At 40.9% G+C, this 125521-nt stretch overlaps 2 protein-coding genes across 2 annotated transcripts; one reads left to right on the plus strand and one right to left on the minus strand.

The window, feature by feature from the left end:
* Positions 1-1391: 1391 nt before the first annotated feature.
* RNF150 (ring finger protein 150) lies at positions 1392-97595 on the minus strand. The gene is made up of 7 exons (XM_033061195.1): positions 97119-97595; positions 38337-38587; positions 32365-32436; positions 31865-31947; positions 26709-26805; positions 21089-21299; positions 1392-2274 (listed from the first exon to the last, which is right to left on the minus strand). Exons 1-7 carry the CDS (start codon positions 97582-97584, stop codon positions 2156-2158), a joined length of 1299 nt encoding a protein of 432 aa, XP_032917086.1. The 5' UTR covers positions 97585-97595; the 3' UTR covers positions 1392-2155.
* Positions 97596-120052: 22457 nt separating this feature from the next.
* On the plus strand, positions 120053-125021 carry LOC116996746 (zinc finger protein 330-like). The gene is made up of 5 exons (XM_033060700.1): positions 120053-120100; positions 122712-122841; positions 123088-123107; positions 123216-123286; positions 124765-125021. Exons 2-5 carry the CDS (start codon positions 122722-122724, stop codon positions 125004-125006), a joined length of 453 nt encoding a protein of 150 aa, XP_032916591.1. The 5' UTR covers positions 120053-120100; positions 122712-122721; the 3' UTR covers positions 125007-125021.
* The last annotated feature ends 500 nt before the right edge of the window (positions 125022-125521 follow it).

A 125521-nucleotide genomic window follows, 5' to 3' on the forward strand; every position in this document is an offset into this window, starting at 1 on the left:
CTACCTCTATCTCTTAAATTGAAAAAACATTTTCATTCCAATGGCTTCTGAAGATTTAGAACATTTATGGTTCATTTTCACAGAATCACAGAATGGCTTGGGTTGGAGAGACCTTAAAGATCATCTAGTTCCAAACCCTCTGCCATGGCCAGGAACATCTCTCCCTAGAGCAGGTTGCTCAATCCAACCTGGCCTTGAACACTTTCAGGGATGGGGCATCCACAGCTTCTCTGGGCAACCTCTTCCAGTGCCTCACCACAGTAATAATTTATTTCTAACACCTAATATTTCTAATAACTGCCCTCTTTCAGTTAAAAACCTTTACCTCAGAATTACCTCACAATTTAGGGACTAAGAACATAAAACAAAACTAAATGTTTACTTAGTTCTAAATGGACAAAAGAGCATGGTGAATATTTTTTCCTTCTTTCTGTACTAAAGAAGCAAGTCAGCCAAAATTTTAGGGATAATTCTAAACACATTTGCTCCTGAATAAAATCTGACAAATACAAATTTTGGCTGGAAGCTGGTTTTCACATTTAACAAGTAAATCCACAAGGAGATTAAATGCAGTGAGCCCCAACAGTTGCATTTTGAGATGCTGCCATGACACTACCAAGTCAAAATATTTGACCTCTGCATGAAATTTCAGTGTAAGATGAATTGTTGATTCTGTGGACTGACTCAGGAGGCAGTAATGTGATTGAAATCATCTGACTCTCAGCAGAAACTATGTACTCTTGTGTAACACTAAGCTTCTTCACAGCTGAGTATTTTGACTGAAAAACCAAATCATACACTGAACAATTAACAATAAACTCTTACCTGGAATGAAATAAATTATTATGTCAGGTCATTATTATTTAAGTGTTTTTGATTTATGTTAGTTCTTTTACTTTCAAATTCCCTCCCCAGATTCCCTTCCCAATATATTTTGGTGTATGTATCTGTATACAAATAGCAAATATTCTGTTATGCTTCTGACAACATTGACAGGGACTCTGGAGGGCAACAAACCACCCGAACTCTTGTTAGACAACAAGCAGACAAAAACTGCTGTCAAAATGTAAGAAATGAAACACACTTAGGTAAAAGACCCAAAGCAAACCGGGAATTAAACATTTCAAATGACTGCCTCTTGCTCCTTTAGCAATTTCTGACACTGATAGCAGCATCCCCAGGCCCTTTGTAAGAATATAGTCACCCACTTAATGCAGAACTGTTAATAAGCAGCCCCTGGAAACCTCTCACATGCTCCTCTAGCCCACTGATCTGGTTTTGGGCTGTAAAATGAAGAAATGATGTTATGCTAGTTCTTTCTTTCCAGCTACTGAATTGTCACTTGCAGGAAGAACACCTGTGAACAGCATAAAATACAGGACAGGACTACATGGGTGGAGTGATGCTTTAAGCTTTTCTTTCTCTCCTTCACACTGTACAATTCTTGTCTAGAACAGAACTCTAAGAAGACAAACTAGTGCCAAATTTCTGCTAATTCAGGGCTCTCTTACAAATAAAAGCCTGCAGAATATGCCATTTCCAAGCCTTCCACTTAATGAAAGCAGGTGTTACATTAATGCAGGGTGCTGGTGCATCATCCTCCTGAAGCCAGCCACACGTAATTCATGCAGAAACAACAAGGCAATAATAACTGCTGGCCAGACCATGAAGTGACCAGTGAAAGGGAATTCAGATTTCTGGATTGAACTCTTGAAAAAGCTGGGGTCAGTCAATAAAAACAGAGTGTCCATCCACAAACTATAAACCAACACACAAATAAAAATAAACATACGCCTTTTCAAAAAAAAAAAAAAAAAAAACCCAACAAGAATTTGATTGAACAAGCGTAGAAAACACTCAAGCTGTCATTTCAGTTGCATGTTTATGAGCCCCTGGAGAGTTCCACGACTGCTCTTGAGCACAGGGGTGAACTGGAAGTGTCCATCTCCCATGTGAACCAAAGGAAGGCGTGTAGATGATGAAACCACATCCAGGCAGACACAAGCTGCTATTGCTTCTCATGACCATCTCAGTATGGAGTGTGCAGGAGTGACAGTGCTCTGGAGGCATGTGCATGACTGGTCCAAGTCCTAGAAAGCTGGCTCTGTCCCTACCTGTGACCCTGCCCTGCAGTTTAGTGCTGGAGCTCTGCTTTTCAAGATTTCACCTCTTCGCAGTCTTGATCAGTGGAGAGCTCCACATCAGACAGTCCAACCTCCATGGCCATAATCAATGAAATATCTGAATCACTGCTGACTGCTGGCTCCTGTTCATCTGTGAGGGCAGAAAAGACAGGGAAAGGTCATATCTTTCTGTTAATGTATTACTGATTTTTAGTTCTGCAGGTGGAACCCAGAGGTCTTTCCACCTCTGAGATTGCGATCAGATTACAAACTTTGCTCTTATTCAATATCTGAAAGATTCCAAAAATATCCCAAAATTCAAGTCATTCACAGTGAAAAAAATAATGAAAAGGATAGGTAACATTTTCTTCTTTTAATCCTCCCAGGGCTTTTCATTCAGTTCCATCATGAACTTCCTCCCCCCACCTGAGAATTTCCCTCCCTGTCCCCTTCCACTTCCTCAACCTGGCATCATCCTACTCTCCTCTCAAAGACAGCAGGTTAATGACAAAGCCACAGGCACCTCAGTCATCAGCAAAACATTCCTAACAGGAAAAAATCTGCCCAAACCCTCATAAAGTGACAGAATCTCAGAGGACATTTTTAAGAGGACACATCTAATGTAGGAACATGGGCACTGGACAAGGACAAAACAAATCCAGGACTTTGGGCCAGGCTACCTGGTCTCAAGTGGCTTTTCTCATCCTTTCCCAGTCTCTTTAAATTCACAGTTTCCTCTGATTTGAAGATACTTTGCAGGTTCTTGATCCAGGCCAAAGGGATCTACCTTAATGCACCATGACCCCAAATACACCAAGGGTTGTGCTGCTGACTTCTGCCAAACTGCAAATCACATCATAGCAAGAGCAACTTGTTTTCGTTTTTGATCCCACAGCACTTACCATGTGTGTAGTTAGCAGCAAATAAACTTAGCAGCCAACAGATTTTAAAGGACTAAAAGCTAATTTTCTTCCAAGAACAATCAGGGAGATTTTCAAAGGCACAAAACCCTCTTAGGTGGCTGAGTCCCTGAGAGAAAAATTCGATGGTTCATATTTTCAAGTGGTTTAATTACAAAGATGGTATTTATATTGTAACAATGCAATGCATTTAAATCTGTGGCAGTTTTCCTTTACATATTTTATTTTTCAGACAATAGAAGCAGAACCTGATTGATGCTAAAAAGTCTAGAAGTTGAATAACTAAGAATGAATAAGTAAGAAACATGACAGAGGAGCCAGGAAAATAATAACTGCTCACAGTTTAATTATTCACTTGAAGCTAAGTGAGCACAATTAGTCACCTCTCAAGAGCAGCATGCTTTTTAAATCTTTTATAGGAAAAACCCCCACATGTGTTTACTTGTGCTTGGGATTAGACGTCATGTTCTGCAGAGAAGGCTTGAATGGGATCTGCATTATTCAAACTGAAAGAGTCAATGTTTTCCTTCACAATTCTTCCCAGTTTTCACCCTGGATTATTTTTATACCTTTTTGATTGCAAGATAAATAATTAATGCACACAACATCTTTACATTGCTATTTTTTTTTTGCCTTTTCAATATGACATTAGTAAACATTCCAAGGCATTGCTTCTGACTATAAATGTTTCCACCAGAGGTGGAGGAAGTTTTTACAAGCTGAATGATGCATCCTGCAGACTTCAGTGTTCATCAATGACACTGAACCTTCAGGTGAGCTGCTAGATCCTAGAGTACATCAGAGCACCTCCAACACCTAGAGCATCATCTTTAGTGGCAACAGCTCCCTGAGTCAGAACAATGTGGTTTCAGACCACTGGATTATTTATCATTCCTCTATAATTAACAGGATTCTTAAAAAAAAAAAATGAAAACTGTGCTTAAGAGCAAGTTTATATTTGCAAGACAGAGTTCCTGAGGCTTGGCCAAGTTGAACAGCCACTTGGAGCACTCCTGAGAGCCAAGGTGTTTTCCATCTGAACTGTGCAGAAGAAAAGGACTGGCTGAATAGTGACAGCCAGAGACATGCTGAAGAGGCAGGCAGAGCTGCCAACACCAAATGTCAGAGCATCCAACAAGCAGTGTTTAATAGTGCTGAAATGTTATTTCAAGAATTGTTGTTTCTTCCAGGGTTGCACAGCAGAACAAAATCTCAGCAGGAGAACAGGACCAACTTTACAGCTCACTTACCTAGTATCTGATGGAAGTACAGCAGCACACTCCCCAAACCAGCAGACTCAAGTTTTACCTTACCAATCCTATACAATTATTCAAATTCTTGGATCTTAACCTTTGCAATGTGTGGGTTTTGTAGTTTGTTTTCTTTGGAACTGAAGGGCAGGTTGGCAGGAACAATGAATGATCCTGGCACTGCTTTTCCAGCACTGTGACAGTGCCTAGAAACAGAAGCACTCCACCTTCCTTTCTTGCTACCAGCTCAAAATCCTGGAGCTACAGCTTCAGCAGAGTGGGGAGAACAGCTTGGACATCGCCACTCTTACATTTTCCCTTTCCAGGGAAGGATTGACATTTCTCTGGAAGCTGCAGACAACACAAGGAAATGAATGCATGCCTCAGCATTACCTGCTGGCTCCTGTGAACAGCAGTGCTGCTACTGACCCCAGCACACACAGGGTGAGACTGGGAGGCTGCAGAGGGAACACCACACACAGGACAGCTGTAGGTAACTCTGGCTGCAAGGTCACAGCCTGCCTCACCGTGGCTCCCCCACACAGCACACACTGGGCTGGTTTGTTTGGTTGATTTTTTTTGGCTGGCTGCTCAAGAACACAAGCCAGCACAGTTACTGCTGTTTGTTAAAGGTAAGCAAACCTCAACTACACTGCAAGTGCCAGGAGCTCAGCCTGCGTTCTGCATCCCTGCCTTTCAGATCCTATTTACAATGACAAAGCTTCTACAGAGGATGCCAGACTCACTGTTAACAACCTTTATGACCCTTCTGCAAGCTTTTTGTAATTTGCTGTTTTTCTTAAAGTCCTGAACTCAGATGAGGACCTCAACTTTCAGTGAAGATCTCAGCTTTCACTTAAAAATAAATGAAGCTTAAGAGGCAAGAAGGAAGCAAAGTGTTTTAAAAATTCAATCTCTATTTTCCAGACAGATTTTATGTTGGAATATGTTGCTGTGATTTTAGATACTTGAAACTGGCAACCCTGTCTAACCACACACACTATAATGCTTCCACTGTGTTTCACAGCACTTCTTGCCACGGGCAGAAAGCTTTTGCTTAATGAAGCAAAAGGCACATCCCAAGCTGCTTTCCAGCCAGTGTTAGTGCCTACAGCAGGGAACTGTAGACCTCCCTGCCACATTCCTCTCATGTCAGTGAAACTTAATACACCACAGCATGCTGCCTGTCCAGACACACTTTTTCCACTCACTTGTATTTCCTGACACACATTCGTTTGAGAGGTAAAATGAACCAAATTCCTTCTCTAGCCAATATTATTTAAAATCAGCTACACTAGCATGGGGAGAATATCACCATGTAGATTTGGAAATGGCCTACACAGAGGTGGTACAGCCCTTGCTCATAGAAAAGTGCATCAAGGGATGCTTAATTTGAATATTACTGCAATCACACAAGGATGAAAAAAGATGATTATTCTGGTGCTTTGAAACAGTAAGATTGCACACTAGTAATAGTTATCTGCAGCTGCTGCTATTTGCAACCATTGGTGTAAGTCTGTAGCTGCTGTACACTAATAAATATTCCAAAAGAAAAGAGGTCAGACTATGGGTTTCTAAGAATTTGATACTCCTTGCAAGAGGCCTGGGAGGGAGCTAAACACTGAACAGTGAGCGAAAATTGCATTTCCAAACCCATTCCTCTGCCAAGCACGCAGGCATGGGCACCAGCTGAGACACACTTGGAATGACCCTCTCAGGGATGAGAAATAAGCTGATGGAACTCTGGTGGACTCTGGCATCACCACTGTGCTCCTCCTGAAGAGGGCACATCCCATAATGACCTCTGATGTCCCTAGGACATGACAGTGCCATGGGGCTCCCCCAAAATTGCTCTGGCTTGTCTCAGAGGCTGAGATTTCCCCCAAGCTCACCAAGCTGTAAAAGGCCATAACTGGGCTCAAATGTCAATAAGCAATTTGCACCCAGGAAATCAGCAGAAAAATGAGACCACACTGAAATGTTGACAACAAAAGCTTCTTGGCATTAAATATATATCAGGTTTGTCTAAGATGGCACTTTTTACCTTCTCCAGACCTTTGGGTAGCTGTCTGCTATTACACCCATTTGAGAATAAACAGAGAAGTACTGCCACACCTTTCACATTCTGACTGAGGACAAATATATCTTGATTCAGAACTCTTCAGTTTGAAGATAGATTTAAACAAAAACATGAAATCCCTGGTGTTAGTTATGCTCCCAGATCTAGACAAGTATCTAAAATGCATGCATTACCATGAACCTTATTCCAGTCTAGGGCTCACTTCTAAGAAAACATTCTGATGTGTCTAGAAGGATTTTGCTTCACAAGAAACCAGAAATGTGACCATGTCCTAGAGCTCTGAGGACCTGATCAGAAAATATATCCAGAGTCACTAGAGGCATTGATATGGGATATTTATCAAAACACATGCTGCTCAGCTTGAAGCCACAGCAGAATGCCAATGCAAGCAGTGCTATTCAGATTTTGTTTCCAGTGTAAGAACAACCAGGACACAATTCATGACACTTGATTTATGAGAGAGACATATCCAGAGTCCTCTGCTTTTCTTTGTCTGCCTAAAAATGCACTTTACCACTACAGAGTTTATTGTTACCTCCTACTGTGGCCTTGCCATTGCATCACTTTGCTGTTTATAGTCTAAGAGGAAGAACATCTTATGAATTTATTACCTCATATGCCAGCTCATTTCACAACAATACCAATTAAATTTATTACTTAGACCCCTTCTTTCAAAAATACTACTGATTGGTAAAATTATTCTCAAGTTCATATTCTCATACTTCTCCTTGGATCACTTTGCAAATCTCGAATTCCTTCCATATCATCTTGAGAATTTTAACACTTTAGAACGGGCCATAACTGCACTAACAGAACATAAAATAAAATACATGTAAAAAAAGGCCTATAAAATCTCTAATGCAAAAGAAACAGTGGGGTTATGTTTGAGGAGAAAGGGCTGTAAAACCCTTGTTATTAATGCAGTCCTTCTGTACACAGAGGCTAATAAAACGGATGAAGAAGTTTGGCTGGCTACAATTGAGAGCAGAGCACAGGGGAAATATTTTATTGCTGTTCCCTAGAATCAGAGAGAGATTTATCTGAGCAGCAAGGGGAACAAGTACTTGAGTGTGGTAACTGCTTTTGGAAGGAAAGGTTAGAGTCTGCTCTGTAAATAACAAGCCAGAGCTCTGTGAATGTACTAAACAGAGCTTCTTCCAGGAGGTAAAGCAGATGATGTCTGAAACATTTTGCAAAGAATACCCAGACACCAGCACACAGGGAAAGAACCACATGCCATGATCTGCCAACATTAATTCAAGAGGATACTTCAAAAATATATTTACCTGCACCAAACCCCTAAGTGGTTGAGAGATGTGATAGATGGGTCTGGATATGACATAAAACACTGGAGGCTCTCCCAAAGTAAACTTGGGTTTTTTTTTTCCTTACTTCTGAATAAAAGGGCAACAAAATTTCTTCTCTTACTCTTTTTCTAGGATACGTGGTTTGGGAGAATATACTGCATCTCTTAATGAAAAACAGCCAAACACATGGTTCCTTGTCTTTAAACATCCAGCAGTATGAAGGGTTAACATCATCATCATCTGGGAAACACACCCCCAGTATCTCAAGCCAAGCATAAAAATGGAGAAATTATTATTAATATGACTAATTTTCTGAAGCCTAAATTTAGAGCATGATGTAATTAAGCAATAAACTTTACCACCAGTTACCTGAGAAGACATTTTGTGCTTTGGCAAGACCAATGAACTAATTTTCAGAGAGAGTGCAGAAACTATCAGCATCCAAAAAGAAAGAAAAAAAAATCTGTCCAAATAAGGATGTAAAACACAGGGAGCAGACAGCAAACACATCTGCAGAAAGCTGAGCAAAAAAAGGGCAGAACACAATACCAGATGTTATTGTATGGAAGCAGTTGGGTCTAAATGGTTGGAAAAGTAAAACTTTTTCCCATTGTATATATATTATATCTGTATATATTTTATATATTATACTAAATCCTTGGGATTTTACCCAGAAATCAGAACAATCAGCCATTGAAATTCACAGTACATATTAACATTATTTTAGTAGTCAACATTTTGGAGATCAGTCTCCTCTCTGTGAGAGACTGCTTGATATTTTGGAACTTTTGATCAGCTTAGTGGGGAGCTGCCAACAGTCTCTGTGATACAGCAAACATGCCTCTGCCAGGTATGACACAAGACAATCTAATATTTTTGCTTTTAGTTTAATTTCCTCTTTGTTCTTACTCTTATGGGTCGTGGTCATCATGTTCCTGTCCCAGGACCAGCAGGGAAACTCCTTCTGTGGCCTAGATATTGCAACATCATTTCCTTTTTACATGACTAGTCTTTCCTCTTTCCCACTGGAAACTCAAAATTTGGTCACAAAGATTACCAGGACAGTCAATGGAGTCTCTTGCACTTTATGCTCTTGGGTCATCCCCACATTCAAGGTCCTTCACAGTTTATCTGCATTTATCACATTTGGTCTTCACAGAATCATGGAGAGGCTTGGGTTGGAAGGAATATCAAAGATCATCTATTTCCAGCCCCATGCCATAGGCAAGGATGCCACCTATTAGATTTTATTCTCTCCAAAGTGTTTTATTCCATCTTTGGCCCCATACAGACCAACAGACAAGAATCACTCTACTTTCTTATTATTTAGAACATGCAAAATTATTCATGTCCTTGATTGAAAATCAAAAAATGGCATCTCCCATGAGAAGGGAAAAGGACAAAAAACCACTGAAGCACAGGGCTGCAAGTACATGACAGTTTTGATTTTCAAGTACCTTGGCTGTCCTTGGAAGTATATTACTGCATTCAACACCTGCAAGCTGTCCCTGCAGTAACCATGCTGTTATACATCTAAAACAACAGGTGTGGTATGGGGACTGTTTACTTGGTTTTCTCAGCAGCTGCTGAATGACCAGCTCCTTGGTGTTACTGCAAAACAACAGGCATGAAGGGATAAAGTGACAGGAAAAAATAGAATTTGTCATGTCTGTGGTGTGTAAGGGATGTTGCAAGGATTATCCCACTAGCCAAGGTGAAATGTGGAGGGACAAACACCCTTTGAGCAGTGAGCAAACACCTTTACTCACATTGCCAGCCATTCAAAACAGTGCACACCTCATTTTAGTGCCCCCTGTTCACAGCCACTGTTGGTGGGTGCTTGTACCTGATCCTCCCTCACACACACACAGAAAGGACAGCTCTGACCTTTACTGACAACACTTAAGATGAGTTCCTACCGACTCCTGGAGCTTTCAGAAATGTCTCATTTAAAGTAATAAACCTCAAATACTTCACTACTCCCAGATTTTTCTTCTCTGGAGCCTTCTGTGATGATGCTTTAATACAACAGCAGGAAAAAGGGGCAGACAAGAGTAGAAACCAGGCTGCAGAACAGCTTCAGTGTGACAGTACCTTTAACACAGGGATTATTACTCTGTGCTTAGAGTGGAAGCTGTGACAGACCTGCTCTGGAAGGGATGTCCCGGGCAGCTGAGCCCACTCTCCACAATGGTACTGGCTGCAGGACACAGTCCCTTTCAGATTTGCTAGCAATTAGCATCATTCACTGCACCAGCTCCCCAGCTACTTCATTCATCTCTGTGCCAGTGCAGAGCTGCAGATGGGTGGCAGCTCAAAGCCATAATACCCACTTTTCAAAAGAGCCCCTCAGGCAACACCAAACCACAGAGATTTAATATTTTCCCAACATCCTACAGTGACAGATGAGTTCAGCTGCTAACTCTCCCTTCTCTCAAACATCACAAGCCCATCAAGCCTTGCAGCCCATTTCACATTCCCATGTAATTATGCAGCTTTTGAACAGCTTTATCCCAGATCTGATCCTCCCTGCAGCCTACTCAATAGTGTCACTCAGTGATGCATCTACAGCTGTGGCCTGCTCTCTGACTCAGAAGCAAATCTGATCAGCAAAATGTGAGTGTCTACACCTAAAAGTTCACAACTTCTCACTATTTGGATAGTCTGTGTGCTGGGAAGGTCTTTGTGTGCCACCAGGTCTGTGGGTCAGCCTTTTGCACATCACTCAGACTGCTTCTGGCATTTATGGATTGGCAGGTAGGATCCATAAACCTCATGTAACAGAGGACAGAGTACTAGCAGGAAAAGTAAAGTAGATTTCTGCTGTCTGAAACAGCTCATAGTTCCCATCAGGAACATCTCTACAAGGACTTCCTGAAAACTTAAGCAAAACCACCTGATTTAATGGGTCCATGTATAGTTGTTTTTATGAGAAACTTGTCTCTGTTCATTAGCTTAGAAATAATAAAAAAACCAAACTCAGAGGATATAGCAAAACCTTTCCTTTTGGAAAAGTAAACCTTTTTAGGTTTACTCTTAGATGTCCTTTGCATCTTCTTTAGGTTGCATTCACAGTTTACTTGAGGATTAAGCAATATTTTTTACCTAACCAAAAGCACTCCACAAGAAAGAAAAATGAGCACATTTAAACCCCATCACTAGCACATGAAATCAGGGTTAAAATAAGACTATGAGGTGTACAAAATAAGACTATGAGGTGTACAGAACCATGGTTAGAAACAGAGATGTCCAAAATGTTACTTGTGTCTTGTGGTAGGGCTAGTGCCCTAGTGCCCAGATAAAATTCTAACAAACTTGCTGGAGTACATTAATGCATTTAATGCACTCACAGAGAACTCATGAGTACAGAACAACAATCAAGAAAGGCTCTCATAAAGGAAGAGGTCAGCTGTTTATCTTGTATGTTCATTCTGGAAAATTGAAATAATTTGATTGATGCCAATCTCCCTTTAACTGGAACATTCCTTTGACAATCCTGCCATAGTTCAACTTTTTTTTCCCATTAAAAATAAATCTGATGTGCCAGGCCTGGCCTGCTACACTCAAATATTGTCTGAAATTTTTTTATGAAAATACCTTTATGTAAAGAAGAAAAAAAAATAAAATTAGTCTTTACAACTGAAACCAAATAGACAATTTTGATTTAAAGGGTCCAAATTATTTTAATGTGAATTTCCTCCTGCCTGCCTCCCTTTCTGACCAAAATGAATTTGTATTAAAAAGAACAGAGCTCACTTTTTCTTGACCTGAGGTCTGAAAGAGAGTTTTGTCTCTCCAGCCTAAAGCAAGAGTGCACACACGTTCCCTCCTCATTTACCAACCTCCTTTTGCTTCCTTGCTCACGGTTCACACAAGTAACATGGAAAAAATTGAGTTCCATTTACCAGACTGCAAAATGCTGAGTGTGACAAAACCCAGAGAGGGGCAACCAGGACAATAAGGAGCAAAACTAACACTGAAGAGAGAACTCAGTCTCACCCAGAGGCCACTAAAGCTAAAGGGCAGCTGAGCAGAATTTCTCACTTGCAAAGTGCCCTTGGAGCCTTGGGTCTGGCTGGTAGGAAATGCTGCAGGGACATCAACAGAAAAAACTGGTTTTAGGTTCTATAAATCTAAGGCCATTCAGCATTTCCTTTCAAATGAGCCTCCAGTCACAACTGAACAACTTCTGGCATCAGAAAATCCCCTCCAAAGCCCAGCTTTTATCAGGGATGCTTGCTGAAATGCTCATGGGAACATGAGAAAGGCCAAGCCCAAGACATCCATTTTCCAAGTTTCTTCTTAGAGCAGTGGATGGGAAAGGTCAATTTAAGTTTCAACAAATTACAGCTGGGATTTTACCAGAAAAATATGTTCATTAGGTCACTTGGCCACCACCACCAGCATCAAGTCCTCCCTAATGCTCTACATGTGAAACTCAGATTGAAACAGAATAATTTAAAACCACTTTTTCCCTGCATGAAAAAACATCTAAATTCAAAATTGAAAAAAATTCAATTTTTAAAGTTAATATATAGTCCTGTTCCTCCTTGTGTGTTCTGAGCATTCATACTCATTGGAGAGGCAGAAGAAAGAGTTTGTACCCTGTATAACAATACTTCCCCAGGAAAATACAAGTAAAAAAAAATCACTCTAACACCTAGAAACCAACCATGTAACTCCAAAAAATGCAAATGCCTTAGCACTGTTCATTATTATTCCCCTTGGGTGCACTAATGTAAAATTAGAGTCAAAACTCTGTGACATTAAGTTCGCTTTTAACCCCTTTTGCCATTCCTTTTTCATAAAAATGTCTTCATTTTCCATCCTCTCATTGAAAAGTGGTCATGTCCAGGAGGTTCCCAGGCAGTTCCAGAACAAGTTAGACCCCAGGAGCCTTCAGAAAACAAAAAATTTAAATATTGGTGTCTTTTGTGTCTAATCTGGAAAAAAGGGCTTTCAGAAGCTGAGTACCACTTTACAGTAAATTTTAAATTTTTACTGTAGGGAAAGGGAAGTGGTCTTGCATTTTTCAGTCACAATCAAGCAAAAACTGAAGGATTCATTTAGGGGAAAAAACAGACAGAAGGAATTAATTACTGTAAACACATGTAATTGTTTATGCCATGTGGAATATGAATATTATAAGTATTACAGTACTTTAACAACTCATTTTTGAGGGTGAGCATCTAAAACCACAACCTTTTCTACCAAAGCTTTCCTCCAAAACTCTTTCCTGGGAAGTGCACTCTTAGGCAGCAGGTTTCTCCACAGCTGAAGCACATTCCATCTCCCAGAGCAGCTTGGCAAAGGGTCATTTTTCTAAAATTCCCTTCTTTAAGACTATTTTGGTCTTAGAGACTGACAGCTATTCATGCACAGAAAGACAATTTGCTGGTGCCACTACCTTTTCAAAATGCAATTACAGGGAAGTAATGAAGTTTTAGCTGAATTCAATATCCTGTGCACTCAGGGGCAAAACCCGAAGTCAGGTTTCTCCAGCCTACGTGACACACCACATTTGGTGGCTGTCTCCCACAGAAACCTTAGCAGCTGAAAACTCTGTGTTATTTAATTACCTGTGCAAAGCACTGGCAGATTTTTAACCCCCTTTGTGTGATTTTCTGCCCCCACTGAGATGCTACAATAAATTTAATGAAGTTATTTCAGCTAAGTGCTTTTCATACTCTGACTTTGCCAGTGGCACCCTTATTCTATACATTTTCTGTGCACTTTTCCTGTAGGAGTATTTTTTTTTCATTGTCTTATATGCTACCCAGAGAGCAGAAATTCACAGAGATCTCCAGGTAAGCTGTTTTAAACACTGTGTATATTAATACATGGCTTAATTATTGCCACCCAACAGAGCCTATGTTCTTGCCTCCTCCCTGAGTGCCTCAGATATGTTAACATGAGTTGCAATGAAAAGAACAGTCAAATGCTTTGGCACTTGCAAAAGACAGCCACAATAAAAGGCCCATTTGGGCAGATATTCATTAAAGCCACTCTGATGCAAGTGTGCAGCTGGGGTACAATCCCCAGGATATCAGCCTTGCCACTGGAGTGGCAAAGATGGAATCTAGCTGGGCTAGGATATATCCACTTGGGTCCTATCCTGCTTATGCACCCCTCCCATTCCCAGGCTCAGAGACAGGAGAAAATCCTCTAACATGCATGCCAGAAGTTGGGTATTTCCTCTTGGATATTGGGCTTGACCTGTTACCTCCTTCTCTTCCAATAATTCCCATTTTCTATAAACACTCATGAGCCAGTTTTTCCACCCGGCCTCTCAGTCTCAAAACATCAGTTTTTTCAGGCACTATCTTCACATAAAACTGCCCACATCCAGAAGAAATGAAGGTCCAGGTAATAAGAATTTAGTGAGAACTCTCACTTCTGTGTGAAGTGGTCTGGAGGATCCCTAATTTCTGCAGGGGGTGGAGGAAAGTGATGAAAAAATGAGTAGGACTTCACTATTATTTGATGAGCAAACACCATTGATTTTTTTTTTTTGGAGGATGAAATCACAGAGTGTTAGAGACAGTATGTGAAAGTTTGAGCTGTTGCCCCTAGAGGAATCTGGAGAAAATTTAGAGGAGAGTTCTGGATGCTTCTTGCAGGCCAAACATCTCCCACAAGACTGTTTTTCTACCATACAATAAACCATCCCATAGTTAAATGCACAGTCCCCCCTCCCTCTCACTTGATCTCTTCTAAATACAACTCTGTGATGTTTTTTGAGAAATCAGAATTGCTGGTTACAACATAAGAGCTACAGGTGTAAGCATGCACATGATCCTTTAAATTCTTGTGAGAAACCAGTCTGCCTCCTCGTGCAAATGATTATTTTGCACATTTACAGGGTCACAGCCTGGATGAATAAAGAGAAAAACATTATGTACCAATGACTGGAAACATTTTATCAGCAGAGCTCCTGCCTGGCTTGTTTAATTTGAGTTACCTTCACCAGGGAGCACTAAGGCAAAGGCACACTCAGGAAGCAATGCAACCAGAACAAAATGCATCCAAGCAGAATCAACAGTGACTGCTGCAGAAATGCCACCACTTTCTGAGTGCCTCTTGTACCCCAAGTTTTTACTCTCCAAGAGGCACAGCTGCCTTTCCCTTGTCCTTCTTTTCCCACTGCATTTATGAGAGCTGTTTGCCTGCTGTGATCTGCTCCTAGCTGTGAGGTTTCTGAAGTGGGTCCATATCTGTGTGTGCACTGATTCAGCAGAGCCTGACCCTGGTGAGCTCTACTTTTACCTTGCCTATCTGAAATGACAGCAGCAACAGAGGCACTGACCCTGGAATCCTCCCACAGAACCACTGCTCTGCCATTCTTCCTGTTTTCAGGTGCTGATCCAAGCTGGATCCTTGTGTCTCCCATTTGGTTTTGTTTCTGAATCGATAAGAAAATGATTTAGAATCAGAGTAGCACATTGTGTCTTAAACAGCACTTCCTGATGATTTCAGTGGAGGATTTTGCATAAAAACTGATGAGAATAAAAACTCCACAGACAATACAAATGTGAACATGAGTCCTAAATAATCAAGTCAATTGTATGCAAGCTACTGAACATCTCTTGCAAGGCAAGGCTTTTCTTGTCAAGTATAAATCAAAGAGATTAGCTGGTATGAAGTCATCTGGTCTCTCTGCAGTTCAGATTTGTATTTTACTCTACATTGTCAATTTTGCTGTAAAAGCTTTCCTGATCAGTGTTTTACCCAGATATCTGCTAAAGACAGTGGAATATAGAGAAAGCCACAAGCTGTGTTATCAGTGGTGCCAGTCCTCAGGTCCCATTTTTCTTTTTTCCCTGCACACATGCAATGCACATTCAGAGCAATTGGGAATGACACATCTAAGGACACATTTCTGCACCAACAGGGTGGTGCCTGGAGCCTGACTGCTCACCAGGAGCCCACCCAAGTCACTCTCTCCTCTTCAGAGGAAATACAACAAAAGGTAGCTGGGCTGAGCTAAGGACAGGGAGAGATCACTCACCAATTACCATCAGGCACAAAAGGGACTTGACTTGGGGGGAAAAATAATTAATTTCATTGATTACCATTCAAATCAGAGTAGGGTAAGGAGAAAGCAATCTTAAAAACACGTTCCCTCAACCCCTCCCTTCTTTCTGGCTTAACTTCACTCCCAAATTCTCTCCCTTTTTTCCCCCCAGCAGCATAGGGGAGTGGGGGTTGTGGCCAGTTCATCACATTTCCTCTGCCACTCGTTCCTTGTCAAGGGGAGGACTCCTCAAACTCTTCCCCTGCTCTAACATGGGGTCACTCCCATAGGAGACAGGCCTCCAGACTTCTCTGATGTGAGTCCTTTCCCCAGTTCTTCACTAACTGATCCAGCATGAGTCCCAAGGAGGAGCAGTTTTATAACAGAAAAACTTCCCTGTCCATTCAGAGTCTGGCAGGAGTCTTGTAGGTGTATGCAGTAATCCAGAGCACATTTTTAGTGCCAGCCACCTTTCACTTGGTGACTCTTTCAAACCACCAGTGCTATGCTGGCATCAGTGCTGGTCCCAAAACAATCTAGGAACTCAGCTCACTGAAAGATTTGGTCTGTGACAATCATTTACTGCAACATCCACACAAGATTTTAGTAGAGCTTATGTCACATGCCAGGCACATGGGACCAATCTGCTCAGTCTTTAACTAGGTCCCATCAGTATTCTCTCTCTGGGACAGCATTAGGACTTGCTAATCCAAGTGTTAATAACTTGCTGTATTAACTAGTATCCAGGGAGTTTTTCCACCTTTTCCTCCCCCTTTACATTCTGCCTATAAAACCTCACTATTAATAGCAAGGAGGAACAGCCAAGTGGTTACAAGACAACAGTGGATCAGATTCTTATCATGCACTTTCATCCACTCCCAAAGGATGACTATTCTTCATAAAGACATTTTAGACATACACAGATCAAAATAATTACCTGAAAAGTTATATTAATAGATTTAATGAAGAGCTATCAGAGAGATCTGAAAGGGTCCTAACAGTCATGATGAGCTGTAGGTTGGCAGGGTTTTATGGAAAGAACAAAATGAGAGGCAGAAAAAGAACTGCTGATATTGTCTAGACTGCCCACACTGCTGTACAGTGTGCCAAACTCTCTGGACTTTGCAGGTGATATGACACCTTGGGGGAAAGTTTGTGGTTTTTCACACTAAAAGTCCTGCTCATGTGTGCAGTGGAATTATTTATGGCTCTTCCTCCAACTACAGAGATAGTACTAGTGGGATTTCTGAGGCCCTATGTGGTGGGATGAGACATCCCACTGAATGGGATATAAAAGCTCGTTTAAATTGCAAAACTGGAAATATTTATGAAGAGAGGGCAAAGACAGTGCACATTATTTACTGCAGAAATTAGTAAGTGCTTGATGGAGATAAATGACCATGGATGCTATAAAAGAATAAAAAATTAGTAACTACTTTTCACCTGCCAGTGGCACCATACCTAGATGCTACTTTCCCAGAAAACAACCTTTTTTAACCATATCATTCAATCCCAGCTGAGCCTGACCCAAAGAATATTGCAGTGGTCTCCTAAAATCTGAAATCCACCTTCTGAAGCTGGTGTAGCTCTGAGCTCCTTCAAGTTCACATCTTAGCCAAGTCCAGCTCACACTCACATCATAGAGCAGGAAATTCCACCTGTACTGAGATTTCCAAAAATGTTACCATTTTGCATAACTCACTACTAAAAATCAGGCACCACACATTGCTATGATGCATTATTGTGGAGAAAGATCTTTGGGTTTTCTACTTTTATATACTCTGGAGAGCTGAAAAAATCAGAGCAATAAACTCTTAAGTATTCCACTCTCCCCCCTCCCTGTTTTTTTTTTTTTTTTTTTAATTAAATTCCATTTTTTCACTTTTTTCATCAATACCTTTTCAGCAACCTATTACAGAAATACATTACAACATGCTATTCCAGGATACCACACAATATCCCCCCACAGAGAGCAATCACTAAAGACCAAATACTGAACAGACTTTGGGCTGTGGATGTGCCCAAGTCACTGGATGAAGGCTTGGATCTTGCTAAAAGGCAGCTGAGAGAAACTGCTGGTGCATTTTTAAGTGCTCAGTGCTGCTAAACAGGAGATTCTTGGTTTTTGAAGGAATCCTAGGGCTTAGTCCCATCCAGATGTTCACAGTACACTGCATTTCTGAGGGTCCCACAGATATCAGGAGCATGGGGAGCAGAAGGGAAGGAGAGGAGGCGAGATGTCTGCTGAGCATGCACACAGAAATAAGGAGAAAGCACTGGCTGAGTTCCAGCAATTAAAATCTGGCCCCACCGAAGCAGGCAGGAACTTTGCCACCATGGAGACAGAATTTTACCCAATGTGAACAGTACTCTGGGAATACCCTCCCTCCAGACACGCTGTGGGAGGTCTTGTGGCTCTGAATGGAAACACGAAAAGGGAAATTAAACCCAAACCAAGACAACAATACCAGGACGATTAATCAACAGACAAAAAAAAAGAATACAACAACAAAGAAATGAAAAGCTTTGCAGAAGTGGGTGGAAAGAAGGTGGCCAAGTCCTTCACCTCCTGTACCACTGAAGTTTGTGAGGAACAAGGGAGGATGGAAGGATTTGTGGTGCTGGGTGCAGCAAGTCAAGGCTGCACTGGAGCCCTGGAGTCTGCACAGATTCAATAATAACGGGGGTAAACACTTGTAGTGCAGATTCAGCCTTGCAGGAGGCTCCCATCAGTAATTCTATATAGAGGCCAGAACCCAGCAACTTCAGCAAAGATTCCTAGGAGCAATCAGCGTCATCACTTACAAATTCCCAGGCAGGCTAGTTCACAGAAAGGGCAGGCTCAGCAAGCTCTGCAGTTGTGCAACTGAGCATTCTGGATATGAGAAATACAATAAACAGACACAATGCCTATAAAGCCCCATCTGCCCTGACAGCTATGACCCAGTTATTTAGCCTACAGTTGCCCTCTGATTTAGTTAGCATTTGGATTCATACCACAGCTATATATAAGGTCCTGCATGTTCCCCTTTCATTGCCTCAAGAGTTCAGGTTGCCTACAATGCCAAGTTTTAACTTTCAGACTGCCTGAACCCTCCAAATTCACATGAGGCAGCTGGAGAGTCAAATTCCCATGACTGCTGGAACTCAGCCCCTAACTCTGCACCAAGGACCTCTTCTTTGCTGCAGCTCTGCTGCAAAAAGGGCCTAAGTGGTTTTTCTGGGAACCACTGCAAAATGCACCATGCTGGATGTGGTGATGACAGCAGGGAAACTTGCACATCCATCAGTGACAAATATTCAAGTATTGCATTGCTCTTTGGGTGAGAAATCCAGATGAAGATTCATGTCTACCCATCAATGATGGATGAATGACAGCAGCTAACTAAGCTTTAAACCAGATTTCCCTGAGTGACTGTGCAGACCACAGCACAGGCAGGCATAAATCTCCTTTTGGAATGTCCCAAGGTGCTCTGAGCTTTCCTCAGGGAGTTTTTCCATCCTCTCAAAACAACTGGAAAGGCCTGCTTCCCCACCCACACCTCTGCCAGTGTGAGTTCACAACCTTCACAGAGCTTGGGCCATCTGCCAGTTTTCTCTCCCTGCTCTCTCTCATATAACCAGGGAAAAAAATCTTTTCCACAGTCCTTCCCTGGGCATCATTCTTCAGGTGATGAGGATCTCCTGATGCTCTGTGCTTTGCTGACTGTGTGCCTGGTCTTGGGGCAAGTTCCTCATCCATGGGCTCTGCTGTCAGTCCTCAGAATTGTCCAGTGTTCAGGTCTGTTGTCCAGTATTATTAAAGGTAAGGGGAAAAACGGAGGGTAAGGTGGAAAACAAAAGGGCACCAAGGCAAAATAAAGCATCTTTGGAGGCCTTGCAGTATTCTGCTGTCTCTGAGCAAGCTTTTCACCCAGTTACTCAACTCAGCTGGCAACTTGGAAAATGAATAAAAAATGCGTTTGTTCCTCCTGCAAACTCTTGAAACAAATCTGGAGGGAAGAGAGTGCCTGGAGAGTTACTGAGCTCTTGTGCTCCCTGGCAGCCTCCACACCATTGTTACTCCTGGTGAGAAAGCAGAAGAGCTGCTTCTCAGCCTGACAAGATGCTGGGATGAAAAGCAGAGCCTGTCCCTCGTGCAGGGCTCTGGACCAGGCTGCTGGCTTTTCCCAGCATGTGTCATGCTGCTGTGTGTGGATCCTGCAGACAGCAAGGAGCATTATCTGGGACAGGATCTACTTGCCTCTGGAGTGCTAAAGGCACAGCAGAGACCAACATTTAGCCCAGTCTTCATTACACTGTGGTGCCATCTTCCCTTTGTTTTTTAAATCAGCCTTCAATGAATTTAAAAACAATTACTGGAAGGAACAAAATGTTGTTCTGAACAGCTCTTGCCAGCATTCATGGACACTTCAGAAAACAGAATACCCCTGGCTGGCCATGGAAGATGGTTGGGATTACAGCCTTGCTGCTCACTCCTTCCTGGATCCAGAACTTAGACCATAAAAGGACCAAGCCTGAAACCTGAAATCCACAGAACAGAATGTAAAAATCTGTTTCTGGGTCACCTCTATCTCAGTCACAAGTCCAGTGTTTCTAGAAATTACTTTCACTTCCATGACACTGGCATGACAACATGAGAGAAAATGAGATCATCAATTCTCTCCACAGAGTAAGAAGAGTAATGTAAAATCATTTCAGCCTAGTGCCATCATGTCTCTCCAACCTTTTACACACAATATTATTACTTGTCTTCTTTTTCATGCCCAGGCCCACAGCAGTACCTAGAAATCACTGAAAACATGTATTTTCTCCAGAACCTACACAAACTATACACAAAACTGCATTTTATCACATTCTTCTACCTCCCTTCAAGTATATCTGATGATTTTCTACAATAGTCTTGTCAATGCACCAACTGGTATCAGATAGGTGTTTTCTACTGATCTGCTATTTTACCCAAAAATGAGAATTTTAGACTAGCACAGTCCTCACTCAAAACAGCTGACAACATTCCTTTCAAACTGCCAGAAGCAGATTTTCAACAGAGAACATAATTTTTAAGAACAGAGAAACATTTTGAGAATTACTTGCTCAAAAGGCACCGCTTACACACCTTACACAAGCGAAAACTAAAACCGAAAACACATCAAATTCTCCTTTTGATCATCAGTGTTGTTTAACTGCACTCAAGCACAGGAACTCTGACCATCAGTGCAGTACAGCAGAACATGTGATAATTAAATTTACTCACCCTGTAGATTCCTGCTGGGCTGAAAATAACTCCATTGCTCCAGCGAAAAGCCCTCAAAGGCTGCTCACTAGAGATGGGTTTGTGCTTGCGGCTTCTAGACATTTATTTCAGCGCAAACCCTGCCAGAAATGGGAACTTACTGCTTGTTGTGAAGTTGCCCTCTCCAGCCTGGGGAAAGGAGTCTACATCCTGGATGACCTGCAGCACTCCCACGGCGCGGGCTGGGGGGTCCAGGGCCACCGAGCTCTCGTTCACGGTTATGTCACTGGCCCCCGTGATCTGGTTGGTGGGTGGGCCTCCTATGGATGCTTCCAGGTCTGGAGGTATGTCATCCATGCAGTCTGCATTTGGCTAATGGGAAGGAAAAGGAGAAAATCGAGCTCCTACCTGATAAAGAGATGCAGTTTGCTTCTTACCTCTTCTTCAGATTTTTTTTTTTCTTTATTTCGGTATTGAAAATGACAGCGTACAATGAATAAACACACAGTTGGAATTCATGGAGTTAAAACTCTATACAATCTGTTGGAAGAGAGACCCAAAGTATGCCATGGAAATACTGAGTATTAAACTGTGTCACCTACAATTGCTAAATATTCTTATTCATACTTTTAAAAGGGTTTGAGAATATGCACGTTAAAATAGTAACTCACTTATTGGTATGATCTGCTCAACAGAGGCAGATTGCTGAATCAGATCATAAATGTAAACAGAGACATGAGCTGAAGTGGAACTATTATCTTCCTGAAATATACATTCTACAGAGCCAGTATCTGAGCTTACAGGAATAAGAATTCAGTAAGAACTGCCTGTGGGTGCCTCTATGTGTGTGCTGCAAGACTGGAAGCTAAAGCTGTTTATGAGACAAGTTTCTAAACATCAGAAGATCATTTCCTTTGCTAATACTATATTTTCTACAAAATATAGTTATGGGAAAAGAAACAAACAGACAATAATGGGAAACTGAAGAGCATTATTCAATTCACAGCCTTTCTTGTTATGTGAAGCAAGACCAGTGACAGAGAGAGCAAGGCTGAGCTGCAATTTGCAGATGCCTTGTTAAGTTAGGAAATGTTAATGTAAGTGGTTCCCATTTATCTTTACTCTCCAGGAACCAGACAGCTAGTCTGGATCAGTCACTTAGGTTTCCTCTAACTTCAGGGGTTTGAGACATTTTTGCTGTGTGATCCATCCCCTAGCCCTAGGTGTGAATTGCTCCCTCTGCCTTCCCTCTGCTCAGCACTAAGCACAGACAGGGCCAGTGTCAGAGGAGGTGTACTCTGGTGGATCTGATTTTTTCCTATGCTTAGCTGTCTCACATGCCAAGGCACTTTGGAGAATCTCACTACCTGCCAGCAGGCACCAAGAGAATAAACAAAATATGATACAGCAGAGGCTTAAAGAGAGATTTAACTTTAAGCACAAGAGAAACCCCCTTGAATTCAAGCACAGAAGGTTACCATATGTTTATTTTTTTTCTCCCACCAGAATCAGGAACTTAGCATGTTTTCTCTTTTTCCCCACATTCCCTGTCTGATTGTTGTCAGCTCTCAAGCATTTTTTTTCACAAGTGTTCCTAATGAAAGAGATAGGGAATTTAAGTAGTCTTGTATCCACAAACTGAAGTTTGGAATGAAAACTAAAGTTGTTGTTGTCTGGCTCCAGTCTAATCCACAAGCAGCAATAATGCCTCAGATTTGGGAACAAAAAGGCACATTCAACTATACCAGGTGTTAATGAAACTCATTGAATTTGTACTTTTCCAAGTGAAGTACCAATCACTTATCTGTAGGACAGGGATCCAAAACAATCCCTTACATCTATCACTCTTTCCCTCTCTCTTAACAATTATAAAACAATGTTTTCTTAAGCTCATTTTAATTTACCTTTGATGGTAGTGTATATTAAAAATAAAAGGCCTATTTTTCCTTTCACCTATGGGAAAAATTATTTCAATTTTTCAGGGGATCAGCTTCAGAGGATCAGTTGTCTGTCTTTGCTCTTATTTCAGTTCTTCCTAAAATGGGGTTTTATCACAAACTTTTAAACCTTTTAAAGAGGGGGATTATAATTGAAAGTCAAATGAAACATTACAGATGCAAAAATAATATTGCTTGATATAATGAATCCCTTTACTCCTGAATCATTTTAATTGAAAAAAAAAAGCCCAAAACTAAGCAGCATGTTATAAAACTAATTATAAGAAATACTGATCAGAAAAAAAACCCAAACCATTACGGCTTTGGCTGCCAGAGTGACCCAGATACAGTTGCTAAGTTTAATTATATTGGTTTCACTCGTGCCCTGCATGTAAGTGCTTTGAGAGCACAATTCTACTAAAGTCAAGGGAAAGCTTTGTATTGACTTCTGAGGGCTTGGCAAGGCTCTAAGTGAATAGCTTCAAGTCTACAATCTGCTGCCAAAAATGCAGCTGGCTGCAGATCCAGCAGATGTGTGCAGGGAAGGGAGAGAAGCAGAGGGAAATAATATTTTACATGATATGACTGTCCCAATAGCAATGGAGCTCTTTGAAAGACACTTTCACAGGTAATCCATTTCAAATATTGCAGGTGTAGTCTGAGCTGGATTTGCCAGCAAGAGTGGAAAAGGTCAGGCCAACCATTTGCTGGCAGATAGTTAATAATCCTCTGGAGCTGCAGAGTGCTCCAGAGAAAAGTGGAGGTGTTGGGGTGCTCAGTGACTGTGAAAATGAGTGCAGGAGTTTTGGTGCTTCCCAACTGTCTGGGGAATCTGAGCTCAGGGAAGACAATATTTAAAGTCTCTATCACAAATTCAAAGCAGAGTTTAGCTGTGAATTGAATGGAAACAGTTAGGTATTTGGGGTCTGACCAACCCTTTCCTGGAAAATCCAAACCCTTCCTGCTAAATGAAGCACAATATATCCACAGACATGCATGCCAGGTCTTTAATAACAACCACAGGACAAGCATGCAGCTGACAGGAACAAAACCCCACAGCCTGTCTATGGTAAGATTTCCTCATTCCCCCCATTGTAAAAACTGCAAAAGGGCTTTGGCAAATTTGTGCCCAAGCCTCCCATCAGAGGCTGATGCCTGCCTAAGGCTTTTTTTCTTCTTTTGTGTGTGGAAATTTCAGCTAAGAAGGCCCAGCAAGACTAAAGAATGTGGTTAGGGAATGACATTTTGCTTTAGCCACTCTACAGAAATGTTTGCCACTTCTCACCGAGAAGCCCTACAACTTTACAGGCTCTTTGAGGGCAACATTTTCCCCCACAGCAATGGACACGTGGCTAAGTGATGAGTCTCTAAAAACACCAGCTCATGTGGGCTGGTGGCTTTTTTGGCTCATGGGAGCACCAGAAAACACACCTCAGGAATGATGTCCACCAGGCTGCCCTCAGCTGGTGCTGGGAAGTGATAAGGGTGAGGACAAGGTGATTTCTGTGCAGGTGGAGAACAGGTCCTGTGAGCTGAGCAGGAGCTCAAAGAGATACAGGACAGGCAGGAGGGGTTATGCAGAGGAGAAGCAGGAGAGAGCATAAGGTAGGGAAGGAATAAAGAGCAGTTGAGGTGTATTTTAGAAAGAGAAGGCAGAAAAAAGAGAAGAAGAAGAGCAACTGATAGCAGTATAGGAATTTTTAACCCTCAAGCTACCAGATGCTCTTACACCTCCACTTTTTTTGCTGTGAGCCAGAGTAAACCTGACACAAAGGCCACTATCTACTCCAATTTCCCATGGACAGCAGCTCCTACTGAGGGATAAGGCTCTCCCTTCATGAACATATCCAATGATCCATGTCTGCCAACATGCTTCCTCCAAGAGATGGGCTGTTTTCAGCTTATTGTCTTAGAGCAACCTACAGGAATTTTAACAGAAATTCTTACAATAAAATCCCATAACAAACTTTGCTAGCGGAACATTAACATCCAAGTGCTTTATTTTTAGTGTTAAGACAGACCAACACTAAAGCTGATTTGGAAATCTTAATTTGAACCAGTTGCACATGTAGGTTACAGCAGCATTTTTAATTTCATGCCCAGTAGAATTATTTCCACAGAAGCTCCATGCAGAAAGCTCTCAGTGGGGACAGCAGGATGGATCCCTGTTCTGCTGAGCTGTACAGAGAGGAAAGGGAGCTGTGGGAAGGGAAACAGGGGTTGAGGAGATGGAATGGTGCTCCAATTATTCCTGGCAACCAGGTGCTTCTACACCTGCCCCTACAGAGCTGTTCAGACTAAAATCCAGCCATGTAAACCAAAACTTCTACACATGGCCTCAGGGCTTCTTTTTTTGTTCCACTAGCTATGCCCAGCCTCAAACAGCCTGTGGACATGCTTAGCCTTCAGCAGCAGCCAGTGAGAGCTGTGCTCTGGCTGTAAATTCTAACAGCACTAAACTTTGTGGGAAGCCTTTAACATCTCCCTGCAGGCCTCCAGAAAGCATTGGCCTGGTTTGCCTATAGCCCCTGATTATGAAGCTGGACAAAGAGCACATTAATGGACAAAAATGTGAATGTGAGAGCAGAAATGGTGTGGTGCTGTCAGACGCACAGGGAAGTCATGCAACAATACACGGGGTGGGGAGGAGTCAGAACCCTGTGTAACTGCTCCTGGCAGGCCTGTGAGCTGGGATGGAACCTGGGGAAATATTTCTGTATTTAAGCCTAGGTGCAGAGATGCTGAATGGCAGAGCTAGCCTTCATCCTGGCTTTTCATCTCAAGCACTGATTTTACAATTGCATCAAGACAATACACATGTTTAACAAAAAAAGCTGCCAAAGTGTTTTGATGCATTACCCTAGCTAAAATGCTCTGCTGCTTTTCCCCCCTTTGCATGTTTTTAGTGTGGATTATATTAGGTTTATTAACATATCTGCCTACACCCTGCTTCCTAGTCTGCCTGAAACTGAGTTCTCTGAGAATGGCTATACCATTTTACTTTGTACAGCTCTCTCAAATGTGAACTGGTGCATCACTGACTGAAACTCAGGGGGTTATTTACAGCACCTGTTAATGCATCACCTGGAGGTGGTTCAGTATTGAACTTCACAAGCCTTGCTCAGTGGGGGAGAGTGACTCACTCCCTCCTGGTGAAGCCCCTGAGCTCCATGATAGCTGCAGCTGGGAAACTGTATGACATCCACTATCTGAATGCAAACATGCAACTAGAAAGATCAATTACTTTGGCAATTTCTAACCACATTTGATGTTCCAAATAACAAAGAGCTTAACAATTTCTGGTATGTCATGTGCTCCACCACATGCTTAGTAACTGGGAGAAATGGCCCTTAGCTGGATTTAGGAGTACAGATCTTGCTTCAGATAGACTTTAAGAGAAATCTGACAAAAAAAGGACTTGCTTCCCCAGAATGAGCAATTAGTTGTCCTTGCTGGGTATAGAAGAGAAAATTTTATTTGCAGACCTGCTGCTTTCAGATTTGAACCGAGAGCATGATTAAAACAATAAATCCAGTCCTGAAAGCTATGTGAGAGAGTCTATAAATCCAGCAGAACACCAGTGAAGAACCTTCTGCTCCACCCAGCAGGCAGCCACAGACACACAAATCCCAACTCCCAACCAACCCCCACGGACACACTCTTCCTTGGGGTGCAGGACACAGGTAGAGTCAGACATTTCCAGTTTGACTTCCCTTAACAAATCAATTAATTATTCAGTAATATAGCAAAAAGAGAAAGGTGGGAACAGACAGGCAACAGGGGACATGTTCAGGTGGCTGGTGTTTGTCTTCTGCCCTGCTGGGCTGCTCTGCAAAGTGCTTACCGGAATCCCTAGAGCTTTTAGAATATTCATTTTACACATCGGGCAGGTGCGATGGTCTAGCAGCCAGGGGTCTACACAGGACTTGTGGAAAAGATGCCTGCAATGAAAACCAGGATATCTTAATTCAAATGCACCACAGCACCACTTACCACTTAGTACCAGATGATTCTGAATTCCTTTAAGTGAGGGTATTTGAACTGGAGCAGTTTGTGATCTCGGCAAGGACTGCAGAACCAGCTCCTGTGCACACAAGGCTAAAATGATTCCTGCAGCAACTCAAGCACGTGTGCACATTTCAATGTGCTTGGAATGGAAGACATATACATTTAGAGACTGAGGGAAAATATACAAAATGCATCAGCAAACCCCATATTCTTTAAATTTTGAAGTCTGCCAGTAAACAAAAGCTGGTTGCTGGTAAAAGCAAAAATCATGTTAGTTTTCCTTGATAGTTCTACAAATAAACCTGATTACATATAATTTAAATGTGAAGCCATTGAGGGTCTAGTATTTTTCAAGATAGAGGCATAAAGAAATAAATTGAATTAGAAAAAAAAATACTTTTCATTTAAACAGAAAAAAACAGTATAATACTTTAAAAAATATTATCTCTGAGGCAAGTGTAATTTTACATTTAAAAGTCTAACCATCAGATTTTCTTGAGTTTTTTAATTCACAGAGGCTACTGAAATCTGTCTTGCCTTTCAGTACATGAAGTAATGATGAAATTCTTATTAGTGATTGGTTTTCTTTAATGATATAATCAAATTCATAAATATGCTTATTGGCAAACATCTGAAGTATGTTTGTGCCAAAATAATCAGTCCATCGACAAGACCTGAGATATTTATTAATCTCTCAGAAAACAAAACTGATTTCCAAAATCTGTTTTGAATAAAAGTATGTAGTTTCCACCAAGACATTTTACCACAGACCAAAAAATCCCCTTTAGCTTTCAATTTCCAGTTTTGAAAGCCTCAGTCAATCTGAGGTTCATATTAGAGAATTTTGTGATGTTTGTTCATCATCAAAAGCTTGAACACTTTCATGCCTTAAAGAATTTCAAATCTGAAGTTCAGTGTTCCTGAAGTTGGCTTCAAAAACAATATTCTAAAATAAGTCCTAACAATGCCAAGTAATTGAAATACATGACAGATCTTGTCACTTTGCACTTCTCAATACTAATTTAGCACAGTGTATTACGACTCCATTAATTTCACATTTAATATGTACTACAGAAGGAACTTGATTATTTGACAGAAATCCAAAGAATAATGGAATGCTACTGAAAATCAGGTAAAGATTTGCCTTTTAAAATTTTTGTGCAGCATGATACAATTAGAGCTATTATAGTACCTGTTTTGAACACATAAACATTTGTGCAGAAAAGCAAGGTGGCAGGCTTTGCAGATTTGGATTTGAAAGTTTGTTAGGTATACAGCTATGTACATGTTTATGGCATTCAACAGATTGTCAACTGTTTTATGTTCCAAATTCAAGCAAAAGAAGGGTCAGCGTAAAGGAAGACAAGAGCAACTGCAATATTTCACTGTCAAAAACCCCTCCCTTTGCAGTTGTGACTGATGGAAGTTTTAAAGGGAAGGAGGGGATAGAGCCATCATGGATGATTTCAGAAGTAATGACCCATACAGGGAGACAGTAGAAGTTTCAAGCTCAGCCTCAGGACATGGCTTTGACAGTCAAAGTTGAAGCTAGAAAAAAAAATACAGGTTTTTTTCCCTGTTGTGTGCAACCACATTCATTGCAAAGAGTTGTTGATTTGGATGGGTTGAAAAGTTTCTCAAAAGAACTGCAAGTGATTAGTTGACAGAGAGAAAGGTAAGATGTTGTATCAACCTCATACAAAAAGGTTTTCATAAGGGAAAGGAAACAATTCCTTTCCACCTCTCCCAGGGATAAGAAGCACAATGATGTTGTTTAAACTGCAGCAAGTGAGATCCAGGTTGCACAATTAGAAAGGCTTTGCCACAGCCAAGGTAACGAAGCACTGCAATGAATTATCAGGGGAATTTGCAATCTTCATCCTGGGAGAGGGCAGAGTGTTTGGAAAAAGCTGCCAAGAACAACACGTGTGTGCCAGTGCCCCTGTGCTGCTCCAGAGGTGCTGCCTCCTGGGACCCCTCCTGCACTCTCCTGGGCTGTGCAGAGCTCACAGAGCACAAAGCAAAAGATCCTCCAACTCCCAGAGTATTCCATTTAATATTATCTAAATAGCACTTCACATTTTTTAACTAGCTTTTGGTTGGAATGTATTTATGTTTTCTTTAAAGATGAGATTTTAATCATACAAGAGAAAAAAATCATGTTGCACTAAGCTAATAATAATGATAATAATAATAATATGACAACTATAGTAAAGGGTTCAGCTTGCCAGCAATTTTGAGAACTTTTCTCCTCCCACCTTTCACTCCTAGTCTCACCTATGCACAAAGAGAGGTACATCCCTGATAACCCTAAGTAAGGGCATCAGCTGCCTGGATTAGACATAGGGCTGAAGTAAAGGATTTAGAATTTTTGTGAGAATGAGTAGCACTGTAGTATGCAACAAGGTTTGAGATTTTGGGGGGGTGCCTGTACAGTATTATTTACTCCTGAGGAGGACAAAATAAGATGATGATGAGGGTGAGAGGAAGAATCAAAGGGAAGAATGTGATGAAGTAATTTTCACAGGAAGCTAACAAAAAGAGAAAGCAGGAGTGAAAACTCTCTGAAATCACAGCTGTTCATGGAGTGAAGGTTCAGGGGAAAAGAACAAGATGGAGCAAGGTCAGAGAATGTGTTTATTGGTGAAGGAAATGAAACAGCAAAAAAAAAAGAACCTATGAAGTAATCAGCAGAGATAAGGTTGAAAGAAAAATCTTGCTTCTTTATAGAAGTTTGGTTAAGTTAGCAAAAGTTCAGTAAAAGGCACACTGGGAGCAGCAGGATCAGTACCTTCTCCAAAGCTAGAGCAGAAAAGACAAAGGTGTTTGGAATCTGGAGATGGAAGACAAGCAGAATGAAGCAGGGCTGTGACAAGAGATGTCACTCTGGGAACAATGAACTTGGTTTAATTTCATCTTGTGTCAGTGCCCTTAGAGACAACTTCAGAGATGTTTGCTACCATTAGACACAAAACCAGCTGCAAGTCAATGCTTTTTACTGGTACCAAATGTCATTCCTTACTTATTTAATACAGTGAAGTTTAATAGAGTGAAGTTTATGACTGTGTCAGTTGTGGGAGCTGCCTGTTGAAGACAGAGAGGAAGAAGCACAAGTTGACCTGGAATTCTCCTCCAAACTTTCCAGAGTGGGGTACATAGAAACAGCTATCCCAGTGCCAGCAGAAAAGAGAGGACATTTGGGAAAACAGCCCAGCTCCTAGTAAACATTATGTATTTGACTTCAGAGCTCATCTGTGCTATACTGGAGGTTTAAAGAGGTTCCCAGTTACAAACTGCACATGGCTTAACTGAGGGTGTGGGAGCAGGAAAACTACAGAGTCTGTAGGTCTTCATCAAGATATAACACAGTCCTACTCCCTTCACAGAAAGGGAAATAAATCCACTTTCCTTTGTTTTGGATGAGGAGACAAGATTGAAAACAGCAGAAAGAATCATGAGTACTATTCAATGTTTCAGAAGTTCAAACCCATCCAAGTGTGTAAAACATTGCCCTTGCAATTTGTGCAGCAGCAAAGCCAGGGCTGGTGAAACAGCTGCTTGAGAAAGATCTTTGAGTTTTTAAAATTCCAGACTGCTAAGGCTCAAACTGTGGCTATTTTACAAGACAGTTCTGCTACTGCTACCCTTTTAGCATGAGTCATTTTCTGGGCGACCTTTTATGTCAGCCAAGAGCTTAACACCACCTGTTAACTCTGTGTTTCCTACTCACTCTGCTTGATGCAATGCTGTGGATGACAAAGGCTCATTGAATTATGAGGTGGGACACAAGAAATGTATTTAAGCTGTTGCAGATCTACCTCCAAACACTGCCTGTCCCTATCATGCAAAATTTCCAAGATTTATTCTGCTTCCGTGCAAACATTTGATGTCAAATCAAGGTTCACATTTTCTGGTAATTTCTCTTTTTTTCTGTATTTCTGCTTCATGAAGTCATGTGTTTGTGTCTGCTTGTAGAAAAAAAAAAAGAGAGTTCACATGCAATTTGTCATTGTGGGGGATTTACAGTAGGTCAAATTTATGATTAATCTGTTGCTTTGTGTTAGCCATTTAGTGATGGCAGTAAACAGATTTAATGAATCACATGAACTAACAGAAATGGACAGCTTGTAACATTCAAATATCTACTAGGGTACAACACAGCAGGAAAATAAACAAGTATTTTGGTTTCTCAAGCCAGTGAACATGACTCAGGGGAAGAAAGAAGTTCTGTTGAAAAAAATAAAATCTCTGCTCTGTATGTGCAGCACTTCAGATCTATATTTCTAGGGAAACCAAACACTTGCTGTAGCTCTCCTAGGGGCAACTGATCCTAGGAAATTTCCTAAGAAATTGATTTCCTTGGAGAAATCCTCCATTAGGTAGCACTTCACAAATGCCAATACAATAGCACAAAGATGAATACAGCTGTAGGGGTGGCGAGGGGCTGCACTCCTGTGCCACATCACTGTGGGTGGATGTGCTGCACAAGGCATCTTCACACCAGGCATGTTTTACTCACTACATCTCTTTCTATGGCTGGGGATTTTTTTTTGGACAAAATTCATCCTTTTTTCAGGCCCAGGACAGCAAAAGAAGTAGCTCAATGGGGAGCAGGAGCCTGATCCCTGGCAGAGGCAAATTCTCCTAAGGCATTCATTCTAATTAAAAAAACAGTGAGGAAAACAGATGAATCAAAACTTTAGTATAAAAATCCCACCAAAGAGTTTGTTACAGGCCAGGCAAAATTTCTGACTGCCATACTAAACCCTCAGGGTTTCACCACCACCAACACTCGTTTCACTTCATATTAGTTTCACTTCACACTGAATAAAAAGGAATTTCAGATATCTTTACCAACAGATTTTGAATAGGCTGAAATAATAAACTCACCCTTCCCCCCCTAAGTTCTCAGGTAATCTCATCAGTGTGAAACTGAGAGCAGAGACTGTCTTGAAAAAGAGATTATTAAAGCTAAAAGCACCTTCAATTTACCTGCAAGGCAATATCCTGACAACATCATTGGGCTTGTAGCCTTCGATACAAACAGCACAGTTATCAAAGTCTGGCTCAGTCTCCTACAGGAAAGAGAATATTCATCATATTCATTTTTTATTTTGTTTTTTATCTTGTATGAAGAGATTAGCTATGTGACAAAGTAAAACAGTCACTGAAGCTGACTGCAAATCCAGTAATGCATTTCATAACCAGCAAGTCAGATGTTCTGACATGTTTCCAGCTGGAAAATTGCACTGGGAAGCATGCAGATTTAGTTAGCATGTTTTAACTTTCAGAATTTTCTACATCTTTAGCCAAATGACCCCCTCTCCCCACTCCATTCCATCTGTAACCTGCTTACCAGCACTCCTCCCCCACCTGAAGGACACAGCAGCTAAATAAGCAATTGGCATTTCTGCTCTGCCTCATTGCCCCAGAGAGCTGAAGGAACCCTCAGCACAGAGTTTCATTTAGCAACAAGCATTTTGAAAAATTACCTTGTCACCTTTCCTGATCGTCCTGACTTGCAGCTTGCTGATCGCTTTCTTCGCAGCATCTCCCAGCCGGCGCTGCAAGACAAAATTTGCTCCTAAGCAAAGAGCATCTCTTCATGCAGAAATCACAACTTTTTCTCCCTAGGCTTCTTAATTGTTTTAAGTACATGGAACAGGATAGTGTATTAATATAAACATAATAATTCATAACAAGGGCACAGTAGGTGTGTACCAAAGTAGGTAACAAGCCATCATTTGGGTATCCTACTTCTTCCCTCTCTTTTTCTAATGACACTTTTTAAAAAATTACTGGGCAGTTAGCAGAGTGAACACTGAACTTTATTCTTACATTGTTCATGATCTTCAGCAGGATACAACTTCTGAAAGTGAGCTGTTAATTTTTTAACCACAAAACCTCTGAATAATCTCTCCTGTCTTTTTTTCCTGCAATACAGAGTTGCCTGTTTTATGAAAATAAGGTGGAAGCATCTGCAGTTTCTTACAGGTAAGGCAGTGCAGTAACATCCTGTCCATACACAACCATTTGCTCATTCTTTGCCTTTCCATCATTCCCTCCAGTGGACCATAAAGTGATTACCACGTGATGTTTCTGACTGTTCTCCTGTATTTCCAAAACATGTTACTGTGCTGGCAGGGTCACAGCCACCAGGATTAAAGTATGTAATAACAGCCTGACACAAAACACCCTGCCCTCAGACACTGAAGCTGGACAAGTCTGCTCCTTGCAAGAGGCTGGGAACATGGAGGGGAAGTTCACACAATCACTGCTCAGCACCCTGTGCTACAGAGCTTGTTCCTCTGTCAGGGCTCCAAGGACTTGGCTGCTCACTGGTGCTAATCCAGCAACAAGGCAGTCTGGAGACAGACTCAAAGGCTGGAAAAGTCTTTGGGAGGTCATGTACTCCCACCCCCTGCTCAAGGCTGGGGCAACTTCAAAGTCAGAGCTGTGTTAGTCAAGTTTTGAATATCTCCAGGAAAGGAGATTTCACAACCTCCACAGATAATTTGTTCCAGTGCTTAACCAATCTCAATCTTTTTTCTTCTCTAAACATACTAATGGAATTTCCCTTGCTGGTAATTTGTGACAATTATCCTGTGTACTTCCAGGAAGAGGCTGATTCTGACTCCTCTCTGGCCATGCTTTCTGCAGCTGGAAGCAGAGCCCTTCCTCCTCCTCCTCCTGCACTCCCCACCCAGCTCAGAATGCTCACTTCACCCTCCCCAGATGCCATGTGCCCCCAGACCACACTGGTGACCCTGCTTTGGGCACTCCCCATTTTTTCTATGCCTCTCTCTCATGGTTTCATGCAGCAATGCCCATTCCAAGGTCTCCTTTACAACAATTCATGTTCCAATTTATCACCAATAAATGACTTGAACTCTCCCCTTCACCTCCTCTCCCCAGCCACATTTCCAGCCATGTGCTGTTAGACAGGAGAGAGACTTAGGGCTTTTGGTGACTCAGAAGACATTCAACTTTCTGAGCTGGGAAACTCCTGTGCCAGAGTTCAGAGGAGCCTGTCAGCAGGAAGGGTTTCCAGCTGGAGGGGGAGAGCATGAGGCCAAAAACTAAAGGAAGTTTGAGGTAGTTTATAAGTTGAGATTTAATCATCACACTGATATGACCAGTAAATTACCACTTTGGTCTTCAGATCCAATTAAAATCACTGGATTAAAGTTAGAGAGTGATCTTATTGGATTGGAAAGGCTGACAAAACACATGCAATATTAAAAGCAGAGTGCAATGTCAGATCTGGCTAAGGAGGCGAAAACAATCTTGGCTATCAGGAGATTTACATATGAGCTTTCCAGCAACTTAATTATGGCATGTGAAGGAGAGTCTTGCAGCTACACAACATCTCTTTCTGTGGTCCATTTTTCTCACAGTCTCCCTTAAACAAAAGAATCAAATGAGAGTTGGAAACATTTCTTGTCAGCTATTTGGTTCTTTAATGTAAATCAAAGAGAGACTGATAACAGACAGCAAGACAAGAGTCATTATGTCATGCTTCAGAAAGTGCTTGTGATCCCTTTATATCATCATTGTTACTTTAATGAATTAAGTCTCTCAGTTCTTTTTTGCACATTCTTGAAGGGGAAAGGACAAGATTAAAAACTCATGTACATCTTTGATCTACTTGCTTTCATGTTTGCTTTCTCTTATCTATCATAAATAGACAAGTTCATAACTTACATGTAAATGAGAGTAATTTAGTTTTTGAAAGAACAGGAATTTCTTGGACTAAAGTCACACTTTCAAAGGATTCTCCCATTTGAATGCAAGACATGCTATCAATAACCAACAATTTTTCCTAAAAGATAAGAGGCATTACAGCAGTTTAATGGTATAAAGTGAAGCTTAGAGATTTACAGCCATAAATCTCATAATCCCATTAGCAAGGCTGCAACATTCAGCACTGGACTGGAAGGAGTTAAGCATATCAGGTGCAGTGGTCTTAAGGAGATGGCAATGCTCATTAAAAAGGAAGGACAGTCACATGGAAAGCACCTCTTCTGTGTTCCTGAGAAAGTAAATGACCCTAAATGCTGTGGAGGAGAAGTTACAGTAAGTGGTTCTCCCTTAATGGCCTGACTGAACCAGAACCTTTGCAGGGAGATCACCCAGTGCCTTGTGCAGAATGAGATGAGGTACCAGACACATCAATCCCCAAACAACATCTGCAGACTCCATCATGGGAAGGGAGCATCTTCCCAAACGCCTTCAAAAACTGACATCCCCATTCAGTGGCCCAAAACTCTCATTCCAAGCCACAGCCACCAGTCCTCCTCCTCAGAGAAATGCTCCACATGCTGACAGTCACATACTAAAGATCCTTCTCAACTCCAGTGCAATCACCACCTACTTTGGCTTTCACTATCCTGCAAAACTTACTACTTTCAAAATGACTTTGTAGAAAACTTCCCCTGAACAAGAAGCCAATGGAAAAAAGGGACGTGGAAGAAATGTGCTAAACAAGTCTGGCACTGAAACATCATCCCCTCTTCATTTTCCCATCTCACAAACAATAAAAAGAGAACTCTGCTATTACTGGTGAAATATGAAATCTGACACACTGACAGGGTTGGTTTGTTGTTGTAGTTGCTGTTTTTAAGTCTGTGCCCTGGCTGTTACAGGGTTGTAACATCAGGTCACATTTTGCTAAATTAGCTCTGGAACTTGTCATGTAATTTGAAACTGCTTCTAATTAGCTCTGCAATGTGATGTTTTTTGATTTAAACAATTTCCACAGCCTTTTACAAACTCTCTCATCTTCAGGAGCCCTCCAGGAGACAAGCTCTGAGGAAACAGATTTTCTTGCACAAATTTATTGTCATCATGACAAAAGGATTCATGATCAGGGCAACCACCTACTTCCTGGACATCTTGTAAGGTAGGAAAAAAAGGTTAAATCATGAATATACTACCTATCTTCTACTTCCATATGTAATGCACAGTTGTCTGTGCTAGAGGTACTCTTAGAAATTAATGTATTAAAATAAAAAGTGATCCCTCACCATCTCTGTAGCTGACACCCTGGCTGTAGGTGCATAACCCCACACTGGAAGACAATTCTGCGCCCTACTGCATTCATTCCCAGCCAAGTTGGGATGAATAGGCCCTGGCATTCAGCAAGAATCTTTGAAATCCTGATTCTCCACTCATCAAAATCAGGCACCTAATTGGAGTAAGCTGTCCCTTCCTTCTGGCACATGAACTTAGATTTTGCACACATGATGAGGAAGAGTGGTGGCTAAAGATGTAGATGGGCTATGTCCAGGTTTCATCTCACTGTGGAGTCACAGGAAATGATTCCAGGAGATTTTTCAGTCTTTCTAGCTGCCTCTTTCAATAGCTGGACTCATTGCTTTCTTGATATAAAATTAAATCAGTTTGTTTTGGATTTAGTGCTTGCCCAGAAACTTATGCCTAATGAAAGATGGGAAGCACACCTGTAAAGCAGAGCTACCAGCTAAAGAAAAACTAGACAAAAGTGGTTATCAAGCTTGACAAAAGGACACTGATTTTAATCAGAAATTTGTGATCCCATGCTTGAGCTACAAGAAAATATGTCAAAGCCAAAAAAAAAACCAACCCAGAACTTGATGGAAAACAGAGAGGAACACTCATGGGAAGGGCAAGAGCAAGCTGAGCTCTTCTGAACTACCTACATCATTATATTCCATAGGCAGGACTAAAAGAAACAAAACTAAAAAGCCACAGCAACCCATTAACACAAATAATGGAGTTTTGTTTGTATATTGCTACCATTTTTCATATGAAAAGACCTAAAAAAGAGATTAGGTGTCAGAGAAAACTGTATGAAGAAAAGTGCATGAAGACTTTCTAGGTTGCCTCTTATTATTGCCCAGTTTTCCACCCCCAAATTAATAATATGTAATTACTTAGAGGTATGTTTTCTGATTCTTCTGAAGAACAGAGCTATCATAATAACCAAGTTTTTAAAACCTTAATCCATCCATAGGACAACTGCTAGTGTACAACATTTGGGCTCATTCAAACTTTGGAAAGAAAACACTGAAAAGGAAATATGTTTGAACATATAAAAACATCAGTTTCAAACTACAACATGTTACCTGAATGAGCTTCTTATTTTGCTAAGTTTCATGTTTATGTGTGTCTATTTACACTGCTAAGCTGCCTGTATAATTACTTGATTGAAAGCACACTTACTCACACACACAAATTAGGCACGCATGTGCTTTTGCAGACAAAGCATCTAAAAATTATCACAGCCGTTGCAGTCACAGCGGATCTGCTGCCAATGATGTTCCAATTCCAGCTGGGATAGTCTCATTCTTGCTATCCAAAATTTCAGACTGTATATTTAAAAGGAAAATATATTCTTTTCTGTCTGTAAATACAGAGCAGCTGCTGTCTCTCTCAGAGGATGCCTGAATTTCAGTGGGGGAAGGCGAGGGATTCCTACACCATGAGTATTTGTTACAGAGTGTGCAGCAGTTCCTTTTCCCTACAAGATGATTATTCATACTCTGAGTTTCACCTTTTCTGCAGAATAAGCAAGGCAACCCTCCTGGCCCTGACAGTAATTTATTGAGGGTTCAGAACCTCTCTGAATTACAGTGCACTTTTTTTTCCTGCAGTAAAATGGTTATCTCTTCAGATTTCATACATTGATAACATTTTCTACAGTACCATTAGAATGAAATGCAGAAGCCTCAGCTTCCCAGTTCTGCTGAGACAGTTGCATCCGGACAAGAAAATATTAAATTTATTATTATTGTTGCTATTATTATTCACTGCTGAACTACCATAAAGATGGACAGTGCTTTATAAAATCACTGCTGCTGACTTCTCTTCAGTTCTATAGACTTTTTATCTCTTTCAAGGGGTTTGGACAAGATGCCAAAACCAATAGCAATGCTTTAATAACACTGGTGGCTATCACTACAGCCCTGTTCAGTGATCATTATCAAATAAAGAGGGACATGTCTGTCTTTCTAGCCCAAGATCCTTCTAAGGAAACATTAAAGTGAGAATACATTTTTCCCCCCTTTCTTCACTTACCATGAACCATTGCTTCACACACACACCTTAAAGTGTTTTAGTCAGCATTTTGATTTCAAGGCTCCTTAGTTATATACATTGCTATGACATTAGGCTATATGTACCAAAACAACCTTTTCACAAATAAACATCACCTTTCTGTCTATTTTTTTTGTATTTTGCATAAAGAAAAAAACCCATAATATACAGACATTATTAGTTGTTTTTTTTTTTTTTCTTGAATCCCATCTATATTGACAGAAGTCTTGGCTTTTCCCAGCCACAGTCATTTTTACATTCCTATTTTTTTTCACTTTCTTGGCTTTCTGTTTTTACTACACACTGACAATTTCTTATACCTTTACTTCTACGATAAATCCCGTGGTGACTCTTTGGAAGCACAAACAGTTGCTCCAGCCCTGCTCACCTGATTTCTGTCCCTGGCGTTGGCGTAGCGGAATCTCTGGATGTAGTAGAAGACCAGCCATGCCAGGGAGATGATCATCAGCACGATGAAGGAGATGGAGACGAACACCACCGAGGTGCGGCTGACGTACTTCTGCAGGTTGCGCGTCCCGATGGTTATGTACATCATCACAGTGATGTTCCTCTCCAGGAGGCTCACTATCTCTTTTCCTTTGGGTTCGGGAATCATTATTGCTACAACATCTTCTAAGCCTATCAGACAGAGAGAGAAAAGGAACCTTAATTAAAACAAATGGACACTCTCCAATGTTTCATGTCTGTTTTATCTCGTGGCACCCAAACTGCCCCAGCGCTGGAGGTGAGGCTGCCCCAGTGCAGAGCAGAGGGGACAATCCCTCCCTTGCCCCGCTGGCCGTGCTGTCCCTGATGCCCCCAGGACAGGGCTGTTCCTGGCTCCAGGGCACTGCTGACTCACATTCACCTTTCCATGGAGCAGGACCCCAGGTCCCTTTGCACAGCGCTGCTCTCCAGCCTCTCATTCCCCAGTCTGTCTGTACATCCAGGGCTGCCCCATCCCAGGGGCAGAATTTGCTAACTTGCCCTTGTTGAACTTCCTACAACTGGTGATTGCCCATCTCTGATTTGTCCAGATTTGGCAAACAGTAAAAATAAAGCTGAGCTTTATTCTGCTTTTCCCTCCTGTTTACCAAGAGGAAAGTCAGATGGATCTGGTGAAGGTTTCAGCTGAAACCATTTACACAGTGTGTTTCTACCTACTAATCTTGGTGAGATACGTAAAATGTGCCCCATGGGTTGACGTAAACACAGATTTCTAGCACTGCTGAGGCTTATCTGGATGATATTGCTGTAAACACTGCAGAAAGGGAGGCACACTGCACCCAACACTCCATACACATTTATCACAGTCTGTTTTGCAGGGTCATGAGTCTGTCAGAGAAGCCCCTCCAAGCTCTGCATTCAGATCAGAAATACTTTCAATCACAGATTCCCACATGGTTTCACAACCACAATGTGCCAAAGCATCACTGCTCTTGCACCAGGCTGGCAAGCAAAGAGCAGCTCCACATGTTCCCAGTGGCTCCCCACAGCCCAAGCCCATACAGAAATTTGGGACTCATTGCTGGGAGCTTGACTCTCCAATTGACACAAGTTGAAAGTCAAGACCCTTGTTTAATTCCACAAAAAAATTGCCTTTGCAGCCCAGATCAGCCCCTGGCATGTGCAGCATGGTCTCACAAGGATGCAAGTCAGCACAGCTGAGGCAGCAAAATCCCATGGATGGGATGGGATGGGATGGGATGGGATGGGATGGGATGGGATGGGATGGGATGGGATGGGATGGGATGGGATGGGATGAAGCAGGGACTTCCTACAGTCCTGCCAAGCCTTCTGTCAGGACCCTGTGCACTGGGCCCTCCACCAATCTAGCTATCACCCACACCAGTTTTCCTTTCTGTGCAGCACTGTTTGGTGTTACTTGCATCACACATTGCTGAAACTATTATTTCCTTTTCAGGTTTATGCCCCCTGTGTACGTGAAATATATGGTGTGAAATTATCTGCGATCCACCAAGTTGTTAAATGCCTTTTATGGCCTCACAAATAAACTATCACTGCTTCACAGTTTATTATTAGGGATATTCTGTTCTTTCACTCCATGAAACAAGCATGTAGACTATTTTTACACCTAAACTATGTTTTGCAATAACTGATTGTTCTAAGTAGCTAAGGACAGACAGGGTGCATTGTAATGTAAAAATGTGCTCTCCTCTCCCAAGTCTCAGAGCAGAAGTGCAAACACCAGCCCTCTTCCTCTCTGAGGCTTTCCATCCTAACACTTCCCTGATAATGAACAGGTCAGTCAATGGCCAGGGGGGATCAAGAGTTTGGCTGAGTCAGGAGTTTCACATATCCATGACTGGAAACTGAATCTTCCTGCTGATACTCTTCTATAAAGCATTATTGTTTTTCAGCTATTTCCCTTTATTTTTTTTCTCCCAACAGTCCAGCATCAGCAGTCAAGATAAATCTAGCCTTGCAACTCTTCTGATACCTATTTATTACAACAGGCTAATGCAAACATTACCCTAATGGCCTAGGGAGAATTTGCCAAGTCTCAAAGTGGCTGAGAAGGGCACTGGTGCCATGCCAGCAATTTTCCTGCAGTCAAAAAGAAAAATTGTCTGGAGCAGGGGCATAGCTGTTCACATGGCTTCCTTTGTTCTTTTCCTTGCCTTAAAAAAAAATCATTCTATGGGAAAACCAAAGCACCAATCTCATCATAGCCAAAAAGAGCCCACAGTGAAAAATTCCACAGCCAAAAATAGTGAATTTAATCAAATGCCCTCAAAAAGCCACCACTCTGTCCAACCGACTTATCCAGTACTGACCTTCAACATCATCATCAGTACAACCTAGGACACTGCACAGATACCACCTGAAAGCCTAGAAAAATGGAGATAGAAACAGACCCATTTCCAGAAGAAAATACAGGTAGTATCTTAACTAATTATCTTGAATCTTGCATGTCTTTAAAAACTGTAACAATATGTTTAATTAAATTATTGTTTATTATGCTTAATATAGCTTTAATATACTTCTGGACATAGGACACTAAGCAAATTGCCATGGATATATACTAAATAAAACTGTTTTGAAATACAAAGTAGAAGACAATGTTATTCCAAAAGGAAAGCAGCTGCTTTTATTTATTCAAACCCTTAATATATTAAAATTTCAGGCTACCTGGTTATTTTCTTGGAAAACATCACCACTTGTAATAAAGCGTTGTTGGAAAAAATAACTAAAGCAGTGACAAATAATAATCAGATTTTTTTTTAATGTTTTACTGAGTTTATGATAATTTCTCCATGACATTATAGATAATGCTATTTATCAATCAGGTTATTAAGCTATGTTTTTAATTTCAAATATGTTCATATTAGAAAGAAAAAAAAAGAAAAAAGTAATTTATTTATCTTTTCTCCCTTTTTAAACAAAATTGTATTACCTCAGTTTCAAGTAAGCTCCAACATACATAAAAAGTATGCAAATTATAAGAAGGGAAATAACATAATGAGATATCAGTGTCAGAGTGCATTTTTATGCCCAAGCACATATTTTTTCAAGAGATTTAAAAAAGAGAAAGGATCTAGTAACATGTACTGATGCTTCCCTGGCAAGTTAAATGCTACCACTGCCTTTCATTAAACACACCCACAGTGGGAACTGCATTCTGTGGCACTCTTGCTCCCTAACACATTTCTTTTCTTTTTCTGGCCAACATTAATGCAGAGTTTGACATGAATTTTTAAGTAGCTGTCAGGATGAATCAGAGATTCATAAATCAAAGGTGTTCAGGCTACAGTGAATGGATTTCATTTTTCTTCCTTTTTTTTTTTTTTGGCTAAGAAAACATCTAACATTATCAGTGTTCTCTCCTAATGAGCCAATAACCAACCAAGCAAGGCAGAAATTACAACCATTTGGGATGATTTAAGTCAATTTAACTTGCTGAAGTGTGTCTGCCTAATCAAATATTTCTGGGTGGAGAAAATGCATGGTTTAGAGAAAGATCTGGAAGAGCCTCTCCAAACCCACCCTCTCCATGCACTACTTGGCTATGGAAATACATTTCAGCAGGTATGCTTTCATGCAAAACCTGCAGACTTCAAGGGTAACCATCTCTTCACTAGTGACAGAGGAAATCAAAGACTTCAGTGCAGGAACAGTGGCTTTTGTAGAAGAAATGAACAGGTTTTACATCCAGAAGATGTACAGAAATGCTGCACCTTGGCTGCAGGTTGTGCTTACAAACTTGTGATATTCCTTGATTTTTTTCTGGGAGTGTCAGAGGTGTCACTGAGCTCAGTCCTCTCTTCTCATTAGCAGTCAGGCCAGCAGTGGTGAGGCTGCTCCTTTAATGCTTTGTCAGTTTTTGGTGGAGGCTATAAATGTGGTCTTTCTGACACATTTTAGAATGGGAAGTTTAATTTTTCATGCTTGGCAGCAGCTAGAAATCAGTCAGAGAAGTTAACTGAACTATGTGAATAGAATTTCAGTTTGGGAGGCATATAGCCTTCTCTCTAAGACATCCTATCAAGATACAAATGAAGATTTGTCTCATATTGTACATCAAGTAGTAAGGTGCTGCTTTTACAGATTTTGTAAGTGTAAATTCAAACACTGTTTTGAGTTCAGAAATTGCCCTGACAGTGTTCAATCCAGCTCAGAGCCCAGGAACAGAAACCTTAAAGGAAGAGCCTAAGCAACTCTTCCTTACTTGAAGAAATTATTTCATTTTTAGGAATCCATTTCAGTAACCAACAGCTATTGTATGAAGCAAAACACAAATCCAACCAATTCCACATCCCACCCAGGCTCAGCCCATGGTCCATGGCAGCCCATGGAGTCCATGGTGATGGTGCTGTCTGGCCATCAGAAATAGTATCTTCTGTTGCAGACCTTGCTCTCTTTAAAAAGAGTTTTGCTTTATATTGGTGTTTGATTTCTTTCCAGTGAAGTTACATGAGAAATGGTATATAGATTAATGAGAATGCTGTGTAAATATCACAGAATCATTAAAAAGTTTGGGTTGGAAGGATCTTAGAGATCCCCCAGTTCCAACCTCCCTGCCATGGGTAGGGATGTCATTCATTAGATCAGGTTGCTCAGGCCCCCATCCAGGCTGGCCTTGAACTATCCCAGTTGCAAAATGTGCCCTTGAATTGCTATCTTCATAACTGCAACAGGGGTTCCAAGTCTTTAAGACCATGCACTGAGAGCTCAATCTCAGTTCTTCCATTCTGTATGGTGCAGTTATAAATTGATCACAATAACAGATGCTACCTGTTTTTCTCCTTAGAAAAACCCAGCAACTTAGCCTTACATGATGTTTTTGTGAACTCAAAAAAGCCCATTTGAAAATCACAAAATATTTTTAAAAACCTGATTTCTGAGCTTCACCCAATTTGGGGAAGAAGAAGCATTATATTGTTTAAACAGTTCTAGACACGTAGTGAGAAATGCACTAAATGGGGAAACATTACATTTCTGGTAAGAAATCAAAGTGGGTAAAAGGACTGTTCCCTGCAGCAACCTTTCCCTACTGGGCATTCAAGGCATTGGTCTCAAGTTGAAATATTAATAAATGATACTATAGGAAAAAAAATTGGCAGGAGAAGAGCAATATACAGTAAGTGGCAGTAATACACAGTCAACACATCATGTGTCACAGGTGAATGACTGCAGACTGTCATCTATAACCTCTTGCATAAACTGTCTCAATGCCAGAGGACTAGAAAGGACATCCATTTCTAATGAGGTTTCATAACAGATATGGGCAGCTACACATCAGCCTGTCCAAAGCTATTCAGTGAGATTCCTCACCCAAGACTCTTAAGCCAAAAAGGTGGCTCTGAATAAAATAGGAAGAGCCTCACATGAGAACATAAGGGGTTAAAACACAGGATCTAGGTGTTCAAAATATCCAAATACAAAACACATCTAGGGATCACAAACTGCTGAAGGCTGGGAGAGGCAGAATTCAATGTTTACCCCATGCTTTCTCACACAGCTGCTGTTCACCTTGATGAGAAACAGCATCTGAGACAGGCAGACCTTTGGTCTCAAACCATAGTTTTATTTTCACACTAACTGGGAACTGAAAGCTTTAACTTCCCTGGAGAGAAGAAAGATTAATTGAAGTCGTGACACCAAACCAACGGGGCCAAGGTCAGAGGTCATACCAAGAAGTCTCTGTGTAAGCTGAAATAGGGAAACCACACCTGTACATCTGAGACCAGTGGTGAACAAGGAAGGGCTGGGGCTGAACTCCTGCTGTTCAAAGCCCCAGAGAGGGACTGACCCAAGGCAGGAGGGTGGGCTGGTGGCTCTGAGCTCTGCACCAAACACCATGAACACCAAAATGTCCAGCTTCCCCCACAGGGGTGTGGGGAGAGCATAAAGCACAGGAGGACAGCAGCAACACGTGAGGTGACTGCATCCTGCATCAACCCTCGTGCTGAACAGCACACCTGGCTCCTGCAGATGGGCCTGGCCAGCTCTTCTCCCAGTGCCACCCCAGAAAGGCATTCCTGTCACAAGGGCAAGGGACTGGGGAGCTTTCAGGCAGGATTTAGCCTGCAGTGTGGGAAAGCTGCAGAGCAGGATGCAGGCACTGCCATGCCCTTGGTACCCCATGCAGCAGCATCTGCCCTCACAGCCTGGTGGCTGCAGGAGGAGAGATGCCAGCAGAGGTTCCAGCAAAGCAGGAATGCTGCTGTTCTCTGCTCCCCTGCTAAAACTGAGACTCACCAGGCAGGCAGAGTTATCGCCCCTCCAGGGTGTCCAGCCTGAGAAGGAAAAAATGCAGGGGAAGGGCAGCAGCAAAGACAGCCTAGCAGCACGTAGCCCTGGTTTTGTGGATATCAAGCCACAGAAGTTATCAGAACACAAAACCTCACCATACAATATTTTTTCTTTTTTTACTCTAGAGCCTCTGCTTTGCCATGATGTAGGTGCTTTCATCTCCTCCCACCCACATTTCCAATTTGTTTTCCTTGTCTGTTTTAAAGCAGAGAGATATTTCCTTCAACTTACCCTATCACAAATTTCCCACTTCTCCTTGGCACTGCTAGCACTTGCCTTGGTCCTTTGCCCATCTTCCAAAGCATTTAACTATAAATCAGGTTTCCTTTAAAAGGCAAATGCAGCAACCATGCAGGGAGCAGCGACACCTTTTCCCTACAGCCCTTTTCCCATTTGCAAAAGAAGGAAATTAGGAAATTCTTTTATGCAAACAATTTTTTTTCTTAGACAATCTTATTGCTATGAAACACTTGTCATTTCAGAAGCACATGTATCTACTATGATAATTAAATATCATGGAGAGAAAAAAGATGTCCTGATGTAAATGACTTATTACAGTATTTAAGTAAGGGATATAAAAGTTTGCTGTTCTGTTCTGAATTGGACAAAAACAACCCCCAGCAGAGCTGTTCTGGGTTCATTTCTTTTGATGTTAAATCCAGGAGAGGCAAGATGCCTCTGACTGTGATCTTTACTGTGAAAAGCAGCTCCAGACACTTTATTGCTGTTTAGGGACAAAGAGATTTCTGTTCATGTTTTTGTAATCAATGCTGATCTCGCTAAGGCTGTAAGAGCTCAGAATATATTGACTTTCTCTACATTTTATGCAGCAACTGCAGCAAAGGAAAAAGAAGTAAACAGCTACAAAGCCCACAAAATCAAATTCAGCATGATAGCTGCATTTTTCCTGGGCTTCTTTCCTACAGTGTCAGCTCATCAGTCTGCTGGACTAACCAATGCTAATGAACCAATGTAGTGATACTTTTTCATAATTACAGAAAAGAAGCTGTTCTTCAAGAGGTTTTCTTAGATCTCAACCCAACCCAAGGCACAAATTGTCGAGACACTCTTATCTTAACCAGGATAATACTTCATTATAATTGCCAAGCCTTTGTACTGAAGAGCTCTCTAGAATTCTTCCTCAGTTTCCAAACCATATATATACTGCTAATGGCATATGCTACTTGTTTTCTGTACTGGAATTTGCACTGGGATGCTCATGGGTTTTTTTAATGTACCAGGGGGCCAGACAGACTCCTTCATGCAGGCTTTACAGCTCAGCTGTGCTCCAACTCAGACCAAAATATGCTACAGGGATAATTTATTAGTAAAATACAACCTTTTCAGAGTTCTGGCAAAACACACCCACTGTCTAAAGCAGAAGCTGCTTTGCTATTTTCAGTGGAATTGTGCCAAAAGAAAATATGCCTTAAATAGGATCTTATGTAGTCAGGGCAGAGTACAATGCAAACACAAACCAGTTAACGTGCCTGGTGCTCTCAGAAGGGTGTAAATATATATTCTCTACACAGAAAAAATGCTGCCATTATTATGGAGATTAATCATTATTACAACATGCATTATTATGAAGCTTTTAATCTAAACTTGAGACACAGAATTGGTGGGGATTTTTTCATGTACTGACCAATCCTGCCCACTGAGTCATAACACCAGAGAAAGTGTGAAAAAAATATTAGTGACATATACTAAATAAACAACATTTGGCCCCTGTGGAGTAGAGAATCATTAGGAAACTTCCAAGCCATTAAAACAGAGATAAAAGAGAAGAAGGCATGTATGTAAAAATATAATTTCAAAGAAATGCCTGAGTTCCAATCACTGGTTCTCATTCCCAGTCCAAAGGCTGGAACTGCATCAGTTCCCAGTGCAAGTCCAACCAGTTCCAAAGATGCTGCTGGGGGTTCTCCCAGCACCTCCCAGGCACAGAAGGTCACCCCACCAGTTAGCAGAGCCACCTCAACACTTTGTCCCAATTATTGTGTAGGGACAGCTCCAGTGTACCCCACTTCCCTGCCATCCCCACTTCCACAGCGACTCAGGAATGGGACACCAGGGGCTGCACACTGGAGATAAGGGAATTAGGGATGCTGCCTCCTGCTCACAGAGGCAGGACTATGCACATCTTCCTCCTCATCAAACCTGCCAGTCAGAGCAGCCTTGCAGTGTTCTTCTCTTCCAGAGAAGATGAATGAAAATCCCCAGACTGGGATGCAGACAACTGCGACTGAAGCCACACACAGCTCTGATGGCTCTGCGTGGGCTGGAGTGGTTTGTGGTTCAAAAAGCACAGACTGAAAGAGAAAAGTGCTAGAAAAGAGCATGGCACATCTGCTGTGGCTTTAGGCAACGTGGCTGGGCATACTCCAAGTGACCCTAAATTAGATGGACAAGAAATGAACTCAGCGTAACAATCTGGAGATTTCATAAAACTGCTTCTGGGAATTTTCTCTTTCCTCACTCAACGTCCCCAGAGGTGCAAAACTGTTTTTATCAGTCTGTGATAAGAACAATGAATTAAAATGGAGCAAAAAGAGAGAAAAGAGGGGAAATAAATGATAAAAAGCAAAACAAAGGGATAAATAAGTCACATCCCAGGCAGAAGGTGAGGAACACATCACCAGCACACTTCCAAACCCTCCAACACTGCTGAACAACTCTCATGCCATCAGATTTGTATGAGAGTTTTCTAGACCTCTACAATATGTACCATCAGCTCTTTATTTTCCAAGCTGAGTGATCCCTGTCTTACTCAGCCATTCCTCATATGGAAGCCCTTCCATACCTTGGAACATACTTTTCCATATAGGGGTTGGGTTGCTTTAATTAATAGTGGCTCGTTTGCCAACATTTTTTTGGTAGTTGCTGCCACCTGAAAGACCCCCAGGAAGAAAAAAGGGTTCAGCTGTTCATGCTCAGTGTAAGTTGGTGCCACAAGCCTGATCCACCTTCTTTGCCACCTCCTGTTGGGGTCACAGGGGTGCAAAAGCAGCAGTTGAGTTTTCATGTAGTAATTAGCCCTCATTTGCTTTAATCAGTGATAACAAAATAATTCTGAAAAGTACAAAGAAATACTGAAATTATTTTTCAGTTCAAGCAACCTTTTTCTTTGTGTCTTCCCAACTCCTGGGAAAACACACACTCCAGTGGGCCCAGCAACAAGGGCCCTGTCATTTTACCTCAGACATAAACACAAATAACAAGTCCCTGTTAGTTTTTGTTGGAGAAATCTTGTTTGCTCAAGAACCTTTTTAGGGAAACCTTCCATTTTGAGGATGGGGCAGGGCTGCTCAATCTCTAGCCTTCATTTTCAGCCATTATGGTTAAAAGCTGATTAAAACTGGGGAAGCTATTCCATACACTGAAATAAAAGAGCAAAATCAGCATAAATCAGACAAAAACCAGGGCAAAAGTGTATTGTGCAGGAAATAAAATTCATGTCGTTTGTCAAGAAATCAAGTTTTATTAATCTCTAACACTGTCAGTTTTGCAATTTTCAAGCAGTCCCTATGATCCCTTGGAGTAAGCAATCTTTTAAATGTCTAATTGAAAAGAAAGAAAATCAAGCAGAAGATAAATATTAGGTCTTTCCTATATGAGGAACACATTGACATATTATCTAATTATCTACACCAATGCAAACAGATCAAATAATTTTTTTAAGAACTATGAGAGCTTTTAGAGTAAAATACAACTCAGTACATTATCAGTCTCTCTGTACATCATAGGAAAAGATCTGGGGGAAAATAAACTCCTTTTTAACTATGGTGTCAGGGTTATCTACACACAAAATTCAGCAACTAGTTGGTTTATGTGATAACACAGAACAACACAGAATAACACCAACAGAGACATAATTAAGAACAACTGGGACAAAATTGAGAACAAGCCACCTAAAAACACTGGTTTGGGGTGGTGGAGGGTTGTCTTAACTAGATTTTTGGTTTGTTTGGGGTTTTCTTTACCCAAATAAACTATCTTGGTGTTAGATAAATTAAACTATCAGCTCTGTAGCAATTGTAATTAGATTTAACTTTGCTGCTCTTCAGTCTAACCAACCAGGCAGAGGCCTGATTCCTATAGAAATTAAGGGTGGAAGCAGCTACAATTTTCCCTGCCCCACCACAGCCCTTGAGCTCTCTCTGTGCCAGTCTTTAGCAGCACTCCTACAAGCAAGGTGGTATTTCTAGGAACAAGGAAGTAAAAATGGGTAAACAAATCAGGGGATAATAAGAAAAGACCAAAAAAACCCAAAAACCCCCAAACAAAACAAAAAAACCCCCACTCCAACAAAACAAAAACAAGGGAAAAAATGAGACTGAAAACTGAAAAGTCTGGCAGAATAGCCAAACAAAATAAAATCTGCCAAATCAGGGTAGAGTTCAGAGGTAACCTAATGGCAAAGAAAAGTACAGTCCTGGGATTTATAAACAGGAAACAATGAGCAGAAGCAAAGAAAAACTGAGAAACAGAAAAATGGAAATGCTTGTGGCTGTGGAGAGGGTCTTTTGGAAAGACCTGAAGGATTTGGGGAGTTTTACTGAAAACAGAACCAGGAGATGACTTGATTACATGTATACACATATAATGTGTATATAGATATGTATATCTATATCTACACATATGCATGTGCACATTTGATCTGAGTAAGAGGGTCTTTGTCTACATTGGAAAATGCATAGCTGAAGTATTAAGATAGTCTTTCAAAATCAGAACTAAATCACAAATAAATTAAGGAGTTTTAAACTGTGAGAGTGATTAGACAGGGAAAGATTATTTATTGGGATGAGTATGCCAGCTAAAATTTGGATTGTCCTTAGTAAACAGATTAAATCAGAAAAATGCAAAAATCCCTCTGTGATTTTTTAGATGTGCACCCCAGCTCCTCAGAAACAGAGATGGTAAACTTTCCTGGTCTTCCATCAAGCTCATTGAGCTGAGAAGAAAATTTTACAAAATATGAACTTCTCTGTGTCTCTTTCCACATGGACAGAATTCCAAACAAGGGCTCAGCAAGGATGCATACGTGTATGAGAGTGTGTGTGTTTGTGTTTATTTAAATAGAGTCACCAATACTTGTCTTGGCAACTGTAATTCCCACTTGCACTTGGGCTTTAAGGAACAGGAGTGATGAAATGAGATTATTTGACGGGAAGTTCAAGATCACCAGAGGCTGCTGCTCACACATGACTCTCACTAGTGAATTCCTTGATGTTTATTATTGGGCTCCATCCTTGGCTCCAGGAGGGAGGCTGGAGAGGCACCACAAGCTGCACATTAGCAAACACACATGATCTTTCATAAGGTGATGTTCCAACTTGAGCTCAAGAGCAGAAAGCCTAATTCAAAACAAGAAACAGAACAAACAAAAACATACTGAGGGGGAAAAAAAAAGAAAAGAAAAGAAAAACTCCACAAATGAAACACAGGAGAAGTGTTTTTTCAGGCTTCAACGAGACGACTGAACCCTGTGAACCCAGAAATAGCTGGCAGTGCTCACCAAACCTCAAACTCTGCAAGATACACCCACCCTAAGCTAAAACTACACATCGAGCCTGAAAATGTTTTGAATATGCAGACCTTCTTACAGATGGGAAAGGGAAAAAAAAAAAAGAAAAACAATCTTCAACAGCATGTGAAAGTCTAAATGTCTTGGAGAAAAATATTTATATTTCTATAGAGGCACACTGTTTATCTTTCCTGACTTCACAAGGAGAAAGTCACTGGAATGCTTTCTAATGCAATACAGAGAAACAACTATGCTCTGGAACCTTATAGTTATGCAATCCATGCAGAGCTTCTCTTCAAAATCTTTTTAATGCACACCTTGCTATGACAGTAATAGAAACACCTCAAAAGTACATTTACATTAAATGAAAAGCAAACGCCATGTAAACCTTATTTTCCCACCTTAATCAGGAAGGAAAGGTCTGTGCTTCCAGTGAGAAGTCACACACCTTTTCTCCTTAAAGCTAATTTTCCCCACAATGAAATAAATGAAAGTGAAATTTCCCCACTGGCTAAAACAATACAGAATGGGATATTTTGGATGCAAAGTCAGCTGTGGAAGGGCTACTGAAGGGAAGGGAAAACATCTACCAGCACTAAAAAAGCTGTTTTATTTATACACTGCTCTTTAGACAACAGGTTTTGAGACTGGCTCACAGGCCTTATTTTCCCAGCATAGGATATGAGCAATTCTTACTGATTATGTATGGAACTTACAGACATCCTAGAGAAAGGAAACAGGGCCCCAAATATCCTGGCAGGTGTAAGAGCTAAATGTTTTCTTTAAATCCCAGCATTGTACATGTTGTCATTTTCAGCAAAACAGAAGTGCAGACTTTATGAAACACCACTTTACACAGCTTCTGAATGAATCCATGCCAGAAATATGCCTTGGCTAAGACAATTCTACAATTTCATTTCAGAGATGCTGTTTCCAAATAATTAATTAAAAACAGCTATAATTATTGAAGAACGTTTCCCTGGTTCTGGTTTGGTTCTGTTTGTTGTGCTGCTGCTGCTGGTATTTGCCTTGTTTTATGTATTTTTATATGTATGTATTTATTTATATTCCAGTGAAGGACTGTTATTCCTTTCCCCATATCTGTGCCTGGAAGCCCCTGAATTTCCAAGTTATAATAATTCAGAGGGGTCACATTTCCCATTCCAAGGGAGGTTCCTCCTTTCCTTGGCAGGCACCTGTCTCTCAAACCACGACAAGAATTTTGTTTTTGATGCAAAGTTTCTGTATTAGGTACACATTTAACAATGATAATGCTGCTTCTGTGTGCTTGGGTGCTTGAATCTCTTGTGTCATGACCCTTGGTCTTCCCTGCTAATTGTTCTGATTCTGGCTTTAAAGCAGTTAAACATCAGCTTCCTGATTCTTGGAGATGTTTTGGGGCTCCTATTATTAAAGGCAAAGCCTTTAAATACCACTTGCTTGCACTAATGTCAAGCTTTATTCAAACTTACTTCCCTTTGTGTTTGTGGTCACCCCGTCTCAAAGCAATTCATAGGCAAGGGTTCAGCAAGGTCAGTGTTATTTATGACATGAAATGAAGGAACTTCAGAAATAAAAGAGGGAAATACCAAAGACTTAAAAGGAATTTAGTCAAAAAGCAGCACACTTTACGTGACACTTCAATTATGTAACGTTTCCCCAGAAGGTGAGCCTGGCAGTCTCAAAGATTGGTACATTAAAAATCAAACACATAGATAACTTCTATGCCAAAAATATTCTGACACTCAAACCCAGACAGTCATTTCCAGAAGGCAAATAAGAAATAACAAAAGAAATGACCCAAAATAAAATTGAATTTTTCTCTTGTCCAGGATTTCAGTGGTGGCTCTTTCTCCAAAGATGCAAAGTCTACAATTCTAATAGAGAAAGATTTCAAGTTTGTTGGTGCATTCCTTTAGCACTTTGGTCTACAAAGCACTGTCTGGTTACTAACAATGCAAAATTCAGTACTATGCATATGGCCCAGCCATTTCAGACACTATTTATCCCACCTACAGACAAAATGCACCTAGTTTAATAAAAGGTGGGCCTTGTAAAGAATCCTGGAGCATCATGGAAAACATTTATTTCAGTACAGAAAGAGCAGAGTGAGTAAGAGCACTCATATTAGCAAGGATGAAAACCAAAAATTTGTGCCCTGTAGCAGCAGTTGCTTTTACTGTGAAGAGCAGAGCACTGGCCTAAATGAATCCTAATTTTATTTTGGCACGATTCTCTCAGTTACTAGTTTGTAGCACTTAAATGCTGCATCATGGTGGTTCCTAAAAATGTTTTGTAGAAATCTACATGCAAAAAAAAAAAAGGAAGTTAAGAAAAGCCCCATTGAAACAATGCCTGAGACATTGCTGTGGATCAGTAGTTTGTGAGCTTCACGTCAAAATATGGCAATCTAAATGTTATAAGAAAGGTAAGAAAATAACACAGAAAAATTAAACCTAACACTTTGAACATGGGATGCCTAAGGCTTTTTCTACAGTCAGAAAAGGTGAGATACTCATCCTCTGCAGATGTCTTGTTCTTTACAACAAATGGATCTACCTGCCTCATTCAGACTAGGGTTCCCACTTTAGGATAACTCTGGTTAAAAAAAGCCAGGATGAATGCCTTCCAGAGCAATCCACCCACTGCCACTGGACAACATCTGTGGGAGACCAAAGAACTCTATTCCATGCTCAGAAGGCTGCCCCAAACCACAGAGCTCTTCAGCTCAGTTTAATCTCAGTGGAAAAGTGGCTGGAAGAAGCCAGCAGTGAATAATAGCCACACAAACCAATTGCTATTTGTTTACAAGAAGTGGGAGAAAAGTCAAGGAATACTTCTTTTGTGATCCATAACCAGAGGTCATAGCAGGAGCACATGGTTAAAAAGGCAGGCTTTGCCATAAATCCAAAAGGGAGGTCACTAGGCAATTAGTACAGTGAGCTGCATTGACCTAGAGGTTTGGAATCTGTCACTCCATGACATTCTCATTCCCCATGTGTGAGGGATGAGCCATGCAGAAACACACTCAAAAAAACCAGCATGCAAAAATAAAAGGCTCTCTTCAGTCTGATTTCTTCAGACTTCATTTGAGTAGGAAATACTGTTTGCAGCTTTCAAATCAGTTCTCCCGTGTCAGGCAGATGAGACAGCACCAAACTGAGCCCACAAAGACAAACAAAAGCTGACTTCCATCCAGCCTCAGAGCAAGTGCAGTCATTCCAAGGCAGGGAGTCCTGGAGCATGCAGCCTATGCAGGCAGCTGCTGGTTTGACCAAGAGTCATACCCAAGTGCTGAAGGGCTGTAGGACCCTTCAAGGAAAAGAGAACAGTTCAGCAATCCCACTGAAGATAGACACCAGTGGCTTTTTTCTGGGATGGCAATTCCCATTTCAGATTTTGCTGAGAAAAAAACCAAAAGCAGCATCTGGGCTAAATGATGCAAAGTGACTTTCATGGATCAATGGCAACACTCTTTGCAACTTTGAGAAACATCTGGTTCACCCAAGCTCTCATTACAATGTCAGGTTTTTAGAGATCACCGCAGTGTCAAGTTCTCATGAAAAAGGTTACCACAGAAGGAACTGAAACTCTCCTATCACTGAGTTATCTACAAGGCTGGTTAAAAATGAGGCAAACGCTACCAGGCTGTACATTGGCAATGCCTGCAGTAGTTACCAACCCATAACATTGCTAGAGTGTGGGAGGACAGATGTTCAGTTTAGAAATTCCTCTGTCACCACCCCTGACTGGGAAAGTGAATCCCCTAAAGTTTCAAAGGTTCGCTAAATTTTTCTTGAGTTTTAAAAGAAGGCGGCAACTGTATCATTCTAATCTGCTTAACCACAGAGGTATTATCATTTCCTCTCACTAAGAAACACTTCAGTGTTAAAACCCATGTTTTTTACTTGGCTGCAAGTACCTGTGTGCATTAAATAGGTGTCTGGATTACAGCAAATGCTGCCCTTTTCAGTTTTCTTGTTTATTAAACTGCTCAGCAGTTCATGTACATTATGTGAACTCTTCCTGGGGGACTTAGTTTTGAATTATACATGACAATTCACATTTCTAGTCAATAACAGAGTGCTTTTTGTCTTTCAGTAGCTACCTCATTTATTAACTCCCTGCAACCAAGCTGTTTACACTAAAAAGCATAATTTCTGCTGCTGCACCAGAGATATTCACATCTGAGTTTACAGAAACTGCCAAAAAACATACTGCATTAAGACACAGAATTGAAAAGTGAGTTTCCCTACATCAATCAACCTGTTTGGAAGCAAGCTGTGGAAGAAGAGGAGGCTTTGAGCTGAAGTCACAGGGTTGTCTAGTTCTTGTCCCCTATGCTATTATTAGTTCAGCCCTGTCTGTACTGGTTGAAATCTCATCTCTGTGATGTCAAAATATGTCCTTACATCATTTTCACAGAGTGAAGAAAACTGCAGACCTGAAAAGGCAGGGTTATCTGTAGTTTTAGTGCCTATTACCAGGCTTTGACTGTTTCTCACTGCAACCTGTGGGAACTGCACATTTTCTTGATTTCATTAAGCTTTCCCCTCCTAGCAAATGCTGTGTCCTAGCCAGCATGATTTGTTTTCCCCTGCCAAGATGCTCTGTGAGAGCTGGAGCTGCAGAGTCTGGGCTCACCCTGCAGTAATCTGCAGAGATAAAGCACTGGGGGTCTGCAGCAGGGTGCCCTTGGGGTGCTCTTTGGCTGTGGCAGTGATGAGCAAAGCCTCTGAGCAGCACGTACAAGCCACAGATTCATTCACTCTAATTAGACTCATGTCCTCCCTGCCCCCCCATGTGCCAGGGAAAGTGAGGAAGATGAACACAAGAAGCTTCACCACTCAGACCTGAGAATTACTGAGCACTGTATAAACTGGAACTCAGCAGCCACAGCAAGAGGGACTTTATCAAAACAAGAAAAAGGGCAATAAACATATCCCAATCCCCATCTGTCCTCTAGGTGAACAGGAAATTAAGTTACATATGGATAGTTCCCACACATATGCTGAGAAATAATAATAGTCTGTCCATAAAGGAAGGAGGCTAACAGTAGCATAGATCGATTTTTAGCTCATTTCAGGACTATTCTGTATGTGCTGAAAAGCAAAAAGATGATGGGACTGTGAGTTTAACCATCCAGGGTCTAGTCAGTATTAAAAAGTGATGAAAAATGTAATCACAGCCTTAGAAGCTGGTCAGGGGAGATTGATGGTGAAACTATGGCTCTATTTTTTTTCCATAAGGGAAGTTGAAGAGAAAAGCCAATGTGATGAATGTGTTGGCTGTTAATGCCAGGTTCCATAGTCAACAGCCTGAAATTCAATCCTGTGAATCACTAAAAGGAAAATGTTTGGTAGAAACAGCTTGCTCTCAGAAGAGCTCCCCCCTCCTGCCCCGAGTCTGTTCCTGAATGAGCTGCTGCTGTTCAGCACATCAACAAAACAGATTAACTGCTAGATAATCTGATTTGAGGGGAAAGCTCCCCACTAGCCATGCCACACTCAGCTAAAAGAGTCACAAATATTAAGCAGCACAGTCTGGTCTTTCTCTTGTCTTTGCAGAGTTTGGAAGCATTTCTTCACGTGGTGACAGCCTACTCTTTGCTTAAAATGCCTGCAGAGAACATGCTCTAAGATATTTTTCTAGAACTATAAGCAATGCATGTTATGAAAACCTGCCTTTAAAATGACAAACAAACCTCATCTAACAACACCATACTTCTAAATGCAGAAAACTGCATGTATGTTTTTAATGTTCCTAAGCAGAGAGCTAAACCCCTGTAGGATGTCTTCTTTTTCTTTTGCTTCCAGCAGCTTTTTATTAGTCAGGCCTATTCTCCTCTATCCTTGCAGTGATCCTTTTCACATGGTTTTATTTCTTGCTGTCAAGTCAATGGAAACGGCTGTTGCTGAATTAGAGAGATCTGCTTTTCCCCACCCAAAGAAGTGATTTAAATCATAAAGCACCTACCAGGAGAGAAGCAGGCAGCGAGGCACAGCAGCTGCTGCTTTTTCTGAGCAGCTGGCAACATCACAGCAATACTGGGGGATTTTTCAAAATTAGAATCTGTGTATCCTCTGCATAATTTTTCATGTTTACAAAGGCTCAATGAATTTATTGTCCTAGCTTCAAAATAGAAGCACGTTATTCTGTGTGACTTTAGGTGTTTTGCAAGTATTATACACTACAGTAAGATAAGCAAAGTTCATTGCTCACAGCAAAGAGGAAAGGAGATGTGCACAGAGGTACTGTGAGGTACCTGGTTCTGAGAGTCACAGCCCAGCCTTAATACCTGCTGGAATTTTCCCAAACATCCAGGACAGCCTTGGACTAACCTGGTCCTTGAGGACTGTGCAGATGAGGGATTTTCACTCTGTAAGCCTGTTTAGCACCTTGAGGGCAGAGGCATGGCTTAGCACAGGTAGCTCAGGAATCACTGCACCAAGAGATTAGAGGAGCAGTACCTGTGATGGTTGGGCTGGGAAAGGCTACCTGAGCCTTATCTCCTGCAAATTTCTTTGCCAGACACAGACTGTGATTTGCAGAGCACCTCCTCCTTGAGCTCACTTCCCTGCAGAGGCATTAAATCCATCCAAAGCTAAAGGAGTACCAATCCAGACACTATATTGCCAGTGCAAACTCTGCTGCCTTTTTTAGGCTGCAGTGTTACGTGCTGGAGGACATGGAAGGCATCTCAGAATTGCTGAAACCCTGAAGAACTGACAAATACTGACAAAAGAGTTGTTTCATACAGAGCAGTAAGTACAAGAAGAGTTTTTAAGTGCATCTCAAGGGACTGATTTAGTGCATACATGTAGGACCACTGGATCACAGCTGAATAACAATATTATTATTATTATTAATAATAATAATAATGTGGCCAGATATGTGAAATAAAACAGCTGCAGGAAGAGTGATCTTCAAGTTACAGTACAAACAAGCAGCCATCACCACATCATCCATGCAACACATAAATGGAGAGGGGAGAACAGGTGCACATTTGGCATTCACTAGTTAGTGCCTACAATGAGAATCCTTGACCATTAATCCCAGAAATTTCCATTTTTGAAATATGTTCAGACATTTGGCCAGATGTTTCTTACACAGCCTTTAAAAGAAACTGCCCTATGTCTGTATCATAAATATTGGACTGTCTTAGTCACTTAACAATGGAAATTTATTTAGCCAACAGCTTATTAATAAAAAGACAAACAAACATCCAGTTTCCTCTGGATGTTTTGGTTCTTTGCCACACACAAACCACAGGCAACATACAATGAAACAGTACAGCTTCAGATTTATTTTTTTAGGAGTAGAAAGTAATGAAATTTATGCTGTCATAAAACCAATCCTGAAATCACAAAAATATTCTCTTGCATTCTAGCTTAAGTTGGGTAAATAATTTTCTGTGCAATGCCTTTAGTGATATAGAAAAGCATTCTTGCAATTATGTCAGGCCACTAAATAACTCCAAAACTTAACCCCCACCCTGCTCAGAGTAGCACATGTATGTTTTTTTCTAATGTCAATAACAATTTTGACCAACTAACAAGAAGATTCAGGAAACAGAAGTAGTGATTATACTAAGTGGAAAAAAACACTAATAATGCTTCTCTGAGTTCAAAAATCTGAGACTCAGTGTCAAAAGAAAAACAGATCCTATTCTTCTTGGAATGAAAATGCCTTAACTTCAATGGAGACAGTCAAGTTCCACATGTGAACTTTCCTTCCACTCCTGTTTAACTAGAGGGAGCCTGGCTAAGTTCTTAATAAGTTTATAGTTTAGTTCATGGCTGCAAAGAACCTGCACTTTTGCACCAATATGGGTTCTGAGCCAAATCCTTGAGTCTGAACATAATCAGCCTCTGAGGATTAAGTCTTTATCTAAGTAGAAAGGAGAGATACCACCTACAAGGACAAATTTCCAGAGATTCTCCTGAACTGATTATAAAAGTCATTCTTATGATTAAGTAAGTCTGTAGTCAAGATGTTCTCACATAATTTTGCACAAATCTGTAAACCTTCTTTAGCTGGGGCTGTAGTCCAGCCTCTTCTCACCCAAGAAACATTTTTTAATGCTAATGGAGCCTAAGTTTGGACAAATCCTGGGCAAACTGGTGCCATGGCACAAGCCCTCAGACATTCTACATTTGAGGATCCATTGCCATTGCCAAAAAGCTCAAGTTGCCGACTTGTGCGTGTGTGTGGTCATCATGTTCTAGAATAGTTTTTCTTCAAAACATTAGCAAGCACCTTCTCAGATACCTCAAATCTGGTTAAACTACATAAAAAATACTTAAAAAGGGATTAACGAGCCAAAGCACCCACACTGAAATCAGGACCACCACAGGTAGAAAACCTGCCATCCTTCTCTCTTCTAAGCTGAAGAGATTTGAGGGTGGTGAGGCTCTGGAACAGGTTATCCAGAGCAGCTGTGGGTGCCCCATCCCTGGAAGTGTTCAAGGCCAGGCTGGATGGAGCTCTGAGCAAGCTGGGATAATGGAAGGTGTCCCTGCTCACAGCAGAGGGGTTGGAACTCAATGGCCTTTGAAGGTCCCTTCCAACCCAAACCATTCTATAGTTCTGTGATTCTACGGAAAAGTTTCCTAAACCTTTTGAGTGTTGAGACTCCTTGCACATTGTTATAGAAAAAGGGAGATTTAATTCCTAGTATCAAAAAAGCATGTCCCAATTAATGAGTATTTGGGGAAAGTTAAGTTCCTTACTCTCAGGACCTTGGTTTGACAGAACAGAAAATTGGGGGCCACCTATTCAGCTTCTCAACCTAATCCTTCAGTTTGCTTCTCCTGCCTGAACACTCTAGTAAGAAAAATGAGCTAATCAGACTGCAAGTAGCTGACTGAGAAAGGATTGGGACCACACCTTGCACAAAATACTTTAGGTTTTTTTCTTTTGTGGATCCCCTTTGGAATGCACTTCAAGAAAGCAAATGCATGAAGCAGGACAAAGAAACCCCAGAGGTTGTTTCTGTGCCTGCCACACACAAGTTTGACATCATTAAAGGAAGTTATGTTAAAGTCAGGGAATGGAAGGCTGTCAGTAGACCTGTTTCCCAAACTACATCAGTATTTGGTGAAGTTTTTAATTTAAATACCCTGTACTAAACTAGACAGTCTAATTATTCTTTCTCATAACAAACAGTTTTCAAGAAAGAGCTTTTGATGTAGGATGAAAATACCAGATGGATCATCCATTTAAACCATAATGTTGCAGCTAAAGAAAGCATAAGGGTGTCATTCAGATTTTCTGCCTAATCTTCCCTCTATTCTCTGCTCCAGGAGGAACCCAGCTAAATGAATAACTGTGGAGCACGAGGCAGTAAAATATTATTTTTTTATGACTAACAAAAATGAATTTATCCTACCTTTGTGTTTCTCTGCTATTCTATCACTGAGTAATGGAAGATAGTTCTGCACACATTTATTATCCTAGATTTACTAAACAACAGAAAACAGCTTTCCCATGACCAGTACACAAGGAACAAAGAAAAATTTAATTCTCATTTCTCTGCCTACTTTCATCCCGCCATCCTGTTATTAGTAAGATGGATTTTAAAAGCCAGTTTTCCCCTCTTGGGACAAAGCAAAACCCAAAAATTTCTGGTTTTTTTTCATTTTTTGCTGTAGTAATTTATAAACCAAGGCTTACTGCATCCATAAAGGAGTATGGAAGAAAGAAAAGCATCATTTTGTGGGCATTATTACAGTAAAAAAATGACAAGAAGTCACCTCTAATCCAGATACTGATACACAGGTAGTAAATTACCTTAGATCAGCTTGAATTATATTAGAATCACATTCTGCAGTAATGTAAAATAGAGGTATGTTTTTGCAATACCAACATTTTTTTCTCCTAAACAGATTTCAAATACTAGTATATCTACTTCTCTTTGATGTCTACTCTCATTCTGCATTTAGGTTTGGCTCTGTTACAGCTCATCTCATATAATTGTTTAGAAATTTTATCATCATTATCGTAGAGTTTTTGCTCAGAACAGTATGATTCTTTCTTGTCTAACTAAAAAGTGGCTAAAAGGAGCAGAAACAACTGGTGTGAGAATTCACAGACCTGATGACAGATCAAGCAACTAAAAAATTACTGCCTGTAGAATAAGTTATCCATGTGAGTACAGAATGAAAAAAAAATCAACATTTAATATATATTAAAATATTAACAAAACATTGGTGGAGAAGGTAAAATTAAACTTTCTGCAAAAATTTTCATAAAGTGTTTTGCCATTTCTATACATCTCCCTTTCCAAATTCAATATATACTGCTTTTTTATGTATAAAAAGCCAGAAATCAAAATTTTTTTCTATGTTTGAGATGAAAAGAACATTCATTCACCTCTTCTAAATCATTCAGCCTTCAATATAAGATGCAGCAGAACACAGCCTTTTAACACCAGCTTTGTTGGGGCTTTTCACAGTGCAGGACACACAAACAAGGAGTGGGATCCAAAGAAAACCATTATGGGAACCGTTTTTAGGTTTTTATTGTAAAATTACACTATGGAGGAAATAACTTTCTGCACTGTCTAGAACCAATTCCTGTACCAACAATTCTACTGCAGAGCACTTTTTCAGCAGGAAAAAAGCAAGCACCCAGAGACATTTGCAATGGGATTCAAAAGCAACAGGACTACCCCTCAGATACTAGAAATTTTCTTCATGATGACCTTGAATAATGGTTAAGGGCCATATAATTGTAGAGGCCAAATGTATCATTTATGAGCTGAGAGGATTTCAAAGGTCTTGTGTGTTAGAAATAAATTTCTCCATGCCTTTATTTTAATTTCTGAAGCACATTAAAGAAAAAAAGTATAAAAAGAAAGCAGGGTGGTTCAAGTGCTGACGACTGCCTAAATATCACATTTGAATTTTTCATCAAGTTAAAAAATTCCTGATTTCTTTTATTTAGGACTTTTCTGTCACAACAGCCCTGTAGACTTGGAGAAGTCATGCTACCAGACACATTTTAAAACAAGAGGAGAAAACCTTTAAATTATTTTAATTTTTTTTCTCCAGATTTCCTAATTTCCCTATTTTATCAAGGCCTTAGAACCATTAGTATAATCTGTGACACAACCAAGCAGATCATGAGGCTTCAGCCAGAATGCTTGCCATGAGTGGCTGTGTTTTTGAAGTCAGAGGCTGCTGTACTCAAAAACACCTGGATCTTCCCAAGATCACATATTATATATTCCACAGTGCCTTTCACAGACTCAGATGCAGGTATCACTTCAGCAATTTTTTACTGAAAAAGAGCACAAATGAAAATCTCAGGGAATTCAGGTACTCTGCTTTTTCATGCTTTGTCTTCTGACACCTTTGTATGAATAATTCATTAGTGGGCAAGTGAAAAAAAAAGAAAGGAAAAAGGTATAAGAGCTTTGCTATCATGTACAAAGTGTAGAAGAGGGAGTTTTCAGAACAAAACCAGCTCCTCTAAGTACATGCATATTCATGACAGCACAGACAAGGAACTGTACAGTTGGCATCTTACATTTCTGTGGGGATTCTGTAACAAGCACAGTTAATCTTAAGACCTGAAATCATATTGTGGAAATGCCATGAACATATTAAATGTACCCAGAAATTAATGTGCTGGGCTTAACTGCTCATAAACATAACTGGGAAACCTGACTGTGATGGTTTGGGCTGGAAATTCATGGAAGCACTTAGAAAGGTGGTGGCTGTGCTTATTCCCTGGTGACTTTGCTATGTGCCTGTGCCTCCCACCTGCAAATGTCACTATAAAGCAGACTGGAGAACACTCAGCTCTCCAAGTCTTTCCTGAAATAAAACCCCACCTGTTTGGGATCCTGCTGCAGAAGCTGCACATCCTCACACCCCACTGAAGCTCTAGGAAGCCAAAAAGCACTCAACAACTATGGGATGCTCCAACAACCTCTAAAAAGAGTGGGGGTGCTGGGCTTGTCCAGACACTGATGAGGCTGATCCCTCTTTTTTCCAGAAACAAGTCCTCAGATAAAAAAATCTGAATAAGGAAATGAGAGGAGGAAGGAAAAAATGAGTAGTTCTGCATGAACCTCACCTTTTCTTGTTTCTGGACATCATAGCTTTTTTGGGGAATCAAAATAAAATAATAGCCTTAATAAAAAAAAAAAGTGGAAACATACAATGACTAAACTTTCAAGTCTCACACAGAAAAGTGACAAAGAAGAAACAGCACTTTATAGTCTCATTTTGAAAAACTGAGTTGTTGAAAAAAAGGTTAGAAAGAGGAAGTGAACTGATGGAAATTGGAATGATAGGGATTGGAGGCCTGCAGTGAAATATGTGATAAAGAACTACATCAGTGTAGGTAAAAGAGTACTTTGAAATACAATAAAATTCATACCAGAGGACTGCAATATTCATGGTGGGTAAGGAAGGGAGAGGAACATTAAAAACATGGTTTTCCAACTTTTTTCCTTTTACTTTCTGGCACACTTGCAGTCATTCTCCAGGCATAAGCAATGCTTCATAGAAAGAGTTATTAATAACAATACCACTCATACTTAATATTATATATATTATAAGTTTCTTTAAATAAAGAAATTTACACAGGAATCAGAGCTCTTAATATCTTATAAGGAGTAATATTATATTACTACTTCCTCCATTTTGGGAGAATTTTCAACACCCAAAAATTCAGAGGACAAATTCAAATTTTGGCCTGTGTAACACTGATAGTAGTTTTTTAAAAAGTCCCCTTACAGCAGCTTCCCTTAGCAGTGTTGACAGTGCAAAAAGGCTTCTGTAAAGCACTGAAATGTAAAGTTCAAAACAATGGGAAAATAGCAAATAGAAAAAAAAAGACCCAACACATTAACTAGGGAAAAAAAAAAACAGAAAACAAAACCAATATGTATGCCACTGCCAGTGGAAATAGAGAGCTCAACATTTCATTAACCCACTTTCATACCTGTCTACCATTTGTATTCATTGTTTGGCTTGGGTTCTTTTCTTTCCTACATTTAATTACAACTTGAACCAGGCATGTCTCTTTTTCTGGCAGGTGGATCTCTTCCTCCTCCTTCCAGCTCAGAACAATGTTGGTAAGAAAAACCTCTTTGTACATAGGATGTGTTGATAAATGAAAGAAAAACATGATTACAAATTGAAGGAAATAGTTTTCTTTTTCAAAAAAGTTGTTACCTTAAGCAGATGTAGCTTTTCTATCACATGTGCCACTGACACACAAATATTAGACTAATATACCTGTTTGTCAAGAAATAACAGCACTCAACAATATCAAAGTTATCCTTGAAAGGAACATCTAAAACTCAGTCATAGTGCCTTTATATTCCCAGGAAATATTCCCCATATTATTTTTTTCCTGTGATTTCAGTAAGTTTTGTGACATAGCTATTTATAGACCATGACTGCATATTTAATGTGTTAAGCAATCCATCTGATTAACTGCAGAAGTTTTAATCCACCTTTCTCATGGCAAAATCTTAATTATCCTTCAGCCATTGTACTTTGCTAACACCAGCCTTTGTGACAGCTGTTCCAAGTATGTAATTGTGTCCCATCTACTTTGCCATTCAGAGCTAGGAAAAACAAGAAAACTACCCCAGGACCTTGTACAAACATATACTGCACTGTCAGCTAAAATGTCTGATATATTTTTGACTTGAAGACATTATTTTGCAGTGGATACTGCAACTAAACTATGAAAGAGGTAAAGGAGATGCTAAGGGATGTGGCAGTGCTAAAAGGGAAATTCCTGTTTAGAAGAAACACAGCTTAAACAATATAATCGACCGTTTTCTTTCTTTACAAAGTTAAAAATAACAACCCAGATGTACCAACCACATGTTGCAGGCTAAGATCTGAGCTCCTGATAACTCATTGAGAACAGCAGTGAGCACCTCACTGGGTAACCTGGAGCCAGCTCCAGGCTTGGACAGGTCAGGCAGATATCTGACACAGCTTTAGGTCAGGGCAGGACAGAGCCTGGCCAGCTGCTGGTGCCATGCCAGGACTCCAGCACAGTCCTGCAAACCATTCTCTCCAGGCTCCCTGCCTCTTGGTCTGCCCCTGCTCCCTCCTCTCCTCTCCCTCTGGAGCCCTGTGCCCAGGCTGGGCTGCCACAAGAGCCCAGGTTTGCCCAGCAGTGGTGGCTTGGAGCAGCTCCATCCTGAGCAGCACTCCCAGCCAGCTCCTGGCCACCAGGCTGGCTCACTCCCAAGTCAGTCTGTCTGCAGCCAGCTTTTTAAATGCATCGACTTTTTGTTTAAATTCATAAAACCGGCACTCCTGCGTGGCTTATTCAGATGCATAATCCACATTTCTTCCCATTTGGATTTTAGGTCTGGTCTAGTTAGTGGTATCATTGCTAATGACTCTCCAGTCATGGCTCTGCTGCATGGATTTTCTTTACCCCTATTTTTGGGCTTCCTACTTCCTTGAAAATACCTCCTCATGCCAAGACCAATCTGTGAACCATCCAATTGGTTCATATTAGTCACCTACAGTATTGACAAATAAGTGAATTTGCAGACTGTGCACCCTTTGGAGAGGAATTTTGTCAAGTCTAACCTACAGAACACTGATGCATTTTATACATTAAAAGATCCATGGAAAGACAAATCCAGCCTGAACTACTTTTCTGCTACAGCAGGAGGAAGTCACTAATGTGATTTTCTGTCAAGAAGCACATGCCAGTGTATAAAAAACAGGCTCTTATATTTAAAGTTTCTTTAATTATCTGCCTGCTACAAAGAACATACACTCTTTATAGGCCCCATTCACATCTCCCTTATCATGTGCTCTGGCTCTTCCTCCCCTACTGTCCAATGCTCCTGGCATTTTATTCCAGCAGTCCCCTCAGACACCTCCTCCTGCCACCAAATTCTGTGGCCTTAAGGGAGGTGTGCTGTGCCACTTTCTGCTCCTCAGGGTACGTGAGGAAGCTGCCTAGGGCTGGCAGTCACAATGCAGGACCTCTGGGTGCCCAGGGTATGCTGCAATGCCTACAAGAGCACTGGAAATCTCTGTTTAAGTGACTAAATCCCATTCCCAAAGCCATTTTTTTTGCTGTGGACAGCAGACACATATGACACCGTGGTGGCATGCTTCCCATTTGAGGCTGTGTGCATAAATCCCATGTTTTCTGGCAATATGATGGCCTTTAAATGTTTTTTTTCAAGATCTGTGCCTTTTCAAAGCTGAGGAATCATACCTCCAGTGAAGGTTGAAATGGCAATGTTGATGCACAAATAGCAAAGCTGAGCTGGACAGAGCAGAAGAGCAGGTCCTTTTGGTTCAGTGATCAGATGCTGTCCCATGTCATTGGGATCTCTTTTCTGGGTACATATTGCACAATCACATGTGACTCTGGGATATGCATCTGGAACTTCTGGTCTGCATCTTTAGTCTCCTTCATGCTTTTATCTAGAGCATATCCATAGCAAAACACTTCTAATTGTTCTAAACTTTCCTATTAAAATGCAGCGTTTCCAGATTTGAAGCCTCCTCAATTTCACTTAATAACATGTTACCACACAAATATACAGGGACTGAAGAGACAGAATGCTAGGAAACAGGAGTATGTTGCAGTCTTGCTATTAATTATTATTCTCTAAAAGAGTACAGGAAAAAATCTCATCAAAATGTGGCCATCTGCCTTGAGCCCTGGGACTGTGGAGACACAGGGAATAGGGTCAGAGAGTCACTCATCAGCTCAGACTTGGCTATTTTTCACAACACCAGAACTTTGGGTGTGAAACAGCAGCAAGACAACCTGACTCTTCCAGTCACACACCCATCAGCCTCATCCTTTTCCCTGACCTTCACAGAATTCATCAGCACATCAATCTGCCCACCAGACTGGTTCCTGCTTAAGCACAGGAGTATGATTAATTAGCACAGGAAGGGTCAAGGAGAACTCAGTCACAAAAGCAACCAGGAAAATACATCTAAATAAACGTGACTGCTGTGGGAAAGGAGAGGTGAATTGCTGTGGGCACTACATGATTCTAATTTTCTGTTTGTACCAACTCCCACCACCATCTTCCCTTACATGGGAAGTGGCAAAAAGTGTGACCCAGAAACCAGCCAGACACAATGAGTGTTACTTAGAAGGGCTGTGTTTCATTTCCAAAAGCCTGCAGGCACATTCCACATGGAGCTGTATATGTGAAGAATATTACACAAAGAACAGAGACCAAATTTTGGGGCTGAGATCCACCTCATTAGAGGAGCTATATACCAAAGCACAGAAAAAGCAGTTTCATAGATGAGCACATCAATTATATAATTATCCTGCTGGCAGCAGCTCAGCCTCTTCTGCTTCCACTGTATTTATATTCAGTTTATGTAAAAACTTTCTGTACACATATGCATATTTCTCCATGCATTTCCTATTCATAATTGCTGTTTACTTTATGTTGTTAGCTTTTGCACTCACTTGCCTGTGACCTTTTTGTTATTTAAAAAAACAAGCAACAAACCCCACAAAAAGAAACACTTGCAGAGGGTTTAAAGGAGAAACATCTATTCAAGGAAGAGAGAAAACTACCACATATGCAAAGTAGTGTGGTGACAAACACATTAAATGATTAGGTATTCATATTCTGTCCTAGAACTCCCTTTGCATTTAGCTTTTGAAGAAGGGAAGCAAAACAGAAAGGTGATCATTCTAAAGATCACTCCCAACACGGAATAAAAATGAAACAAACCAGATTTTTCACATCAAACCCTTTCCTTCCACTAGCTTTGACACATCACTCCTGAATGCACACATCTCCAAGACTCCAGGCAAAGGACATGACGCCTCTCCCTCCCTGGTGCTCAGATTTAGGGAACAGTGATGAACTGAACATCTCTTCTCTGGCACTACACTGCACCTGAGCAGATCATTCTTTCAGCAGCTGTTCTGCAGGCACTCTTTCCCCAAATGCTTTTTCCTGGCAGAGGCAGCGGTCGGTTCATCCAAGCGCCAGGAAAACGAACCAGCAGTTCGGCAAAACCGCGAGTGCAGCTGGCAGAGCGGCAGAGAAAGCAGGCTCATGGCAGGCTGTGTGGAAGACAGTCCTCACAGCTTATGCTACTGTCATATTTAGATTAATGATGCGTTTTATTTTCTAAACAAGCTAAAATCCCTCCCTTCTTCCCCTCTTGCTCATGCAGATGCTCCCATCACACAAATCTCTCTCGTTATGAACAATTCAGCTGCAGCTTGCTACAGGCTGATCAAGTTATCTTTGACACTGAAATAGGAATTCAGTCTGAAACTGGCTTTCAGAGAAAGGAAGAGTATGGTTATTATACCTGACCATCAATCTTTGCTTGTTAACACTAACAAATAATCTCCAATTCCATCAGCTCAGATTAAACCCTCACCCAACATGAATGCCTTTCCAAGGAATATGGAACTTCCTTTTTGACCAAAACCATCTTCATGAGAATTTAGAATTCAGACTTGGTTAGAAATACTTTTTTTATTTTCAGAACAAAAGACTTAAAAAAAAAAAAAAAAAGTTGTGAAAAGACACTTAATGAAACATTCCAGTAACCGTACTTTTGAATTGTTGAATAGACAATGAAATTCAAACATTTCCCAACAGCACAAACACAGAGACAAACCACAGCCAGCATCCAAGTCTATTGTCACAGTTGCACATCACAATCTGCCAGGAAAGCCTCTTGACTGCACCAGGAGCTCTGTGCAAGTCTGTGAGACATGACATGAAAAGAGAGGTCCAGGATGAGAGACACCACTTTACCAACATCATCTAAATTGGGTTTTTGGACTGAAAAATCTGTGTAGTCACCAGAACTACAGACTGAAATGTCTTGCTCTCTGTGCAGCCTCCTGAAGTACTTAGTTCCCATTAGCTATGCAGCACTCAGGATTTCCAACTGGTCCATATGCAGTACATTTCCCAATAACAGAGTAAATGGAGTAATTTTAATTTTTTATTTTTTACTTGAGTGCTAATAAATAAAAGTATGTATCTGATTTTCCACTCACTCATCACCACTGGTAACCATACACTCCCCACTGACAACTGGGGAGTGTGTGGAGTACAACTCCAGGTGGGGAACACTGGCTATCCTGAGACCTCATCTCCTTGATTTTTGTTGCTCTGTTTGCTTCCTGTTACAGGTTTCTGCTGCACTACCCAAACTCTTCAGAGAAATTATCCAAGTGCAAAATTAACCCATTGAGCATATTGAGGATCCAACACCACCATCAGACAAATTACCTACCAGTTCAAACCTGACAGCGTATCTTCCATATTTACAGAGAAGCAGGCTAGATAATTTACTTCTATACATCCAGTTTAATAATGTTTAAAGGGTGCTACAAAACCAGATTATTAATATGCCAAAACCAATTATTCCTGACCATCAATATATAGTACATTTCTTGTCCAAGCTCTCTGTAGTAATTACGTCAAGACAGACTGGATTGACACCATCATTAGACCTTTATTAAAAAATTCCCATGCCTTCCTTCAGGGAACTCTGACTCCTTTTCTCACAGGCAGCTCCACACAACACTGACTCCTTCTCTCCTCTCTGTAAGCTTTCCTCTTCCCCAGCTACCCCAAGCTGTCCCTTACCCAGCCACCTAACCCTGTCTGTCCCTCACACAGCATCTTCTCACCTTGTCTGTCCCGTCCTCCTCACAGCACAGCCAGCAGACTCCATCCCAAACTGCAGCAGGGTCCCAAGCTCCAACCCCATCTAACTCTTGACCAGCTAACCCACTAACCCCAGTCCTCACTGGGCAGGCAAGGCTGTCTCCACTTCTCTGCAATCAGCACAGCTGTAATTCATTGAGGAAAATTGCCTTCTGCACTATCCTTACAAACTATCCTCCCATAGCTCTGGTGTCCTTTCCTGTTGATAATCTTTTCCATATTCATCCTTAATATTAAGAAGTATGGTATATCTCACGAGGAAGCTTAGTCCTAATTTTATGCCTCTGGGGGCTTGCAATTACTCAGGCACTTTACATATTACTCAAATCCTCAGTATGCAACACACAGTACTCTGAAAATGGAACAGTTATTCCACTGGAAACTCTCCAAAGAGAGATCAGTAAATACTGGGAAGCATCAGAAGCTCTTGGTATTCACTCCACTGGGAAGGGACTGCAGGTCAATTCATTACAACTGCTGTGATCTGACAGCTCTGGTACCCTCCACAAATGAGCCTTGCTGCATCTCAAGCACCAGCTCTCAGACACAATAGGCACTGCACGTCCCATGGACCTGCTGAAGCATGTTTGGTCAATATTAAAGAGAAAGGGACAACCCAAGGACTCAAAAAATCCATGGCTTGATGATTACAGAAACTTTTCCAATAATGACACTAGTCAAGTTCATTTTCCAGCTTTCTATCCCCGTTCTGGTCTACTGTTAACTGCACTCTTTTTAAAAAAAATTTTAATTTAACATAACCATCTTTTATCTGCTATCATCAACTCTTGTTGGTATTTTTTTTAAACACTTTGCAACGACAGAGGAAGAAAGTGAGTTTTGCTTATTCAGAGGTATCTGCATTCACCTCTGAGTAGGTGCTGGATTTTTATGAACTTCAGGTGATGCCTTCCAGGAGAAGGCAGCCTGGGGACATGCTATAGCACATTTCAGGGTCAAAATCATTCTGACTGTTGAAACACTCAGAACTACGCCCTGAGTTATACACTTAATTTGCCCAGAGATAAACACCTTTGTTAGTAGTTCTGAAATAACAAGAAATGGGCTTCTGAGGATCAGGGCTATTCTCAAACAGATTTGTGATGTGCCTTCCAAAGGTCCTGAGCAGTCACTGTTTCCACTAATAGAAGAGTTGCTTAGCATCCCTCAAAAAAGACCAAAGTTAAATCTCTGAAGGCCATAGCCATTAACTACCTGCAACTTTTCATATCGAATTAGAGTTTGCACAATGAAATAAATCTCACTAAAAGGGACACGACCTGGGGCAGTGACAAGCAACAAAACAAATTTACAACATGGTTAAACTAAGCAAATGAAGATTCCCACCTATACAAAAGGATGTGTGCTTAAAATGCAAAGTTTGTTGCATTTACCTTTTTCTTTTAAGCCAGCATTGAACAAATAGAGAAAACCACCGAACTTTTAGCTGAACTTGGCCACAGCAAAACCAAAGTTAATTCAGACACCTCATTACTCGATTCCAGTTCCACAGGACAGAGCAGTTCAGCAAAAGTGTTCTTGATGATTCAGTCCATCTGAACCAAAGTTCATTATTAGCATAAGCAGGTTCAGCCCCCAAAATGTCACCTGTGGTGATAACATGTGCTGCAGGCATCTTATTTCCCCTTCTAAGGGATCACCAAGGAGCGCTGCAGCATCCATTGGGAACAGCATGCCCTGTCCAACCATCCCCATTCTCTCTAGGAGAGTCAAGAATAAATTTTTGCTTCCATGGGTTTTGGTGAGGAACAGAATGTACAAGAACCTATGGTGTAACTAGAGAACACACATTTATATAATGAAATATATGATGGAGGTTTGGGAGGGTTTTTTTTCTCTGTGCTGACATAACTCACTGTTATTTTAGCTCTTCCTAAAAGACATCATCAGTAACTTTCTGTGACACAGTCTAGATTTGCCTGGCTTGTTCTTTATTATTTTTTGGTCAAATTCTTCATTTCTTGAGAGCCCCAGCTGGGGGTGGAAGAAGGATGGTAAATCTGCAGCAGGTTCTGCCCCCAGCTTCACTTGCATTTTTCCCAAGTAATTTTAGACTGGTGCCAGTGAGACAACACAGTCAAGCCAGGCACTGATTACTATGGGACATGTCAAACACTGATTTTGTGAAAAAACATATCCTGCTCTCAAACTGATTTCTCTATCAATAAAATACTATTTGTCATCAATTAAACAAAATAAAAAAATAGCTTCTTCTGTTTCAAATGCCTGAAAGGACCATTTCTCAGACACAGAAGTCACCATGCACTCCAAATTCTGACTGTACTAATCTGAAGCACTTATTTTTGTATCTCACTCCATCAGTGAGCATTTTCTCTACATTCTAGCAATCAACTAAAGTGAAGAGATAGACAGGATCTTTTTATGGCAAGGGAGGGAGTGCACTGGCATTCAGACAGCAAAGCTTAATCTGGAATTAAACTCTGTGAGCATGCCTTAAATGCCACTTCCACTGCTCATTCACTTTATTTTCTCTAAAGGTTTTTCCTCTGAAGCAAATACAATATGATTTTGAACCATCTACCAGCAAGTAGAGCTAGAGTTAAGTGCACTTGTTTTGCATGAGTTTTTCTGCTGCTGCTAAGACGTGTTCCGATCATTCCAGAGCTAACTAGTGAAACCATCCCAAAATAGCACTGTCAAGAGCTTACAAGGGCAGACGGTCAGCTGGGCAATAAAAAAGGACTTGTTCAAGAGAATCTTGTGTTGAAACAGAATTCTCCATTTGTGCTACACGAAGCACTTTGTTTGCTTTGGAGCCACAGGTGCTTAGCACCTGAAAAAATTGCTGCAGTTAAACATATGCGGGAGGGAGACAGGGCGTCTTTCATTACCAGATTAAATGGCACACAGGAAAAGATCAACAGTGCTGTCAGACAGCTGAATTGCATTTTAGTTCGTGATCAAAATACATCCGACTGTTATTTTTATCACAGAGCCCAGATATGGATTATTTTTTTCAGGTCTGGATTTGATGAAATGTCTGATAAATAATACTCTTACATACTTTAATCTATTAGAGCTGTGTATTATTTTGTAGATATTACAGCTCATGTACTTTTCAAAAAGATAGTAGATCAAAAGATGGAGATACATGGAATAAACTGTGTTGATTTAATCTATACATATTTTTAATTTTTTTAAAATAGAAAATGCTCAGCAAACCACATACTTGCATGAACACAACAAGGCTGCAAGACTATAAAATGTATATGCCATAGTAGGCAGATGAGATTTCAAAACAAATTCCTTTTTTTGGCTATTACAATAGAAATATATCCTAATGCTAATACTAATATTCCCAGCTGCAGTGATAGTTTATTTTTTTACATTCAGCTTTATTCTGCAAGGAATTTCAGGGAAGAGAGACAGATGAAGTTTTAACTAGCTCTTTTCATAACTTGCACATCAAATTTTCTTAACCTGTAAGAAAATTCTGATGTCACATTTAGCAAACAAATGAAGGAGGGGAGCTCTGTTCCAGCTGTTCTGTTGCACCTTCGGTATTTTCTCATCTTCATGTGAGGCTTCAAAGGACAACTCTTCACTGCCACAATAATAGACACAGGCTTAAGCACACAGGCAGCCACAAGTGAACTTAGTACTGAGAGAATTAATATCTCTGTGTCAGCTTTTCAGATCCTTGCAGAAAACCACGACAGGCATGACTTAATTTGGCTGTATACAGGAAAGATGTAATTAGTAGAAGATATTGCAGCAAAGCAGCTTCACACAATAGAGACTTCCTCTGAAAAGCAAATGAAATACTTCCTCTGCCTAGCTCTGACAGCAAACCATGCACTCCAGGCACCACTGTGTTTCTGGGACTGAGCCAGAGTTTGTAAAACTCAGGACTGTGATTAAAAGGAGATAGAAACTTAGTATATTTAAATGCACAGCTCTCAAGATAATATATCTTAAAATTGCATAGGTTCGAGTGTAACAAATTAGCCCATCTGGATAAAAAAGCAAATTTTTTTCACAAGTAATACAGGAAGTTGCATGAGGTCATAAATATAAAAAGATAATAGAACTCAATTGTGATTCCAAAATATTACAACAGGGAATTATAATGGGAACACTTTCTTTTTATAAACTACATTGCTCAAAATATTTTAGCTGCATTTTTATGTCAATACTAAAACAGATACATAAGACCTGGCAGTGTTTTTATTAACTTCAATGCATGAACATTCTCTTGTGAGAACCTATTTGTAAAACAGATTTTTTCAGGGTCACATACACAAGGTAGAAAAGTTTACTGACTTTGCCACCAGTTACCTGATTTTTTCAGCAAAGTAATTGCCTTCAGAAATACAAGAAAAATGCCAAGTGAAATTTTATTCCTACAATTAGGGCTACCACAATTCTTCCCTGATACTCAGTGCTCTGATCTCATGTATTTCACGTGGAACAAAACTATTTTTCTTTAGCTAACTATAAACCATCATTTCTAAACAACCACAGAGCTCTTAATTAGCCAGGTGGGACCTTCCCCCATTATGAAGAGAAATTAAATCCTTGACTGACAGTAAGAGTAACAGCTTGAAGCTCAAAAGACACATTTTTAAAAGTTGCAAAAACCAAATACAGGGGGATTAAGGGAAGCTCCTTATACAGATTGTACAGTGTTGCAACTAGAACTTTATTTCCAGGCAACATGCAAAGGACTTTAGTGCCACAGGCTGAATTGATGTTAAACACATTCACCCAGAGTACAGTAATTGGAATTGTAAGAGGTTATAATTGGAGTTCTTGGCCATCTAAAATGAAAACCTATTTCACCCTATTGAATTCTGACAGTATGATATCTGCAGATAGAGGGAGGCTGACAGCTGTAATGTCAGAACACATCTCAGAGCCCTCCACCTCTGCACTACTGTGTCATTGCCATCTTTTCATATTTCACAGGGAAATTCAATCTAATTTTCCTCTTCCTAAAAAGTGTGTGATGTTATATTTACAAGCACTGAGGAAAATGAGGTGTTTGAGATTGCCCTACTCTGGTATTTTACACAGAGGAGCCGCTATTTAGGATTCTGCTTTCACTTCATGGAAATGCAACTTGCAGCATTTTCTCCCTTGCCTGCCTTCCAGAAGTTTCTTTGTGAGGACCTGGCTGCACCTCAGTGAAGATTTCAGTGGGAGCTAGACAAGATTCTCCTGAGGCATGAGTTGCACTACTTGTGTTACACCTCTGTTTTCCAGGTGAGAATTCCTAAAACTGGATTGTGGGAGGAAGCTCAGCCTTGATTTGTCACTGTGTATTGATCACACCAAAGTTATCATCTGCACACACAGAGCAGAACTTCATTCCATTGCACAGGTACCACCAGGTACTTCTTTGGAAAATATTGATTAAAATACCACTTAAAATACTTGTAGCAAATACTGACCACAAATTACATTTCAGCTACTCTAGACCATCCCCTTTCCTTTTCTAGTGAGCATTAGCAAACATTACAATGAGATAGTTCTGTAGGAGGCCATAAACCTATGGTAGTTTTGGTAGATCACCAGCATTCAGCTGGGAAAATGAGAATGAACAGAAGTAAAATCACACTCAAATCAAATCATCAAACCATGGTGAAACAGAAAAGACCTTAGGAAATACCATAATCTAATCAGGGTCTGGTGACAAACATTTCAGTTTTTCCCTTCACAGGGTTTTCTACCACATCACACATTCCCGTATTTCTCATCCACTTCTTTTTCCTGTTATATGTTCTTTCTTTGGCAGCTCCTGCACTAGTCTTCTGGCTCTCCAAACATCTGTAGGTCTTTTTTCATTTCTATTTCTATTTCCTCTCTTGCAGCACTCATCCTGTTTGGAGCTCTGCATAGCAGAACACGCACGCCTGCCTTTCCACGAGATCGCTCCCCTGGCATTAACAGATGAAGCACAATGTTGGCAACCAGCCCCTGATGAGTCAATGAAGCTCTGTGCAGTGATGGCACAGCACATGGAATTCTGAGACAATGTGCTACACAATAAGGAAACCTGGACACTTGTTATTATCCTCCTTCAGAAGGGTTCTTGTCAAAGGTCCTCATGCAGCAGTGCGTTTGCATCAGTGGCCAGCTTGACTTGTCTTATCCCCAGCTTTAGACACAAGTTGTCTTTGACTTGAGGCAGGACAGGCCAGTCCTGTGCCAGGGAAAGACATCCCAAGCCAAGACATGTGTATGGACACATCAACTGCACTCCTCATTAAGTTTAACCAAACAAAACAAACAACTGGCTCGAGCCATAAACTGTTCTCTGACAGAGCTGTAATTGATGCCTTTGATACATATGGCACTCAGAAAACTAATGCTGAGAGCAGAGCAAGATCACAGAAAGCCATTTAATTATGCTAGTCTCTTTGATATTAATGTGGTAACTATTTGTTTTTCTTCTAGAGACACAAAGAATGCATTAAGATAAAATAACTGCAGACTGACTATGTCCTTCCTAACAAGATTCTATAATAGTTTTTTACTAACACTGCTTTCCAGCTGGTGATGGAGAGCTTCACAACAAGCCTATCCTGATAGTAGTAGCAGCTTTTTAACTCCTCATCCATCTTCACTGACCTGAGAGGCATCTGATCCCACTCTGCAACACGTATTAAAAGCAGTATTTAATGAAGGTGGCTGCTATTCTCTGTTGTCCACCACAGACCTTTGTGTAAGTTTTCCTAATATAAAAAGGCCCCTTTTTAAATGCAAAGTGAGTACATATTTTAAATGTGATGTACTCGACTCTGTGGGAGACCAAAACAACCAAAGAAAAAACAATCCATGTTTATGCAATACTAAGACCAAGTACTCTGATGCCACACAGATCTTCTGCTTTGCTTGATAACTATTCAAATGAGAAGTGGAAGCATATTAAGTTCCATTTTTAGCATATTCCATCTCCCATCTACAAAACAGAATAAAAACATTTTCATTTGCTGAGAAAAACACTGTCCCATTCTTACTGCAATCAGTGAGTACCTTCACATTTAATTTCTCAAATGCTACAAACTCTACCTTTGCCAAGTCTGCTACAAATAATTAACTATTAATGAATCACGATACATCTGTGATAGGGAGACAGCACAGGATTAAAAATGTCCAGAATCCTAACCACAGACAGGTTTATTCACCAGGTCTTATTCAAAGTTCCATAACTACTCTGGGTTTGAGTTCCTATTTGTTTGCAATGATTTAATTTCAGTACTGTTAAGTCACAAGAGAACATACAGAGATGTGAAAAGTGGTAAGGAGGAGATGCTGTCCACAGCCCAGAAAGTGTGACAGAGATAAGAACTTAATTAGCTAATTCATTGTCATTGAGAGATGTGCAGCTGGGTACTCATGGACTAGACTGATCAGATACAACTCCATAAAACAAGATCTACCTTGATTTTAAAGGCTGAACTGTATCTATTTGGGTCTTTGCAGAAGAGAATCCCAACAACTCCAGGTTACAACCGACCTGGACTTTGAGTTTCAGGCTCTTCCCAACCTTGCCATGATTTGCAATGTTCAGTTTCTGCTATTGGGCCTGAAGAGCATCTGATGATGTGAGAGGCTTGTGACTACAGGAGGGTAGAGCAGGAAAGCATAATGGTTCTTCAAAGCTACAGTGGCCAAGCAGATCATTGTATGTGCAAAAGAAATGTTGAAAAAGCCTGTTTCTAATTTTTCATTGAAGTCCTAAAGGACAGAAGGGAGATGCACAGAGAAAAAGATGCAGCTCTTAGCCTTCATGAGAAAAACTTCCTTGAGAAGAGTTGCACTTCCAGCTCCTTCACATTTGCCATGAGATGAGCAGCCATGCAGCAGTGGCATGAAGAAGGAGCATGAACTTTGTATGTGCTCCTGGGAATGATGAACATCCTCACCACCCCAAAGAAGCCACAGGCAGATTTACCCAACATGCATTCACAGATTTTCCAGCATAAGTAATTGCTCTTCCCTGACCTCAGCTGTCTTTCTTTGACAATCTTCTCCTGCCCCTTAAAACATTTTGGATAGAAAGATGGACATTCTACATTTAGTTCTACTAAATGTCAGAATATTACAGCAGTTTCAAGAAGACAGTGTGATAAAAACAGCTGCACTTGATGCCCAACATAGGACTTAATCCATATGCAGTTCTACCCTCTGCTTTTTTCTGGGGGGGGGGGCGGGGAACAAGGCCATTTTACAGATTTATGGCCCTCCTCACCATGGGCTGTCATTCCTGCCACAGCACTGGCACTCACCAGCCTTCAGCTGGGCCAGCATGGAACTAAGGGACTGCAGGATGAATCAGGTCTGATAGGGTCTAGAAAAAAAAAAACAACAACAACAAAAAAACCCTAAATAAAACAAACAAACAAAAAAAACCAAGACTAGCTTATTTTCTAATTTTAAAAAAAGTCTTTTTGAAGCCAAACACATTTTGGAAGAGCTAAAAGAGAAGCCAACAGCAGTATGGGAGTGGGAAACAAGTAGCTTGAAGAAAGACAAGGAAGGAAGAGAACAAGAAAGAATGGGGCACAATTCCTTCTTCACTGCTTTTCTGTAGAGGCTCTAAAGATAGAACCATTAGATTAAAATTGACAATCAGCACCTCACAGCACCTGGCTCCTTACAGAGGGAAGTTTTATGGAGAGCACAAGAGGCTGTTTCAAGACCTGAGGTGGTTTCATTCATGTTACAGAAATATATTAATCTCCCCTCCTTAAACTCAATGTGCTGAGTAGTTCTGATCAGGAAGCAGATTTGTAATGCTAATAATCCTGCAGTTCCTTTGATGTGATCCCAATCTAGTAATTGAACCTGTTAAAAGTCACAGAAAATACTTGGCAATCATTGAGCTCAATTAAATCATTGCATTTGTATTTTCAAATGCTTTTAAAGTAACAAACTGCACAAGGGAAGCCAGCTGCCTGACACATGCTGCAAAGGAAAACAAAACCATACAAAAACCTCCTGTACTTTTAACCTGGACCCACTGAGCTCTCATTTATAACCCTCCCAAAGAGAGCTGCAGGCATCCTCACACCCAGTCGTGATCTCTGTCCCAGCAAGCCTTAAAATCAGCCAACCTGGGTGAGTTCATGTGTACCATGAACATTGCACAAGTACCAGGGTAGCAGCAGATGAAACACCATCCAGTGGATGGGGATGTAAAAAAAATAAGTGTTTTATTCAAATATTGTATTTAACATGAAATCTTTGATTTCAGTAGGAGGGGAGGGAGCATGGGGAAAGACATTTGGTCCAACTATAGGTTGATGTAAGCATGTTTAATGTAATTGCATGGATTATTTTCCCCCTTTACAGGTATGTCTCTTTTTTAAAAAATTTACAAATCCATGAATTGGTAGATTGAAGCAGAATTTCAGAATGTATATGAAAATGGTAACATTTTAAAAATTAAATTACAAGAATAGCTTATGAAAGAAATGAATATGAATAGACTTCAGTTGAAAATGGAGGAAAATTTCAGTCTTACTAGAAAAGAAAAGCAAACCAGTTTTGGTGGGAGCTCAAGTATATGGAAAGAGTAAACATATGGAACCAAAATTAGGAAATAGGAAGCTTGCAGAAGCAAGGTGCTGTAGGGATGGGAATGATTTATTACTACAGAGTGAAGAAGATGCTGGAAGGTTGGAATCCACTCCTGGCACATTCTAAGGTTTAGCTATTCCACCCCTTCTGCATGTTCCTCCATTCTCAAAATTGAATGTTATTTATTTATCCTTGTAAAAAAAATTATCCAAAGCAAGAACAAGAGAGTAATTACTAGCAATTTTGAAAGTCACAAATCCTTCTTGCAGAGAGACACCATAAAAAGGTCATAAGTATTGTATTAATTAATTGTGAATGTCTGCTTAATTAAGTCTATTTGTTTGCTACCTGGACTCTTGTTCTGCACTGTGATCTTTAGTGTGCTCATGCACACAGTCCAGTGAAATTTAAGGAGCACCATCTGGGTAAAAACATACACTGAGTAAAGCTATAAATAGATCCAGCAAGTTCATTACATCCATGGTACGTGCCCGCGTGAGTATTTTCAGCATGAGGGCCTAGACTGTAAAACTAATCTCTCATTTTCCTGCAAGGAACCAGGAACCTATTAGTGTTTATCTTCTTTTTTAAGTGTTTATTTTCTTCTCTCTCTCTCTTTTTTATTTTTATTTTTTTTAGCAGAAGAGCTTACCTAGGGATATAAAACACTTCAAACAGGATTTTTTAATTTCATATCTGAGCTTACCAGGGAGGACACATGTCCAGACGGAGAAGAACACAGAGATCACTCTCTGACTCATTTCTAATCAAACAGTTGGAACAATATGAGAACAACATTTATTTTGTTTTTGTTCTCAGAAACTTAGAAACCCTTCTGCAGATGGAATCTCTTGCTTTTAGCATTCTGAAAAGCTGACAGATAGAAGGCAGATTCCTGTTCCCACTCTGTTACACCTGTGCATATACAAGCTGCAGGATTGCATTATGAGTTGTCCATATCAAACATTTTATTCACATTTCAAGACAACACATTTTATTTGCATTATAATACCTGAAAGGTTAAGGACTTGAGTTGTCTGAGACAATTTTTCTTTCCTCCCTCTCTCCTGAATCCCCCCAAATCAGAAAAGCACACAGAAGAAGGGTTTCTTAGAACTGTCTAAACATTTTTAAAAAGCTCTATTTATTTCTTTTTTTCCCCCATGTCCTGCAGAACTGCATTTGAAATGAACCCCAGAGCAAACCAGCAAAAGTACCACCACCATGGCATGTGTGCTGAAAAACAGGGCTGTTTATGGGCCAAATAACAATATGGGATCTCTACATCCTTGGCTCTTGTGTGAGTTCCATAACAGCTGTGGGTTACCTGCTGCAGCTGATGTCCCTGGAGGAAGCTGCCATTTTTTGAGATACATGTATGTGAATAAGGACACACAGGCACACACACATCTGTACCCACAGGGAAAGGATTCATGCTATCTACCCCTAAATAAAGGTATTTAGACACCTATATGGGAGTGATGTGCATAAATGGGTCCAAATCTGCTTAACAATTTGGTGCATAAAAGCACCAAGTCTGCTTTAAACAGGCAGAGTTCTTCCTCTGTACTTTCAAAAGAACATGGTAATGCAGAAATAAATTCAGAACTAAATTCCTCTTCAGTCAGAAATGCATTCCTCTTAGCACATGTTTCTCTGGCAAATTCATGATTCACGTGTGTTGCACGTGCTCACATTTCTACAACAAAGCTTTTGTCAGAGTTACCTGACAATATTTTCAGGCTTCACCAAAGAGCACATTTTTGGCCACACTACATTTTGACAGCTGTGATTGATTTTGTATGGTGGATTATATGGTTTTCCTCATTTTTCTCTGAGATTTAGGCATGCTTTGAGGATGATGAAAACAAAAAGCACTTAGCATAATGCTGATACCACAGTATGTTGCTAATTAGATTCTTGCTTTCTAATGTTCAAATGAATACCCATGCAGATCTTTATACAGTACCTGCTGATTGTAAGAGCTGGATCTATCTGCAATAGATAAAGCAAAGGCTGTATTTCCTGACTGAAATCTCATTATCTGAACATGTACTGCAGCTAGAAGGTTCAGAGTTTGAATGTGAATTTCATAACTCTTTGAATGACTTGAAACAAGAATTTTATATTTGAAACATTTCAGATTTAAGATGTTCAGAAACTAAATCTTGCCCCAAATTTAGCAAGTTTAGCACACAAGAAAGAGCTGAAGATGTCAAGGGATACACTTAAGTTGCACAGTTGATTCCAAAGCAAGGTTTGTTTTAAGGCAATTTTCAATGGTAGCTTCTAGTTATTCCCTGAATACGCAACTCAGATCTTGTATCATCTAGTTTCAGATACTTACGTGCTATTTCACATGCCTGTTTCCTCTCCCCTTAAAAAAAAACCAAACCAAACCAAACCAACCAAAAAAACACCAAACCAGACAAAAGCAAAAACCCAAAACCAACAAACCAAAACAACCAAAAACAACAAACCAAACCAAAACCAAACAAAAAAAAAATCCAAAAAAACTAACAAAACCCAATAACAAACAAAACAAATGCTGGCTCCCAGGGAGGAATGCTAGTCATAACTATTTAAAATTTTCTTCTGCTGGTAATATTAGTGTTGCTCGTGTATTTCTGTGTTTGGATTGAATCAGAGATTAATTCAGAGAGAACATGAAAGGCAGGTAAATTCTATTTACCTTGGCTCTTGTATGACAGCTTATGTTCTCTTTCCTCATTTACTTTTCTGCCTTGGGTGACTCAGTATCTATGTATGAGCAGATCAGAACTACAAGCTGAAATCATGAACTTCAGCTACCCTGTTATTTCCATGCTCAATCACCTACCTGAATCCCTCTGATTTCTCACACTTTTATGTAATTGCAAGGCTTCTGTTAAGCATTGCTGTGCATTTGAGATTTCTGCCTGAATTTAGCCTCCTACAATTAATCTGGATCAAGCAGATCAAAAGGCAAGATGTCTTTAGGATTCAGCAGTGCCTCTACTGAGTGAGAGACAGATTCTCTCAGCAGCCACCTTGATTAGCAGAGAATTTCACTGTAATATGGCATGCTGAAGTCTCACAGAGGTTAAATAGAGATTTCCAGAAAGAAGGTGTAGTGAAAACTGAAAACAGCCCTTTTGCAGTATAAAACATCATTCAGTATCTTGTAATCAGACTCTGAAAAAGAGACAGTGATCAAAAGTATTTTAGAGAAGCGAAATGAGATTAACGCAGCAGAGGTTTTGAAAATCCCACAAGCTCTCAAAACAGATCGGCATCACTCAAAACACAATATGCACGTCAGGATGAAGGCACTGAAATCACCATGTGCTATTGCCTACACTGGTCTCTTCAGCTGAATGATGGGAAAAAGAAAAAAGATCACCAACCAGCCAGGCATTTCAAGATCTAACAACAAATCCTCTAATTCAGCCCATATTAAATGCCATTTTACTTGGTCAGACAGGAAGCAGTTTGGAAATGAGCTCTGCTAGGCTTAATGTGGATAGACATGCCTGTAACTATTTCCATGACAATTGTCCACATTTGTTTGGTGTATGGCATAAAACACAGATTCCACTCCTTCACTGGAGACTGTGAATGCTAATTTTGAGCACTCTCTTAACAACCACCACGGAAGCACTCCCCTCGTGATGAGGCTGTCATCATTGCCATTCCTTCTTAGTACACCAGTTAGGGAAGAAAGGTGTGAAAACCATGTTGCTCTCACCCTCCAAATTTAGAGAAGGTATTTTTGCAGTGCATCCAGCCATACCTGCTCGAGATTCTGGAGATTTTCTCTCGACTTTGACTTTTGTCAGGCAGCTCCCTCTCTCCCTGACCTTGGAGACAAGCTAGCAGGGATGTGCATCTCGCACACCAAGCTTCTCAGCCCCTTCCTAGCACAGCTCTAGCAGTGCCACACCACCCAATTCCTTTCACACAAAAGCCACAAGCCTTGCAGGAACCAAATTTTAGCTGTCAGGAGATTTCAGAAGAAAAATGTTCTGAAGCCCACTGTCAGAAATATATGTAAGACATGACCTATTATTTTCAAGCTCAAAGGTAAGAAAATTAACTTTTACCTATATCATAAATGCAACAATGACTACATATTTCATACACTCACTTGAGGCCAGGTGGATCCTTTGTTAAATGTGTTGGAGAACTCATGCCAGTTAATATTTACAGGTTCAAGGTACTCACAGGCTGAGCCATCATTTTATGCAATTATAGAATTATCTTAATGAAGCTCTGGTGCTGTCTCATGTTTTGCTTGAACCCAACAGATGTGTACAATTCATATGAAATGCTGACTGTTGATACTTCATTGCCAATGCTGGTGAAAGCCTGGTATTATGTTTCTTGGCTCTTCTGTACTTGATAAAGTGTTAAATACTGCGAGGAGAGCAGACAATATAATGAGTTCAGGTGTTTATTTTCCTGATTTAACTACGTGGCAATGAAATCCTTAGGAAGGTTTGCCATTGACTTCAGCATGGTTAGGATTTCAGAAGTCAGGTCACAAATTAGTGGCATAGCTAAGTGCGTTTCTGGAAATCAGCAATCTCAGAATGCTTTTTCTACGGGAAGGATTGAGGAGTTGGAATTTATAAGACAGTTATTGGAATTCTTTTTTATAAAATGCAAAAATGTAATTAAATTAAATGGGAACTTTGGAAACCCTTAAAGAGTGGCTAACCTGAAAGTTCAGAAATCAGCACCTGAACTGAAAAGCAGTGTGCATATGGAAAGTATGGTCTGTGAAAAGTCAGCTCAGAGCCCAGTCTAATCCCAGTACTCCATGCATGAACAATTGATATCAGAATACTGCTGCTGGAGAAGTTTTTCTTTCCTATGAACACCCTGTGACTTTTCCAGTCATTTGTGTGCTTCTTCAAAGTAGCTAGAAAAGTGGACCTAAAATTCACCCACCTATTTAAAACTTCACACATTCTTTCAGTTTCCATGCTACCAAGTCTGCACAGAGCAGCACCCTTTCCCAAAAAAAGGTACAATCTCTTCCCTGCTACTGGAGGTGCTTACATGCTGTGAATATTACCCATTTCAGTGATAGGGACATGGCCATTATTTAAGATGGAAACCAAAATGAAATTGTAATTACTTTTTTTTTTAAGTTAACTTCATATCATATCACTTTATGAATAAAGACTTAATGCATTCTCACATCCTGAAACTCTTGCCAACAAGTGGAGACAGCTGTTGGATAACAGCATGAACATGAGGTTTATATAGAAATTAATCAAACCTGCAGTAATTCACTGATGGATGGACTCCAATTCTGTTTTATTAAACAAGGAGACACAGGAGAAGATGAAGTAGGGTCCAAGCCTGTGAAGAGCACAGCACCCACAGATACTGATCACCTCCACTCCCAGAGCAGGCCATTCACATTGTGGGTTATGGAACATCTTTGAGGCTTGTGATAAATACAGATTTGCAAAGTCCTCAAGACACTATGGAGTCACCTCAGGTATTCATCAGTACTTGTGTATCCTACATTAATATTTGCCTGGTCTAGCAAGGTTTTCTGTGAAGTTAACACAGTTGCTGTGGGGCACCTGGAGGTTATTAGAAGTAACAATTGCATTATTTCCAGGCAGAGCCCTCTAACTATATATGGCAGCTAGCTTCTCAGGAATGCCTGAAAGAGGAACATCTGTTAATTTGACACTTCCCTCCTCCTTGGTTACAGTTTCCTATCATCTCAACATAACTCAAACAACTGTCCAAATGGCTAAAAGTTCTATGCAAAACTGGTATGTTCTGCTAGGACCATTAAGGAAACCTGTCCTGAATTTCTCAAAGGAAAATGAAGCTGACAGACTGATAAGGCCACAAGGGAGGATGCAAAATTTTATCTACTGGAACCAAAGCTGCAAAACATTACGATAAGTTGTTCCCAAACTGGAATGGGTGTAAGGTAAGGAGCTGCTGTGCATCAGACTGGCCTTAGATATACATGTAATTCCAATTTAGGCAACTCCCTGATTAGCAAAGAAATTCTGTGTGGCTATTCTAAATGAACTCTTCTGCATCCTCTGGCAAGTACAAATGACTGGTTGATGCACATCTTTAAGCCATCTGCAAATAACTAAACAGCTGTCCACGCTTCCCACAGCTGTGATTGTTCCTCTGCATGCAATGGTGACAAACACCAAATAAAACACAGCAGAGAACAGACAGCTGGGTTTGAAAGGGTTTGGGTGGCCAGCTTTTTCACAGATGGAAGGGACACAGTGCTCACTGGAAGCTGAGAGGCACCTTGGCTTCTCACTGTGATGCAGACATGGCTGATAACCCAGAAAGCAGAAGCCAAACTATGTGGAGAAAGGAAAAATTAATAATCTCTTTTAATTGGTATCTATTACACACCTCTTTAATGAGTTCTAGAAAGTGTATGTATCTTATTTTTACAATTTCAAATAAAAGTGCTTATTGTAAGGATCCTGAGTATTCACAGTGCTGTGGGAGGGCATAAGCTTCACTCAAGATGACCACACTAACATTCTTAGCAATAAACCTCTGAGCTATGTCAGACACTGCTGCATCATTCATAGGTGACATTTCTCACAAGTGACATTTAGTCAAGGTGCTCAACTTCTAGTCCACTCTCAGCAAGAACTAAATGTGAGCTTAACTGTAACCATTTGTGCAAACCTTTTCCTCAACTGGGCCATGGAGTATTCTCCAAATTAATTTAATGTAATCTAGACATTAGAAAGAATTTTAAAACACCTACTACCAAGTTTTATGATAGCCAAATCACTAGCTTAGTAAAGTGAGAAGTGGTTTTTAAATTGGTCTCATTTGCAAGGAAGAAATTTTAGGAGTTGCTGTGTTAGTCCAGGTGAGAGCCCATTAAAATTTGCCTCCCTGCTCTCATTACTACCAAGGAGACTATTGCTTTACATATGCACAGTAGCTCCTCTTTTGTGGGCTAATCTACAGCACATTTGGCTAGTGAGAGCCAAAGATAACAGCTTTGTGATAGCATTTGCAGAGTTGTCTTTGCATTGGCAAAAAAGTATTCCTGGCTAGTGGCCAGAAAAAGGAAAAAAAAACAGTAATCATTATGCTAATTCAACACAGCATTGGTTAAGAACTAAGAACAGATTCTACACTTCAAGTGTACAAGGTAATCAACAGCAGATATTTTCCACTAAAAATTCAGTGCTTGCTTTGTTATTTTCTGTAAGTATAATAGCAGAATGATGGTTACATAAATTAGTCAATGGAAATGAAGCTTTTAATAACTTCAGGAAAAGAGATGTCATGCATATTTAGAAAACAGATAACATCAATTCTCTAGCACCAAAAATTTCTTTGCACCGACAACCATTAGAAACCATAATTTTGGAAATAAATAGTTATGCAGTCAGATTTTTGTTTTAAAAATTTTCTGTGGACTCTCATAACTTGGATATCAGTAAATTCTGGTTATTAGAGTAGAACAGGGGAAAAAGGAGAAAAAAGGCTGTCTGGGTATTCAGTAGAGAAAAGAGAATGTTTCTAGATGAAAAAAACCCAAAAACTCCCACATACATTGAAAAAGGAAATTTTCCTGTGTATCTTCTTAAGCAGGGGGCAGTAGGTCAGGGGAGTGAAGATGACAGATGAGCTCCCTGAAGAATCCATGTGCCCTAGAGGATCCCAACTGCCTTAGACAGAGCTCATGGCTTTCCCAGGCACTTAAGCTGTTTGGTGGCTTTTCCCATCTAATTCACCTGGGATTCATTCTCTACATAATTCACCTATGGATCCAGCTGGGCAGCACTCTGGGAGCAATGCAATCCACCATTCCCAAATATGCAAAACTGCTAAATGCAACAAGAGAAAAACATACAATCTCAAACTGGAGCTGACCAAGAACTTCATCACCTCAAGGAATGATCCCACCACCTGTAAAGGCAGCAAGGAGGGACTGGGACAAACAGCAGTGAGGCAGCAAACAAGAGAATGTCAAAGATCATGACAGTGGGTGCCAGTGAGAAATGGGGGTCAGTGAAGAACTGAAATGAGTTTAAGATATATGGATTAGTCAAAGACATTTCACAGTCTCTGAGAGGAAGACTTCCCACATGATGGGGAGACCACAGGGGTCACCACCTACTTGGATGGCTTTTATTTTCTCATCAACATGAATTCACCTCTCCAGGATTCAGGTTCATCCATGTGACTTTGACCTACTGGCTATTTCAGCTGTTTCTCTGGCAAAGTGAATGATGGCTCCATCATGTTTTGATTTCATCCCCACCTGTGATAGCTTTGCTGCTCTAGGTTGAGTTCCATCACAATATTCCCTCCTGCTGGCATTCAACAGTTAAATAAAAGTTTTAGAAGAAAAAGGTTTTCACATCTGTCATGCTGCAAGATGATCTTCAGCAAATGATTGGTTGGTGGAGGCTTACAGACACCTCTCTGCATTTGCTAGCTGTCTTCAGACACAAAAAATAGAAGTGGCTCAGACAGTTTTTATTGCAACTGCCTTTTCTTGCAGTTTCTTCCCTATGAACAATAGTCACAAAGAAATATCAAGCTGACATTGGTTCATCACTGTCACCTAGCTAAGGGCTTTGCAGAGACCCTCTTGTGAAAAGCTGATGCTTCACTGCATTGGGTTTATCTCTGCCCATCGTGCAGAGCTCCTGTGAGAGCAGTTCTGGGTCTCCAAGTGTGGAGAAGAGCTGGATGGTAGTTCCAGAGAAGTACCCTAAAACCATAAGGACTACTGTGAACACCTTCTCTAACCTTCCTTGTACAAATACCACCATAATTTCCCCAGAGAATGGGGCATTTTTACCAGGATTTGACATTTAGAGAACTATCCAGTCCCATATGAATAACATTAAGGTATGGGCAACCACTTAAGAAATTGCATCAAACCTGAATTTATTTCACTTGCATTGACAGCTGCTGATCCCTGTTATGCCTCTGTCTGTGAGAGCAATCTTCACCTCACACTGAGTATCATTCCTGTGTGTATTCTAGAACTGAAACCTGCTAGTAGAGACATGCAGCAAGGGCTAAAGACCCTACACAGCTTAGGGACTGCACTGGGGGAAGACAGAAAGCTGCTGTCACACAGCCACAGGGAAAGGAAATTCAGCACTGCAAACCTGAGGTCAGTATCTTTAAATAATACTGATGATGATCAGATGCATGCATCGATTCCCAGAGAAAAGTGAGTTGGGAAAAAGTCAAGTCTGTGCTCAGGAAGGGAAATAATATCTACAGCTGGTAGAAGCTGAATAAAATGTAATCTATCATCCAAAAAAGGAAAAGGGAAACCAAACTGCTCCTGAAACTGAAATTCAGAAACATAAAATATTTACTAAAATAAAATTTTTATTCAAACCAGACCTGTAAGATCTTTTGCAGAGAGCAAAAACTTTCCAAAACAGTTTTCTGTTGCAAATCCATTTCACTGCCTAAGAAAAACAGTTCTGATAGAAAAATTCCCATCAGTTTTTCTAGCATCCAGTGTGTGGGGAAACTTAATCTTTTTCTATGAAAGTATGAAAGAGAGGAGACCATAATTTAGAATTAATGAAAACAACTTGGGAGTGTTCAGCACAAACCCCTTCTATGCACAGCAAATGTGCTGTGCCTGTCACTCTTCTGATGACTTCCCAATTGCTGGTGTCCCCTCCTCTGAACACACCCTGAGCAGCAGACAGCAGATGCTCTTTAAACCCAGAGTCAGCTGCACAGGAAAAGCCACCAAAAGAGCATAATCCTGCTCTGCTTCCTCTTACAGTCAGTACTTATGCAAAGCAAATAGCCTTTGGCTCCTTCTGTCAACCTGGTAAGGAGTGGGCAGAAAGATAAAAAAAAATCAAAATAGTAGAGATGAAAAACAGGTGCATAAAGGGAAAGGGAAGAGTGAGGAAAAAAAAAAGGTGAGAAGCCCAAGGAAAAGATTTACTGGAAGCAGGGATTATAAAGAAAAAAAAGCCCAACAAACCAAAGGAAAGAAAAAATTAGGTAGAAAGAGAAAGGAAAGATAAGGCAAGGCAAATACATCAGACAGCATTATAAAAAGACATAATGTATTTTACTCAGACAGCTCCTCATTTTCCAGCATGAGAAATTTTGATAAAGTGTTTAGTAAAGGTATGGATTTGATGGACAACCAGATGGCATTTCAAACACATGGACACAAAGAGCAGTAAGAGACCAGGCACAGAGATTACACAATCCTGCAGAAGCTGCCTGTGTCAAGGAACATGATAGTGGCAGGTGAAACTAGGAGACAATAAGGATATAATCAAAGCTTTAAAAGGCACAAGAGGGGAAAGCATACTTTGTGCAAGTACAAGGAGCAATCATGAATGTGACTGCAGCATCAGACTGTCCTGTTCTAAAAACTGATTTATTTTTGAGTACAAACACAGACATGTACCAGAAATATGGCTGAAGATTTAAGATTCTCTAACACAGAGATTTTTGAAAGGGCAAAGGAAAAGCAGAAATAATTTCTGTCTTCTAACAGAAACTACTGAAATGGAAAAGGAAGAAGAATAGGAGCATTTTAGCTAGCATCACAGGATGTAAAACCAGAGAGATCTTTATCAAATACTGATAGAGAACCCTTGCATAATTGGAAAATGCAAATCTTTTATAGTGAAACTTGTTAGACAGCCAGAGCTTTGATCCTGAGGATCTGGAAATGCTCTGCTGCTATGAGAATAACAATTAGGTGCAAAAGCTTCTCAAGTTCTTCACAAATCAATTTAACCAAAACAGTAAAACCTTAAAGCTTACTGTGCTGGGTCTGAACCCAGGCAACCCACAACTAATGCTGACACATTTTACAGCAATCTTAAGATTAGGTATATATGTTAATTAAATATGAAACTACCCACTAGGCTGTTCATTCTGAACATGCCTATGTAATGTCAGGCACATTCAATGTAACATAACAGTGACCATGCCAAAAAGAAAAATAATTTTTTGACAAGGACTGCAAAGTGAAACAACAAAAAGAGGAGCACAGTTTAATGATGTGTGATTTATAAAGCTGGAAGCCACAGATTAATGCGATGCATAATTCCCTTAATAATATAATACATATATTATCTGGTGAGATATTCTTACAATGACTTGCAAAAAAGTGATGGCTTGTATGGAGAGATTTGAACAGTAAGAAGCAAACCAAAGAGCATACAAGGAGGGAGGAAGGCTAGGATATGGAACAAATTACGAGGAAGAATAAAATCCTGCATCATTAAGCCCATTTCAGTGACAAATGATGATGGTTCATACACAAATATGTCAGTAGTAAGGGGCTGTCTTGCCAGAAAACCATACAAAAACAACTGCTTTGTTATGGAGCACCCCACTGCTGAGGTCCTCTCTCATGATAAAGGCTTACAAACACTGTGGAATACAAATTAATTTTAAAAAGCTATGTCTCATTAAGTGTGTAGCACAAGGGAGCACTTGCCAACCCACCCTATTCCATGTATCCCTGGAGGAACTGCATTCCTGTGCAGATGGAATGTTTCTATCTTTATTTAAGAAGTACACAAGATACACTGAAGCTAGGACTCTATGGAGCTACATGGCTGCAATTTTTGTTTCTAGGGTTTGCAAATTAAAAAGATACATTTAATTTTGTCTCAAACTGAAAATACCTTTCCAATTTACAGCAGGATATCCTGTACATAAACACAGGTAAACACATCAAATTAGAGACCAAAACTGTGACAGACCCTTAGGTCCCACAGTATAATTGAGTATCACCATGATTATAGTGTCAGAGGCAAGTGAACAGGCACTTCACTTTATTGACATTATTTATTGGCCACTCTTGAGAGGGAAAATAAATGAAGAATTATTAAAAAAAATCTATTCTCTTTAAGTAGCACAGAATAAAGTATGATAGCTTTTAATATTTCAGTGTAGAATAGCAATAAAACAAACAGTTTAACTTTTTGTAGTCTCCTTCATTTCTCCTCAGTTCAGTTTTCTAAGGGTCATTTCAAATAATTTATTGAAGAGGAGACAGAAAGTCAAGAATGCCCTTGTTAGGTCTCTCCTGTAAAACACAGCTGCATAGTATTGATTTGCTCATAAACAAACAATATTTACAACCTATTAGAACTGGTAAAAGAAGAGGTGCTTCCCTCCATGTTTTTTTGAACTAAAACCCATTGTTTCCAGCTGTTGCTAAGAACCTAACTCAGTAATTTTCAGCTGGCTGAAGAATTATACTAATGTGGCCAGTGCATCAGATAATAGATACAGAGTTGGTAGATTTAATATGGTGAATTTTTAAAGTTAAGGCTTCATCTAAGAGGTTTGGGTTTTCTTCTCCAGGTAACAGAATTTGTAGTTCTCAAGAGAATTACATTCTGAGACACTACATCCAAATGCACTCATGAAAAGCAGGATACTCTGAGGGGTCCTTGACCCCTGCTCATCCTCATTCAGGAATGGTCAAACTGTGCAGTGCCTGACCTGAGGCTGAACCATCCAGATTTCTCTCCCAAAGAAACCAAAACACTAAGGAGTGAAATGAGGAGAGCACTGGTCACGAACAAAGTCTGGGATCACATCCCACTTCAAATAAAGACACATCACAGTAAAACCTATTTGCACACAACTAGTTGCAAAATATTTTACCACTTCCTTTTTCTCACAATTGCTATATAACTCCCCTAGACTGTGACATACAATGGATACAGTTGGCTTTTAGCCTTATCTTTAGCTGCTGTGGAAGCTATGTGAATTTAATATTGCTGCAATGTATAGCATTACTAATTTAAATCTTCCTACATTTTTTATCTCTTGCCTAAGAACCACTCTCCTTACACAGACTGCATTTGTTTCTGAAGCACCCCAAAATCCTTTCCTGTGCAAGGTGCCAAGCAGAAAGCACTGTGATGGGAGAGGATGGTGACACTGTAGGAAGCAGCCCTGCATTAGTAAGGTGGAACATTACATGGACTACTCAATCTTTTCCATATCTGATTTCTATGAGTCAATGATTGCATTGTTCCCTCCCTTCTGCACCAAAGGAGTCATCAAGTGACTGTTACTCAAATGCAGCTGAAAGGGCAGAAGTGGGGCTTGTCTTGGAATGAATGCTGGTTCTGTGCAGGTTAGCTATGCAGAAATTATTGGGAAGTGGAGAAATTGTTGGGCTATCCCTTCATAAAGACCTAACTCTTCATCAGCCTGGCTCGTGGTGTACAGAGGCAGAGGTCACTTGAAACTCAGTCATCTCACATGACAAAGCACCAGGAGCTCCATCAAACAAGTGCTGCACAATAATGGGCTCTTTTAGGTTTTTGCTTACATGAGAAACATAGAAAGTGTCCTCTTCTCTCACCAGGAAAAGACTCTGAACTAGCTAGTTTTCTGTGATGTGAAGGGAGATAGCACAGAAATATATCTGCAGCAATTAGTGAGCTACACTAAGCCACAGACTGCCACAACATTCTAATAACCCAAGCTAAAATATACCATTTTAAAGACAAAGTATCAATGGGACTAGGACAAAGCACTGCTTTCTCAAAAGCAAGCCATTCTCCTAAGGACTATATAGCAAAAGGAGGTGCTCCAGATCACCAGTTAGTGTGGATATGGATACAGTTTTGTTCCTGAGGAAGATTTTCTCCTTGCTGTGTCACTTCTACTGCAGAGATCTGAAGACAGCACTTGTACGAATGTAACTCTGTACAAATGCTGCAGATAACCAAAGCAGAAATCTAGCTGCTTTTGCAATCAGTAACTTGGAGGATCAATGAAATCTTCAATGAATCAATACTTCACCACCTTGCAGGGAAAGCTGTGCCTTATGACTCGATCCAAAGCTCGATGGACTCAGTGTCCTCCCACTGTCTTTCTTCCCACTGTGTGCTCTGGAGGAGACATCACCCAGCTGTGTGAGGCTGAGAGATTCAACACTCAACAAGGTAAAGAGTGTCTCACCTAACCACAAAACTCAGTGCCCCAGGTGAGGTGGCTGTCCCAAGCAGTGCCAGGGACCAGCACTATTTTGTTGTTCTAGTCCTTGAAGGTCAAATGAATTCCTTTCAATTCAGTTCAACCTGAGCTAGTTACCTAGTGCCCCCTCCACCTGCACAGCTGAACATATGGGCAGTAAAGCAGTGCAGAACCTCCTCAGAGCAGAACTAGTGGCAGAAGAGTGACTCACCAGGGAATGCAGTGGGACAGCTGTCAGCTGGAAATCCTGAATTTTGATAAACACAAAGAACTAGATTTTCCAACACTGCAGAAAGCCACGCCTACATGATGGATCCAGGAGTTCTGAGTTCTTAAGGATGGCAGTACATCCTAGCAATGCCCCAATGGATAGGGCTCAGAGATACACTCATCATCTCCCTCCCCCACTGAGTGGCTATCTATTGGGAATCAATCTTGGGTGCCTGGAAAAAAAAAAAAAACTATGGCAGACTCTGGAAGGCTGAAATCTCCAGCCCTCTGTTAATTCACACTTGTCCATATGTAAATTCAGTGTGAATGCTCTCCTCATTAGAATTCCACAAAAGCTTAAGAAAACTATTGTTTTAATAAGGAAAAAAATGTAGCTACAGTTCTAAATTAAATCTGTAAAGAGAGAAATCTTCAACTTTGGTGTTTAATTTGCACATCAGTTCAAATCTACAGGGCAGTCCAAAGCCCAAACTAATTCCAGCACATCTGGAATATGTAAAAGGTAAGACTAGTCATTGATCAAGGAAAAAAATCTGAGTAGAAAGGAAGAGATTGTTGGTGACCTGAATGCTCCCAGGTTGAGTCTGGCCCCCTTTGCAGCACATGAGATAATCTGTGCACCTCAGAATTCCAACTGGATCTTAGAAACTATGTAGAATATTATAGACTTGATTTTTACCCACATAGGAACAGGGTACAGTCACAGTTAACATTCTTCCCTTGCCCCAAGCCCCTGACAAGTTCCCAAGTTAGAAATGTTAGAAATGGTCCATGTAGGTTCCCTCAAATATGAACTGTAGAGAAGGAAGTTCTCACCTTGAATCACCTTCTGGAAAGCTCTCTTACTGTCTCTATTTAGAGCTCAGAGGAAATTTTAGGATATGTGCTAGAACAGGTAGTAAGACTACTGCAAATTAATACTAAATTATTAAATGTAGATACAGTGGATGGGGCCTTTTCAAACCTAGATAATGGCAAATTTGGTCTGAGTAAGAAAAAACCTCAATGAGAAAACCCAGTCAACACCAATAATCCAACATGGATTATACTCCTGGAGAAAAAAGAACATCCTCTATATTATTAAAGAACATTTCTGCTAGGAAAGTTGATCTAGGAGAAATGCAAAGCACCCAAATAGAAATTCTAGATGCTTTTTCTCCTTCTCTGATAGGAGCCTACTTAGTCAAAAAGCAAACAAAGTCATACTCACAGCTCCCATGCCATCCTCAAGCCAATCAAAATAAAGGTGCCAGTTTGCCCAGGCTGTAGCAGATGATACACAAGCTAAGGACATCCTAGCAGGAGAATCCCAGAGCTCCACACTCCCTGTGAATGCAGATGTCAAAACTCTACCTCACCCTTCTGGGTGTGCAAGCAGTGACCTCAGCACAAGCTCCCTGAAAGCAAAGGCTTTCCATGGGATGATGGAACTGGTTCAGATTGCACACTCTGTGCTGTGTGCTCTATAAATAAGTCCTGGAGAGTCAGAGTTGAACATTTCCACAACAAGCTTTGATGTAAAACTACCCTGGTTTTGATTTGGGGGTGGTGGGAGGGTCTATGAACCCTCTTTGGACTTCACACACAGTGTCTTGCTACAGTGGCATATAGATTTCAAAATCAGGAGGCATCACATGAGCAAAGGGTCATTGGCATGCACTGTAGCAGAAAACAGGAAATATAATTAAACTTAGAGCCATGAGGTAAGTTCTTTGGCAAAAGAAAGAGTGCCTTGGAAAGAAAGTGGCAAGGGCAAAGCACTACGAAATGGCAAAGTAACATGGTTAAGGCAGGGAATGAAGCAGAGGATATGGAAACTGGTGGGAGGAGTAGAAAAAGAAGCACAGAGGTGAAGTGACAATAAGAGAAAGAAGGCAATACAGAAAAGAATAATGTAAGGGAAAAAACCTCTTAGGAGTAGTATTACTCTTAGTAGTAAAAGTTAATTAGTAAGGGCAGAAGTCACATGGTTATGCAACAGGATAAACTTTTCTGTATAGGAAGAGTTTGTTTAAGCTTCTATGAAACTTCAAAAAAATCTGTGAGAGGAAAACAAAAAATAAAAAGGGAGTAACATCATATTTCTTTAGATTTTTAAATTGCTTTTTAGGTCATATTTCACCCTTCCCTCTCAACCTCCAAGTATTTTCCAGGATGGAATTTTCTTCTTCCCACTCCAGGATTTCGCGTGGGCAGAGCACTGCAGATGCTGCTGAAGTCAGAAACCAAGAAACTGATTCATTTTTCCCTTGAATCTGGTGCTATCATTTAGACTGGAAACAAGCAAATGTCAAAGGCTGCAAGTTAGAAACAATTTTACGCAGCCTGACCATCCACGTTGTCCCAGAGTAACAGCGGTACCAGAGGGAGAGTAAAGCTCTGAATCCCTGCTAGATTGCCAAATATCTATGAATAATTCTTTTTTTTTTCTTCTGTTCCATCAGACATGTGCTCTAAAACTCCTCTCAGTTTTGACCATGTGGAGAGGATAGGTTTTTCTTTTTCTTTTGTCCATTATTCAACTTCGCTGAACAAAAATCCTTGGAATGAAGACAACCTCATCAAATCAATAAGCAGTCTCACTGATCATGTTCCACAAGTCCAGATTAATTTCTGAAAGTTTCCTTTCATTTCAGCCTCTGGTGCTGAACAAACCCACTGCTGGGTACCAATTCAGTACCCAGAAAGGATTCTCAGAACAAATCCTATGGAATCATATCACATAAAGGAAGCTGCTCCCAGGATAATTGATACTATGATCATATTTTTTAAATCTGAGGTGACTTCTAGTAAGAAAGTTTCCTTCCCCACTTCATCTCAGACTTTAAAACAAACCAGAGCTCTCACATTTTAAAAGGTTAGACACATTTTTTACTCCCACCGTTTCTTAATTAAACGCCATTTGTGTGGGAAAACATCTTAGTGCATACTTTAAAACCAGGCAAACCATTAATTAATGCAACATGTTGGCAGTTTTAGAGAAACTTAGTCGAGAAGAGCAAACTATGCTGCATTTTAAGTTTTAAACCAGCCTGAGCTTTACTTTGACAGTGCATAAGTATGCCAAGCTCCTATTGCTTTATACTTTGTAGTATATAATCTGTGATACTTAAAGTAGCAAGGAGTATAATCTGAACAGCTGCTAAACCATGGGCAGGTTATAAAACATAGTTTTAGGAAGCTCAAGAGGTTATGAGTTGCTTGTCTCACAAAACCAAAGGCAAACACTAGAAAAAGCCCCATCTTCCACCAACCCTGCCAAAGAAACACTGATTTGCCCAACACAAATGGGTAATCTCTGAGACAGGCTGGACACAAGAGGTTCCAAAATCTCTGCTTTGGCATCAACAGTATTTTAGCACTACAGCTAGGCAACAAATTGCTTCTCAGTGCATCCAAGCTAGCTAGTTTACTGTGGAAATTTAACATGTCATTAGAATAACATCCTGTTTTGCAGCATTTCTGTGTTTCAATTTACCCCAACTCTCCTAAAATTCAACTGGCATGAAACAGCTGGGCACGATTAGTTACTGGATGGAAACCAAACGGAGATTTCACAATAGGTGGCATTTTATCTCCATGGCATAGGCAGCTGGTATAAAAGACAAGTGACCCCTGGCAGAAAGCATTGTCCCTAAATATAAATCTGGTGAGCTGTTTTTAAGACATTATTTCAGATCAAGCAGAAACAGTGGGGGGTGGGGGAGTTTTGTGGGCATAAGCCAGGGTTTAAGTTATTTTGAATGACCGGATTTTGACTGGGTTCAAGCTGACAAGCACATGTTGGGACCCGACCACCCATGTGCTGACACTGCAAGCACGAACTCCACCAGAACATTCACCTGGGAGAGAGAAACACTCCCCTATCCCAGTCCTGGACAACAAATCTCATGTTCTCACCAAATCAGATACTCGACATTCCTACCCAATCTCGCAGCTTTTACACGATCGCAGCCAAGCCTGTGGACACCGTGTTCTCTACTTTACTGCACCTCTGATAAGCCTGCACCACAACACTCCAACTTCTCCTCTTCCCAAGCTCTCAGGAGCACTCGGTCCCGCACGGCACCTGCCAGAGGACTCTCAGGACACAACAAAACACCGGTGGGACCAGAGCCCCACTCCTCTGACTAGACCCAAACTTTACACGTCCCAAACTTTGGAGCACCGGCGTGCATCGCTATGGACATGCCAGCAGCACATCCATCCTTTGCCATGGCAGCACGGAGAGGAGCTGCACGGCCCCCAGCACGGACACCCACCACCCAGCGCATCCCGCTCCGTGTCGGGAGGTGCGAGGACCCTTTCCCGCAGCAGCTCCCAGCCCAAGGATGCTGGCAGCGGGCTGGAAAGGGGAATCCATCCCTCCGAGCGCAGCCGGGGGTGCGCGGCTCGCTCACCTGCGTGGGGCATGGTGATGGTCTCGTTGGCGTTGCTGGAGCCCATGTTATAGATGACGACGGCGGAGGCGTTCTGGGCGGCGGCGTGGCGGATCTTGTCCTTGTAGGTGCAGTTTCCCCGCGGGATCAGAGCCACCCAGCTCTTGCCCGGCGCCGGGATGTTGAAGCGGGTGCCGGGGTCGCAGGCGTCGCGGTCGGCGGGCGTGGCGGAGAGGGCCACCAGCCCGCGGGCGTCCTGCTTGGGCGACTGCTCGCCGTAGCGCCCGCACTCGCTCTTCTCGCTGCGGAGCTCGGCGCTGCCGGCCGCCGGGTCGGCGTAGGTGATGTTGACGAAGGCCGTGTACCACTCCTCCTTCTCGGCCACGGTGAAGTCCAGGCACAGCAGATGCACGAAACAAAAGGACAGCAGCCATGTTGAGAGCGCCAGGCTGCGGCACGCTTGGATCACAGACATTGCCATCTTCATCTGCCGGCCCCCCCGCGCTCCTTCCCTCCCTCCCTCCCGCCGCCGCCGGTCCGTGTGTGCGTGCGCGCCCCGAGCCGCGCTCCGAGCGGGGCGGCGCTGCTCCCGCCGGCGCCGTGCGGGGACCGGCGAGAGAGAGAGAACGAGCGAGCGGGGGAGGGGGCCCTCCCCTCTGCGGCCGCTGCCTAATTCATGGCGGGGCCGTTTGATTTCCTCGGGCTGGCCCCGTCCCCGCCTTCCCCTCTCCCTCCTCCCTCCTGCCCCTTCCTCCCCTCGCTGGCCCTGCCCGCGCAGCTGCCTCCCCCGCTGCTGGCAGCGCGGCCGGGGAGCGGCGCGCAGGGGGCGGCGCGGGGGGAGCTCCAGACGCGCTCACGGCGGCGCGGAGCCGGGGCGGGCTCGGCCCCCGCCCGGCCGCACCGAGCGGCTCCCGTGGAGGGGCTCCCGGCCGAGTGGGCTCCCTGGCAGCCGGGGCTCCTCCTGGCAGAGCAGGGTTCCTGCTGGCATAGGGATTTCTGGCACGGGGGCTCCCGGGAAGCGCCGGCGGCGCGGCGGCGCCACCTGGCGGCAGCGCGGGAGCGGGGCCGGGCCCCAGAGCCGCGCCGGGATCCGCGCATCGCCCGGGAGCGCAGCCCGCACCTCCGAGCACCGCCCGGGAGCGCAGCCCGCACCTCCGAGCATCGCCCGGGAGCGCAGCCCACACCTCCGAGCATCGCCCGGGAGCGCAGCCCGCACCTCCGAGCCCGCTTCACCTCCAGCTTTTCCCGCTTCTCCTCACTGCTCCCTCGTGCAGAGGTTTAAAATACACCCCGAATGCGTTTCCGACTGGACAGGCGCGTTTACTAAAATCAGGTGTGACTGACAGGAGCGCGGAAAGCCTCAAAGAATGATTGGAGCTGCTCTCTGGAGGCAGTTAAACGATGTGTTTAATTTTGGTTCGGTGAAAGGCCAGACTTAGGGATTTTTAGGGTATGAAACACCCCAAAAGAATTGTGGCCATAACTGGCACCTTTGAAAAGGATCAAAACACAGCTGGACTCTGTGTCTGTCTATACTAGTGCAAATGACCGCCAAAATTCCACTTTCCTAGTGCTGTGTTTAGTAACAAAAGAATGTCTTACAAGATTTATAGGGAGTGCCTGTTGTAGTCCCTTAGTAAAACCTGCTGCTGGAAATTCACTTTCATTCATTGAGTGCCTGAGTCTCTCACTCATGTCAATATTTGCCTCTTTCCAGATTATGTTCATAGCTGCCCATGATCCAAGCAAACAAGACTTAAAGATGTTTTGCACATGCTTTGAAAAAGTTAATTCCCTAAAGATAAAAAAAAAGTTCATGTGGGAGAAAACTGTGAATAGGGGAATAAAATAGAGACATTTACAGGGAAATATGGTGATTTACCAAGAAGTTTACCACTAAGCAAGAGGAAAACTTTCTTTGAAAGTCTATTCTTGAAAAAGCAAAGTCAGCAAATGAGAAGAAAAAATTGCCATGTTGAACTAACATTGAAATTAAAAAGTAGATGGCAATCAACATTAATTAGAAAGTGTTGAGATTTCATCACAGAAACAAAAGCCCTAAGGGGAAGATCCATGCCTGGAAGGGCTATGGGCAATAAAGTATTTGTATATTTAGAAGTGTCAGGATTACTATTAAAAGAGGAGGCTAAAAAAGATTTATATTAATAATAAATACTCCAGTATTGTATTTGGAAAGAAAGGGAGGACATGTTTGCTAGATTATGGACATAAAAGGGAAGAAACATCTCCTAAGAACATAGGAAAAACAGCAGACCCAGAAAAATAGCATGTACCAATAAAATACAGGAGCACTGAGAGAGTGCTCAGTATCTTTCACTTTCTTTTCCAGTATCTTTCTGACACTGCTTCAAGTAAATCGTGGCATAACAGGAAAATCTTGAAAGATTTAGTGTTCAGTTTCCTGATAAGGTCCAAAAAAAAAAAATTACGGTGACCAGTTAGTTACAGGCTGATTAAACTGACATTAACCGATTTGAAGAAAAACCAGAGAGAAAAAAAATCCAACGTATGGACAAAGTGTTTTTGTGGGAAGTGGTGAGTCAAGCAAATATGATTCATGTTTTGTGAGGAAGTTTCCAGTGTGGTTAGTGAAATTACACAGCCAGGTCCATAACAGGTTTTTGACAAGTGTGCTATTCAATGATACATGACATTCTCATTACACTGTAACCTGTTAGGGACCAGATAAGATGAACTTCGTTGAAACAGAACATGCTTTAATAGAGCTTAATATAAAAACACATTTCCAGGTGACAAAGTGCCAGCCACTCTGGAGCAGTGGTTTACTCTGCACACAGGGAAGGGTGTGGGGGCCAGAGTAGGAAATAATTATCCTATATTCCTAGAGAAAAGGGACCTAAAAAGGATTCAGCTATCCCTGGATGTTTCAGAGGAGCAACAAGCAGGAAATAGTATATTTTTACTCTGCTTGAAACCCAGTGAGACAAATGTTGAAAGCTGTCCAGTTTTGATATTTGCCTTTTGAAGAAGGTTAGAAGTTCTTAACCTTGAGAAAGTTAAGAAAAAGTTACTGAAAATAATTTTACAGTATCAACAGCATTGGGACTAGGGGTGTATCTCAGGATTTTGAATGTTATATATGACTTTCACAATGTATTACAAATTCTCCTCCCCATTTTCCATGTTTCTGAAGTAACAATAATTCCATCTGAACTATGCCTTGCAGAAAGCTACAAGACCATCATATTCAAACTCAAGTGTGTGAAATAGGGTTAATAAGTAGAAGAGAAGCAGCATGTGGGGAACTCCAGCTCTAGATTCTTGATATGTGGAAACTCGGACACTGGATTTAGGCAACAGCTGATCATGAGCTAAGGACACTTTGAAATTCACTGCATGACCATCTCTGGTATATGCCCCAACACTTTACCCTTTCATAATATAAAATTTGTTAGTTTATACCCTTTTTAGTTTAAAAGGTAATTGTTATGCTTGCATTGTGCTGGATTGTGTGACTGTACCAAAACCCAAATGATCTCAAAGGAAATAGCAGAAATTTCTGTAGTTAAAGGTGAGGAATCTCCTCCAGGTCACCAAAGCCCTCTGTTACAGAATCCCCACAGTGTTTTGTGGACCTCTATTTGGACACTCATTGCCAGGAGGTAAAATGGCAAAAGGTTTAAAAATAAGACTTTAAAATACTAGGCTGCCTAAATTCTGCTCAAGTGGGGATTTACATGGAATTTAGGAATCTTTATCCAGAAGAATACTGAAGGTGGCATTGTAGGGAACTGAAAAAGCCTCTATTAGATGCACTGGCTCCCTTTATCACTGAAAGGAAGATCATCCGGGAAGCAATACAGAGTGTCAAACTCGATGCCTTATTGTATATAGGACCTAGATAGTCCCAAAGGTCAGGTCAGTCATTCTGTGTTGAACTGGGCACAGGCAAAAGCAAACTTATGGAAAATAAGGGTGGGTGAGAAATCCCTCCTGTCTCTCCTCTCAGGAGGTTCTGGTCAGTTCCCTCTGCCTTGTGTGACTGTCCCCAAGGGGTTAGGGCCCTGGCATGTGTGGCTGGGAAAGACTTGGGGTCAGTGCTGGCTTCAGTGCAGCCTGGAGGTCTCTTGATGCTGATGGACAGCAGGAAAGCTGACTGAAATCTCATCTCTCCGTGGGTGCTCAGGAAAATACGATCTTTTGCCTTCTCTGGCTATGAGACTGAAATAGATTCTTTTCTACAGCTGGAGAGGAGCAGAAGGGATGTTAACACTGGGAGACCATGCAAAGGATAAAGCAATACCACCTCCTCACTCATATGCTGCCAGTATTGTGCTTTGAGTTCCAAACCCCGCTGTGTCAGTTCATTTAGAGAGTTAATTGAGCAATACATCTTTTCTTGTCCTAAGTGGCATTGATAATACTCCATCCATCTTCCTATTCATATGCTAATAGCTATATTACCTGTCACTTTATCCCAGATTCCTGCCTTAGATTGGGATACTGCTTCATTCTACTGTAACATTCTCTGAATCACTACAGTTGCCACCCTAGTTCTGGTTTCATTTACTTTGGTAAATTCGAAATGTTCTTGAGAATACTTTGACACTCTAAAGACAACTTCTGAGTAAAGTCCCAGACTAAAAAAGGATCTGTGTTGCAGCCAAAATAAACTGCTCACTGGAGCTATAGGAAAAGTTCAATAGAATTTATAGGGAAAGTGGTATTTTCATTTAAAAACTATAAAAAGAGTTCAAAGGAGCCTTACTTTCTTTGATCTCTATTAAGTTTTCATAGTGAGATAGTGCTCCCTGTGTTTCAAAGGCAAAACCTGCCACATTTCATCATATTTATTTAGTGTCTGCTTTCAATAGAGATTTTTTTTTTTGTAAAGTACAACACCCTGGGAGATGGTTACTGATGAACTCTTTCTGCCTGTTCCTTACACTATTATAGCTTCCTAAAAATGTGTTGAAAGAAACAGTCACCTTTCTGCAATTTCTTTCCCTTCATAATAGCTCATTCAGCTTCCTTAAACTTTCAGCATTTTCCAGATTCTCATTAATCTCATCTAGAGACTTATTCAGCCCTTAGTCAAATTATTGGCTTTTCCTTTGCAAGTTAAAAACATCAAAACATTAGTTTTCTTCTGTTATTAGCTTATTTCTGTGAGGCAGACAAGGTGACACTTTCTGCCATCCCAGCAGGTGGTTTTTCCTACAGGATACCAGAAACTTGATTAGAAGTTCTCACCTTATATACTGCTCCTTTCCTGCTTGTCTCCCTCTAAGGCAGACCATGAGTAATCAAAAATATCAAAGGTAGACCAGGACCCCCCAAGCTTCTGTTATTAACATCTTCCACAGTGCACAGCAGGAGGGAAAATGAGGGAACTGCTGTGGTGAGCATCTCCCTTAAGCAGTCACCCTGACCAACAGCACTGAGCTTAACTGTGGAATGGTGCTCAAATTTATATTTCTGCATCTGTGCTCGCTGCTCTGGTGCTGACAGACACAGAGAGTGAAGCACAGTCCTGCTGAGGCAGAGTGTCTTAACACATATCTCCAAAATTGTGTCAGTTTTTAGTGTTTCAATCATCTTCCAGGGAAAATGTGAAGAACCTAAACCAAACTGTAACCAATAAAAGATATTCTTTCTTAAAGAACAGACAAATTGGAAATGTACTAATCAAGACAGCACAATGGATAGAACCTGCTGCAGAGGAATGTGTGGTTAGAGATGATCCTGCTGGAAGTTCATGTGATCTGGAGCAAAGAGAGTCATGTTAACTGCTTGTTAGGTGGCTCACAACTTCTGTGGTACAATGAAAAATCTTTGAAGCAGATGTTGCCAGTTTCATGCCATTCTCTAATGCCTAAGAGAAACACAGTTGAGTCTCTGTGCAGAAAAAACCCTGTCTATTGTGGACAATGTGAAATAAACATTAGTGCAGTTTTCAAATTAGTGGCAGAATCCTGCTTTGCAGTATTTTAGTTGAAACATCAGTGAGTATGCTGTAGAACAGAGAGTTGTCACAGACATCCTGCATCTTGCTCCTTAAGCAATCACCAACAAGCCTCTGAATGGAATAATGAAAAAAAGATGTATCCAGCATAATGGTGGGAAGGATTTCTTGGGGCAATTCAAACATTCCTGGGCTTGCTTCAGAGACTGGAAGCATATACCTGAATTAATTGGACATTCTGCGCTAGTACACCTTTCTAATGACCTTAAACAGAGGATTTAAACAGTGTCACATATGCTTGGCCAAATGGAAGACAGTAATATGTTCTCCTGAAAACAGATGGGTGAGGTTACTAAAAGAGATTTCCCAAGAGAGACTACTGGGATTGATCACCGTTAACAGGATCATAAATGACCACTGTGCATACAAACAAAATGGGAAATTAATTGACAACATAAAATAAGGTGCCACTGGCAATAGAGAGAAAGGCATGTATGGAATACAGGAAAACCTCATTGATCCAGCTGAGAGAGATGTGATGAAATTCAATAGTGCATAATGCCAGGCCATGAATTTACAGACTGAAACCACATTTCTGCTCTTAACTGGAAGCTTCTTGGCTGGGATACTGGTTCATGAAGACAACAGTGTCACAAAAGATCCCATTAACACCCCCTCCCCCTTCAAATGTGGCCTTAAAATGCATTGACAGGATCAGCAGTTAAGGGGGGGGCATACAAACCTTTTCATGTGAGGCCTCAAGAAAACCCACCTGGAGCTGCCCTTGCAGAAGAGACAGAAAAGGGCATCTAGGAGACTGAGGGAGTAAAGAATTATTTACGAGGAAGTTAAAGGCTTGGCAACAAGGGGGAAAATGAACTGGATTTGATGATCTCTGTTGGCATATCAGGAAAGCTAAATGCAGTGGAAGCAAAACACCAATTTAGGATTTGGCCCTTAAGAAAAAGGCTGCAAGTTGATCATACATAAATGAATACAAAAGGAAATAAAAAGAGAAGAGCTTGTAATTAACAGAACTATGAAATTTTCTCATCACCTCACTGGAATTAAAGAAGACATGATAAACTGATCTGAAGGATTTATTAAATGATGGCATGTAATAGCAAGGTTTGGACTAGATGATCCAGGAAATCCCCTTTGTCTCTACCCAAATTTAGCTTTAAAGGCTGTCAGGATATTTCTTTCCTTTCCTTCCCCTAAAAATAGCATTATTGGAAGACACCAGACGGTGCTGTCACAGAGAGTTTTGCAAGCTCTGTACTTCCAGACTTTCTTATCTGTGGGTTATGGCCAAAAATGCTGTGGCACATTAAGCATAGTTTATGATGTTCCTGCATGTGCTACTTGAGACTGTTTGCTGCTCAAAGTTGTGACTGAACAGGTTCTTAGAAGCAGTGCTACTGCTCAAGGGGAATACTTCCATATGTAGATATTAAAATTGAAATGACATTTTTGCCACCAGTTTGAATGAAAATTCCACTGAATCCTAGGGATGCCAAGCCCATGAAAAAAAGTGACGGCCTAGGATTTTGCTGTCTCATTTTCTTATTTTCTTTCTTGAATCTTTCTTAAGTGGAAGGGTATTTGTTACCTGGACTACAGCTCAGACTACAGCCTATGGAGACTTTGAACTGAATTAAAGGAAAAAGTATGCAGAGTGTTTACTTAAAATATTGATAGAGCTCAGATTTTAAATTTTGGGCTATTACCACTCCTCGCCCTCTTTGTGCTTTAGATTTCTATCCTCCTGTAAGGCTGTTTTCAAAATAAGTGTTCTGAACTCATCACTCAAATACTTCAGACATTGCATTTAGGGTTTAGACAACAGCCCTATCCTTTGTATGGCATCGTCTTACCTCATACATTTATAAACTGTTTATCACTGCAATTACAGTGACAGAGAAATGGCCCATGCAGGGGCAGAACTGATGAATGATTTATAAGTACACTTGTAGCAAAATCATTATTTGATAATTTGAAGAAGTTTGTTCATCAAGTTCTAGTTCTAATCTCTGATGTTGACTTTTTTTTTTTTAAATAGAGGATTGAGCACAGCAGTTTGCAATAACATTGCTGCTTGTCTGACAGAGTTAAATTGCTGAAATCCCTTTATTACATTACACCTTTATTTGGCATATGCCTTAGACAATATCTTGTCTAAAAGCTGTTTTTTGTGGAGAGACTAAAAGTTTTGTTGTCACAGGAGTCAATGTAATGGCTCATTATAACATTGTCTTGGGAGAAGAAAAGGCTTTTCTGGAGTCACTAAGGGTTTGTTTGTTTTTGCTACAGATAGTAAAGACTAATTAGGGTTCCTGTAAGAGAGTCCATTATGATCACCTATTCTGATTTCCTACAACACTAATGATGTTATTAACATTTAAACTGTTAACATTGTTTTCAATATCAGGTGCCATTCCTAGCTCCATGTTTTATGAGACATTAGGAAAAAAAAGGTAAATTTTCAACTTGTTTGCATTTCAAGAATGCATATAGGGGTTTATATTGCATTATGCTTCTCAAAGTTTGCGAACTAATTTTTGATCCTCAAAGTTTGTTTGCAGAAATTCATTAGCTCACTTCTAAGCTACCCATGAACATAGAGAAATTTAGTTCCACTATAAATCACTTTCATTCTGCTATCCACACCATCAACAAAAGCTAGCAAAAATATTTCAGCAGGTAGCAAAGCTGCCCTGCCTGTATTGTGATGGCAAGAAGTACACATGCATGCAAAACATGCATTTAGTAAAAATCTAATGTTCTTTTCTCTGGGCACAGCATGGTCTTGTTCTGGTTTCTTTACCTTGAATACTTCAATTCTGAAGAGTGCTTGGTTTAGTCCTAGTGGCAGCTACCTGTCCTACCACATTTAAGACAACAGAGTTTTTTCCCCAAATGCCTTCTTGCTTCCAAATAGTCCAGAGAGGCCCAAGAGAAACATTCTGCCATATTTATCAAATGTCAAACCTTCTGGCTTTTAGAACATTTTGCTAAATTTATTAGAAAATTTCAGGCAAGTTTTTGAAGACAAAAGGCTGAAATTATTTTTCATTAAGCCCTCACCCCTTTAGCTCGTTAGGGCATCCAGAGAAGTCAGAGAAAGCGCAGGGACTTTCCACCTTGAAAAAGGAGAAACTTCCAGCCTCCTCTCCTCACCACGTGGGGGGCAAGTCAGGGCTCTGCACTACACAAAGGAAAGCTGTGGCTGAGAAACATTACTTTCCAGCCTTGAGAGTGGTGGAAGATCCTGTGATTGGAAAGATGTGTGTGTGCATGAAATTTTTACAGAGATTGATAGATATACTTGTGGTTTTCTGCTAATGTTCTGCTTTTTAATAATAATCATAATAATAGTTATTATTATTTTTATCATCATCATCATCTTTGAAGAACAGGAGATTAATTGGGCACCTTTCATGTTGCTGAAAGGTCTTCTGGATAAGTGGCCTCTCTCAGAATTTGCCTGGAATTTGGCCAGTGTCAAACCATGACAGTAGCCAACCCTCAGCACGAGGAAGCACTTGATTTGTCCTCCCATCACTGCCTGCAGCTCATACTACACTGCCTGCCAGAAATGACTGCCTTAGATACCCAAGCACAAGATCTTTGCTTGGTGCTAACATCACCCATCAGAAAAACACAGCCCAAAACATCTCACACTGCAGTCTCTGAGTTACAGTGACATCTCATGGGAACAAAGTCTCTCTGTTTCTAATCAAGCCTTCCTGAGGTTATTGAGAAGTTCTTTCACTGATATGCTGATATTAGATTTTTTTTCTTGTATTGACTTCCCAATCTTCAAGACAGATTTTACAATAACGTTGGCAATGCATACCCAAAGAGAAAAATGTTACAAACAACAGGTCTGTCCACAGGCACTGAGGGCTTCTTGCACATCACATTCCACAGCATTCTGCACTACCTAGCAGAGGCACAGTGGAGGTCTAGCAAAGATTTTGGTGTTCTACAATAGAAAAATTGTTTCCCCTCTCAAATGCACAAGTAGGTCAGTCAATAGATTCTGAATTTCCAGACCATGGTTAAACATAAACAGTGCAATCCTAAATAGTACAAGTTTTTACATGACTAGAGGCAGTGGTAACTTTAAAAGAGCATTGTCAGCACAAAGTATTAAAAACACCATCCAGTGCGAGAGCAAATTAGATTACTTATAAGCAAGACATTTTCAAAATAGATATTTCTCCAGCTGATGCAGAATATTTAGTCTTTAGCTCAGCTAGTCAGCATAAACAGTGAAAATATGGTACTTTCCTAAATACCAGCAGAGTGCCACAACTTCTGGGTTGTACCTGTTTAGACTGACAGGAATTTTTACCTGGAAGGCTTTAATTACACAAAGTTTATTTGCTTTTTTGTTTCACTTTTATGGATTATTTAAAAAAAAAAAGCCATTTCAGCTTGGAACATTAACCTCAACATGAGTGAAGTTCCAGCAAAGAGGCAAAATCAACGTCTTTGACAATATGTTCACACTCCCCACTTAAACAAAGGATTTATATAGGAATAGTTAGTGTATGTTGTGACTCTCCCTCGTTTAATCAGTATCCAAACTCTTTTAGACATGGGCCAAGGCTGAATCTCTATCAGAGAACCAACCACAAGAGGTCATCCTTGCTCCATGAGAAGCCTTTCTCCGCAGTCTAGGAGGAAAACTCTTCAGAAGTGTACTGGATTAACTCAGTATTTTCAGGAGTTACAGAACTGAACATAAAACTGACACAACTGATACCGTTTTTCTTTCTTTATTAAAAAAAAAAAGTTTCTGTAGTAAATTCAAAGCAATTTAAAAAAATATGTAGCTTTAATACATCTTTTCCCACTTTCCTTAGATTTCTTTCCTAAACCTTTCCCCATGCTCATAGATCAACTTTAGCACAAGGATCAGGGAAGGTGATACTATTTGAGACATTTTTCTTGCTAGGAGAAACAGCTACTTATCAGTCCAAAAGAAGAGATAGTAAAAATCACAGCTCACATCCTTCCTTAAGAGATCTTTTGACCATCAACAACCAATCTTGTCCCTTGTCTTGTTCTCAACTTTAAAAACCAGTTGAAATACTAAGAAAAATGCTTCTTTTCTATTGTTATCTGATCCAAGATTGTCTCACTGAAATAAGGAGGTAGAAAAGTTTGGACACAGTTTTATACTCCAAAGATTCTCTTACCCTGGTTACTTCTAAAACTTGCTATTTCTATTCACATAATCTCTTGAAATTTCTTATCCACACTTGCATGTTAAAAGTCTTATCTAGGAACCCATCTCATATCATAACAGGAACTTTGCCCATCTCATGCAGCTTCCTTCACCCATCTCATCAGCTTCCTTTTGTCTTGTCCTGGCACTTGCCATTTTTAGGGCAATTCAGAGTACTGTTAAAATGAGATCACCATCTCATCTTGGCCCTTTCCCTCCCTTTTTTATATTCATCCACTAGCTCTTCCTTATTGCTCACGCCATACTTTTGCCTCCAACTTTCCCTTAAAATGGGCTCTGCAATCCTTCTCAAGTTTTACCACTGCTGCATCCTCACCCACAGTGCCACCCTCTGCTCACTCAATTCCCAAAAAGCATTGCCACACTTTCTTCCACCTGCTTCACACAGAAGAGCAAATTCTTTTTTGTCTTTCTTTGAAAGCCTCCTTAAAACCAGTGTCAATTATTCAGCTGGCAACGTATCAGTCTCAATGTAGCCAGATCAGATTTGCTTTGATCACTGCCAATTCTCCTTTCCTCCTTCTCTCCCAGTGTTTTTCAGAAGCCCATCCATATCCAGATGCAAGCTCTTTGAAAGAGAACCAGCTTCTGTGCTTTCATATGCCTCTTGCCATATCATCCCTCTCCATTCTAAGGGCTTCCATGCAATGCAATCAAATTATCCCAGAGGGATTTAGTTGTGAGGGAAATGGCTTGCATAACTTATTTCATGTGGGGTCATGGTCAGTCTGGGAGTGGGTTTGAGTGCCAGCAAATTCTGCTTGGTTTCAAGCAACACAATGACCATTTCAAACCAGAAGTATTATCTTGAGTACACACTGCCTTCACTTGAGACTTGTGTGGTTCCAGAGCAGTTTCCAGACTCAGTCACAACAGAGGCAACACCAAATGCACTGAAGTCAACACCAAACTCCTACTGATTTTCAGCTGGGGTGTCATCCTCAGCTAGACAGGCACTTGAGAGTCACATCAGCACAAAGAAATTGTTGTAGTGGCCATAGTATCCTCTGTGGATATCACCATGGAAACCTCATCACACATCAAACCCAACAATCCAGGAACATTCAATTAGCACCAGTGGCAGGCTAACCTCATAAGCAGCTACAATTTATTGAAATACCAAAAGCTTGCAGGACAAATACTGCAAAAGGAAAGAAACACAATTCAGTGATTTCATGGATATATTCATATGCCAATTTTCTAACCATAGAATATATTTGTCATTGTACTTTATATTAATTTTTAAATAAAGAATCCCACAATTAATATTTACTTCACATTTTATCAACTTTTTATTAACTCATCTCATTTTTTCTTACCAACATTGCTGTTAATTAACATTAGAGAAACAGACAGTCAAACTGAAAAAAGAGTTATGTGGGGGAATGAAATCAAAATACATTAAATATTCTTAATAATTGCATACACATACTTTATAAGGAAATCACTGTGGCTTACACTTGGACACTGCAATATACTGAATAGCTCTACCAAACAGATGATTTTCTGCTCATGTAGAAAATTATTTTTTATACTACATGAGTCATAGTCCAATGTTTAACTAGTCTGAATATTTGAACTATATTACTAGGCCTGACAAAATCCATTTTTATGTTGAACTAAGAAGAAAGTGATAAAAATATAACATCTAAAATTTTTGAACTTATTATGGTTACTTTTTGTAGAGTTAAAAAAAAACAACTCTGTTTGTTTTACATCTCTATTGTATTTCCCATGAAAATCTCAACATACTTTATGCAAAGTTCTATTAATTCTTATAACAAATATTAGCCTTAATGTAAGATTTCATATGAAGTTTTTCTGATAAATAATATTATGCATATACCCAGATAGTCTATTAATTAATGCCCACCAGTATGCCAGCTTTCATTAGTTTGCCAAATCAGTTGTTTTATATCCAGACAGATGAATCCAGCACAACTGGGCAATCAGTAGCAAATCCAGGTCTTTTTAGGAAGCTCAAAGTTCAAGATATCCTGCAACTTTCATGAAATGAGGAAAAATTTATTAAAGAATTTTCACTTCTTTTTTTTTCCCATATAAAACCTTGATTCCATCAGTGGAAATCTCTTTTTCCCAAATTTCTCTGCTCATAGTTTCAACCCAGTATTTCAGCCCAAACATTTCCTTCCCAAAGTCACTGCCTTTCTTGTAGCTGTATGTAGTAACTCTTTGTGATATCTTCTCTCAGCTTATCTCTTCTGACTGCTGATTCCCTGCAGATGGTCAGATAAGGAGCCAAAAAGCATCTCTGGGATTCTCTCTTTTAGCTATACAAGCTTTCCCTGCACTTTACAGTTTTATAGGCGTAACTACACCAGGGAATGTGTTACAGCCATACTACACTAAACCACCTAGAACATTCCTGGGGTTTCCTTCTCTTCCCTCCTGCTTCCCCTCCTTTCACAGTTTTATTTTGCTCACTTTTGTTGAACGAGATCCTATTTCAAAGCAAAACAATACTGAGATATGTAGCAATTTGAATTTCTGGCATAATAAGAACTTCAATTTTACTTTTTCTCCCGTTTGTAGGAAGCAACTCTGAAATCAGCAAGAAAGGTATGAAAAACTGCAACAGGAAAGGCAAGTGCCAAAACCACAGACAAGTGGTTAGGTGTGCAGGCCAAAAAGTCTGACCACAAGGAACCAGGGACTATAAAGCTGTGATATGTGGGCTGAGACAGGATTGAAGTGCTGACCTTAAGCTTGGCTCATCTCAAGGTCCTTGTCCACTTGTTAGGGCCGAGGGCTGGAGCAAGGACCAGAAACAGGGTAATAACTCCCACAAGCTCAGGACAGAAACCAGGATGTGGGCCAAGAGATGTCACAGCCACTACCAGCTCCAGCAGCTGCTCAGCCAGGACACCTCTACAGCCTGCCCTCTAAGAGCCAGACACAGGGGGAGCACTCCAGGATTATCCAGGGCTGGCCAAGAGGCTTTGCTCATCCATCAATTGCCAACAAGCCTCCACCAGGGAAAACCTCACAGCCTTTCCCGTCAGCGATCGAGTAGGCAGCAAGGATGTTGTCTTTCAGTTCATAATGACCAAAAGCTTTTGAAGGCTACTCATGTGTATGAGACTATGGGAGGTGCCATCTTCTATCACAGGATGAAAGTGGAAAGTCTGTGTCAGCAAAATTCCCCAAAGGAAAGGCAGTAAGAACTGTGTAGCGACCCATTTACAAGCTGGATAATTGTGTTTCATGTTTGCCCGCATTTATCTCTGCATCCTTCTTTCCCAAGGATTTCTGTAGTACTCCCTCTTCCTATTTATGAGCTGCAACTGCTCCACAAGAGATGTAGCTGCACAACAGAGATAGGGAAACAAACTCTCAGAGGATAATATTTGACTAGCTTTCAATAACTGCTTTTATTTTAGCACCTCAGCTCCAGCTCTGAGATGGGCTGTGTCACATTGCATTTGTTGTATGCCTCTGGTGGGCATTGCTACATAGCAAGGATAAAATATCAGCAAGTAAAAAGCCATTCCAAACTTTACATCCCCTTCCCCTCAGATGCAAACAATGCTATCTGCTAGATACCCACCCATTTGGATGAGATCAGCACCAGGCTGAAGAGCAACTCTTGGAGCTGAATCCAAGGAGGTCTGATGTGATGGCAGATTGGGTTAATCAGAGGGAAGAATGTTTAATTTCTCTAGCTTTCTTTTAGAACACTTTCCAGTGCTTCCACTGCTCTATAAGAGATGCAGGGCACAGATATTCCCTGAGACTCCTTATGCTTGTGACTGTCCAACTGTGAAATGAAGAAATTGCACCAATCCCTAACAAGGATCATTGCCCCATTATCTTCAAAACCTTCTCAAGGTCAAATTCAGTCTCACTCATTGACTTTGTGGTGAAAAAATACAGCCTTTTAGAAAAGCTCTGGTAACTCCATAGCATTCCTGGGGTGTCTTTATATCCATCCACAGAATGCCCACTCACCTCATTTGCCTCCATTTGTGCCTCGCTGTGGTGGTGGGGGCACGGTGGCACCTGAGATTGAGATGAAGGGACAGACCTGCAAGTGAGGGAGGCTGTGACACAAATGTTCCCCTAGGTGGGGCAGAGGCAGGCTGAGGCCAAGGTGACAGAGGGGACAGAGGGACTCAGGGGAGCCCAGGTGAGGGTCTTGCTCAAAGTGCCAGACTCAGCACTCAGCGAGTGTGACTTGATCCTACGCTCAGTGAGGGAGCTCTGAAATTCTCTCCCCTGCCTTCTCCCAGCACCTTCAGCAAGTATTTTCAGGCTGTCTTTCCCATTTTACACTTTCCCCTCATTGCCAAGTACCTTCAGTCCCCAAATCACCGATGGATGAATGCTGCAGTCAACACCCAATGCTGTGCAAAACTCGGCAGATCCAGAGTGATCCACGCTGGCACTTGTTGAGCTGAAAATCATCCCATGAGAGGGGAAATGTGCACAGGACTCTGAGCGCATCATTGCCACCTTTCACACAAGTGATCCCCCTTGGGCTTCACGTTTTCAAAGATCTTAATTAGAGGTCTTCCTTTGATCTTTCTGGGCACTTTAAACGACCCAGGAGAAACTGCTGGGATGCTGATTTTACTTTAGTCCCTGAAACCTCATGAATAAATTCAGCAAGGAGTGTTTTTTGACAATCCAGTTATCTGATAGCCTTGATTAAACCTTTTTGGAACGACTGGAGGCTCTGAATGTTATTTATTCATACTGGAGCAGAGAAACAGTCACTCATGCCTAGAAATCCTCAGTGACTCATGGAATGACGTGGTTCCTTATGCACAGCAATCCTCAGTCAGTCGCACAGTGACACAGTCCTGCCCAGATACACTTGGTAACATGCACAGTGACAGCCTGGCCCAGAGCACTGATTTTAGAAATCCTCACAGGCTCCCACAAGGGCCTCCTCTTCCCTTGAAGCTGAGAACAAAACTCCGCAGTGATTGCAACCCACGGTGCCAAAAGAGGCTCATCCACCTTCTCTGAGCTGAGCCTTTTCTCACCACTGTGGCATTTCCCTGGTGAGGGTCCCCCTGAGGTCACTAATGCACTTATGAAAGGAAATCTCATTTTCACTACCGTCACATTTTAATATCTGAACGGCAAAGAGCTGCTGTTCTGCATTTTGGGTTTTATTTTGTTTGGCTTTATATGGAAATTTTGCATTAAACAAACATTACATGACAGTAAAGGGGATGAGATGGCTCAGGGGATCAGTAATGGGCTGTGAAGCCTTTCCTTTCTAGGCCAGTGCTCCAGTTCATTCTAGGCTGTTTTAGCTGGATTTAACATAAGAAAACAGTGAGCTCATTTAAAAGGCCTGAGCTCTCTGAAACGAAGCAGATTTATAATTAACTGATCAGTGACAAAAATACCACTATGCAAATAAACTCCACCAAGAACCACTTGCAAAAAACAAATGCAAGCAACATTTTACTTCAGCTGGGTAATGACACAAATGAAAAGGCTCTGGAAACATACTGGCTTCCAGGGGCATCCCATCCATCTTCCAGCCCAAATCTGTTACACAACCAGCTTTTGTAGGATGCCTGGAAGGTCTTCAAGCTCAGAGTAGGTCAGGCCAAGAGAAGCAGGCAGTGACCAAAAGTCATTCCTTTCTAACTTCACTCATCATCATGCAAATTGCAAATTCATAGCCTCAAGGCCCTTGGAGACAGGTATTTAACTTCGTATAAAATCCTCAGCCACGTCCTAGCTGCAGATGGCAACAGTGTGCCCAGAGACATGACACCAAGAAGAAACACAGTAAAACAAACCTCAAACACCTCGATACTTCCAGTGACCCATCAGACACACACTCAGTGCAGAGACTGCAGAACTCTGTCTTGTCAAAAAGAGATATAACCCAGTAAAAATGAGCAAAGAAGCCAGTTCACAGCCCAAATGCTGTTTGCAGAAAGTGCTTGCTTTCATCTTGTCTTTAGGTACAACAGTGTTGCAGTTTTCACTAGTGTTTTCAATAATATGTAAATACAATTAAATGATTCGAGCAAACTCTTCAATTCCCCCTCATAATCCATCAAGAAGGCTTTTGTTCAGCTTTTTAGCAGCACTATGTTTCAAACATCCATTATAAAAACGGAAATGCATTTCACAATACATCACCAGTGGATAAGTTTTAGCTCAGAGTAGGAGTACAAATTCATTACCCCACAATAAATATAAATAAGGAGTTTGGTGAACATGGTGAGCACATGACTGTTTATAGTGACTTTTCAATAAGTCTAAATGTACAGGTACTTGAGAAGCAATAGAACTGTTATTACAACTTTGCACTATAAATGAAATCTAATAAAACACAAATGAGAATGAATAGAAACTATTTTCAGAATATCAACTAACAGTAGTGGAACATAAACAAATGGGTTTTCTAAATCAATCAGAATACTGAGGACTGATATCCATGCCTAGAAATGGTTCCAAGTGTCATTTTTCATAGTGCCATAAGCATCTGATTTGACACTCGATTACCTGCATTCAAACATCTTATTTATAATACAGGTATTACATCACCTACTCTGTGAAATTCAGTATATGATGAATTGCTGTAGGATGCTATGCTACACTGGGTGCAATTCTGTTCTTTATCCACAGTGCTTTTCAAAAACACAGTGAAGGCAAATAAGATGGGAGCTTGTCAATTTTGTGAAAGATGATAAGAGAGAGCTCCTTACAATGTCAGGCAAGTGAACACTTGATGCAAAAACTCTCTCTCTGAATCAACAGCTAAACCACCCATGTTGTATGCCATAAAACAAATGATCTGTCCTTCAGCTTTCATTAGCTGAATAAATTCAGTATTTAATTCAGCCAGTGCTCAGTGCCACTGATATTAATGTCATCTAAATGGAGCTGTAATTAGACAGGAAAACCATTCAGTTCATATTTGCATAAGATTTCTACAAATGAATTCTACTGAACAAGGAAAAACCATAATTAAAGGAGAAAAATTGCTATCTAGATAAGAAGTGACACCAAAGAGGGACATGTCACACAGCTCAATAACAGAAGAAAAACATGGAACAGCTGAAATGTTGAATTTGTTAGGACAGATATTTCAGAACAATATGGCAAACAAATATCCTAACTCATCTGGGACACAGTCCAACTATCTTTGAAATCAGTAGGATTCCCTTGCTCAGGATCTTTGCAGGTAAGGTTGTTAATCCTGGGAATGAGGTGTCCAGAGCCATTGTGCAATCCCCATCCATGGCAACATTTAAGATTCAGTTAGGCAAGGCCTTGACCAGCCTTATTTGATGGAGCAATTTCATCAGGAGAGCTCTAGAAGTCCCCTCCTATCTAACTCATTGTGTTATTTCAATAATAATATCCATTATCCATAATAAATACAAGAGAGTTTCCTGACTCAGTGTTTGGGGCTCCACCACAGATTTTCCATTACTTAACCCCTCTCACTTCCAAGAATTGTTTTCTATATATCAGCTGTAATTCCTCTTGCTGCAGCTTGTGACTGTGGCCTTGAGAAGAGCCTGGCTCTGTCTTCTCTCAAAATTTCCTTTAGGTCCTCAAAGACAGCAATCAGACTTTCTCAGCCTTCCCTTCTCCAGATTAAGTTGTGTCAGCTCTCTTCATACATCACAAAGCTATATCTCCTGAACCTTGACTCTCTCCCACTGTTCTCTCTCTCCCCGTGTGACCCCAGGTTGTAAAGTTTTGTACCCATTTGCTCTTGTGCCAAAGTACACATTTTACTCACCTCTCTAACTCAGCGCACAGATAGAAACTCCACTCTCCCATTCTTACCTTTCATTTTGCCAGATTCAGCACATCCTTTTGGCCTCCTCCTACGGGGCTGGCTTTTCAGGTTCCTGATCACCTTGGCAGCCTCCTGATCACTGTGTGAACTGCTCTCATATCCTGTGACCAATTAAAACATTCACATTTTTCATTCTCCTCTGCCCCATCCACCTGACAAGCCTCCAGCACCGAGAGAGAAATTCTTGTCATCAGTCATCCTCTGTCTGACCTTGATTTTTTTTTCTTTTTACCTTTTTCAGTTCTGTCACACAGGTGCTGCCATTTATCAGGCATCTCCCTCCTCTTCTTCACAAACAAAGCCTCCCAGTGTCACCTGTGCAGCAAATTTATCACGATGTGCCAGCCTTTTGATGGGATCAGAGGGAAGAGAAACAAGATAATTTATGATATTTCAATCTCATCATGGAAAAGCAATACTAATAACTTGCCACCAGACAACAAGCTCTTTCTCCGTAGCAAAAAAATATAGCTTCCCCTTATGTTACAAAATGAGTAACTGATTAGTCTTGCACTATCCTCTCACCTCAACAATTATTATATGGTAATTAACATATGATGGCACAGTAATTGTGCACATAAATCCCAGTATTAGCTTTACTGTAAATCTTTCATCTCAAAAAACAAAATAAAAAGCCCCAGTAAGGTACTATGATAAAAATGCTGTTCAGTATTTTGTTGAAGTCATGGAAGAAATGTGAAAAAAGGCAACTTGAGTATCATTGGAAAGATTAATAGATTTTAATAAAGAAGTTGACAACTGAGGGAGGTCCCTGAATCAAGACTCTAATCACTTAACAGCAAATTTTCTCCTTTTGGTTTATCTCTTATCTTTCTTCTTTTCCCTCTTGATACATTCCACAAACATTGACCAGACAAAATAACCACCTAGAAATTTCTTGGGGAATGACTTTCCAGGGCTAAGATTAATGACTGCAAGCATCAGGTATAATAGCAGGGGGAAAAGAAAACACACACACAAGAAATCTTTACAGCATCTAATTCTAGGATGCTTATTTTAAAATATTATATTTGAACATGCCAACTCAGTAGACATCAGTAAAGATTTTTGCCTCAAGTTATTTTCTTTGTTTCCCATTTCTTTATGTACTCAAATCAGCAAGTATAAATGTCTTCAGAAAAAATTATCTTCCATCAAACAAATATTGACATGACTTTTAAGGTCAGTTGCTGCAAGGCCAGGATTTAAAAACAAATTAAATTTGATGTATGCCATTTCAAAGGTCATTTAGAAAGGTATATGCTGCACCTATTTTACAATGCAATCCCCAGGGAGACAAACATATTGAATGCTGCAAGGAGACATTGCAATAATGAAGATAATTATGGTAATAGGCAGGTAGATAATAGAGGCTTAATTAGATCAGAACAAGCATATTATTTAGAGAAAAAGAAATTCCGGTTCAATTAAAAGTAAATGACAACAACTCAGGTCAGTATTTATTTCAAATTGAGAGATATTGTGCTTTCTTTTATCTTGAAAGGGACTGAGATATCACAGCAAAAAGCAGTAAAAATATTTCATTGTCATCCAGCATAGTCCAGTGTCATTGCATATGAAGGTCTTATCTGCCCAGAATATTGCCATTCTGATAGAGGCTCTGCACACACCTAATTTCCTGATTTTCTTTTCTGATTTCCACAACTTTCAGTAGTAGAAGTGAGAAGGGATGAGTCCTTTATTATCACATGAGTAAGGAATAAATAAGTGTCCATTCCTGAAACGTGCTCTCACAGCACAGCAAAGGAAGGATTTTTGAGATGAGCAGAGGAAGAAGTGAGCAGAACAGCTCTGAAGATGGGCAGTGTCCACGTGAGCTGGTACACGGTGCTGCCATGGCACTGCTCAGCTTTGCCACTGGAGAAAGCAAGCACACCTTCCCTCAGACAACTGCTCACAACACTCTTTTGCTGAATTATTCCCCTTTGAAATGTGAATTTACTGCCTTCAAAATATGCATCTGACCAGCAATCAGTACGTAACCCAGAGTGCCACGGCTCTGCCTTGCCACATGAACAAGAAAGAGAGTGAGGTGGAAAGATATTGCTGAAAATTTCACTGTTCTGTATCCAGACATCCATTTATTTTTGAGAGATTCTGATTTATTAGCACCCTCTGGCCCTTTGTATAGGCAAAACTAACTTTATGAGATGCATGATGGCATGGCAGGGTGGAACAGAAGAGAAAACCAGTGCATGCTGCTGCAGGGTCATGCCTTTAGTGTGGGAATACCAACAGTTTTGATGTCATTGCATCATTTAGCTTACAGAAGTGACTTTCACTTTTCTCTCTAGTGTCCTCTGCAGGTAGCTGAACTCAGGGTGAAGACAGTCACCAACACATGTGCTGTCTGAAAGCTCTTGACCAGACTAACACCTCTTTCAGGCAGTGTAGGGTGGCCCTCACCTGTTATCTCAGCCAGCCAGCCAGCAGGCACTAAGCAAAGACATGACAGATCTGATCCTCTGTAAGGTAATATGGAATGATAACCCCTCAGAGACACACTCCCTGTCCTTCCACTGCTTCTTGCACAAAGGGAACTCAAAACACCTCTGAAAATGAGGCTGGGTCTCATTACTTCCTGCATTTTCTTTGAAACAAGTCTGCAACAAACCCCAGAGACTAGTCCAGCACCGCTAATGGAAATTCTGTAAGATCTAAATTGGCTGTTTTCATCTATTTTTTTTTGTTATTTTTTAAAATTGACTTGTATTACAGCCCTAGGCCACTCTATTGGCTCTGAAAATAAGATTTACTGTTTCATGTTCATGAGTGAAGTGACAAACTCCTGCCATCTAGAGGGTGGTTTCTGGAACATATTTGAGGCAGATATTGTTTCACAGGGTAGAATAAAACTAAGATAAAAATCTTAGCATCTACATATATCCTTGGGGTTTTTTCTAGATTTCTCCTTCATGTTAATTTATTAATTTATGTAAAAATGCCCAGGTACATCTGTGCATGCATAATAGTCCTTTCTTCAACAGCTCCATTCACTCATGAGAACAGATTAGCTGACTAGGATAATGATTATAAAATAGATTAAAACGTTCTGTTTGTATTTTTTTCCAATGCTGTAACATCTATCCTCATTGTGTTCTTGCATTCCTGGCTGCCTAAAACACACTACAGTGGCCACGAGCAGAATACAAGAATATTGGTGATTATTTAAGTGAGACTTATACAAAAACGCTTTTAACATCTCAAAAAAGATGGTGTTTTCTACTTAGGTTTTTAGTTAAACAGTGTGTGGCTATGGCTACTGACAATAATTAAAAATTATTTCTGTGTATACTTTCTCAGGAAGGACAAGTGTCCAGTTTAGTGAGCACCACGATGTTTTTTGCTGCTGAACAATAATGCTGTTTTCTGTGCATCCCACCGACCTGCTGTGAACACCTTGAAGGAAAAACAAAACTTTGTTGGAGAATCAACAGCGGCCTCACAAAAGTTTGGAGCATCTTCCTGGAAAGGCAATGACGGCCTGTGAAAACCTGTGTCTCTCATTAAGTGAAAATCACATTCCACAACCAGCTTTCAGGAACAATTACATGACCAAGTGCAACCTCACTGGAGTGAATCGATGGTCAAAGCACGCAAAGATCGTACTTGTGTGAAATATGTCTAGGTGAAAGACCATGAATGCGATCCACGCGCTCCTCTTCCATTAAATATCCTCACAATACTTCTAATGATTTTCACTAAGGATTCTCTAGGCACTAAGTCACTTGCATTAACTCAGATGAGACAGAGCGCTGTGCGCAGGGGTTTTCTTATGTGCAATTTCCCTTTTAAAGCTCCATGGTACCCCTACCATTTAGGTTAATCAACATTTCATCGCACAGAGCCCGTGAGGGGCGAGGGGCACGATCACTGCCCGGAACGTTCCGGCCGGGCGGCGCGGGCCGGGCGGGCAGCACACCGAGGCGCACCAACACTTCCGGCTTCCGCGCGGCCGCCAGAGCCAGGTGCGAGCAGTGGGAATGGGAATGGGAATGGGAATGGCATTGGGATTGGGATTGGGGGGCCAGTGCCTCAGAGGGGCCGGGCTAGAAGCGCTGAGGGTCGCGGTTGCGGGCCCTTTGCGGCTTCCGTGGCCGAGCAAGCGGAGCGGTGTCCGGCTGCCCCCGTCCGGCACGGCTCGGGGGCCCGAATGCTGGAGCTGAGGGAAAGCGCTGAAAGCTGAAGGCCGGCACTGTCCGTCACACGGCCCTTCTGCCACCCCTCAGTCCCGGGGCGGATCTCGGCCGGCTCCCGGCAGGACGAGGTGCCGGTCCTGAGGAGGGGATGGGTGAGAGGAGCGCCTGAGGAAAGCCCCGCACACCTAGAGCACAGCAGCCCTCAGTGCAGTGTTTAGCCGCCTTGCATCCAAAGGATGGAGCGAGTCATGGGCATCACAGTGCCTGGAGAATGATTTTTGCATTATTACGGCGTTCAGTTCATGATCCTATTAAGTATGAACTACTGTTTAATACAGTTGTTTTTAATTGTAATTTTGTACGAGTGGTACCACAGATCTTGAAGCTGTTTGATGGTCAAGCACAGGAAACGCTTTGATACAGAAAACCTCTTTTGGGTGTTGGTATCTGTGTCCTGACAAGGGCAGCCCCCCAGTGAATAGCTCGTTCCAGCTGCTCACCGTGCCTGTGGCAGCAGGGTGGGCAGTGTGCCACCAGGTAATGAGGCAAGATGTCCTGCTCAGCACAGGAGATCCAGGAACCTGCTGGTGCAGTCAGGGTGTGTCTTTGGACAAGAAGCCGTGACTTCAGCAGAACTTAGATGCTGGGCTTTAATAATACACCTCACATAGCACAACCAGTTAAAATCCACCAGCAGTCTTTAGAGCTGTGGTGGGAAATCTGTGGTCTTTGCCTGTGGTTGCCTTAGCAAATAATGCAGCAGGAGAGCAACAGGAGGTGAAAATTAATGGAACACAATGCTGGGGACCCAGAACTCACATAACATGTCTGAGGGGTTTTCCTTTGAACTGTTCACCTCATTCCTACACAGCCTCCTGATATCTGAACTCTGCTTCCTTGTGCCACAGCATCAGCCATTAAGCTGGAGAGCCACACTCACTCCCACAGCTGCTGCTGTGACCCAGGCACAACATTTCACCCCTGAGTGAAACTTCAGGTGGAGAAACAACCCTCGTGCAGAATGCTCCCTGTGCAGGAGCTCCAGTGCTCTGTAGGGCAGCACAGTTGTACCCTCTGGGGCTGAGGGAGGAACCAGGCATGGACCTACAGCCTCTTATTTTATGTCCTCCAGATACACTTTTCTCTCCCACACACCCCTCAGGGGTGTGGACTGCAGACAGAATCCACTGGATCTTTCCTGCCTGAGCATTTGGTAACAGTGTGCCAAAAGTGGAGGTAGAACACTCTGCAGAGGCATTTGAATACTAATTAGTGGTTTCAAAAGGGGTGATTTGAAAGGAATTGAAGGTAGACAGGGTTTATGCTGTCACAGTTTCTGGAATTATGACATTGTTAAACTCTAGTCCAAAAATTACAAAGACGGTAAATTTTAAAAATCTGAGCCCAGGACGAAGACAACAAACAATTTAAACAAAAGCTCAGAGGGAAAGAGTGATAAGAATTTTGATCTATAGGGTGTTGTTATTATTGGATGATGTTTGAAAGCATGGATTCACTCACCAGCATTGCTAAAGGGACCTGACATTGCAGTTCTGTTGTTACTTAGTTCAGTGCAGCTTTCTGAAAACTGCCATCTGAAATTTCTCATAATCTGTGTCCTTAGGAGGCACTGGGGCAGTGCTTTTCATGAAAACAGTTTGTCATTTTGGTGCTTTCCATTATGAGGGAATGTGAAGAAGTCAAGGTATAAATACCAGCTACTAGATTCTGTTGTTAAATCAGCGTTTGAGTGGTTGGAAAATTAGTGTGGAGCCTTAACTTGGACTCCCAGTGTCAGAAATGTCACACTCTAGAATAATGACAGCTCCCAGCAGGCAGCACAGCAATATAATTTTGACTACAAAATATGACACTAATATGATTTAAACACAGTGCAGAATGTTACAGGGTAAGAAAAACTGATTTATGTGTGCTATCAAAAGCAAATTTTAGTATCTGGTCAGGACAATATATTTCTGTGTTCAGGAAAGTTAGGGTTCTTTGGTTTGTAAAACCTTTTGAATGAAGATAGTGATTTTCTTCCAAGTTGAAGCTGCTAGAATTGACTGCCTGTTGATGCTACAAGTGTCCTACAGATCCTTACTAAACAGGCAAGGTAAACCAAAAGCAGAGTCCATCACAAATAAACCTACAGATAGTAATGGTTTCATTTTTTTTTAAGGCAAAACACTTCAAAGATAGTTAAACACAAAGTTCAGGACAGCAAAGTTTTCCAGATCACAAGATTCTTTATGGTTCATCACATGGCACTTCCTCATGGATTGTCCCCTTATTCTGCATTTCAAAGAAACTTTGAGACAAGGAAATGAATGGAGATGAAGCACAGTTAATGCAGGAACTGTAAGACTGTCATGTTATGCTTGTATTTACATGCATAATTTTGTGTGCATTCATTCCATACCTATTTTCCCCCCCACAGATAGTGCAACATGCCTAAAAAAAAGACTGGTGCTCGTAAGAAGGCTGAGAACCGCCGGGAACGCGAGAAGCAGATAAGGGCTTCACGAGCCAACATCGACCTGGCCAAACATCCTTGTAATGCTTCAATGGTAAATTAACCTAAAGTATTCTCTATTCAAATACCTAATTTTCAATTATGTAAGCCCAGTGGTAGGACCTTCACTGCATTTAATGCCACTAGAATGTCATTCTTCCTGCTATCTTCCTTTATATTTAAGGTTACACCAGACAGCATGTTGATTAAAATGTTTGGATCCTAATTGTAACTTCCTGTAAATTTTATATTTTTTACCTAGAATGAAAATAATTACCAGTGTTTTATTTCTTCTCTTTAGGAATGTGATAAGTGCCAAAGGTAAGAAATTTTACCCTTCCAAAACTAGTAGTTGAATATTTGTTTCAGACATTTTGCAGATATTTTAATGCTTTCATTTAAATACTTTCTTTTTGTTTTTCTGCCTAGACGACAGAAGAACAGAGCTTTTTGTTACTTCTGTAATTCAGTTCAGAAACTGCCCATTTGTGCACAATGTGGTGAGTAGAAATAATGAATGAAAACCAAGCTGTCCTCAGTCCTGATTGTGGTGTTAAACTCTCAGTACCTGTGTTACCGGTACCTCTGTAATGTGGAGCAGGTTCTTTGAATCTGCTGTGAATATCCTCCTTGAGAATGATCTTCAATCTCTAACCCCCAGAGGTTTGCAAGCCTGGATCATGGCTTGTCTTCTTTGAAAAATTTGTCTCACTTCCTTTTAGGTTTGAGAATCTGACCGTTTTTGTAGATTGACCAATGTAGAGCATTGTTTCATACAGCAGCAAAACTGAAAATGCTCTGACTGCTGGCAAGGCACCAAATAAGTACCTGCTTTTTAGGATTACATAATTTCTGATCAATTCTATATCAAAGCAACAATGTATCATTCACCTTGCATGGGGTATTGTAATATGTAAACTGCTGTTATTTATGTGGGCTTGAGGGCTGATGTTTGGAAATTAGAAGAGAAGGACTCCTAGTGACAGAACTGTTCTGAATCACACTAAAATACCCTTTGTTTTTAACAGCTGCTTGTTTGCAGGAGATGTTGAGATTCATTTCATACTGAGGTGAATTTTGTTGTTCCATTGTTTCAACACATCATTGCAGATTTTCAATTTGTCATTAAGCAGTTTGGCTGTTTTGGAGTTTGACTCTCAGAGCTGCTGACGTGCAGCTTTCAGTGCCTGTGTTTGTGACCTGCAGATACTGAGAGCATTTCTGGAAGCCAGGCTGTTAGTGTGCAGTGGCAGTGTGTCACCCTCATAAGTCTCCTTTCTGTCACCATGCAGGGAAGTACTAAACCATGCTCTCTATCTTATGGTTCATATCTTGTGTGTTGCATTTATCTTAATCTGGAGTATGTTTCTAGAGGAAAAACATTCCTATCAACAACCATACTATATTGAGACTTGGGGTTTTTCACAGACCATTAGAGCTGTTTGATGCTTAATCAGCTTTGGGGGCTACAAACCAACCAGCATCTTTCTTAGAGGAGCCTGTGAGGGATGGGAGCAGGCAGCTCTGTTCCAGTGCCACCACACCCAGTAATGCTCCCACCACCTCTCACAGCCAGGTCAGCTGATTTTATGATGGGACAGAACTAGCAGCAATTTTAAACATAAATCTTTAAGGTTTCATTGCTGGACTTTGACCTTAGTTTTTGTTCTTTGTTTTGACATTTGAAATTTTTGCCTCAAAACAGAGCAAGACCAACACATTGTCCTATTATCTCAGTAGAGGGGACAAGAGATTTCGCTGAAAACAGAGAATAATTAATTTAATCTAAGGGAGGTGTGAAGGTGGGTTGCAGAATGCAGCAATAATGCAAACATCTTTGCATTATTTTTACCTAGATTTAAGGTTAAGCACAGGCATTTAGTTTAAGTGCTGTTCTTACATAACATGCATTCTACTTTTTAAAAAAATTTTTTTTACACAGTTTTCTTATGGTTGCTTGCCTTTTTATTTTAAACAGGGAAAACCAAATGCATGATGAAGTCTTCAGACTGTGTTATAAAACATGCTGGTGTGTACAGTACTGGACTAGCTATGGTGGTATGTATACAAAATTACAGCCTTTTTTGTGCTATGAGGATATTCTGTATAAATCTTTCTGGAAAAATGATAAAACACACTTACGGAATGATAAGCTTGTACCATGCCAAGATGGATTTTTCCCTCATTTTTTATAACAAACTGATTTTTCCCTTATACTGAACCCCCAAATTTTTCATTTTAGATTCAGCTCCTGCAAACTCCAGCACATGTCCTGGATGCTAATGGATGTGTTGTTGGTGGCAGGCCCTAAGCACATGTTTGAAGAATACTGGACTGTTAAATGCCCCATAGACAATTCCCAGCCTTCATTAAAATCTAGGATTATTCTGCAGAAACCTGCAGACTTTTGTTGCAGAGATCATCAGTATCACAGAGTGGAATCTGTTCCATTAGAGGGGAATTGTAATGAACAAAACCCCTCTTTTGGGCTCTTAATTAGAGATGATCGTAGCTTCAGGCCTTTGAAGGTTTGTTCTTAGAAGGACAAGTTAGTGTGTGCATAATGCAAATAGTAATTGTTACCTGTGGGCTGAGAAGGCTTCTCAGATGGTACAGTTAAGGATAGCTGAAGTAGAGATACTAGAATTTAATCAAAATAAAAGTTAAAGAGTCTAACTTCTATTGAGTTATTTGATCTTTGCTCTCTGCAGAGCTTGTGCTCTAATATAGCAGAG

This window comes from Catharus ustulatus, chromosome 5 (assembly GCF_009819885.2).
Source record: "Catharus ustulatus isolate bCatUst1 chromosome 5, bCatUst1.pri.v2, whole genome shotgun sequence".
In the NCBI taxonomy this organism is placed as follows: domain Eukaryota; kingdom Metazoa; phylum Chordata; class Aves; order Passeriformes; family Turdidae; genus Catharus; species Catharus ustulatus.

Coding starts and splice junctions, on each gene's coding strand:
- RNF150 (XM_033061195.1), bottom strand. CDS start 97,584: ATGAAGATGGCAATGTCTGTGATCCAAGCGTGCCGCAGCCTGGCGCTC. Junction 31,948..32,364: donor CGATCAGGAAAGGTGACAAG/GTAATTTTTCAA, acceptor TCTTTCCTGTAG/GAGACTGAGCCAGACTTTGA. Junction 21,300..26,708: donor TAAAAGCTCTAGGGATTCCG/GTAAGCACTTTG, acceptor CCTTCCCATTAG/CCAAATGCAGACTGCATGGA.
- LOC116996746 (XM_033060700.1), top strand. CDS start 122,722: ATGCCTAAAAAAAAGACTGGTGCTCGTAAGAAGGCTGAGAACCGCCGG. Junction 122,842..123,087: donor ATCCTTGTAATGCTTCAATG/GTAAATTAACCT, acceptor TCTTCTCTTTAG/GAATGTGATAAGTGCCAAAG. Junction 123,108..123,215: donor GAATGTGATAAGTGCCAAAG/GTAAGAAATTTT, acceptor TTTTCTGCCTAG/ACGACAGAAGAACAGAGCTT.